This window comes from Triplophysa dalaica, chromosome 10 (assembly GCF_015846415.1).
Source record: "Triplophysa dalaica isolate WHDGS20190420 chromosome 10, ASM1584641v1, whole genome shotgun sequence".
NCBI lineage: Eukaryota > Metazoa > Chordata > Actinopteri > Cypriniformes > Nemacheilidae > Triplophysa > Triplophysa dalaica.
In genome coordinates, this window is record NC_079551.1 from 5,892,324 (window position 1) to 6,036,502 (window position 144,179).

The 144,179-nt window shown below is 37.4% G+C and overlaps 5 protein-coding genes across 7 annotated transcripts in view; 2 read left to right on the top strand and 3 right to left on the bottom strand.

The window, feature by feature from the left end:
• Positions 1-1,332: 1,332 nt before the first annotated feature.
• Positions 1,333-14,252, bottom strand: pth2rb (parathyroid hormone 2 receptor b). Its single transcript, XM_056759143.1, is given in 14 exon segments — positions 1,333-2,223; positions 2,467-2,508; positions 2,956-3,094; positions 5,597-5,691; positions 7,054-7,120; positions 7,458-7,518; positions 8,297-8,450; positions 8,855-9,038; positions 9,563-9,660; positions 9,892-10,007; positions 10,082-10,192; positions 13,335-13,355; positions 13,358-13,436; positions 13,956-14,252. Coding segments are annotated over 14 exon segments (1,806 nt in total). The 5' UTR covers positions 14,016-14,252; the 3' UTR covers positions 1,333-1,644.
• A 5,485-nt stretch (positions 14,253-19,737) lies between these two features.
• Positions 19,738-69,904, top strand: mgat5 (alpha-1,6-mannosylglycoprotein 6-beta-N-acetylglucosaminyltransferase). Its single transcript, XM_056758295.1, has 17 exons — positions 19,738-20,211; positions 27,396-27,812; positions 31,951-32,118; positions 45,667-45,743; positions 47,990-48,079; positions 49,514-49,585; positions 49,679-49,840; positions 49,926-50,095; positions 50,497-50,631; positions 52,558-52,691; positions 59,356-59,489; positions 63,931-64,080; positions 65,550-65,696; positions 65,794-65,910; positions 65,997-66,071; positions 66,249-66,406; positions 67,485-69,904. The coding sequence occupies exons 2-17, from the start codon at positions 27,572-27,574 to the stop codon at positions 67,681-67,683; spliced, it is 2,229 nt and encodes a 742-aa protein (XP_056614273.1). The 5' UTR covers positions 19,738-20,211; positions 27,396-27,571; the 3' UTR covers positions 67,684-69,904.
• Positions 69,905-70,056: 152 nt separating this feature from the next.
• Positions 70,057-88,768, bottom strand: tmem163b (transmembrane protein 163b). Of its 2 annotated transcripts, XM_056758297.1 has the most exons (9): positions 88,722-88,768; positions 88,292-88,632; positions 87,567-87,686; positions 80,592-80,635; positions 80,391-80,482; positions 78,774-78,870; positions 73,950-74,061; positions 72,860-73,001; positions 70,057-71,545 (listed from the first exon to the last, which is right to left on the bottom strand). In XM_056758297.1, the coding sequence occupies exons 2-9, from the start codon at positions 88,497-88,499 to the stop codon at positions 71,485-71,487; spliced, it is 876 nt and encodes a 291-aa protein (XP_056614275.1). In that variant the 5' UTR covers positions 88,500-88,632; positions 88,722-88,768; the 3' UTR covers positions 70,057-71,484. The 2 variants fall into 2 exon arrangements, with proteins under 2 accessions (XP_056614275.1, XP_056614274.1); XM_056758296.1 differs by having other exon boundaries at positions 88,292-88,751.
• Positions 88,769-89,518: 750 nt separating this feature from the next.
• On the top strand, positions 89,519-96,290 carry ccnt2b (cyclin T2b). The gene is made up of 9 exons (XM_056759268.1): positions 89,519-89,688; positions 90,317-90,398; positions 90,504-90,632; positions 90,759-90,819; positions 90,922-90,984; positions 91,239-91,284; positions 92,676-92,839; positions 92,919-92,989; positions 93,092-96,290. The coding sequence occupies exons 1-9, from the start codon at positions 89,528-89,530 to the stop codon at positions 93,992-93,994; spliced, it is 1,680 nt and encodes a 559-aa protein (XP_056615246.1). The 5' UTR covers positions 89,519-89,527; the 3' UTR covers positions 93,995-96,290.
• Positions 96,291-108,763: 12,473 nt separating this feature from the next.
• Positions 108,764-144,179, bottom strand: part of zranb3 (zinc finger, RAN-binding domain containing 3) — a 43,546-nt gene continuing 8,130 nt past the window's right edge. The window contains exons 3-21 of one of the 2 annotated variants that reach the window (XM_056759703.1): positions 141,468-141,486; positions 141,028-141,206; positions 138,421-138,652; positions 135,885-135,970; positions 135,324-135,426; positions 131,595-131,711; positions 128,320-128,439; positions 125,479-125,598; positions 123,845-124,024; positions 123,228-123,392; positions 122,643-123,045; positions 118,821-119,051; positions 117,334-117,440; positions 115,444-115,545; positions 115,088-115,230; positions 114,028-114,165; positions 111,592-111,931; positions 109,677-109,808; positions 108,764-109,416 (exon numbers count right to left, since the gene is read on the bottom strand). In XM_056759703.1, the coding sequence (XP_056615681.1) occupies positions 109,318-109,416; positions 109,677-109,808; positions 111,592-111,931; positions 114,028-114,165; positions 115,088-115,230; positions 115,444-115,545; positions 117,334-117,440; positions 118,821-119,051; positions 122,643-123,045; positions 123,228-123,392; positions 123,845-124,024; positions 125,479-125,598; positions 128,320-128,439; positions 131,595-131,711; positions 135,324-135,426; positions 135,885-135,970; positions 138,421-138,652; positions 141,028-141,206; positions 141,468-141,486 (3,016 nt within the window). In that variant the 3' untranslated portion in view covers positions 108,764-109,317. Of the gene's footprint in view, positions 109,417-109,676; positions 109,809-111,591; positions 111,932-114,027; positions 114,166-115,087; positions 115,231-115,443; positions 115,546-117,333; positions 117,441-118,820; positions 119,052-122,642; positions 123,046-123,227; positions 123,393-123,844; positions 124,025-125,478; positions 125,599-128,319; positions 128,440-131,594; positions 131,712-135,254; positions 135,427-135,884; positions 135,971-138,420; positions 138,653-141,027; positions 141,207-141,467; positions 141,487-144,179 lie in introns of both variants that reach the window. The other variant, XM_056759702.1, reaches the window with a different exon arrangement.

A 144,179-nucleotide genomic window follows, 5' to 3' on the forward strand; every position in this document is an offset into this window, starting at 1 on the left:
TACATTTCCCTCGATGAAAAGACATCGCTTGTGAAAACGGTGTACAAAAGGCCGAGGCGTCCCTTGCTGGTCCACGGGAGATAATTCAATATTTGTTAAGAGTCATAATTGGGACAATTGAACAGATTGGACTGAAAGAATGGATTCTCGGTTTGAATCATAGTAGTGTCAATCGAAATTCAACAACTCAAATGAAAGCATTTGCATTCAGTAAGAATGTTATAAAACAAAAAACAATAGATGGAAAAGTTAGATGAGAAATCAAGTTTATATTGTATCTTGACAAATCTGAGTCTACAGAAATTCAGGAGAGTGTTTGTTTCATTCACTTTTGAACACAGAAGATCTTTTGTGAAATTTTGTGTTCATATGGAAGTCAATGGGGTTCAATTTTGTTTGGTTGCCAACATTTTTCAAAATATCTTCTTTTGTGTTCAGATGAGGAAAGAAAGTTGTTTGAAATAGCATTAGGGAGATTGAATGAATTTGTGATTCAACAGCAGCCGGTTGAGGAAGGTTATGTAATTGTAATAGCTATACGGGCACATATCTGCTGTCAATTTAAGATCAGGGTCAAGACACATTAGTGGCGTTCTGAGGGGTAACACATGGTAAACACTTCCGTTTAATTAGGATTTCAACTTGATTCAACTATTCAGGAAAAACATTTACGTTGGTACGTTTCTACTGCATCTGCAGTTTTTCCACATGTCTAGTCTGTTGGTATTTTTAAATATAGCTATAACGTAATAACATTCTAAAATTACTGAGATATTTTAAAGGTCAAGTTTTTCTAATGATGTAATGATAACTCGCAGTCGCTGTGAAATTAATTTTCAAATGTCAGTAAATGTACATTTAAGTGCCTTTATTACACCTTTTTATGAAACAGCAATGCTCAAAAAAGAAACCAATATAAGAAACTATTTTTAAATAAAAAAAAGTTGAAGATACATTTTGTACAATTGAAACGTGCATGCTAAGTAGGTCCAAGTGAACTTGTTTAAAGCTGCGACCCTTAACTTTGGTTAAAAAGAAACAAAAATCAGTTATTGATCTAGTTAATTTACAATAAGTGTTCAAAACGGATTTCTTTGTAAATGTCAGTCTGACGTAATTTGAATTCAACCAACGTAAATGTAATTACGTGAAGTAACCTGCAATTTCATGTTCCAAAAACAGACAGCGATAAAGACGCAGAATCACAGATTGCAGCTGAAAGATCAAATAATTTGTAAAAACTTATTTTTGCGAAAATTGTCACAATACGGCGAAGTACGTTTCTCACAAACATTCTGCCTATGTTTTAAAAAAAAAAAAGCTCACTCCTTTAAACAAACAATTTAATCACACAAAAAATACAATACAACATACACGTGACACTTTAGCGAATATTTACGCATAAACAGCTTAACAAACTTAACCACAAAAGCGATTTCGCACACCAGTCAAATCATGCTAACTGGAAAAGTCCAGAAAACGGCGAACGACGTCAACACAAATTTCCACATATGTGACACAAGGTCAACCGAACATCTCATGCATTATATCGTACGAATCACTGTGACTGGCATTCTGCGACGTTCTATAAAATTTTCAAGTTTTTATTGAAGTCTTGTGGAATTTTTACCATCTGAACACATTTTAGAGCACTTCCTCACTATCCTGATCTAAACTGTCGTATCTAAACGATAAAGAGTGCTTGTCGTCCCCGCCTTTGCCGTTTTCTGTAGGTTTGATATTATCGTCCCTCTTTATGACATCGTTAGTATCCCCACTAGCTTCCCCAAGCGTAACATCATTCGTACTTTGTTCGCTCTCCTCGAAACAAATGCTTAGGGCTTCCTGTCGTATAGTGACGTCATGTCCTTTACCGTGCTCTTTGAGGGCGATGTAATCGATCTGTTTGACGTCTTCATCGATCTCTTCGAGAATCGAAGGCGGTATGCTCTCGATATCCGAGTTACTGAAGACGTAACCTGGCAAGGTGGTGTGTATGTGTGTGGCGTGTACGAAAGAGGTGACGTTGGGTCGGCCTCCACAGCGGTACACCCTGCTGGTAAGGAGGGCGGAGCTGCGGGTGACAGAGGTCAGCTGGGACTGGACGCTGGTGCCGCTGCTGTTCAGAACCGAGCCGTAGCGATAGTTAGCCAGAGCTACAGGACCTTTCCAGTCAAACGCGAGCGTCCAGCGGAGCCACATTTTACGGATTTCAGTCTGGACCTGAGGAGGAACAGAAAGAAATGACAGTAAATTTTAAACAAACACCTTAAGGTTTACATTTGCATATGTCAGAACATTGCATTGAATCTTCAAGGTGATATTGAGATTTCAGAATGAAAGTTTACTGTTTTAATACTCCATCTTGATGGAATATATCCCAGGTGCATTGTCAGAAACAACACAGCCGTCTTGACTATGAATGAGTGGAAGTGTTGCATGAGTTCAGTGTAGTTTTATATTCACCTCTCCATTGCAGTAGCAGTAGATAATGGACACGAAAAATCCCTGAAACAGAGCAACACACACCAGTGAGAAAGACAAGTGGAAACACAACCTATCACGACACACACAAGACGCTGATCACACATTAGGCAACCATCCTACACGTGATATTCAGAGCAAGTTAGACGTTTGTTTATTGTAAATTCACCATAGTTTTTCATTTCCAGCTTTTACTATCATTTTGTATATTAGTTTAGAAGGAAGGTATCAAGTAGTGACAGATTTTAACAGACAAACACTTTATTGATCCCATTTTAAAATTGTCTAACTGTCCACAGTTGCTGGCAAGTTGCGAATGTGCTTGCAATACAAATTATTAGTTGTTTGTCATGCCAGCAAAGCAATTAAATGGAAATTAGAAATGGAAGGCAAAGTCAGCATTAGAAAATTAAAAAAATCCCCCCCTCACGACGGATTCATTGATTGATCAGCGGGAGTCACGTGACTTACCTGGAAAGAATTAAAGAAGAGTTCACAGTACATTCTGAGCTCCCAACCAAGACCAGTGAACGTGTGCGGCATGCCCACAAACACAATATAATGCACACCGAAAACCAGAACCAAGACTAGCGTGGATTTCGCCAGCTTCCTGTAGAGCGACAGAAAATAATAGAAAATAATATTTCAACATCAAAAAAAAATGCGAAGAAGACAATTATGGAGTGAAATTAGAGCCAAAAGTCTTTCTCACAGATAATTACTCAAGTAAAATATGGCCAGTTGAGTCCAGTTTAAAGTCTGTTTTGATATGGTCGGATGAAAGGTTATGGAAGGTTCGGACAGCAAAAGAAACAGCAAATCTGTGATGACATGAGATGTAGTGAAATGCAAACCGCTTAATTACTTTAAGTTCAGAGCACTCTCATTAAAAGTAAAAAAGAGCGACTGTGCTCCTTCATCTGGAAAGTCATTAATGACTAACTGCCTGCTTAAAATTTCACACGAGGTTATAAAACCCCAGTAGAGTTAAAATACCCTCCAGTGCTTCTGATAAACTGTATGTTTAATCTTGGTGTAATGTATCTATGTCTGTGCATATCTCTTATGTGCATTTCATTTGCTTATTCTTGCATTCTGCATAATGACAATAACGTTGAATCAAAAAATTGACTGGATGCATATTAACGTCAATTTCACTCTAGCAACCACCCACAACACACTAGAAAACACCTTGGAGCTTACCAATGCCCTAACCACCCAGAACACACTAATTCCTTAGCGACCACCCACTAGTAAACACCTAGCAACAACACGAGAACCACCCAAAACACATTTGCATGATTAGCATTGCATTAGCAACTGTCATGATTCCGCTATCATGTCATGTTTATTCTTATTCTTGCAGCGGAGTCATGACTAAGTCTAGGGTTTTGTGTGGGAAGGACATGGCATGGCTTAGATATTGGCTGTCATGCTCCTTCTCGTGTCTCGTCTATGGCCCCGCCCCTCTCGTCTCCTCGTTAGCTTCCCTTGAGTGTTTCATTACCCACACCTGCCTATTGTTAATTATCCTTTGTTCGTCTCCCTATTTAATGCCCTTGTATTCTCTGTCCTGTGCTCGTTTGTTTTTGTACATACTGGAATCTTTGATGTCTGTTTGCCTGTCTGAACTCTTGTTCCAAGGAGTTATCCATACGCTGTGTCCCAGCGTTCATTTCCAGTGCTCTGTTCCTGTTTTGTGATCCTTGTTGATTTTGTTGCAATTGGTTTTCCCTCCGTGAGTTTTACGTTCCTGTTTGGCTGTCTTCGTTTATCCCCTGTATTTTACCCCATTGTGGGTTTTTGTTTTGTGTTTATTAAAATCTTTTGTTACCCCATACCGCTGCCTGCATTTGGGTTCTCTCTCATTACGTTTCGTGACAAGCAACCACCAACAACACATTAGCAATTATTTACTAAAGCCCTGCCAACCAACCAGAACACATCAATGCCTTAGCAACCACCCAGAACACAAATTGCCCTAGCAACCACACAGAAAACACGTGTAAACACCTACCATCACTCTAGCAACCACCCACAACACACTAGCTTTACTAAAGCCCTGACAACCACCCAGAACGCACTACCCAGATAGCAAAAAATACATCTTGCAGGTGCAAATGCAATGTAAAATAGACGTCTCCTAGATGTATGTGTGCTATCAGGGTGATGTCCTAGAATCCACACAGAAAACACTTGCAAAACCCTGCCAATGCCCAAGCAACTATCCACAACACACCTTATGCCATCATAGCAACCTAGAACATGCTTACGCCCTAGCAACCAACCATAAAATACAAGCAAACTAACTAACACACTAATGTTCTAACAACCACACAAAAAAACACCTAACACCCTAGAAACCACTTATAACACATTAGCAAAGTGTTCAACAAAACTTTAACTCAATTGTTTTTTTTTCAACTAGCAGCAGTACTACAGTTGTGGAACATAAAAAGTGGACCTTTAATTCACTGTGAGTCACTTTGCTAATGCATATATTTAAAGACACCTAGTAATGCCCTAGCAACACGCTAGCAACCACAACGCAATACAGCTATTTCTGCAATTGCAACTTCTTCAGAAAAGATCAACTTGTTTCGATTATGATTGAGCAGAACTATGTCTCAAAGCAAAACAAATAATATTATTATAATTACTATCGGCAGCAGGTAGTTACAGTATATAAGAGGATCTCGGTAGATACATTAATGTTTGTCACACTCTCGAGCTATTAGATGAAGAGACACTATGAGTTTAAACCCAGAGGGAGACTTTAAATGAAAGTAGTATCATGGTAGCACACTTCTGTCTCTCTCAACTACTTCAAATGTCTCTCTTTGTTTCCTGTCTTCTATTCGCTCTCTGTCAAATTACAGCACTCTCTGATACACAGTAACTCACAAGAGAAGTCCGAACAAAACAAATTAGGGAGCAACAGAATGGGGTGGTATGAAGTTCATCACGTAAACCCGAGCAGATATGACAGCTTATTTTATACAACAACACATATATGATTTGTTTACCATCACGATTTGATTTGAGTCGATACCGTACAGCGCAAACCTTATCATAAGGTCAGGACAGTGTAACGGTAATTTCTAGCACTCACCTGTACTGTTTGCGTGTGTCGTACCTCCCCGCATTCGTTTCACGGATCTTGGTGGCCAGGACTCGTACGATATTCACAAACAGAAGAAAATTCAGCTGCAAGAAAGATAAATTGTTGATAAATTTCAACATTTTTTATTATATCTTTCACTAAGAGGGTACTTTATTTATTATTTCAATAATAAATTCTTATTTAATTTGTTTGTCTTCAGACCTAAAGTGCTCTGTCAAAATATGAAAATCCATTATGAAAGGTTGTAAATAATTATAAACTATTTAAAATATGCATAATGAGAATATGATCGATCTAATCTGTTCATGAATAATGCCAGTTATGGTTTCATATTTGCCAGAACCAACGATGAAGTCTTCAAAAGTTACTGATCTTGGTTACCAAGGAGACAGTGTCAGACGAACCAGCTTGAGATGAAATGAGACATGACATTTGAAGGATACAAAACAATCAAAGCAAATATCACTTCTACTTTGAATCATTTCAGAGCAAGCTGTTTTTGTCAGGATTATTTAATTGTAAGCATTTGGAAATCATAAAATACCTACTGTATGAATCTAACCTTAGCACGACATTGGTCATTTCACTCCAAAAATGTTTAAAAAGGAATTTGCGTCACCATTTTTTTCTGAACGTGATATTTAAAATGTAATAGACTTAATAGAATAGAATAGAATAATGTCTACAAAAAAACAGATTGTTGTTTAATTCACATATATAATGCACAAATTAAACAAAATAAATAAATAAAATAACATACAATAAATAAATAAATGTAAATAAAATATCAATAAAAAATGAATAATACAAAAATCTAATCAGATAAAATAAAAAAATCAATAATAACAATCAAACAATTGTGAAAACTTAAAACAAGTTCACTTAGTTCACTTTCCAAAGATCCAAAAGTGGCCATAAAGAATTTTCATAAAGAAAATGATAGCAGATAATTTAACCATGTTCGGACATTGTGGTCAATATCCAAAGATTATCCGTTAAAAACGCTCATGTCCAAACATGTCTGTGTTTTTGTTCCTAATTTAAGTTGACGAATACAAAACACGCATTAGTGTTCTGTCACATCATAATTACAGCTTTTCTGCCGTGAAATGCTTCATTGCTTCTTTAAATCAGAGCTCCATTAGCAAGAGAACCGTTTGTGCTCGACAAAGCTAATAATTAACAGCATAATGTCTCCATCTGCCAAATTCACCAGATAAATATATCCCGCGTATGAAAGCGGTCGATCTCGTTTGGTGACCGCGTGTCAACGCAATCCAAATCGACTCGCTGGATAAAAGGACGCTGACAGCCTCTTAAGTGAGCATCATGTGGAAAACGCGTTGAATCCAGGGGTTAGCGCTGTATTTAAGATGCTTGTTCTTCTATAATGAAATACTTTTCGTGTAAGCTGGAGTCTGTTGTGAGACTAGCGGGCGACTCACCCCAATTGCTGTCAAGATGGGAACCTGGTATATCCATTTAACATTTCCAGCGCTGAGCTCCCAGCACCTTCGAGAGAGTTGAAGAGAAATGTTATTTGAAGTGAATGGGAGATCTTGAATTTCCGGAGGCCCCAAATTTAAACTGGCCATGAATGCATGTGCACGTATCTGTGTGGGGACATCTCCAAGAAGAAAAGGGCTTATAAAGAGACAAAGTACTTTGTAACTAAACAGCCGGAAGATAGTATAAGATGAATGGTTGGGACTAGGGTTTGTCTACAATAACAGTTCTGTCCAGCTGTGTACAAAAAATGGTGTTACACTAAAAGGTACACAAATGTATTACACCCAAGCCAGACTCATGACTGAAGGTAAGGTGAAGAGCATCATCAGACAAAGCTCACCTCACGTCTGCGAGCGTTGCCCTGACGACAGCCCAGGTGGATACGAAGAGCGCTGGCACACCTGCGGAGTGACAATTTAGAAGGTGATAGGATTTTTTTAGCTTTAATGCACCAAACGTGCACAAAAACATGTTTTTCTGTTTTACAGAAACAACACCATCCTTAATTCTCCCTATTAATCGTTGACTGAACAAATCAGAGAAAATTAAAAGCCTCAAGATATGAGACGAGAAGTGCAGTTGTCGTTTTGTGAAGATGGTCTTTAGAATTTAAAGGGGGGATGTGAACATATCCCCCCAACAAGTGCACCATTGGTCATACAAACCGCTAGCCCCGCCCCAAATACACATCATTGGTTGAATCTGAAGTTGTTTTTACAAACTGCACTTTACTTAACCCGCATCAGCATGAATAAAAACACATTTTGGCTTTTGGATTGAAATTGAACATCATTATATCACTAATGCAGATTATTTTGCCGTTGTAGTCCGGGACCATTTGCGTTCATGACTCCACAGTTTATCATTCAGCTTTAAAGTGAGAAAAACTCTCTGACCTTCCCAAAAGTATTTGCATTTCACACTTCTTACTCGCCTACCGATTATTAGTCATCAGACTTAAACTCGGAACAAACAAGGCTGAAAATAAGTCATACCACCTCAAAGAAAAGAAAATGGAAATGGCAGCGATTCAGGGAAACGGACATAACAGAAACCTCACGTCAAGATTATCATAACAAGCTGTGAAATTGCACGCTGCACCTGGGCAGGACAAAGTATACAACGCTGCGGAGAAAAACAACAGCTCATCTTAATACACTGTGACATCAATAAACTCACCCCAGCCTATGAGGGTAAAACCCCACAGATACTTGGAGTCGGAGAAGAACGCCATGAAGATGAGGCTGTGTAGATACAAGCCCTCCACTAGGATCCAGTAGTAGTTGGTGGCTAGGAAGTAGATGAAGAAGAGGACGGTAATCTTACAGCCAACCTGGAAATGCAAAGGATGCGGCCAATCAGAAATGTCAAATCATGAGTATTCATCCAATCGGAAATCCTTAATCTTTTATAATTAATCTAAAGTTGATTTTAAGTTTTGGTAAATTAAAATATACACATTACTTCTTTTCTTTCATTGTGCGTATGTCAGAAATCGTAACTAGCATCACGGTCTCCAAGGTGCGCAACAGGGACTCATCAAGAACGAAGAAACTTTAATGACTCAATAAGTCTCAAGTGAACATCCACAAATACTATCCAAAGCCAGCAAAAGTTAACTTAATTTAAGTTAACGCGAACTAATTAAATAGCTAGCTCGGTTAGCCTCAACGGCACGTTTCAAAGTAATGAATCTGAAATGAAACTCATTAACCGGGTTTAACTCGGCACACTCACATACTGAGTCTTGTCGAGGGGAGAGATGGAGACGGTGCTGATGTTGTCCATCAGCATGGTGTCGTACTCCTGCAGCACGCCGTTGGCGTAAACCACCCTGTCTTTTATGAAGATGCTGACCGCGCGGAGCATGAAGGACACAAATAGATGCATGTGGATGTAGTTTCGAGTGCAATGTAGACGCCTTAGGGGGGAGATACAGAGATCGAGAATTAATGCTAGGATACGGGCTTAAACATCAAGAATTTCTTATATTGCGTGTAGGTGCTGATACAATAAACTGGAATTGCAAAAGCACAATAGGATTTGACCCTCTGTCTATCCTCTGGTTCCAACCAGTTTCACAATCCCTTCACAAAAAGTATTTTCTACATTCTTCAACCCCAATAAAACCAACAAATTCGCAACATGGTGTGAACCTCATTTCGACAATTTTCTAGCTGGGTCAAGACTACCAAAAAACTGCTTTAATTAATAAAAGCAAAGAACAAGTTGTTCGGTAACAGGCGATAATCTTCAGGGAACCCTTCAGTTAATTTACCATCTGAAGATCTTTAAAGAAGAAGACTCCAGACTGTCTGATTCCTCCTGCCCAATCTCTTGAACACCAAGTACTTGTACGTGAACAAGTGTACTATTTTAGCACACTGTGCAGGGTTGTAAATCCGAAATCCGCTGGGTGAGAAAACACCCTCAGTGTTTACTTACCTGAAGTATCCGATGATGAAAATGGCGACTAGCAAGGAGCTGAACGACACGGCGTAGCCGACCGTGTACATGATGTGTAGCCGTTCAAAGAAGTCCCTCTAAAAACAAAAAAAAGTTGTTTGTCATTAAGGTTTATGAGTCATCAAATGATTGACAGCTAACTTTCACCAGTCCCCGTTGATCACGAAAATTTTATAAACCAGTGGCATTTGAATCTGTATAAATTGCATAATGTCTGTAAATACAAAGTTTGCATTTAAGACATCCAGATTGATACCTTATCGTTGGAGCATTGCCACCAAATTGCGTCTACTATAATCTTTACTTACTTTGCCTTTTCCAATGCCAGGAGCCAGAAAGCGTAGGCAGTCTGAATAGTTGCCCCAAGTCCTGTTCTTCAACAAGACCCACGATCCATTCAAGTCGCATTGACGGTACACAAACCCTAAGAGAAGATGAAAGACTGTTCAATCAGAAATTCAAACCATGATCGATTTCGAAGGCATCTGTGAAATGTACCATTGTGGTTGAAGTCATAGACATAGCTGGGGCATGAAATTTTGGTGAGTGTTCCCGGAGAACCCTGGGGCCAACAAACCAGTCCATCCCATCCTGGAGAACATACTTCATCTGCGTACACAATGTGTAAAACAAGATCACAACAAAGCACAAATAAAAAAATTATATCTAAAGCTGCAATCCATAATTTTTGGTAAAACAAAAATTAAGGACATCAAGTGTTCATTTCACAGTAGTAAGCCAACTTTCAACCAACGTAAAAGTACTATACCCCATTTTTTCTTTCAAACAAATAAGGCAATATAGAGGCAAAAGTTAGGGATTGCGACTTTAAATAAACTAAAACTGCATAGTCTCTGAGCAATAAAGCTTTTATTTATTCTTGAACAATGTGTTTAATAATGACATGCCATATGTGGTCCAAATGCTTGTCCTAAATAAAGAAAAAAAATCAAAACCTTTCCATCTACATTCTCCTTTAAGTTTAAAATTTGGTAACACATAATAAGAACTTCACTTTAAGTGGCAATGTCCTGGAGGTATTTTTAAGACGGTGCTTTTGTCGTAGCACTTACATTTCGTAAAATAATAAATATGTCTTATGGCTCGTTCACCTTTCCCTCGTGTTCATTGATTTAATCCTTTTTCGGGTCTTGATCTTAAGCGCAAGCGTTCCGTCAAACATTGATCCGACCCCCGCAAAAAAGTGTGGGAAAAGGGCAAGGTCCTTGTATGGAAGAACTCAGCGACCGGTCAATTCCCTCAAAGGAGGAGACAGGATCCATGGCGCTACAATAACGTGATGCTATTCATTCAGAGGCTTTATTTAGAGTGAAAGTGGGAACCATGAAGGTCAATTCAGTCTAGCCTTGTCAGTCTTGTAACATCTATAATGCCAACTTCTATCATCCCTTAGATAAAAACCATCAGGTCAATGTTTCACACTCTGTGACTGTTTTACTGTACTGTATGATTGCTTTAAAGCGTGTCAATATTTTTCATCGATTTTTCCTTTTCTAAGGAATCTTGGGAGACATGTATGCCAAGAGAACACATAACAGGGAACTTTCCTAAACTATGAAACGGCAAACCCCAAAGCAATTAAATCTTCCTCTGGTGAGCCCACAAAATAACAATGGATTTGTATTCATTATGTCCTTGCATTAGAGCTGGATTATTAACACCTGTTGGAGTATTAAAATGTTCAGACAGTTGTCATGGAAAATGTTAGCGACAGCATTCAGTCTCATTTCCTGTAATAACGATTGGCAAATGTCTTAAAACAAATGAAAATATATAGCTTTCATGTTTACAATGTTTCTGAAGATTCAGCTATTGTGAAAAAAACACAAAAATGAATTAAAAACACGTTCAAAAGACCATTCTGACAGGACTTTCACAGTAAAATAAACAAAGGATTAAAAAAATCAATTCACTGCTGTCCATTTGAAACCTCTAGTCTCCATATTTGGAAGTCTCCATAAAGTCACTCTTTATGTTTGTCATTGGGTTTTTAAAATATCTAACCACTAAAAATTGTTCAAAAGTACTTGTCAACAACATATTTAATATTTTTAAAAGCAGTGTTTTTTCCATTTCCTGAAAAACAGCCAATTTGGACATGCAAGGTTTCAGCAATGAAATATTGAAAGGGGACTTGTTGACTCTTTTTTAAGCAAACTCATGGAAAAATTCTAAAACTTTCTTCAAACTACCATTCACAAAAGTTAGATAAGACGTCAGTAACATAGGTATAAATTAAACTGCAATTTTATGCTTCCATCAGAGATCACGACAGAGAGGCAAAACTTGTAGACTAATAAACTGTAAATGTATGCCATTAAGTAATCTAATAAAAAACTAGATTTTCCCCATTTAATAAAGGAGAAACAAACCCTTGACTCGGGCTAAAAAAACACACCGTGGCTAACGCTTAGCATTTACCCAGAACACCCTACCACTCTCACCGTTTACCTGCTCTTCACCATCACTTAGTTGGAAACCCTTCTGATATGATACAGCCATGTGTGAGATTATCAGACACTAACTGCATTTCAGTCGGACAGAATGCGGGCATGCAAACCCATCTCATTCTCTCTCATCGTCCAAGTTCTGATCACTCATTTGTGGTCCAATCATTTGCAAAGTTCCGCTGTCGCACCTGCCTCAGCATCCTAATTCCGAATCATATGAGTCGACAGACGGAATCTTACTTCACCATGCCTGGTCACACAATCGGGTAACGTGCGGATGATAAACAGGAAAACTGTTCTGGAAAACATCATGCGTCATCTTGTAAACACAACAACACAATGACTCATAGGTTCTAATACAATTGCAATCTGTGACTTCACTAAAAGCAACCTCAGATGAATGGTGATGGTGTTCTAGGTCAGATTTGAGTGAGATCCTGTCCATCCACTACAAACTGAGTATTTAAACACACAATGCTTGGATACCCTTCAACGACTAAGCCGCAGGACAGCTGCGTATTTGCTTTGAATAAACTGTGACCATCATTTTGTCATTAACTGTAAAAATCAATCCGATGAGATCAGATGACAGTGAGCCTGCGGGCGTTGTTATAATTAAATACGGACAACTTTAAAGGTGACTGTAAATCGATAACGACCACGATCGATGACCGTCAGTGTATCCAATCATCCTTCGAGTGAGGACAGCAACGTAGAGATGCATAACATATTTTGAAGCCAATTTTGGACCATGTTAGCTCCTGATTTCCTCGCATCTAAAACAAACATTTCTGGAACGTTTTCAAACCTGAGATGTTTGGATCATCAGGTTTGGCACAAACTTGTGAAATCATTGCCAGTTTAAAGCGTGCGTCATTAAAACAAAAGATTGATGCGCCAAATACTTCAAATCTATTGTTTACTCAGATAAGAAATGCTGATAGTGTACTATGAATTATACGTTAAACATTTTAGCCGACCACAAAAACCCAAGATTCTGTTGAATTGCATCAAAAAGTGAATGTGTTTTGGATTCAGATTGTGTTGAATAATTCCTCTGAACAGATTCAGATGTGACTGTCTGTTCCATAATTTGCATCAGAGTTCATATTTAAAAGGCTTTGACAAATAAACGAATCAATAAGGGACATTCATGTGTTGATGTCTGAATGAGTCCCTTTCATCTCGATGCCCCAATATTTACATGCAAATGCTACTGAACATCACACCAGTGTTGGTTTAAGAGAAATAGAGAGGGAAATCCACAGATGAGGTCTTACCAGAAGGGTTGTGTTCTGAATGTTCTGAAGGCACTGGAGTTTGATGTCGTACAACAGGAGGACTTGTTCCTGAGCTGTTAAGCCCACCTCAGGGTCCACATGCTGGCCACAAACAAAAATCAGATGAAAGGGGTCACAAAAGAAGATTTTAAGGTTTCAAAAAGTTATAAACAACTAGCTATAGAGATTTTGGCTTCTTTCTCAATTGCTGAACCTGTATCATGTAGAGGTTTGAAATCACAGTGTTTTGTCAATGATGAATTGTTTTATGTTTATAAGGTGAGGACTACTTTACACAAATAAATACCTTAAGTTCTCATTCAGCATATCAATGCTGTATACAAATTCTCCTGGTTGTATTGTCAGAGATATACAATTCTTTAAAATAACATTTTCAACAATTTAACATCTCATTTTATTATGAAAGTAAATAGATCTGTCGAACAATAAGAAAACGTTAAAACGATCGTTTTTCTAAGTTACTTTAAATAACAAAGCTCATACTTAAAATACCAAGTACACAATGCAAAATACCAGTACTTCGAAATTTATTTTTAGTTTACAATATACATCATTACGCATTAACATTTAGTGTAACGATTCATAAAAGATTTCTCTTACCTGTGCTTTAACTAAAATACAAGGCAAGACTTCAAATATCCAAAGCGCAGTTATCCACATTTTGATGTTTTACAGCTCGTCAAATACTTTTATACTTATAAATTAATCTTCTTGAATCTTCCGTTTCTGATTAAATAGACACATCTCGGTGGTGGTCACAGTGTCTGTCAGTGCGTAAAACGCACTGTGCGCGGATCGTGTACATCCATCGTTTTATTCTGGAGAATTAACTCAAAGTCTGCCAAAACGTGGAGTAATATCAACACATGGTGAAACAGAGTCCTTTAAACCGTTACACTAGCGAGATTGATGCTGTACCTCTGCGCAAATCCACAACCCAGGGGAGGAACCCTGAGATCTTGTATTGTTAAAGAATGACTATACGCAAGATATTCCAGAGAATGCGCAACTTTGCGTAAATCCAAATGATTCTGGCTGAAATCTCTCTCTTGCATCTGTTTAAGTTGAGTATTATATAATTTTTTTACTTTACTGTAGTTCTTTTATTATTAATTTTTTTTAGCAGATAACATTTTTATACAACAACCCAAAAAGTTTCTGATCGCAAGGAAGTAACCATAGCAACATCGCGCCACAAGATTTTGTTTAGTATAATCAGTCAAAAATGTCATTATTTATTACTTCATTACATTATTACTTATCACATAAATATCAAACAAATATTTCAAACCCATTTATGAAAGACAGTTAACAGGTCCCCAAAAAACACGATATGCGTTTCACGCAAATAATCTCAGCTACGCAAAAAAATGACGCAAACCCCTTCATGAAGTCTTTGAAAAAATATCACACTGATAAAAATACTAATTTTGAAAGAAGTTACCCTTTAAGACTCAACTCGGATAGCCGCGCTCTCCCCCCGCGCCCTACAGACGCACTATAACGCAAAGGATGGCTTCAGGTTTAAGACCTTTTCCCCACTAAAACCCGTTTGAAATGTTTCGTTCCTCTAATATTTTAATAGGAAATAAAGTGTTACTTTATATTCCCCAAGGTTTATTTCCAACGCGGGTGCGCACGTGCGCTTTGACGCACCACACAGTTCCTTAGCACGGCGACGCGCGTGGTAGACATGATGGGCGGTTTAATTGAATATGTAGGCAGTATATGTCTGCAATAAAAGACAGCCAGACCCACAGCTGTGCAAAAGCACGTAGGAGTGTTAAGTTTCTGCTGTGGATAAAGGGATTGACCTGGTTCAAACAGAGAAAGAGTCGCTTGCTTTTGCATCCTGTGTCCAAGCATAAAAACGCGTAAAGCAATAAACAATTGACGTTTTTATTCATAGGAATAAACAGTTTTTAATTGTAATGCACCGCAACAGCCAGGTGAACCTCCCAAAATGAAAGTTTGGAAACTACATCCTGACCTGAAGTCGAAAAGTGGAGTAGGCAATAAACGGATCGCCCACTATACATGATAACTCCGTCAAGTATTGTTTTTGTCATCTTTGTTCCCACCACTTTTAAAAACTAACTAACGCCACTGCAGTCACCTTTGAGTTGAGCTCGAGATGGCGGATGTGTGGAGATTCATCTCGTTACATCTCCATTTTCCTCTGTAAAGTGAGATCTTTAGATAAAGCATAGGTATACTATTTGGCATTTCGCTTAAAAACACGTTATCTGCACTCCTTCTGTTTACAATGCAAACTGTTTTGAAGCTTTTCAGCAATGTTTATTACACAATTACTAAACACCATAAAGATACAAAATACTTTTTGTTTGGAGGATAAAATTCATTAAAATGATCAGTGCGTGAACCCCACATCCAACACTAAAAAATATGCAAATGCTTTTTGACTCCAAACCTGCTGGTTTTGAATATAAAGAGAAATCTAAATGTCAGAATTTACACTTCATGCCTTTGTGTGTTTGCTGTACAACAGATGTGCGAATGACCCTGTACAGACGAGAAATGTCTAGTGTTGTTAGCAAGAGACTGTGGGTGTTTGTGAGTGTTTTATAATGTAAAAATGATGACATGATGCCACAGTTGCAAATTTGGCATGTAAATATCTGAAAAAAGGCCTTTATGAGAAGATCACAATCCTGAAAAATGCCTCCAAGTTGAATATTGCTGAGAGCAAAGCAGAGAGAGGGAAAGAGAGAGAGAAAAAACACAGTAAAATTTGGAAGCAATCTGAGGGCGACTTCAGAGCACGGCAGAAAATTTCACCTTAACCACACTGGTTATCGGTTTCAAACAGACCTCCATTCAAGCCATCACCCATTTTCTTTTCTATATTTCTTATTCTGAATCGGTCTTGTGAGGTTGAAATCTCTGCTCTGAATAGACTCCCTTCAAAATATCAAAACTTCAAAAAGTTCCCTCTTTCTCATGTCCATGTCTAAATCCTCTTTTATGCCGGACTCCTTTTATTTGGGATTTTGCAGCCTCCTCTGCATTCTGGGCAGTGGCTCATATTGACATCCTTTCATTTGAATCTTAGTCATTTGGTTTATTCATCCATCCCAGACAAGCGCTTGACTGCTGTATCCAATCCGCTTCATGTCACTGCTAAAAACCAACCTCATTTAAAAGACACAGTTGAACAGAATGCTTCTATACTGCTTAGACTGCACAGTATACACACTTGTTTTTTAAATAGGGAGATATGCATACTGCACTGACTGTTTATGAAAATATTATCTTGGAAAATAATTATCTTGGAAAGGTCTTTTTTGAATGTGCATTATTAGTTGATATTACTGTAAATATCACGACTGATATTGTGAGCAGGATGCAAAATAGTTTAGGTGGTGTGCTCCAAACAAAGTGCATTTAGATCAAAGGAAGCAGAACACAAATCTGTTTAAAGCTTTTGACTAGATAAAACATATTGCGTACTGGCTTCTATGAGTGAAAAAAGCAAAAGTAGAAAGAAAGCAATAACCACTAATAAGGTCCATGTGTTGCAGGAATAACAAAACTTGAATGTGTTGAATGAAGCAGAGTAGCACAGAAACACATCTGTGCATGTAACAACCTTCTTTCCACTAAACCAAGCATGATAAAAGAACATTCTGAAACAATATGAAATGTGAATCAGACGTGTGACGAGAAAGTGCACAAGTTATTTATTTGAATTGTTTATTAAATGTAAACATGCTACAGAACCTGAACCTGTTTTGCTGTACATCCATAATCATCAGTGGGGTTGTTATGGGAACAGACGGTCGGAGCCAAATTTTCGATTTCACAGTTGAGTTTCTATATTACTTTTTTGTGCCGCTTAACAATGTCGTGTTTGCAGTCTCATTGTAAAGCCAAATCCCAAGTGAGATCTTTTAATATCACAGGTCTTTCTCCTGTTCTTTTCTTTTGCCATGCCAACTATTATGGCTGTGTTGATGCAAAGTACTTAAATAAACAAGAACTATGCTTAGTAATGAATTTTATGTTAAATCTCACTACATTCAAGTTAATTTACAAAGGAGCACATACTTTCTGTTTCAGTCATGTTTTGAATCCTTATGTCCTGTTGTTTTGAGAACTATAAATGACTACCTGTCTACGGGTGTTGTGTAAGCAGCACTTAAAATTACTGCTGAAACTCCTGTACCAAAACCTAATAGCATTGATTTTGAGAACCTAAAAAATCAGATCTCCACTTTCTTCTGCAAACATTTTTGAGCAAATTGTTGCTTCTCAATTGCTGTCTCAACTTACTGTTAATTGAAGCCCCTTCAATCTGGCTTCCGTATAATGCACAGTACTTATTAGCTTTGGTTAAGGTCACAAATTATTTGTTAATTGCTTCTGAATCTGGTTGTCTTTCAATTTAGATTCTTCTCAATCTCAGTGCCGCTTTGGACACTGTTGATCATTGTAGTTTGCTCACTTAGAGAGCTTATAACTTATTCTTTGGTGTCTCTGACTCTGCTCTAAACCAGTTTAAGTCTTTTCTTCAGACCGCAAATAAATTTGCTGTGTTGGATAATTGCAGATCTGAGGGTGGTGTGGTTAAATCGGGTGTTCCTCAGGGTTCAATTTTGGGGCCTTTACTATTTAGTATGTACATTTGACCTCTTGGCCAAATTCTGATGTCTCTTGGTTTTAATATTCATTTTTATGCAGATGACACCCAGATATACACACTTTCAAAATCTGATGTTAATGAAGCTGATTCTTTTCTTTCACACTGTATCTCTAAGATTCAAAAATGTTTGAGAATTTTCTCTGTCTTTCTCTGTCAGTGATAAGACTGAAGTGATGCTCATTGCTTCTGAACCTTAAAGTTATACAGTTTCAAAATAAATAACAAATTTGGGGGTGATATTTGATGCTAACTTAACATTTGGTCTTCACGTTCGTAAACACAAGCACACATGTAAAAGTCTCCTATTTTATCTCAGATATATTGCCAGATTACACCCCATGTTGACATTTTCTGTTGCTCAAAAGTTAATTAACATTTTTTTTTCCCGAATTGACTATTGCAATGCATTGTTGGCTGAAGTCTCAAAAGCCACCCTCAGAAAACTACAGTTGGTACGTAACTCTGCTGCTCAAGCTCAAGCTAGCAATGAATTCTACGTTAGGTGTTTGCATGGAAGAAACAACCACAGTGTTACGCACATGATGGTAGGACGTCAGAAGACAGGGCTGTAATTTCCCATGAAATGTGTTATTATATCGCAGAAGTAGTCGAGATAGTCACCTGTTAGAGTAGGAGGGAAATAATTTTAGAGCAACGGCATATCAGAGCTGTAAGAATTGAATGTCTTTGTTCACAAATGCAGAAATGAAAACCAATATTTATTTATTTTCAGCCGTTACGTTCCAAAGGCACCGTTGGCAATGTATAGTTTTGGTATGAAATATGATTAGTTTTGAACATAAAATAATAGTTGTGTTTTGTCAGACCTAAAATGTGTTCATGACCTTTTTTGAATGGTTGAATTTTAAGAGCACTTCTGTTTAAGTTGAATTCATCTCGAAGTTCAAGTGTCTCCGCTTGAGCATGCTTCATTATTAAAACATTTGCATAACCAACACTATCTATCTATCTATCTATCTATCTATCTATCTATCTATCTATCTATCTATCTATCTATATATATATATATATATATATATAAATAAATATATATATTTAGGGCTGCTCTGTTTTATAATAGATATGTTTTGAAATAGATATGAAATGAAATATATATGTGTCCCTGGACAACAAAATCAGTCTTATGGGTAAATTTTTAGAAATTGAGATTTCTGAAAGCTGAATAAATAAGATTTAAAGGTTTAAAACTAAATAAAAAAATCTAAATATTGAGAAAATTACCTTTGAAGTTAATCTGGGGCACTGTTGCAGGCCATCCACTCTCAAAAAATAAGTTTTTATATATTTAAGGTATTTTAAATATCGTCATGGAACATGATCTTTTCTTAATATCCTACTGATTTTTGGCATTAAAGAAAAATGCTAATTTTGACCCATAAAAGGTTTTTTTTGTCTTTTACTACAAATGTTCCCGTGCTACTTAAGACTTAGTGATCCAGGGTCACATATATTTATTGAACAATAAATATAAATCGTGATCGCTTTGGCTGCAATTTCACAAACGTCCAATAGATGGCAGCACGTCCAAAAGAATGCTCCAATAGCGTTCGTTCGTTGAAGTCAACATTGAGCGTCACAACTAAAGGCAAAGCGTGAAGTTAGCGTTTATATGCAAATGAGGAAAATAAAGACACACTCAAGGACTTTTTATCGGAATTTAACTTGAGTAAAACATCAGTATATGCGTTTAAACCCCTTTTTAATTGTTTATATGAATAAATAAAAAGTAATCATTATTTTTGTATGGCTTTGTTAAACAAAAGTAAAGAAATCGCGGATTAAAACGGCCTCCAGTTTTGCATCGTCCGTGGCTCTTAAACACATCGCCGAACGGATTATCTAAACAAACACGGTTCTGTTTGACCAAATCCTCACTTTTGCACTTCGCGTTTGTGCCGTCTAGTGTCGCACTTTGCCTGTAATGAATCACAAACGAGATGGTCTCTGCTACAGAGTTAGGGATCCTTGGTGTTTTTATTCTACGTTTTCACGTTGACAGTTGAAATCGTGACGCTCCCTACCGTGTCCTGTACTTCTCGACGCTCTTTGTGTTGAATATGATCAGAGGGAGAAACCAAACATACCGAGCGAGGTTTGTCAGGTGCCTGGATCCACAGGAACGTCGTTTTACACCGTTTTCCATCCATATCACCACATTCAACGATTAAACGGGTGAGTATTCGCATGACATGCGTTTTAAAAACGCAGGAAATAGGAGCGGGGCGCGTTTAGTGCGACGCAGTCCACTGCGGAACACACACGCCAGTTTGTTATACAGCATGTCTTAATGTGTACTTTGACGTTACCGTTATTATCTTAAAACGCATTTATTACTGTACCTCCAGGCAGTTTTTTGGGACGGTTTCATGATAATTTCATAGATAACCTTGATAGGGAAGTGGTGTAACGGTACCGCGGTGTCTATACCATGGTACTTTGACACATACTGTAGCGTACCACGATATTGAATGACAACCATTTTTGTGTAACAGTGTCGTTTATATTGTACTTATTAAATTATTTCAAAGTATACAATTGTCCTAGACTAGTATTATAGTGTTGATAAAAAAAGTGGTTGAGTCTGTTTATTTAAAACCATGGTTTTAATACAGTAATCATAGTATAACAGTGGTATTTGTTGTAAAATCGTAGTAAAACTATATTTGATTGATATTCGAAACCATTGTATTTGTAGTAAAACTATTGTGATTTTGAAATAAAAGTAAGGGGTGACTAGGGGTATTATGAGTTTAGGATTTATAGATCTTCATTATATTTTATGTTATATTTATCAATAAACATATAGCAACACCGTGATTTAAGGATTGGCATAGTATATGAATACGGTAATCTTTCAGTACCGTGGTACTGAATGTGAGTTTAATACCATTAAGCATATTGCTTTTTTTGCAAAGATCAATATAATAATCTGAGGTTTCGTGCTCAAACCTGCAACTTTTGTGTTGCCAGTTCAGGACCCAAACCCTTAAACTACATCTGAACCTGTTATGGGTTTGATCTGGTTTTGGTAAACTTGTGTCATTTTTACGGAGGCACGGTACACTCAAAAATAGATCTGTAAAAATAGTGCAAAATATACTGTATAGATATGAAGGGATTTATTCTTTTTTTTTTTACAGTTGTTTTACCTGTATTTTACATTGTAGCATTAATGGAAATGTCAGTTAAATAAAGGGGAAATGTACTGGTAATTTTCTGCCAGAACATAATCCATTTGTTATGTGATTTTTTTACAGTGTTTAGTGGTTAAAGACCTGTGTTTGAAAATGTATGTGTTAATCCATTAGTCAGCTGTTTTACCTATAGGGCATAATATTATAATATAATAAAAATGTGAGCGTAATATGTAATACCTTGGCATTTCGTGGTTTTATTGAATATGAAGAATAACGAGCCGTTCTAATAATTTTCTGGGTCATATATCACTGTCTAACTTCGGATCATTGGATTTCACAGAGCACTGTGCATAATTTAATAACGTTTGCTAGTGTTTTATTGTAACATCGGTGCGTTTGTTCTCAAGTCCTAGCAAAAGATAAAAGGTCAGACATGTCTGTGCTGATCTTATTCGCAAAACTGGGTAATTTCTCAAATGCTTTGCTTAAATCCGTAACCCTAAGTATGAGCAATAGTGTTATTGGTGCTTGCCTTGGGAAACTTCAATTCATATTGAAACGGAATTGACTTCCCGGGAAGGAGTTGGGTAAACAATCTGTATCATTTATGTTGTAGCAGAAACTAAATGAAGAGCTTTACTTTTCGAGAAAAGTGGAAGACAAAAGATTTTTATTGCGGTATGTGCTGTTACTGTATAACATCTGTTCTCTCTCTGCGGTTGTTCAAAGTCCCACACGTACCTTCTGTAAATAGATCATTACAGTGTAAATCAAGAATCTAATCTCTGGTATCACTGAATAGCAGTTGACCTTGGATTTTTCCTTTTGTACTCCCTTTGTGAATTCCAGGTCGCTTTGCCAGCGGTGGCTGCTTTAACATGCTTTTTAACTGCGTTTCACACTACCCTCCTGTACTGTATTTCAAAAGACCCTCTTATTTTAGTCCTCGTGAAGGAGCACAAAAGCAGCTTTATGCAGAAGTTTGTTTACAGTTTGTAAAACGGAAATGTGTGTTGTGTAAAGGGGGCCCGGGGGTGTTATTCCAATCAGGCATTTCTACATAAAACAACAAACGTCTGCTTGTTGTGTTGGTTAAGCAAAGGTGTTTTATGGAAACAGCTTCGCGGGGGTGATGACATCATCACTGATGGGTCGCACCTTCACCTATCAGTTCCATTCAGCATACATGCCAATGACATCACTCTCATCCAATCAAAAAACGCCAAGAGTCTTAACGATCAGCAGAAGATGATCGACATTGGCCTTCCTGAAGTCAAGAACGATCTCTTTAGTTTTTCACACCTTAAGATAGGCCCGCATGGTTCAGCCATCAGCATTCATCGCACACCTACAAGGAATGATGTAACAACATCTGCAACGTTGTAACCTTCCTATTGTAGGGTAAATATAAAAAAATACCAAAGATTTACATTAGAGTATATATAGCGAATACAGATTCGAAACGGATATAAACTGAGTTGTGGCAGTATCTCAAAGATAAGGTCAACAACGGCATTGTAACATCAAACGTTGCCGAAACGTAGCTTGATCAATCTTCCCACCATTACATGGATACTGTAGTGTGTGAAATGTGGGGTCAATCTGTCAGAATGCATTTTGCGTACAGGAAATTCTCTCTTGACAGTCTGTCTGACAGCAGGCCTCTGCGGGGATTATTTCAGCTGGGTGTGTAGATCAAGATAAAGTTCCTTTAAATGTACGCTGATTGTGTTGTATAGTTTGATGTATCTACGATTGAATGTTTTCAGAATATCGAATTTGAAGTTATAGTTCATCTGAATTTTTAAACTATTACTTTAACTCGTATGTTCTAGAATGTTATTGTCATGGTCTGGAATGTTCCATTGTTGCTGTCTCTCTCATTTGACTCTGTGATGGACGTAAATTATACGGGAGGTTGCATTAGTTGACTCTTTAAAGGGCCACCGCAATGCCTTGGAACACGCAGCATTATTTGATTTGTTGACGTTATTTAAACCGTAAAATGCAGAGAGCCCTAGACATATCGAGTGACCCCACCCCCTTCTAAAATAACCAATAGCGTTTAGTTTACAGCACACAATCAGCCTGTCAAAGCTTCATTTAACAGCGTAATAATCACAGTGGTGTATAAGTCTATCGAAAAGAACCGGAAGATAAGTGATACCAGTGATGTGTCATTTGAAGCTTGTTATTTACGTTGGTGAGTGACAATGGCGTTTGTCTTCTCCTTTAGTCATCAAGGCTGCGATGTCAGATCTCTTCCATATGTGTTTTCCATTTAATGTTTTTTTTCATTTTTATGATCGCGCAAACGATCAGCTCTGTGCTATCGTGTCTCTGAACCAGAGCACACAGTAGGACACTTACCTGCAGCTGCTCGAAATTAAGACTTTAATGATAATGGTTACGTTTTGATTCACCGGGGTTTTAAAGACTTGGCCACCTTGGAATTATAAGGTTCTGTCTGCGTTCTGAGCAGTTTTAAGATTTTTAGTTTTCTGAAAAGTACATTACGTGAAGATTTTTTCACGTAATTTTCACTGGTCCTTTTTGTTTAGGGAATGTCTACGGATGTTTTTCATTCTTGTTGGTTGCAAGATCAGATGTTACCTACTAGGGCTGCACGATTAATCGAAAAGAAACCGCACGCGATTTGGCGGTTGTCTGCGAGGTTTTATGTGCAGTTTGTCAGTGAAATACTGTTGAATGCAGCTGCATCCGAAAGCCAGAGGGCGCTCTCTCACAGAAACTCCTATGCTCCATAGAAGAAGTACCACACGTATAACCAGGAAATTCCGTCTTCCTATCCGCATAGGCATCTGGCATCTGGCATCTTTCTATCACTGTTTTTCTAAATTAGGTTGAAACCTCTGGAATGCTACGTATGAAACGTAAACAGTGGCAGTAACGTTTGCTTATTGGTTACTTGCGATATTTGTGAACAAACCGACTATAATTTGCATTGTGACGCAACAAGATGCTAACGTTTGCTAGTCAGACTGATGGGATCTAATGTATTAATTATAGTCTGTTTATTTGGTAAGCATATCGTAAAAGTTGTAAAATGAATCTTGAGCCGGAATGTGTTAGATGAAGTCATTCCATTGTGTGCTTCCTAGCAGTTTGAGTGATCAAATTATGATGACTTGAAAAATGGATAATTGTGTAATAGAATTTCATTATGATGTGGCCGGAGTTTTTGTAGCTTGGCTGAGATCAAATTTAATCTAATAACTAAGTACTGTGCCATCAGAACCTGGGTGTGTGTTTGACGAAAACTTTTGTTGATCCTTTTAAATGTTCCCAGCTAATGTTGTGAATTATTTATCAGCGTTTTCCATAACTGTATGGTTATGTAAGTTTTCAGGGAAAATACACTTTCATAGTTCTATGTCTGAATTTTGACATGGCGTACTGGAGAAGTCATCGTGTCAGAAGTCAGAAGTCAGAATCCATGACATGGGATTCACTGCGACACCGAAGATGGGAATTCCTGGAAATGCTGATATGGTAACAACACCAAAACAAAACAAACAATCCACGCAAACTTATTCAAAGCATCCTACAAAGAACCAACAGAAACGGCTGTTTTTATTCAACTTTTCTTAAGGTGGAATGTTTAGCGCTGCGTTTGCGTTTGCATTTGCAAAGTAGGTGGACCATTTGCGATTTGCTTGTGACATGATCGGCCACCTCATATTCCAAGAAAGCTTCTTATGTTGGTTTTGAATGCCTCTTATCGTATCTCACTTTGCAATATATAGATACGTTATGTCAATGAGATGTTTGAAAAGCCAGCTACATTTCAGACACAGAACCATTCTTTTGGATGTGTGTATGTATAAGATATCAGAGGACATTTGTCTTGATTTACTATCTTTTGCTTTTACTGTGAATTATTGTGTTATAGTATTTTTTTTACTGTAAGTCCAGTTCTCTGTAATGTTATAATTACAAAAACCCATTAAAGACGAATCTTTGTAGCGCTGTAATTGATGTGGCGCCTTCTCTAAATTTGAACATTGAATTCGGTGTCTGTATGAGATGAAACCTTAAGATTTGAATCTAAACATGCAAATAACACGTTTCCCTTTTTGACTAGCTGTGGAACGGTCCATGTCTTATTCTGCATCCCGATCCTGTAAGACCAGATTCATCCATTTTTTTCATTCAGATGTAGATGAGCAATAGTCTGAACTGAACAAAATCTTTAATGTTTTACAATGATGTGAATCTGTTTGTCTACTCGCCACACCACAAAATCTCCGACGCTGGATTCATGTATTGCATAAACTACTACAGCTAGTGTGGTTGAAATAATGCAGGACTTCAATGGAAGGGTGTTGCTGTCTGAACCTGGTGTTGGTTACATATGTAAATTTAGCAGTGGATGACCTAATGGATCATTTTCTGGAGCATTGGCCATTGTTTAGTAATCAAATGCGATGTTAGAAAAGCATAAAGGCTACATATTGTCTATATATGAAGCTTTGGGAGTCTGTGGCCCACAGTGGACCGGGATCAGATTTCGATTTTAACCTCCACCCGTCTTATTGGAAAATAGGTCCTGACCTGTTTTCTCTGGTTATGGGCCGTCTCTTTGTCCTTGCGATACTTTTTTTTGTTATCTGCGATTTTATGTAAAATAAGCACTTAAGCAGGTTTACTAATTTCCTATATATGAAGCATTTTTTTTTATCTTTGGTCAACATTTATTGAAACAGTATTTGGTACATTGGGAGCAAAACAAGTTGTGTCTTGATTGCCAAACGCATTGTCCAACATTTTGACAAAAAAGCCCCTTTGTTTTCATTGTCGTATTTTATGATCGCCCTTTGTAGAGTTGCATGTATAGTTGAACTGCACAACTGATTATCCTGGGATGATATGGCCACTTTACAACGACTCATCCCTAATGCAAACAGTTTGCGGTTTGATCATGTGTACTTAACCTTTACCCCTATGTCAAGACACACATTTTCACTGACTGGATTTGAATCTGAGCCCTAATGCAAATAAGCATATTTGTGTTCAACTACAATAACTATTATCTTTCATTCTCATAGGTAAGATACAGAATTCCACTCTCCATCCATTCATTGGAATGCCAGCTCACAATTTGTTATGTCTCTTGAAAGGATTTGCTGTTTAATCCCAATGGTGTGAAATGCTGGAGTCTGTGTTTGTTTGGTCATGTTGTTATCCATTGTGATGTCACGTAGCCAGGCAACATGGGTAATATTAAGCAAATAAGTCTTTTGTTTCTGTGGTTCTTTTTGAATTGGTAGTGTTAAGTAGTCTTAAAGGGACAGTTCACCAAAAACGGTGTCATTATGTTTTCATTCTCATGTCTTTTCGAACTTGTAAAAATATATTTTTTAATCTTAATGTGTATGAAGAATATATTTGGTTTGTTTCTTACCCAAATCTTTTTAAACACTTCAGAAGATTTAGATTATGGTCCCAGTCCCCATTCACTTTCGTTGCAATTGTAAGCGGAATGTTCCCTTAAAGGGGCAGGTCACTTAAAATTTTCTCATTATTTACTCACCTTCGAGTTGTTCCAATTCTGAATACAGTTCTTTGTTCTGGTGAACACGGAGAAAGTTGTTTGGAAGAATGCTTGTAACCAACCAGTTCAGGGTCACCATTGACTACCATAGTAGGAAAATGACGATTGTAGTCAAAAGTTTCCAGAACTGTTTCCTTTGTTTCATTCTTCAAAATATCTTCTATAGAAATGTTTCAAGCAATTTTTCCTACTATGGTAGTCAATGGTGGCCAATAACTGTTTGGTTAAGCATTCTTCCAAATAACTTTCTCTCTGTTCATCAGAGCAAAGAAATTCATACAGATTTGGAACAACTTGTTTTGGCATGTAAAAGGTTTTGCTTACGGTTAGAACATCACAATGGTTTTAATTTAGTCGTTTAGTAAGTTTATCTGTTGATTTTGAAAGATCTCACACCCTCACGGCGGATCATTCCTGCTTTTCCTGTTCGGATGATTTTCTTTACAACATTTTAATTGCACATCCTCTTTGTATAAAAAGGTTCAACAGTTCTTTTATCCCTCTCAACTTCCCCATACGACTTCACCAGACACAGTCAGCACAATGCGTGCCAAGTGTTTTGCATGTGACTATTGTATCACAGTCCCTCTGTTGTATTCTTGGAAATTTGTAAGCTCACTCTTTTTCTTTGCACTCTTTTCCAGCATCTTCACGGTATATCCGTCGAGCGTGTCTTCTTCGGTGTGTTCGACAGCTTGTGAGGATGGGCTACATTGAGGAATAAACCTGAAGAAAACAGCCAGGCCACGCCCCTCACATCCTCTTCGAGGCCACCGTGATGCTGAACCCGTCCTGGACCGCATGAACGAACTCCCTCGCCATGGGCTCCGTGTTCCTTTGGAAGCTCTCATCCCAAAAGCTGGGTTTCTTCCTGGTGAGTTTCGGCTTCATATGGGGGATGATGCTGCTCCATTTCACCATCCAGCAGAGGGCGACGCACGAGAGCAGCGCTCAGCTGCGGTTGCAGATATTGGACCTCAGCAAGCGATACATCAAGTCTCTCGCCGAGGAGAACCAAAGTGTGATGGATGGACCGTACGTGGGCACCATGACGGCGTACGGTGAGTCGTCGTCGTTGTTGGTTGCTTGGGTATGCATTTGGGGTTCGATTATGAAAATTAACATATTTTACACTTTGGATAGGGATAGTTTACCCAAAAGATACAATTTGATCTTTATTTTCTAATTTCAAACTTAAATTACATTCTTTTACCTGCCAAACACAAGGGAAGATATTTTGAAGAACGTCGGTAATCAAACAACGTTGACCCCCATTGACTTCCACTGTATGGACACAAAACCACTTTCTCAAACTATCTTCTTTAATAAAGGTGAAAAAGTGATTCCTGCGCAACCTCTGGCTTGTCACTGAAACATTACATTCACTTAAATTCATTTACACTTTATTTAAACCATAAAGAAGTCACTGTATTGAACCAAGTCAGCTCCCGGAGACTGCAGTTTGCATGAAATTTGCATTCGGTAGTGACATTGCAGGGAACCTTGCATATCAACTGCATAAGTCTGCCCTGCCTCAGCATTGCGGCCGGTCACAATACAGCTTTGTCTCTTCTGTTGTGTTTTTCCTCCACCGCACCACTAAACAAACCCATCAGGCTGATACGGTTAATGTTTTTAACCTATATTTAGCTCATGGGGATGCAACCGAGAAGGGCCGTCGTCCGAGGGACAGTCCTGAAACCATAACAGGGAATGTTTAAAGAAGAAAAGTGCTCAGTTGCGATCTCGTGCAGAAGTTGTCCGTGTCGGTGGCTGTTTTAGCTTTCTTTCACCTCAGAGCCGTCAACGAGTTATTCAAGCTTCTAATAGAGGAGCACTGTTGGGCGTGAAGCCTCATTACGGCGACTATTGATCCGCAGAGACTAAAACGCATACCATGGCTTCTTCCAAGCACGCCCAGCGTTTCTCTCTCAAAATTACTTGTTTTACAGGCGATGTGAGAAGTGTGATCACTACATGTTTTTATTTAGGGGGCTGGAGTTGAGTGGGAGGTGTTTCTCGCATGAGACATTTGACCTTCATGGAGTGCCGTGCTCCCGCAGGTAAAATGTCAGTGTAGGATGTAGTTGTGGGCTGTTAGAGGTAACATTATCATGCAGATACAAACATTGCGTAACTACGTTGTGTGGACGATCTCGGTTTTCTTAAAACTGTAATTCGTAACTTTTTTTGGTCAAAAAATGATTCTCCTTCACAACGACAAGCTTATGATAACAATTTATCAGTGTCGATTTCAAAATTAAAGTTAAGATTAAAAATGTAACCTGCAATTTTATGTTTTAAACAGAGATGGCGATAGAGAGGCAAAAGTTACAAATATAAAGCTTTGCTGATTTTCAACTCGCTTTGGTCATTTGCTTTAGTATCAACAATATAACAATACAATGTTTACTTTTTCTCCACGTTACCGGGACCGTGAAATTTATGTTTATTCGTTACCATGTAACATGTTTTGCGTCATGGAGAAACATGAAGAAAAAGTAAACATTGTTCATTACCGTACACGACTAAGCAAATATTAGCCACAAGTGTCTAAAGAGGCAAATGCTAACATTTAGCTGTTTGGTCCCGTCGAGGATACGGAATTATTCAAATGATGCTTTAGCCGCACGGTCAATATCCTCCAAAGTCTTTCATCATCCCAAATCAATTTAGTTTTCCCCTTTGGAAAATTAGAAGACAATGAACTCGCTCGGTCTTTATTAGCATCCATAAAATGAAGTGCCTGTATTGAATGGTAGAGAATTGCAGGAATCAACTCATATGTGTTTGCACTGTAACGTAACAATAGAAAAAATCGGTTTTGTTTGCACACAAACCATCACAAGCAATAGTTTGTTTTAGTCCTTTATTTGTGACTTTTATAGAAGAAAACTGTCGGTACTACTGTAGAAGATTCGTTCGATCAGACCTGCAATTTTCATTTGGTGGATACAACAAGTGGTTAAATATCCCATTTACCTAAACTGAGGGAGGCAGTCTGCAAGTGACAGACATGTGTGTCAGATAAGCGTTTGTTCATTTCCTGTTGTTGATTCTAGGCAGCTCGGCTCTCAGCCACTGAGGAGTCTTACTTCATTTATTTTTGATGGCAATATGAGAGACCCTTCTTAACCCGTTTGAATTAAACCATGCCTGGTTAAAGCAATGGATTGTGTTTCTCTTGAGACGGAAAACAGTTGTTGTAGTTGGTCTCCAATGGCAAAAAAGTTAAAACGCAGGAATTTGAAAGCGTTTGTGTACAGCTGTTGAAGTAATCCATAGTTTGTTGTGTAGGATATATTTTTAGTAGTATTTTTGATATGTTGCTTTATGGAAGGCATTTTTGTGCTGTAAATAATAAAATAAAATGAAAACTTAACTTTTTTGATTTGTGCATTTAGCTGTCTATATACATTCTGTAATCTGTTCTTATGTTTTGTCTCACATCTATTTGTAGTAACAGTGCAACATATTGACTTTTTGTGTGTAGTGTAAATCTGCATCTGACCGTCTACAATTTAATCATGCTCTGAATATGAGTGTCTTCTGTCTACATCGAGGCTTCTGGAAATGCAGTCAGTGTATTTGCAGTTAATAGAGCTGAATGACAGACCGACATGAGAGAGAGACTCAGAAAGGATTACACCAACTGGGCGAATGTGAGAAAAAGATTAAGAGAAAGAAAGGGAGAAATAGTTTGAAGGTCAGGTATGACTCGGCATGGTATTGTTCAGAATCAAAAAGCATATCCAGACACATAGTTCTCAGGTCTTGTCTTACAGTTCTGAGTTTCACTCCAAAAGGTTAGTGGGCCCACGACCCGTCCTGAAGTACACCTAAAAAGATTAAGTCCCAGGGTGTGTCGTGTTGTTAAAATACGTCCTCATCACTGTGAGAAACGGCATGTGCGACATAGGAATATGGATTATAACCGCTCGTCCCAGCTGTCTGTCTGGCCTGTTCAAAGCAAATCTGCCCAGATTTGGTTTTGCTAGAGAGAGTTTTTTAAAGAGGCTGTATGAAATATCCGAAATGGATTGGATGATTTAACATTTTAGCTCGTAATTGATGTCATTGAGAGACAGTTGAGAATTGTGTAATGATGTGAATAGCAAGTTTTGGTCTTCATGGTATGTGACTAGAAATGAGTTTAACAGTGTAGTTGTAGTTCATGCATCTCATCACCCTTAACTTTTTCTGCAAAAGAGGAAGTCGGTTTATTGTCATTACTCACATAAAGATAGAAGTGATAAATTAGGAGTTAATACCAGTTTCTCCTGTTTGATTGTTTATAACAGTTGGTGTAAATGGGATAATGTGTTTTTTCTCTATCTCTCTAAATCTCTATCTCTCTCTCTATCTCTCTATGTCTCTCTCGTGAAACATTATCGTCCAAATAGTGAGGTTACCATTGAGAATGTAAACAAAATCAAATACCTTGAAACAAAGGTAAAGGTGAATTATTTTCCACATTCTATTTTGTGTTTTTCTGTCTTGTTCTTTTTTATTGTATTTCCTTGTATTCTATTAATCTTTATTCTATTCTATTGAATCTATACTGTGTTTTTCCATTTTATTCTCTTGTCATTTGTTCTAATGAATTCAGTTTTATTATATCGTGTGCTGTTCTGTCTATTTTAATCTACTTAGTCTATTCTATTCTGTTTTACCCTATTGTAGTCTGATATACTACCAAGAGTTGGGTCAAAAAGGGACAAAGCCAACCCATTGGGTTTTATGTTTACCCGTGCTGGGTTGTTTTTTAACCCATCGTTTTTGTTGGTGAGAATACAAAAATAACAAAATACAAAAGAGTATATACTGTATTCTATGTTGTTCTATTTTATTTTATTCCATACTTTTCTATGATATAATTTTCTCTTTTCTTTTCCATTTCGTTCTGTTATACAGTTGAAAGAAAAAGTATGTGAACCCTTTGGGCTTACTTGGATTTCTTCATAAAAACATGAAAACATATAATGTTTGTGCGGTATTAGTTTAAGCAGACTGTGTTTCTCTATTGTTGTGACTTAGATGAAGATCAGAACACATTTTATGACCAATTTATGAAGAAATCCAAGTAAGCACAAAGGGTTCACATACTTTTTCTTTCAACTGTATCCCGTTCTTTTCTGTTCTATTGTTGTATGCTAGTCTCATGTGATTTGATTGTTTTTTTTTATCTTTGTTTTGCAGATCTAAAGAAGACTTTAGCTGTTCTTTTGGATAATATCATGCAGAGATTATCAAAACTGGAGACAAAAGTGGACAACATCATCTACAACGGGACCAGCAGCAACCTGACCAACGGAACCACGACCCCGGGACCCAATCCTGTCAACCCTGAGAAAGTCAACGTGGCAGGTAAACACGCGTCCTCCAAGCTGAAACGTGTCTTGAAGTTGAATTAGTATTTCTTAAATATGTAATAGTATCTAGTATGCTCTTGAAATGAGGCTGTTTGCGCACTTAAATAACTCGCCGACTGTACCCGTTCCAAAGTCCACGATCCCCCACAGATCTTAGGGTAAACACAGCAGTCTTTACACATCACGGTACAAAACACACTCTAACACAGCCCACACTCACACAGTTTTCTTCCACAGTTCCTGCCCTCTTTATTACTTTCCATTGATTTTCCTACAAGTCTTGAGATGATTAACGACCACAAGAGAAAATTAAGTATTTGTAGTTTAAGCGGCAAGTATTTGCTTTCAACCAGGCTGCTGTTTCTGTCAGCTTTAGGAGATTACGCTTGCGCAACGCATCTAAAATATTTGTTTTAGAGGTGGAGAAAGTTATTACAAGGTTTTGTTTGCCCTAAAATTCAATCTTTTTCCTTATTTACTCAGCTTCATGTCATTTCAAACCTGTATGACTTTCTTTCAACTGCACAAAAAAATATATTTTGGTGACCACACAACCTTGACCCTCATTGAGTGAAATGAATACAAAACCACAGAGGCATTTTACAAAATATCTTCTTGTGTTCAAAAGTCGTATACAAGTTTTCAAGGGAATGATGATTGACAAATGATGACAAAAGTTTTATTTTTGGGTGAAAACATGTAATGAAAGTTGGAAGAAACAAATTGTCGGGTAAGATAAGCCTGGGAGATTTGCTACATCGATGTTTATTAATCCGTTTGTATAAAGCTGTTTCAGGCTTTAGAAAGTTGGCAGGTGGAGTTGAGAGTTAATGGAGTGGAGTTTAAATCTGTCACAAAAACAAAGTTTGACTTGGCAAAAGTTAGATGCGTGTGTGTGTTCTTCTTGCCATCTGGAAGGCTCTTTGTCCAGATAATATGTGGGTGTGCTTGTGAAACATTACCGTGGGTTTACAATGTTTAACCATGGTCCTATCATAGATTTTTGGACTTTTTATGCCTTTGGAGTACTACTTATTACAATTAAGTACCATGGTTTATATTAGGGTACCACCGTATAACCATCCCTGATAGCAAACATACATCTGGGAGACGCGTATTTGATGCCTGCATTAACATTCAAAAGACGTCTCTGAGACGTTTGCTGTCAGATCTCATATATACCTGAATATGCCTGTAAGGTGTTTATGATTTAGATTGTATGTAAAACTGTATTTATCAAGCTTAATAATGTGGAATGATACGGTTCCATTGGCCAACCCCTCTATCCACTTCATGTCTTTATCTCCTCAGCGCCATCACAAGTCCCTTGTGGCAACTCCTAAGCACTTGAGAGACCACTCAAGCTGTATTAAATAATTGTGAGAGTAAGAGTGATTCTTGGCTTTAAGAAATTTGATAACTTTTATATTTAAGTTTGGAAGAAAGGAGTAAATTTCATGAATTCTCAGCACTTAAGACTAAAATGGCACTTTGAGAAGCTTGATAAATACGGGCCCAGATCTTTAGCAGACATCTTACCTGTGCTATCTGAGAATACCGTAGTACCACCACAGTAATGGTTGGTACTGTCCCAGGACTTTTTGAAAAGATACCATTGTAAAACCATGCTTTTTGAATATGTTGCGCAACAACAATACCATGATTATTTTGTGTCATTCTGTAGTACCTCGAAGTACCATGGTACCACTCAAGTGCTTTATCTATGGGTTGTGCATGCCTGCTTGCCCTATCGGTCGACATGTGCAGAGTTGTGTGTGCGCGGCCATTACAACCCCCTCTGAGTCATTGTGCTTTATATAGGCCAAACCCCCATTGAGTCATCCGGCGCTTGACAGCGAGTGAAGATGACTAGCTCACTCTCCCTGACTGCGTTTTTGACAAACCCGCTGTGATGACACTCTCAGCAGCCAATTCTGCTGATGGTTTTCTTTGTTTACAGCTTAAACCCCCAATGAACGGAGCTAATTTCTTCATAAAACGCATTAAGATGAAAAGAAAGGTTAGCGTAGTATACCGCTTAGGCTGACTATGACAACTTAATTTATATTTTTTATATTCATGGTTAAGACTTGTTCATAATTTAGCCAGTGTCTATTGAGGCAAACGTTTTTGGAGTTTTTAGAGACATGTAGTTGTGGTCTGTGTTTCCTTTCATCGTGGTTGCCATTTGCCAGACAGACGTGATCTTTCAGAGAGACACATTTGAAGTCGTTCCTTCGAAAGATCAAATCAACATTTTGAAACGAAAGTGGCTATTATACAGAGAGAAACGACCGAGTGTGGCTGAAAGCCAGCGAAGAAAAATTCTGCTGCTCAGAGTTATCAAACGCCTCTTTATAGCACATTGACACAATGACGAATGCAAGCTTTACCGTCCTCGGGCTTGAACAAAGCCCCATTGTGGTCCTCATGTTAGATTTGCGAAACAGCAACCAAATGTGTGACCACTGTGCCCACACAAGAACACATGCTCATTTGCGTTCCTCTCAATAGATGCATTTAATGTTTTCAAGAGCTTTTTACAGTTTTGAAGAAAGGCAGGGATTGTTTCTGTCGAAGTCACCTGACTAAAGTATATTTTTTATTTACAGTGAGTCTTTTTCTGCATGTTAGCTTTGCGTTTTTGTAACGTTTATAAATATTCATCACACATTCTACATTTAGGGTTATGTTTTAATAATAATAATAATAATAAAAAGATATATATATGTAATAATTATTATTAATATGGTTATTGATGCCATTCATATTTATTTATAATACATGTTTATAATAATAATATGTTTAGGGCTGTCAACGTTAACGCATGCAATTTATTTTTTTCAAATTAACGCGTGAAAATATTTAACGCAATTAACGCAGAATCCGTTTGTTTTTGACATCCTTTGTCTAGCGATACATTATGTTATTACGCTCTTATTTGTGTACAGGCTTTTAAACCACTTAAGCGCGATTTGAAACAGTAGCATTGACATGTTCAATGAACATAGATAGCTTCTAAGCTTTGGGAAACGCGAGGTCCAGTCTGGTGTGTACAGTAACAGGCTAAAGGCTGCGTTTGTCAATCTCTGTTAGACAGCGCATCCGTGTTAAGTTTTCTTTCGTGCTTGAATACATAAAACCACACAAGATTATGTCTGAAAGCTCGTTTTGTCTAACATTTTCCTAAGCACAAACATTAAAGGGCAAAATAAGATCTTAAATCAATGCAAAGAATTTCTGAAAATGGGAGTGCGGTGACGGTCAGATCTGCATACTGAGACACCTCTTAAACGCGCTGCTGTGACTCCTGTCACTAACGTTAATCAAAGAACAAAATAGTAGAACAAATCATTGTGATTTTGTAGCTTTAACGAGAATTCTTCTGCATTTAATTTATAATTTAGCATTAAAGACTGTAAAGTACAGGGGTGCACATAAGTTTAGCTGTCAGGTTCTCAAGAGAGCACCTGGAGATTCGGTTTGGTGCTCACACTGCACATAGTGTGACAAATTATATTTACCTATTACAGGTTGCTTTTAAAGAACAATAAACAAAAGAATACAGTGTCATTAAAACTATATTTATATCATTTTAAATTCAACTTAAAATACAATGAAAATGTATTACTTCTTACATTCCATCCATCAATTTTCTACGGCTTTATCCGAACTACCTCGGGTCACGGGGAGCCTGCGCCTATCTCAGGAGTCATCGGGCATCAAGGCAGGATACACCCTGGATGGAGTGCCAACCCATCGCAGGGCACACACACTCACTCATTCACACCCTACGGACAATTTTTCCAGAGATGCCAATCAACCTACCATGCATGTCTTTGGACCAGGGGAGGAAACCGGAGTACCCGGAGGAAACCCCCAAGGCACGGGGAGAACATGCAAACTCCACACACACAAGTCGGAGGCGGGAATCGAACCCCCAACTCTGGAGGTGTGAGGCAAACGTGCTAACCACTAAGCCACCAGAGTCTGCGCTCTAGGAACGAGAGCAGAACCCATAAAGGCGGAGTTACAAATACTCCAGTTTTTCATCATTTAGACCCAGGGTCTGTTTAACACCGGGAACATACCACATAAGTTTTAGCAGCATTCAGTTCAATCGTATCTTATCCAGTAATACCCAGCCGTCTAAAACAGTGATTGTATTTGTGCATTAAAAGCTTTCAGCCATGTCAGTACGCAAATGAGCGGTCTAAACTTATTTACAGAGCACATTTTTTATTTTATCATGCGCACCACTTATGTGCATCCCTTGTAAAGTGTCTGCGAACTTCCTTAAATGTCTGTATATTTCTTCCGTGATAGCTCTCAATATACTGTTGAATGGCTATAATTACTGTTTAAATAATCAATTTAATAGAGACATCAGTTACAGTACTAATATCAGAATGTTTGCTTTCATTCATAAAAGGACGCTGTTAAAGAAGAAAGAATTATGTTGTTTCTACATCAATTTGAAGATTAAATGTGAAATTATTTAAATGTAAAAGTATATTATAAAATATTATCGTTATGTGCTGTTAGTCACAGAAAAAATGTGTGATTGATCCCATATTTTTATTTAATCCATTGATATATTTATTAGATTCCTTTTATCAAAATATTCTTTTTATATTTTTACAACGTTTTTAAATCAATTATGACTAATTATATTTTATTGTTTTTGTGTAGCGATAAAATTAAACAATCTCACTGTTATAGGTAACATCAAATGTGTACTGACATCATTTCTTTTTCATCGAATCAAGAGACCATGAGGCCACTTTAAGATATTTTGTAAGATAAAAAAATTCTAATTTACGTTGTTGACGCATGTTATTGCAAATCCCGGTTCCTTATATGTGACCCTCGATCACAAAACCAGTCTTAAGTAGCACGGTAACATTTTAGGAAAAAGCCAAAAATTCATTGTGTGGGTCAAAATTATTGGTTTTTCTTCTATGCCAAAAATCATTAGGACATTTAGTAAAGATCATGTTTCATGAAGATATTTTGTAAATTTCCTATCCTATGTATATAAAAACTTTATTTTTGTGAGTGGATGGCCTGCTACAGTGCCTGTGACAACTTCAAAGGCCATTTTCTCAATATTTCGATTTTTTCGCATTCTCACATCGGTTGGGTCTCAACCATTTATTGTCATATCGTATCAACCAATACATCGGTAGAAAGCTTTATTTTTCAGCTTATAAAAATCTCAATATCTAAAAATTTACCCATAAGACTGATTTTGTTTTCCAGGATCACATATTACTTTAACTCTAGATGATATCAGAACATGACTGACATTTTCTTGCATCACCGTCTGCATATTCGTGTAATTAAACCATACGCGCAGTCGCTCGCCGATGTTATCCGTCCGAACACGGTGCGTTTCACCCGGGCTTTCTCTCACTCCGTGAGGTTATCACCCTCTCGTGCCAGAAGTGAAGATAGCCCATGTTCCCGTGCCATCCGGCGAACGTGTCTGTGTGTGTATTTGTTTGTGCCAGTGGTGTCTATTACCGTCTCTCTGGACGGTGATGAAATGCCCCGCTGGCACGCTGTGTACTTTTGGCTCTCGACAGAGACTCCTCTGAGAGAGAGAAAGGGCTCAGTACTGTTAGCGCACTAAATAGGTCACTTCCTTGTGCACGTGGTGAAACATCGAGAAACTGACAATGAAATTAAAAGCATGAATTGATGTTTTGGGTTTATGAGAAAAGCAAACCCACGATTGGGTGTTTTTCTACGAGCCGGGCTTTCACATCTTGTTTCGAGAACCACAGCAGTGCATAAGGGTGAGAAACACATCGTGACAGAATGTTTTACTTTGAGGAGGCGCTGACTGAAGAGCAGTAAGCGTGAGAGCGGGTTTTGAGTTTCGTTTGTCTGGTTTGATGCTTTTGTCCGCTCGTCAAGTTTAAGCAGTACATAGGCGATGAGAGAGCACGTCCTCACTCATGTGTGGCAAACCACACATCTGTCAATCACATTGTTGGGCTTTTGTGTAGTCAGAAGTGCGATGGTCATCAGCGCTAGGTTGTTAAAAGCTCATTGTAATGGATGTCTCTCTCGCAGTCTGATTATCTGGAGAATGGCGAGGGTTGCACATAGAGTCCATAATGCATCTTAGAAAATGTCTTTGAAACGTTGTGAAGAATGACGAGCATGAAACACTTTGGAAATAGACAAAAAGTACCCTGGGTACATTTGATTCCAGTCCAGCTAACATTTGGCTTCGGCATTACTTAAAAATAATAGATGTATAATTGGAGGTATTTATTTCATTGGAAAATGGACTGGTGGAGACGTCAAGGAAACCGATTTGTTTTCGCAATTGGATTTTTTATAAAGCCCGTTTTTCATGTGGTTGCACATTCCTGACCGCTAAAAGCATTTGAAACAGGAGGAAGAAAAGTGGCTGGGTCTTGATGTTTGTGCCGAAGCTATCGAGTAAATTTGGTTCTTAATGGATCTAGGTTTTCCTGTAAAACATCTACTCATCTTCTTGTCTCTTTAAGGCTATTTTTACAGCAAAACAAGAAATCGTCACTGTATTTAAATACATTTTACATACATTTTACAAGACAAAAATCCAAAATTTTGTCAATGGATTAAAAACTTATTGGACCCCGCAACAACCATTTAGGCAAAATAATAGTTTTTTTCAACCCATGTTAGGTCAAATATGGAATTTGAGTTCCCAACTTTGAGTCCATATTTGACCAAACGTTGGGGTGAAAACAACCAAGCATTTATTAAAGTGCATTGTTATTTTTTCCTATTTCTTCATCCAAAACTCATGTGTTTTTTGTGTTTGGCTTGAACTGATCGTTCAGGATCACGGCACAGCGTTCAATGAGACTGAGCTCAGTTTTGGACTCTTCATTTCTCTTCACTTTCTCATATGAGATGCTTTGTCGATGATTAAGCTGTTATGTTCTTTATTCTTGCCAATGCAACGTCTCTAGTGTTTGAAAATAGAAATGGAGCCGTACAATTTTTGTAGTTTAGCTTTTTTTGATGACAGTGATTGAATTACCTGAGGTTACCAGGCCACGGTAGTGTTGCTTGCAAGTGATGTGTCTGCTTTTCAACAATTAGGATCGAACCCAACCGTTGCTTCTTATTGGGTCAGCGTTCCAGCGAATTTACAGCTGCGATAAAAAATAAGAGACCATTCCAAATTTTCAGCATAATTAGATTTATTCTTTGGCCATTGTTGAATTTCAACAAAATCAAATCTCAGGAGAGACATAGTCATCCAACAGCAAAAAACACTGATAGCACAACAAGACACATGTAAACTGTGAGACATATCCTGGATATCACATAAAAAATTACTACTTTTTCATAAACACATAAAACATATTACAGTTGTATTGCTAAACTTAAATTCGAACTTGTTTTTTTTGCAGAGCTTGAGGTCTGAGCATCTTTCCTGTTACTTTCACCAGTTTTTCCAGTTTTCATTTTCTGTAAATGAATGCAAATAGAAAAATATTTTTATTTGAAATTTAGGAGAAATATTGTTTGTAGTTCACAAAATGAAATGAAAAAAAAAATTACTAATTTTTTTTCGCCGTTTGAAAGCCAAAGTACATTTGCATGTCTTGTTTTCTCCAAAGCCACATGTTTTTTTGCCTGACCTGAGACGGGAAGTGTTTTTTATAAAAGGCATGTGATATCCGCTGTGGTGACTTACAAGAAATAGTGTATTGTATAGTTTTTTTTCTCAGACCTCAGTATGAGGTAGCGTTAACCAGTCTTTGCAGAGTTTTGGGATTGCAGAATATAATGCATAATCAAATAAATTGCGGAAAATGTATGGCAAATTGCAAAATTTTGAGATTGTCGCATAATTTGGCCGAAGAGCCCCATGACATCATCACATTAGATTAGATTAGATTCAACTTTATTGTCATTACACATATACAAGTACAGTGTAACGAAATGTAGTTTAGGTCTAACCAGAAGTGCAATTAGCAAGTGCAGGATATACAGTGTGAAATTGTCACATCATGCATTCATGCACATCACATCATGCACATCATGCATTCTGTCAAAACCTGCTCCAAAAGTCAAGCAGAGATACTATAGAAGGGAGTTTGAGGGGTCTGTTCCAATTGCACATTGCTAACAACTAGGGTTGTAAAGGGAAACTTTAAATGAGAACTTTATCTGGGGAATTTGGGAAATATTCCAAGTTTGAAATTTACCCGGAATTTATGGGAATTCTTTGCAAATTTTAGAATTGTATTTAAAGCAAAGTATAGCTCAGTGGTAAGAGCATTGCGTTAACAACACAAGGTTGTGGGTTCGATCCCAGGGGATTGCAAATACCTATGTATAGGATAATGCATTGTAAGTTACTTTTTTTTTTTTTACATTTTTGACAGATTTTGGACTTTTATGTTGTTTCCTATTGCGTGCCATGTTTGTAGTACTTTGTAGTCTTTCTTGTTAATAAGCTTCCCTAGGTGTTTCTTGTTGCCTTTGTTGTCCCAGTGAAGTTTTCTTTTTTTCTGGTGTCCGTCTTTGTTTTATGCTTCGGTTAGTGTCTGTATTACCTTTGTTTGTTTTAGTCTTTTATTAGTTTATTAAAAATTAAACTGAATTTGGATCTAGTCTCTGCCTGGTTACTCTACATTACAGCATCACAGCTTGTGTTTGCCAGCATCATACATTGTCAATGAAATAGTGCTAGCTTATATTTAACATATCTAATTTACTGAATAAGTTCATTTTGGTATTTCCCTTTTCGTCAAACTTTAAAACCATAGATAAAATATGTTTAACCAAGCAATATTAAAACTTATTTGAATACAACAAATGGTTTAAAACATACATTGTGATGTATATATGGAAAAAAATTACATAATTTTGTGTGCAGGATTCAAAAATGTTATGTTATGGAAGAATGCACAGCGCATGTAGGGGGTGTGGTCTCAATAGCGCGTACGAGAGGGGATTTGATCTTTAATTGTGCAGGGTAGAAATTCGACTGAAATTGCATTTTAAACATGATTCATCTGCAAGATTTGCATTCAACTACATTTAATTTCCCTGTCATAGAGTAGCCAATTTTGTATTTTCCCTGTTTATTCCCATTAATTAACATTGAAACTTTCCAGCCTTGAAAATTCCTGGAATTTTGCAACCCTACTAACAACATCCATTGCTATCTATTTAAAAAAAAACTAGCCACTGGTCTCCTTTCCTTCGTTCCGCTGAAGGCGTTAGCATTAGCCGTTATGCTTTTTTGGCTAAAGATTGCAGACTGATGGCATTGAGTCAAGTCAGCTTCACTGATGGGTGTGTCCCGTTCTTAAACAACACACCTGGAAACAACATAAAGCCATCTGATCCATGAAGAAAGCTGTCAAGTTGCATTCATCACAAACCACTTACCATAAAAATTTCCACTACCATAAACATGAAAGGGCATGAAACGAAACGTGATTGATTGCTTGACCTGTCAGTCAAAATGGCCTCTTGGGCGGGCTTTAAACTTAAAGCGACCAAGGTTTCCTGACCTTCAGTATGAATCTGCTGCATGCCTTTAATCATAGGAAACGTATGAAAAGTTTTTAGTAAATAGGAAATAAATACGTTTTCACGGGTGATAATTTTAAAGAAGAACTCTATTTGCCAATTAAAGGAATATTTGTAACCATTTCGATAACCCCCCCGCAATTTTTAGCGCAAAATTTAAATAAAGCTGATGCAAAATTAAGCGTTTTGGGCCGCAGAAATCACAAATAGCCTCCACCAAATCCTGTGGAGACTAGTCTACACCACCAAATGCAGATATGACACAAAAGCTTCTCAATCTTTATTAATGGCGACAAAAATGTCAAAAATTCTTAACAGACTTAAAATGGCTTTTATTTGCAAAACATTATTTCGTTTTTTCCCAGAAGAGGCCTGGGTGGATTTGTGAATTCGATGCGAGCGAGTGTTTGTCACATTCATTTAAACGCTTAAGTAAAATCCCTGCAGTGACCGGACCCAAATCGTCGGGGACAAAGATTACACACACAGTTTCCACTGTACAGTATACCATATCAGCGTGAGCAATGCCCTTGATGTGTGTTTTTGCAAGAGAAAGAGAGAGTGATGTTCTGTATGTCTCCTCCAGGCAAAATGTGTCTCAATGAAGCGAGAGAGAGAAGGTCCTTTTTAATACATTTCTATCTTCTCTCTCTTTCTCTCTCAGCTCTTCTCTTCTCACATAAAGACGTTTGTTTGCCGGTTGATCATGTTGTGTTTGTCGTGCAGGGTCGTTTGTGTGTGTGTGCAGCAATGGCAGTAGTTTGATGGATAACAACCATCTGTGTGTCTGTCTGTGTGTTTTGGAGAGAGAATGTTTACGACGGGGTGTGTGTCAAATACAGCTGTTCCTCCTCTCTGCAGAGCTTCTCGTGCAGAAGACAAAATCCTGGAATAACCATTCCGACATCATTTACAAACAGGGTTTAACATTAACAACCTCAGCTGTTCGAGAGAATGAATGATGCTGATGCGGTTGTGATGTCATCAGGTACTATCATCAAATGGAGATGTGACGGCAGTGATGGGTGATTGTGGAGAAATATTCCTCCGAATGCACTGCAGGGGCATGAAACATTTACTTGTTATTCGATTTTATCTTGCGAAACAGTATTTCCTCTGTGGATGAATCTGTTGTGTGTGTGTGTGTGAAACAGATCCGGGCTTTGTTTTCAAGTTAATGTGCGATTAAGGCCTAATTCGGGTCTAATTTCGTTCCAAATTCGGTTTGTATGTTAAACACACCCAACCAGCCAATTCAGTTAAAGTGATCACAACATTACATCTTGCTGAACTGAATCAAACCAAACCACAGCTGGTAAAGCAAGCACGTTTTCCAGCATTTTCGTGTTATTCCTTTTTAATTTTCCGTCTTCTGTCTCATTCAACGTTCTGTGTTTGATGTTGATCACATATAAAAAAATTGCTGACTCTGTGTTTTTTGGGCCCTTTCGATACCAAAATCAGTATGCGATACCAATTGCAGTGAAATATTTAAATCTAACTTTTTTTCGTAAAAAAAGATAAAACCATAAAAATTATGAAAATAGATGATCGTGTAGCTGTAAATGATCGATTATACTATTTTGATTTTATTGACACTACTTTTTTGGAGGCCCAAAAAAATACTGAATGTTGGCTTGGTACATTGATTTTTATCTTTGAGTTTGATCAGTATTGGAGATATTAAGGTTGTATTTTCTCAGAATTTATATAAAAAAATAATTCGCACAAATGACTTAAACCTACAAAAAATAAGTGCGTTAAGTAAGCTGCAATTTTATGCATCAAAATGAGATGACGATAAGGAGCCAAGGGTTACAGATTGCACGTTTAACATATGAAATAATGATGCACCGACATATCGACCAATAATCGGTATCGACCGATAAAAGCAATTTCACAATATCGGCTTGTAAAAAAGCTGATGATCAGGGCCGATATATCATGCCAATCAAAATTTATAGACGATACATGAATTATTTTCAGAAAGTAAAAAAATATAAATGTAATATTCAGAATTTAGTTAGTTATATAACCACCATACTATCGGTACCGTTATCGCCAGACACCATTCTGAATAATCCGTATCGGTGGAGAAATTTTGTAGCGGTGCATCTTTAAACTAAAAATGTCACGTAGTGTTAAGTACTTGAATCAGCCGTAAAGGGCAAAGAAATGAATTATATGCAATAAAACAAATGGCAACATTAGAACAACGGTATAAATTCAACACATTTTTGAGTTGTTTGGACGATGCAATTTATTAACTCTCCCCACACACGGCACGGCCTAGTGCACAGTTTCCATGTTTTGACACAAATGCTTTATATAACTGACAGTTTGCATATAGACCTTTCCGAGAGTGTGACTGCCATTTTATTTTGCATCTGCTCTGTACTGCTGGTTTTATAAATGTGTTTTTGCATTATTATTTTCCAGCTCTGCACCAGAGTACTCTTGACATCTTTAGTATGTATTTATTTGATTATAAAACTCAAATCCTCCTTATGAATGTAACATCTGTCTAGCAGCGAGTATGATGTTAGCTCTACGTAATTGAGTAATATCTGTCGTTTCTGTTTTTGTCATGTGACTCACAAACAGACCGTCAATTTCTGCTTTTAGTGGCATTGAAAGACGAGAGTTTGGGGATTACTTGATTTTAAATTGCATGTCCAGCACTCTCTTCTGTTTCTCTCATTGTCTCATCTTGTCTCAATAGCTGTGACAGAAATTCTTGTCTGCTTTCATCTTGTCTCAGAAAACAAAGGCTTTTGATTGTGCTCTGCATTTCGCACGCATCAAAACTACCGAACGCTGTCTACAGATCCGGTTCATATCCTCAGGGATTATATAGCTAATGCAAACGGAAGAAGGCGATTGGTTACGAAAACATAAGTGCATTTAGTGTGAGAGATCTACATCAGCTCTTGAGTCATATGATGTCATGCATCTGTTTGTTTTTGTTTATTATGGAATTTTATTCTTAATGTAAGTCTCTTTGGATGCTAGCAACGGTGAAAGTGTACAGTTAAAGTCTACTTAGGTCAACTTGTTTGCAGTACATTATGTGTGCACAGTCTTTAAAGCTGAACTTTACATCCCTTAAGATTTGCAAACTTTTGATTCGGCAGAAGTGGTCCTTGGTCCAATGGTAGTGTGTTCAAAAAATGTGATGACTCAACAGAAATAAAGATAAATACAGTTGAAATATGGTTGAACTTTTATCTGTTTGCCTTTAAAGGGAGATTCAGGGGTGAAGTTCAAACTTAAAAATGATTCTTGGAATATATTTTTTATCGCTCTTTGTTGGGTTTTAAGTTGTAACTATTGATGGTGCTCTATTTATAATTTTTGATTATTATTTTAAGATTATAATTTATTTTAATTGTTCTATTTTCTAAATTTAATTGTTAAATGTGATTTTATTAAAAGTTTTTAAAGATTAAAATCATTTTTAAACCTGCATTGTAAAAACCTGATCACACCAAAGACGATCACAACGAAGATTTAATTTTTAACTATATTATTGCAAAACCAATAAAAATGTTTATCTTAAAAACCTGTGTTTCGAAATGCTGTGGGTAAATATTTTAAATGTGTGAACCCTTTGGATTTTGATCGGCAAAAAATATTTTATCGCTCTCTAAAAGTGATCCATCTATATCGGTTCTTTATTGTGGTGTAGACTCCCCATCTCTTAATTTATTCATATTTTTATTTTAACTTTGTAGTTATCGTCCTTGACATGAACAGGGTTTAAATGCAACGTAAAGTAATGGAAAATACTTTCACAACTCAAATTTCACCTGTCCAGTATAGTATTGCAATACAGCATTAACCGTAGAGTGGATTGCATGATAATTGAACTGCATCAGTCTTTCTCCACTCAAGTGCCTATGTTCTGAATCATCTGTGATTGGGTAATATTGAACATATTGTGAGCTAATCATGTTGTCTCATTTCTCTCTTTGTGTGTTTGCAGACTTACTAAACGGAGCGCAGGAGAAATGCGAAGTCCCCTCGCTCGACGGTTTCCCGCATTGCGAGGGCAAAGTGAAGGTGAGTCATTCTCCAATGCACGTTCAAAGACGGAACTTTCTAATCCAGAATTACATAAATGAAAAATGTTCCTCTAATGACTGTATTATTCATTCGGTGGCTTCGTTTCATATCGTCCTCGGACTTAACGCAGGAGACGTTTTCATCCTAAATCCAGACAGATAGACTTTTTTAATTAAAGGCTCACCGCGGGACCTCTCCCCTTTACCGCAGTCATTGATCCTTTTTGAGACGTTTTTGAAAGCTCTTAACCATCTTTGCTTTATTAATGAGGGCAGCGCTCATATTCTGCAGAGTACGAATACAACTAGGGAGAAATTGCCTTCTGAAATTAAATATTTAGTATTGAGATAACTTTGTTGCCAAATTACAGAATCGCTCGATACAAATCGTTGTTGTGGGGCACTGTTCTTCATTCTTACACATCTTTGGTTAAAGATCTGCTGGGATGGGCATTCAACTCTATTCATTAGTTCACTGCCTGTCAAAAGATCAGTTTTGAACACATATGCCGCTGATGGACTCACATGGTTTAATCTACTGATACCTTTCATATTGCGCCGCATCCAGTGTGGACAAAACGTTATATGTATTATAAAGGTTACTCATGCGTTTCTAATGTCGCGTCCGGTGTAGACACAGTGTTTAAGCAGTGGTCCTCAAACTTTTTTGTTTTAAGGACCCCTTTGCGTAGAGTGCAATGCTTTGCTGCCCCCCAAATAAAGACTTAGAATCTTAAACTTAGAATTTTCATTAAACCAAAAACATATTCAGTTTCACAATGCAGGTTAAATTCTTTTGGTTGGTGGTCTTATTTTTCATACAATTCATGACAAATTTCCATATTTCATAAAATGCCACAAAATCTGTGTCCCCGGAACCATCTTGGGGGCCCCCAGGGGGCCAGGGCCCACAGTTTGAGAACCACTGCCTTGAAGAACTGAGTACTACCATGTGATGATGTTTTTCTTCCTGGAGTTGGATTTTTCCAACAGTTGATGTATCGTGCAGATGGTGCCAATTACATCTGGTTTGACATCAAGCTGAAAAAGACAATCATGATGACTTTTTCAGTCCGGACGAAATACTGTGATTGGCGGTCGTTTGCACATGGAATTCCTCTTAAATTCTCAAATTCTCAAAACAAGAGTACAATGAGATTAACACGCACTGAATATTTTTTGACTTTTGCAAGAAAGCTTAGTCGTACACATCCATCCAAACATATTTTTGTTAATCTAAATAAACCTTTGGGATTGTTTAATGTTTTATTTTTTAAACATAAATAAGTACAAGACTGAAATGTTATTTTGCTTGGTTTTTAATGACATTTTTCTTTCATATTGTTTGTTTCAACCATATTTTGTGTTAGCTTTTTGCTTTTGTTTACTGAAAGAAGTTCCATTCCATTTTCTACCGCTTATCCGAACTACCTCGGGTCACGGGGAGCCTGTGCCTATCTCAGGAGTCCTGAAAGAAGTTGACATACAAAAAAATAAACGCAGCAAAAGTACATTTTCCAGATCTGTAGTCATTTTTAAGGGAATCTGAAGGATTTTCCTTTCAGTTGACTCGGCAGAAGCCCAAACGGTTTTTTTCTCAGAAACGTTTTTCGATATGTGTGAACCGAACCGCACAGTGCGATCAATAAGCCAGGGGAGAGAGTTACCGTTGGGAGAAATGAGACACAGCAAAGATGAGGAAAGCGTTTTTTTTCTGAAGGTCGGGTGGAGAACGTTTCCGTCCGGCAAATAACAGCGGAAGTAAAGCTGTGTGCTCGGCGCTTTCTAACATGCGTGTTAACATCAGTCAGGTTGGGAATTATCTGTAGCTTTAAAGCACAAAAGAAGATATTTTGAAGAATGTCGGGACCCAAATAACACTGGACCCCATTGACTTCTGTAAGAACCAAAAACAGACATTTCTCTAAATATCATCTTTTGAGTTCCACATAAAAAAGTGTCATATACAGATTTTGAAGGACATGAGGGTGAATAAATGATCACAGAACGTTTATTTTTGGGTGAACTGTCCCTTTAAGACAAGCAGTATTTAAGCATATGAATTGTTTTCGACACATTTATTTAACAAATGTAAAAATCCATTTTTATATTTATTATAAAGAAAATTACTACAAAAGAGTTATTATGAATAAAGTGTGGCCGTACAGTATATTCAAAGTGCGACTAGATTATTTGTAATATTTTAATCTAACATTTTTTGTTTTAATGACTTTTCCTTCTCAGTGGATGAAGGACATGTGGCGTTCGGACCCCTGCTACTCAACCTACGGAGTCGATGGATCCTCCTGTTCCTTCTTTATTTACCTGAGCGAGGTATAAACACATATAGAAGTCACACACATGCCTGATTATATCTTGTTAGTATAAAATAAACACAACATCTCTTTGGCTTGTCGAGAAATAGTAGCGTGTTCGTATTAGTTTATTGTTACTTAACACTGGTGTTAACATCTGAAATCCATTAAAGAGAGAGAGAGACACACAGCTTCGTCTCATGACTTTCACTGTGTCACCATGGTGACGTGCATACATTTCCATATCAACCATCGCTCGCTCGCTCACTCTCTCTAAAAGCAAATACATAATGTAAATGTGGATCAGGTAGTTAAATGAAGACACGTGTGTGTCAACACAAAGAGAGACGGCGCAATTATATTCGACCTAATATGTCAACAAGGGGTGCTTCAATATGAACACCAATTATGAAAATTGATATTGTGTTAATGCTACACATGTGATAAGCCTAGTCTTTGGTTGACAATTCGACTTATTAAATGTTTTTTTTGTACCGTTTAACATATCCCTTAAGAAGGTTACAAACTCTCTCTTTACCCCGCTACACTAGTATTAAACAAAAATGATTGATATTTGGATATTTTGATGGATATCGCGATGTAAATTACGTTGGCCACGATAATTTTGTTGTGAACATCTGAAATTGTGACAGGCATTGTTTCCAGACTAACAGGCGAATAGCCGGGTATTGTTTTTTTGGGGGGGGGGCCATGCGCGTGACTGATGGTTTAAACTGGCATGGATTTCCAGTTTGTGCAAATCCTGATGATTCAAGTTTTTCCAACATGGTTTGGTTACGTTCCAGAGAGCATCTTGTGCGATTCTGTGGAAGCGAGGAAATATGACCTTTTGTACAATGGAGTCACTTGGTCATTGTCGAAAATTGATATTTGGCAGGCGACCCAGAAATTGTGCTTAATCTTGATTTTGAATGTTCTAAAGTCCCACTGCTGTCTTTTTATTTCCAGGTTTAAGGACGTTTGAAATTCCGGTTTCAAACATTTGACGTTTTATGCATTTGTCTGATGCTTTTATAGACAGTTTCTTTTATGCACACTTTTGTGACCCCACCTTAACTTCCAGTACACCTTCACAAACAATACAGTGCCTATAGATTATTTCTGGTAACGATGAAAAGAAAGCGAGAAAAAACGTTACTAAACTTTTCTCGCTATTATTTTAACTGCAATACCAAGCTCAACCCCTAGATGTTCCAATACGGTATGCGACCGAACTCCAGGACCCAGTCAACAAATTGTTTATTTAATACAATTATTATGAATAGTAATATAAATTTTTATCTACATAAATTAAAGAAAATATAAATAGTTACATTAGTAGTCAAACACAAACCAGAAGTTAACTGTGGGTCGGGCTCCCGTGTTTACGATGAAACGGTGTATACAAAGATACATACAGTGCATTCAAACTGTGTTTTTGTGTTCCTGTCAGGTGGAAAACTGGTGCCCTCATTTGCCGTGGAGGATCAAGAACAACGGCGACGAAGCTGATCGAAATCTACAGGTATGTGTGACGAGCTTGACGGGTCTTGAACAACTGCTACGCTCTATAAAAACTCCAAACGTATGTTTACGTTCGTCTTCGTTTTTCGTCCAGATGGAGATCCGCACGAGTTTGGAGGAGCTGTACCGCTTGATGTCGCGGCGCGAGGAGTTCCGCTGGATGATGCTGCGGATCAAGCGCATGGAGGATCCATGGGTGAGCGCCGTCAGCTCCCTCGCCCTCAAACAGAACCTCGCCAAACGCCAACGCAAAAAGGTGAGTCCCCTCGGGGCCCCCGCATGGGCATTACCGAATTGAAAGTAGTATTTAATGAGGGTAAACTTCTCTGATATCCTCTCAGATCCTGGTGCACCTGGGTCTCCTGACGAAGGAGTCAGGTTTTAAGATCGCAGAGAACGCATTCAGCGGCGGTCCTCTCGGGGAACTGGTTCAGTGGAGTGACCTCATCACCACGCTGTACCTGCTTGGTCACGACATCCGTATCTCTGCATCTCTCGCCGAGCTGAAAGAGTGAGTATTCAGTCGAAATCTTTCCAGACCGGCATGACTGTCTTTCTTCTGCAGAATATGAGAGGAGATATTTTGAAGAATGTTGGTAACCAAACAACATTGGCCCTCATTGACATCCACTGTATGGACACAAAATCATTTCTCAAAATATCTTCTTTTGTGTTCTGTTAAAAAAAAGAGTGATGTACAGGTTTGGAATGACAGGAGGCGAAATAAATGATGACCGACTCTTTACTTCTGAACTGTCCCTTTAAGATGCTTTATTTTGTCACTGTGCTATGATCTTTATACTGTAGATTCAGATAACATGACTGTTTACTCTGTTATCACGTTTGAGTTTTCTCATAGATGCTTATGTTTGGTTTGTGTTGTAACTTGTTTAAATATCCGTCTTTCAACAGGATCATGAAGAAAGTCATGGGCAACAAGTCCAGTTGCCCCACCAAGGGCGATAAAGTTGTAGAGCTCATCTACATAGATATCGTCGGTCTAACTCAGTTCAAGAAGACACTGGGACCGTCCTGGGTCCATTATCAGTGAGTAAACCCAACATCACACACCGCCTAAATGTTTTACAAATTTTCAAACCAACATTGTGAACAAACAGCCCCGCAAAAACTCACGCCATTGGTTGTGCCAGTGTTACTACATTAAGCTTATCAAGATTCTCAAACAAAAAGCACGGTTAAGACAATTCTCCCTAACCAGTTTATATAAGAGACAAAGACTTTAAGATGAGCCCATCAAAAGAAATTGACAAAAGTGATTTATGTCCCTTCAAAGCACATTAAATGTAAGTAAAATGTTTTTTCAGAACAAAATGTCAAAATTTGGTTGAAATAATCTTACATTGTCATTCGGTGTAACACAATATTTATGTACAAATTCAAACATTATGCTTATTATGAATTGTGCACATCAAAACATATAAAGGGAAATCAATAAGGGATCATATTTACATAAATATCCCTGACAAGATTGTTACACTGAATTACATTTTAGTGGGGGTCTTCTGGGGAAACAAAAATGCTATTAAATTAAACAGAAAACTTTTTTTAAACAACAACAACTGAAAGCAGTATTACACAAATTGTTTTTATGCATCTTTGACCCATAGACATGTTGCACAGTTTGGTATTTTAAACAGCAAGATTGATTACCAGCTAAACGGCTTGGCGTCTCTTTATCTGTGACCTTCCTCAGTTGCAATTTCTTCGTCATTGTCTAGATAGAAGAGGATCATTCGAGACTGTGGGATATTATTGACCGTAAAGCCTTTTTAAATGAGTCTTAACCTGATCTTCTGGTTTCATTTGTGTCTTGTGTGGCACGGCGCGGTCGATCTCGCTCATCCGCTGGGGTGAATCCAAGCGGTTATTCCAGGCGATAAGTAGGAGTTAGCTTATTGAGTTATCACGGTGATCTGTCCTGATATGATCTGTTGGGTGCAGACATGTCACGCTCGCGTGTTTCAATGGCGTTCTGACACAAATGATGCTTATTGGACAAATTAAACAACATGAACATTAAAACTAACGTAACACTTAAAGGTCCAGTGTGAAATTAAGCGGCATCTTGTGGTGAGGTTGTGTATTGCAACCAACGGATCACCCCCCATCCCTTTCGAAGCACTGCGGTGGCTGACACAGGACTAAGATGTCATCACGTTTTCGCTTCTTTGCCGAAGAAGATAACATATTTACGAAACACGATTTGAAACACGCCGTTTGTCCATTTAGGGCTACTGTAGAAACAACATAACGAATCTCATGTAAGGGGACCGGCAGTGTATGAAGACAGAAATAGCTCATTCTAAGATAATAAAAACAGAAGCTTCAGTATGTAAGGTTATTTTATGCGTTTCCGACAGTATATCCACTATAAAAATTACACCTTGAACATTTAAAGTCAACGTCATCGTTTGGTAACGTGTACCTAGAGTAAAACGTTTACTGGTGCCGTTGAATTTTTTTTTATTGAATTTTTGTTGCGTTTTCCATTTATCCCTTTTGTTATCAGACAGTATTTAGTTCTTGACGTAACTATGCTTTCTAGGTCGTGCATCATTTTAGTTTTCAACTTCTGTGTATTAGCTTGTGTAGTCAAGCAGGTTAATGAGACTTTTCCGCACATATTCAGAAATGTATGACCCTTAAAGAGTGCAAATCTCCAAAACATGAAGTCACTTGTTTTCCCCCCCTGAGGGACAGAGGTAATTTGTACTCCTGCCACAACCTCATCAATCTCATTCAGTCTAAACAACGTCAAGCAAGGCTTTGTTGTCTTTGAATGCGAAGCTTTCCCCACTCTGTCGTTTACTCAAATCCCCGCGAATGGGCTAAACAAATAGGACGTCCAAATCGCATTTCCCTCCGAGTTGTTTTGAAGAATGTTTCGTTGTTTGGCTCTCGTTTATCTTTTACAGATGTCAGCTAACCCGTGCTCGACCATGTGTGTTTTAGGTGCATGCTGAGGGTGTTGGACTCCTTCGGGACGGAACCGGAGTTTAACCACGCCCACTATGCCCAGTCGAAAGGCCACAAGACTCCGTGGGGCAAGTGGAACCTGAACCCCCAGCAGTTCAACACCATGTTCCGTAAGTGTGTGTGAGAGAGGCCTATTGTTAAGCCTTAGCGTTTTACCCATCAGACGTTCGTAAGCATTATCCGAATCGCATCGGGGTTCCTGGGGCTTTGGGTGGCGTCTCGTATCGCCTCAAGGGCTGAATAGCTCTTTTGTTTATCGGCGGAGTTTGACATTCTCGTAAAACTCGAGGGCTTTCAAGCACAACCCAGATTCGACTTAAAAGGAATGTTCACACATTGTGTCATCATTTGCCATCATCTGGTTCGAAACCTGTGTTTGACTCTTTCCAACGAAGATATCTTGAGAATGTCTTTTGTGTCCATACAATGGAAGTCAATAATGTTTGTTTGCTTAACAACGTTTTTTTAAATGTCTTTTGTGTTCTGCAGAACAAGGAAAATAAACAGATGACAGGTGTGTGTAGTTTGTATAGCTTGCTGTCTTTCCGCAGGCGTCGGTTATTTACGGTACTGCAAAAACACAAGTGTTGAAACACTCATCACCCATCTGTCACCCAACACAAATCTGATATGATTCAGAGCTCATTTCATTTGTTGAATTTGGGTTTGTACATGCAGGTTAACCCTCGCTGTCAGTGAAATGTCCTAATCCAACAATGCACCCCTGTATCTCATGTCATCTGATCTACAACACTTGCTCATTGTTTACCTTTGTACCTCTTATGTCATCTATACAACACCAGAATGTCAAGGGCAATGTTTGGGTAAATGTCATTTCTTGTGACCAGATGGGTGTCTGTGCTCCTTGTCCTAAGGGGGGTTTTGTTCTTAAATGGATTCTTTACCAAAAAATGAAAATTCTGTCATTATTTACAAACCTGGGAGTTGTTTAAATCTGTATAAATTTCTTTGTTCTGATCGACACAGAGAAAGATATTTGGCTTATAACCAAACAGAGCTTGTCTCCCATAGTAGGAAAAAAAATCGTATTATTTTTTTTGTTCTGTTGAACACAAAAGAAGACATTTTGAAGAATGTAGGACAGCAAAGAGTTCTGGGGCACTTTTGACCACCAATGTATTTTTTCCTACCATGGGAGTCAATGGGGGGCAACAAAATGTCTGTTTATAAGCATTCTTCCAAATATCTTTCTCTGTGTTTATCAGAACAAAGAAATTTATAAAGATTTAAACAACTGAGTAAATGATGACAGAATTTTCATATCTGGGTGAAGTGTCCCTTTAACACTTCCCACGCGTATCAAATGAGTGAATCACAAACACACCGCGCGACAGAGGAAGTCGATTCCTACACAGCATTATGTGTCCGTCCACGTCGAACAATTCAGTTCCTGTTCTGGACAAACGATCCATGTAAGAAACCCAAACGTGGAAGAGCTTGAAAGAGGAAAAGTAGGTCAGGTTTGCATGGAAGATGGTTATTGATCTCGGTTTTCAAGGTTCACAGGGCTGAAGACGTCATTGCAGCCTGTGTTGCGTTTGGGGGGGAAGTCCAAAGTTTGCTTTGTGAAACTCCTGCCAAAGCGTCATGCACATGTACACACACTCATAAACAGACAAGTTGGCATGAAGTGGTCTGACGGTTCCTCCTGCGCTTTTTTTTTTTGCTTTGAAGCTTGTTCTAGCTTGTAAAACTACACAACACTTCCTTTCGTTGCATGTCATGACATGACACCAACTTCTCGTCGGCATGCAGACTTCTTTTTATAACTTATTATAATACTATTTTTATTGATGTTGATTTCTTCTGTAGGATTTTTAGATGCCTTACAGAACACATACAAATCTTTGCTAGTTGCATTTAAAAATGCGATGCTTCAATAAGCGTGTTGCATTCTGTTGCGAAATAGGGAGGTAGACAGGGCAAGATTGTGTCATGTTTTTCATAGTGTGTTTAAAATTGCATGGGTTTAGCTTTCACCATTGTGATATGTCATAATCATCTGTTTATGCTGTTAAATTATTAATCGCAGGAAGGGAGTCTGCAGCGCGGCTGTTGGAAAAAATAACACCTACCTGTCAAGACTTTACAGAGATTTGACAGAAAAGTTAAATTTGTAGTGAAGTAAATGCATTAGAAGGACGTTAGGTGCCCAGGCAAAACCTGGGAGTTGCGTAAGAATGTGGTTAATCGGGTGTTTGGAATGGCTGTTGATATGTTGTTTTTAGGGGTGTGACAGCAAGTTTTGACACAATATATTGGTATTAAAAAACGAATTAAAATGTATTTTAGAGTTATGGTATTTTTTTAATGTGACATCTATTTGAAACATTTGGTTGAGCTGCCCAGGTGTGCACCTGTGTCAACATGCAAAGGTTTAATGTAAACAATTTTTTTTTAAAAAGATATCAATTTTTTTTAAATAACATAAAATATTTTTGTTTTTAAATATAATGTATATAATTTTATAATGTTTTGTATTATAAAATGTATATTCGATGATTTTGTATTAAATTATATAATAATAATTTGTATATATAACTATATAAAATGTTATTATAAATAATATAATATAATTATAAATATAAAAATATAAATATAAATATAAATATACATATAAATATATATATGTATGTTCTATATGAGTATATATTAATATTAGTGGTGGGCATAGATTATTTTTTTTAATCTAGATTAATCTAGATTAATCTTGGAATTAATCTAGATTAAAATGGCTCATTTGAATTCTGCCGAAGGCATTCAGAATATGTGTGCTACCCAAATAATGACTAAAAGTAAGTCTTTGAGAACGGGTTTCTCAAGCCAGGTGGCGCATTAGACCAGGGGCTCATCTCCTGTTTCCAAAATGCATCACAAACTGCTTGAGAAAGCTGTTCTACTATGATAATTGGTGATGAAAATAAGTTATGTTCAATAAAATGTACTTGTGTTTACTTTCGCATTAGCTAAGGGATGCTTTGCGTTTAGGTGGTAGTTGAGACTGGAAGAGCTCCTACAGTACATTTACATTTAGTCATTTAACAGACGCTTTTATCCAAAGCGACTTACAAAGAGTGAGGGAGCAACAAGCGACCTGTCATACAGGAGCCATAATACATTAGATCTCAATACAAAGTTACTGGTTTCAACTAAAACTAGACCACTACCTGTTGAGAGAAAGTTTTTTTTTTTTTTTTAAACCAATTCCGCATTGCACAAGGTGCAAACAACCTTAGTCTTGTCGATGTTTCCATTGGGAAGCTTCTTAAAAATTAATATTCCCTGAAGCAAACCCGGCGGCTTCATAGCTGCATCCATGTTAGCACGTCACGTTTGATGCGGTAATTTCACAGTAACGTTATGTTGTGTTCAGACCAAACGCGAATGGCGTGTCAAGCGCGAGTGATTTATGTGTTAATGCAAAGAGGCAATAGACCTACTTGCTGCGCGAATCGCGCGAATGAAGCCCTGGTTATGAGATGATGAGGCGGCGCGAATGACTCGAATCACGCGAGATAAAAAATCTCGTTCTCACCCCGTACAGTGCAGTTAAGCTGGTATACATCTGCGCTAAAATATCAAGGTGAAAGTCATCATAGCTTGCGTAGTATAGACCCAGCTCCCAACCCAACTTTGAGAATAGATTAACGGCGACATTTTTTTTATCGCGCGATAAGAGTCTCACTGCGTTAACGGCGCTAACGGCCCACCACTAATTAATATATTATCAAATATTTAACAATTCATGTGTTACTAGATTTTTTTATTCATAAAGAGAAAGTTCACCCAAAAACTGTATACATTTCTTTGTTCTGCTTAACATAAAAGAATGTCAATAACCAAAGAAACTAATACAGGTTTGGAACAATCTGAGGTTGAGTAATTAAAGGGGCCGTGCAACGATGTGTCATGCATTCTGACTTCTTAACAACGTTAAACATGCTGTCTTCTCATGCTAAACATGGTCAACTTTTAAAAAAACGAGTTTGGGCGTATTACGTAGTATTTCTGTGTTTGATACACTCTCCAGTGATCGTACAGGTTTGGGAAAGTTTTTTTCAAACATATAAAACTGTTTCGCAACAACTTTTCTTAGTCCCTTGTTGGACAATTCTTCCAGAAAAGCAAGTGGCACGGACACAGGAGAGCAGGGGAAGGAGCATGCGCAGACTTCACTTTCACTTGTAAACAGGAGAGAGAACATACGTTCGCGAAGTTAAGGTGTTTGTTTGTTGATTGCATTTGGGTGATGAATGTTATATAAACGGTGGATATAACGCTGGATTTGGAGATCGTTTGAAACTGATATATGGAGCCGTCCCAGCGCTAAAAGATGCCGGACATGAACCGCATGCAGTGAGTGAAACTGATGTCTGTGTTTTGTTGACAATGGGTGCGTAATGGCTTTGGTTCAGCCTACCCCTCCCCCCCGCACACAGCGTATGTTTTTGGAAACAGTCGTAAAGCTCTATCTATCTTTTACACATGTGATCAAACTAAATACTCTTCGAAGATACGAAGTATGCAATACTACTCTATAGGTTCTCAAGATTAATTTGAGATTGGCAGAAACCCAGTGTGTTACGCACGCTATAAAGTTGCAGTTTGTAAAAACCTCCGCCAGAGGGCGCACGATCAAAACAACAACAATGCCGTAGATTGATGACGCTGTGAAGGAGCGTGGAATGATGGTATCTGTTTTCTTCAACTCCACCGCTGATGGACATCAATCAGCTTTGCATCTGCCAAATGCCTAAATGTAAATGTAAATAAAAGTGGTAGCAAAGGGTAACGAAGATATGAAGCCATTGAGAGGCGACTGCACAGCCCCGTGTCATTGGTTAGAATGATTTTCTCACGATTTACAAGTAGTTGGAAACATTTGAGATATTGTAAGTACTGAAATGAACAAAATATATAACACTACCCTTGTTGTTTTTGGAGACTGTACTGCACCTTTAATGGCAGAATTTTCCTTTTTGGGTGAACTGTCCCTTTAAGATTCTTTTTTACTGAAGTTATGAAAAAAGCTTTATTTACTGAATTTATTTTAATGAAAAAAATCAAATAAATTCTGACAACAAGAATAAATACCTGCCAATGGATTATGGAAAACAATAATTCAAAGCGAAAACAAAATTATTTTTCTATTGATAGTTTAAATGCTGTTAAAGAAAATAGTTTTTTGCAGTGTGTTTAGATTTTCATCGTGATGAGCTGAGTTTCTGTTTTGGCACTCCCGTTTTTACACACAAACACACACACACTCCCTGCTTTCCTGCTAATTACTGACAGCATCTCTTTGACGCCACCTGCACACATTGTAATTTGTCTCGTCAGCATTTCTGCGTCCTGCCACATCATGTTGAGAAACATCTTTAAGAAGGATTTGGGTTTATTTGTGAACACGTCTTTCACCAAAAAATCTCTTTTTCATTTCAACGCTTCAACCTACAAAGCTTTCCTTGTGCATATTAGTAAGAGGATCTGCTGCCAGTCAATGACAAAAAAACTATTCTTTACTGCATTTATTTACGATAAAAGCACAGATTTATGAAAGCACGGTGCATGAACTCCAGAATGAGCGTGCAGTTGTCTTGGTTCATGGCGTTAATTCAGACTAAAGTTGACAGGCGCCGTAAGAGAGAGAGAGAGAGTGTGTGTGTATAAGCTGTTTACAGTAAGTGTAGTCAGAGAGAAAGGGTCATATTCCATTTAAACCCCATTTACGATTGCCACAAAATTGCACAAATTGTGTTACAGGCCACCTGGGTTCTGAATTTCCTCCTGCGTTCTCAGTGGAATTGACGGGTAACCGTGACAACCTATTACAGCTGCTCCTGCAGGCGATAACCACACACGCACACAAACATGCTTACAAGCCCTCTCTTGCTGTAAAACATCGGAGGGTGTGTGTGTGTGATTCAGAAATTGTAATCTCAGGATTGATTTTTTAGACAGATGGCATTCAGGTGCATCTCTGCCAAGACTTGTTACCCTGGCGACCTCTTGGCCGACAGTTGTCATGGGAACAACTCCTCGCTTGGCAGTATCGGTACCCACACAGATTCTTGTCATACAGAGTGCGGTTAATCTTAACATTTTACTCCATGTAATAACATAGTAAATGTTATTTTCCATTTTTTATTTTATTTTTCTCTTCTGTTCGTCTTTTTGATTGCATGGTGATAAGTGTGTGTTTGTGTTCAATAAAAAATCTTATTTTATTACTTTTAATTAAATTCAATAAAAATATGTATGACAATCCTGATATTTAGTGCTGGGAAAAAGTTTTCAATTTTATTCGATTATTTTTAATATTTAAACTTAACACATTACAATAAAGCTGCGATCTGTAAACCTTTTTTGTTATACATAAGCTTGTAAAAATTCATTTGAGCTGTAATGATTTACGATAAATGTATTTTGACATCAGTTTATAAAAAGTAGTGCGTTAAATAAACTATGGCAAGAAAGAGGAAAATATTATAAATATTTTTATTAATAATTAATTTACTATTTATAAGGAATTTACTGTATAATGGATGCAATATTTGTATGCATTCTATATTATTAATTAACGAATATTAAAATGTACTTTTTCTTAACATTTTACCATTGCAAAATTCTTCGTCATGCAGTTTTCCCCAACAATAGTTTCATAAAATGACAAATATTTAGTTTTGTCTACAAAAAAATCCCACCTTCGCATTGATTGTCTCACCTGTGCTCTCCTCTGATTGGCTGTTACAGCTCACACTCCAGATAACAGCTTCCTGGGCTTCGTCGTGGAGCAGCACCTCAACGCCAGCGACTTCAGGCACATCGACGACATCAAGCGCCAAAACCAGTCACTCGTGTACGGCAAGGTGGACAACTTCTGGAAGGTGAGATCCGCTTTGTTTACACGTGAAATCTAGGCCCTGATATCTAGGACACAGTTATGTTTAGATTTATGTGCCAAAACAGCACTTCTTATTTGGCATCAGTGAGTTTCCAACATTCCGCCATAGGGAGATCACACTCTGTTACGTTAAGATGGTCCAGCAGAGAAGGTATCGCCACCCATCTGGACTCCAGAAAGCGGGTGTGATGAGAGACGCAGAGAGCACATGAAAAATTCATTTAGTCGCACACACACGTTTTTGTGTCCCACACACTTGCTCCCTGAAGTGGAACTTCTTATGAAATTTAAATCTGATCCCCGGATATTTTTCAGGAAAGTTTTTGGCATACACAACCGGACAGACAAGCAGAGTAGTTTGAAATGAGTCATATCATGGCAAAGGGGATAATACATGCTCTTTTGACAGAAAGTATATTTTAATGTACTATCCACACAAATGTAAATATCTATACACAGAATTATCAAATGTACAATAACTTATTTACAGAAATCTCAAACGTACGTTAATTTACACACAGAATTCTCAAACGTACAGTAATTTGTGTATTGAAATCTCAAATGCAGGTTAATTTATACACAGAAATCTCAAACGTACAATAATTTGTGTACAGAATTCTCAAACGTACAATAATTTATACACAGAATTCTCAAATGAACAATAATTTATATAAAGAAATCTCAAATGAACAATAATTTATATACAGAAATCTCAAACGTACAATAATTTGTGTACAGAAATCTCAAACGTACAATAATTTATACACAGAATTCTCAAATGAACAATAATTTATATACAGAAATCTCAAACGTACAATAATTTGTGTACAGAAATCTCAAACGTACAATAATTTGTGTACAGAAATCTCAAACGTACAATAATTTGTGTACAAAATTCTCAAACGTACAATAATTTATACACAGAAATCTCAAACGTACAATATTTTTTATACAGAAATCTCAAAAGTACAATAATTTGTGTACAGAATTCTCAAATGCACGTTGATTTTTATATACAGAAATCTCAAACGTACAGTAATTTGTGTACAGAATTCTAAAACGTACAATAATTTATACACAGAATTCTCAAATGAACAATAATTTATATACAGAAATCTCAAATGAACAATAATTTATATACAGAAATCTCAAATGAACAATAATTTATATACAGAAATCTCAAATGAACAATAATTTATATACAGAAATCTCAAATGAACAATAATTTATATACAGAAATCTCAAACATACAATAATTTATATACAGAAATCTCAAACGTACAATAATTTGTGTACAAAATTCTCAAACGTACAATAATTTATACACAGAAATCTCAAACGTACAATATTTTTTATACAGAAATCTCAAAAGTACAATAATTTGTGTACAGAATTCTCAAATGCACGTTGATTTTTATATACAGAAATCTCAAACGTACAGTAATTTGTGTACAGAATTCTAAAACGTACAATAATTTATACACAGAAATCTCAAATGAACAATAATTTATATACAGAAATCTCAAACATACAATAATTTATATACAGAAATCTCAAACGTACAATAATTTGTGTACAGAAATCTCAAACGTACAATAATTTATATACAGAAATCTCAAACGTACAGTAATTTGTGTACAGAATTCTAAAACGTACAATAATTTATACACAGAAATCTCAAATGAACAATAATTTATATACAGAAATCTCAAATGAACAATAATTTATATACAGAAATCTCAAACATACAATAATTTGTGTACAGAATTCTAAAACGTACAATAATTTATACACAGAAATCTCAAATGAACAATAATTTATACACAGAAATCTCAAATGAACAATAATTTATATACAGAAATCTCAAACATACAATAATTTATATACAGAAATCTCAAACGTACAATAATTTATATACAGAAATCTCAAACATACAATAATTTATATACAGAAATCTCAAACATACAATAATTTATATACAGAAATCTCAAACTTACAATAATTTGTGTACAGAATTCTCAAATGAACAATAATTTATACACAGAAATCTCATACGTACAATAATTTATATACAGAATTCTCAAATGAACAATAATTTATATACAGAAATCTCAAACATACAATAATTTATATACAGAAATCTCAAACTTACAATAATTTGTGTACAGAATTCTCAAATTAACAATAATTTATACACAGAATTCTCATACGTACAATAATTTATATACAGAATTCTCAAATGAACAATAATTTCTATACAGAAATTTCAAACGTACGTTAATTTCTATACAGTATTCTCAAATGTACGATCATTTGTAACCTGAAATCTCAAACGAACATTAGTTTATATACAGAATTCTCAAATGTACGTTAATTTATATACATAAATCTCAAACGTAAGTTAAATAATATGCCGATATCGCAATCGTACAATAATTTTTATACAGAAATGACAAAACAATTTTAAGCTTCGGGGAAATATGACAGAGTTAAATATTATTTGCTAAAGGTAAAATATAGTCCCCTTATTGCACCAAACATCAGAGTTTTACATCAAAAACAATATCGTTCTCTGGTTGTCATCAATCATTTGGTTGTTGAGAAATAATTTTGAATCTTTGGGTGAGTTTCACAAAACCTGTCAGTAACATTTACAGGTGATATTTCACCCCAAAATGAAACCAAAGACTAACTAGAGCTATAAAATAACATGGTTGGAACAGAGCGAATGACTTAATCTTTGGAGTTGGGGTGAAATCTGACTTTGAATTTGATCCACAGACACACGTGAGCTCAAACGTTTTAACAGACAGACAGAGTGTGTTTAAACATTCAGCTTCAAAGTTCAGTCTGTAAAGAGGTCATGAAGGATGGACGCATTGAGAACGGGTGTTATGTGCACCCATGGCAGTCGAGTTTAACCTCGTGCAGCTTTACTAAAGCTGTGTTTCACCCAGAGAGAGAGCGAGAGAGAGAGAGAGATGGGGGGTCGGGGGGATGCCATTCCACAGCCTCTCAAGAACTGGTTTCCATGGAAACAAACTTGAGCCTAGACCCTGAATCAGGGAATGTTGTATGTGTCTGTGTGTGGCGTCTGGAGATCACAGGATATGTGTATAGGCTTTTGAAATGCAAATCTCTCTCTCTCTCACCCACACAAACTCACAAAAATATACCGTATATACATTTGTCTAGTTACATGAGATGCTTATTTATATATTCTGCTTTAGTGTTTTAGTATGGATATATAAGTACAGATTTTCACAAATTCTTTAGCTCTTTAGCTTTTACTGACTTAACGGAGAGATTTTTATAGGAATAAGTGACCTAAAACAGACATTATGACAGATTTTTAGATTAAAACGAGACAAATCTATCTTTTTTTTCATCTGATTGACTGTAAAGTTATGACCAGACTTAAAGGGGAAAAAATAGATGACTAATTTATAAGACTAGTCTAAACAGATCACATCAGTTCATGATTATATAAAGACATAATCCATGTAAAAGAAGATCATCTCTAAAAGGACTGAATGTCAATACTTTGACTGTGCAAGACTGCACAACATTGCATCAATAGAAACATAATTTGATATATAATGGATGTCGCTGAGAATAGTTCTGGTTCAGACATCAATTTATGGAAGTGTCTCACCATCACATCCAAAAATATTAATTATATTTCCTGTTCAAGATATTTTTCTATGAAGTGTGAATGTGTGTTTTGAAATGTTTGGTAGAAAAAAGATGTTAATTTTTGTTTTTAATATGTTTATTTGAATTAATATTTATATTAATAAGTGCTTATTTCAAGTCCAAAATTGTTATTAAATGATATAGATTTATAATAAATAAATAAATATATATATACATATATATATATAGTTATTTGTTTCTTTTTATTTTATACCGTTTTTTATACTTTCTTGATGTGCCCACTGCCTACAAACACACACACTCACTGTATAAAAGTTTTTATAACCTGACTTCTGATGGGAAGTAGGTTTCGTTTTATCCTCTCGGCCTTGTGGTTTTCCCTCCGGAGCGACTGCTACTTCCTGTCTGCTTTTGGCCTTGCGCTCCAAAACAAGTTCACACAGAGAGCTAAAAACACTCGGCCCGAAAGTAGTGCTCGCTTGTTTTAAGCTTCCCGTGGCCTTTTAGCGCTTTTACTCTTTTATAAGCCCTAGTCACGCATCATCAGAAAACCAGACATGAGAATTCCAGAAATATAATCCTGGATTATTTGACCCAGGGATAAATATCACTGCAGAGAGGCTGTAATCCTTTTTTAACTCTTTGATATTGTGTTTTCAGGTGCACAGAAACAAATGACAATGCTATAAATAATATTCCACGATTGTCAGGTGGTTTTATAAATTGCTTATGCGTTTATCGCTCATCTTCCTCTTTCTCTGTTCAAGGACAAAAAGACGTACCTGGACATTATTCATTCCTATATGGAAGTGCACGGTACGGTCCACGGGACCAGCACGGTCCACCTGCCGGATTACGTAAAGAACCACGGCATCCTCAGCGGCCGTGACCTCCAGTTCCTCCTGCGGGAGACCAAGGTACATACCGCGGTACATTATATCTGCTATAGGTTTAGGGTTTGAGAAATTTCCATATGAATGGTCATAATAACTAGTGTCTTTCGGCCATGTTATTTCCTAAAGTCAACATAAACTTTTTCAGATTTACATTTTTTCCCCTCGACTTTTATGTTGATTCGACTTTGTGCAAAGTCACAAGTAGAGGCGTGTGCATCGACTTTTAATAATGGAATGACTTGCATTATCATGATTTAATAAAGTATCGGATGTGCAGATGTTCATCAAATGTCGCTGGCGAGTACAGGTTACTAAGAAGAGCACTCCAATATGATCTTTGCTTAGATCAGTGTCCTTGTTGATGTCCATCAGCCTGCTTTTTTAAGTACGTCTGCTGCCCCCTGTTGGCGAACGGTAAAAGTGCAACAACAGAAAGACTAAAATCCACATTTTCCTTTATGTAAAATACCTAGTGCTGTCCAACCATCCAAAATAAAAGTGATTACATAATATATGTTTGTGAACTGTGCATATTTATTTTGTATTTGTAAACACATAAACAAGTACGTATATTAAGGAAATATTGACTTTATTTACAATTACCCATAATTTATATAAATGTTTATTAATTTGTATATTTTATATATTACTTTTAATTGTATACAAGTATGTGTATTTTTTTGTATAGACATACTGTTTATTATGTAAACACAAGCACAATAAGCACAATAATTAGATAACCAAAAAAGAAGTGACTTAAACAAGCTTTCTGAATTAATCTAAATGTGGTTGGGTTCATTTAATTTGTTTGGTAAGCAAGCAAACGTCCGTCCCATCAAAAAACCCTCTCTCTGTCGGTCATCCGCCCGGGCCGGCACAGAACGCTCTTTGTGCGTCCGGCACGGCTAACAGCCCAAAAGCGCAACACTTCCACAAACGGATTACTGTGGAAGTCTCGATGGGCCGCACCGCCTCTGCTAGCCACATGGAAACATTTGCCTAAGTCATCTAGCAGAATACAACGCTATTATACGACCTCTGATGGGTTTTTCCTAACAAAGAAAGTACAAAGGCAACCCGACCGGTAATGTTATTGGACAAGAACGACAGGTTTTATTGTTTATTGTGGTGGTCGTTTACGACACTGTTTATTGTTATACGAGCGAGGCGGTTTGAGGGCGTGACTGTACTTTTAACAGCAAGCGTTTTTATGGAGATTAAAAAAATGTTTAATGAAGCTTGTAAACATTGCTGGAGAACCTGTTAGTGTTGAATGGTTTTATGTGTGATGTTTCCTGGAAGCTTGTCTAAAGTTTTCAAGAACTTTCCAGAAGGAAAGAACAAAATATTTGATTGTGAACTTAAACAGACCATTTTAAAAAGCGAGGACATGGGACGTTTGATCAAATCTACATTTTAGAAACGTTATTATTTTACACAAATATCAACTGATGAAATTCCTCTTTTGCAAATGTGTGTTGGTTCTCTAGCTGTTTGTCGGAATGTCCTTCCCATACGAAGGGCCCGCCCCCCTGGAGGCCATAGCCAATGGCTGCGCTTTCTTGAATCCAAGGTTCGATCCCCCGAAGAGCAGCAAAAACACAGATTTCTTTAAGGGCAAACCCACGCTTAGAGAGGTAGGCTTTCATTTGCCAAAACGTTGAATGTAAAGAATCAGTGTAATGTATGTATATTTGAAATGAATCGTATGTGTATTTGCCTCTTTGACCCCAGCTAACGTCCCAGCACCCATACGCAGAAGTCTACATCGGACGGCCGCACGTCTGGACCGTCAACATAGACGATCCCGAAGAAGTGCATAACGCTATCAAAGCAATCCTCAGTCAGAAGGTACATAAACACACATGCGTATGATTCAAATGAATGAAACATACAAATGCTCAAATAAATGTGTTTGAATGGTCGCTTTGTTTCAGAATGAGCCCTATTTACCCTACGAGTTCACTTGTGAAGGCATGTTACAGCGAGTCAACGCGTTCATAGAGAACCAGGTACAAATGTGCACACAAATCTATAATGTTATCAGTTCTGAAATATGATCTTTATTTGTACTTAACATACAGCGAAAAGCGCTGATGAAATCATATAGAATTGCATGGACAGGAGTGATATTAGCTTCTCTCCATCTGTACCGACGTGACTCTACATGTGATGGTCTCTCCCTCCAGGATTTCTGTCACGGTCAGGTCATGTGGCCTCCCCTGAGCGCCATGCAGGTGAAATTCGCCCCCGCAGGTAAATCCTGCAAACAGGTGTGTCAGGAGCAACAGATGATCTGTGAACCCTCCTTCTTCCAGCACCTTAATAAAGACAGAGATCTGGCCAGGTAAAAACAAACCTATACGCACACAAAAATAAATGCAGCTGATTGCTGTTCAGCCAGCAGAGGGCAGTGTTGCATTTGTGATTGGTTATATTGACATGTTTTGTAAGAATTAGGCATTTGCTATTGCAGAGATACGATTCATTGTGAAATACATTTCAAAGCATCTTTATTTTTCTCACATTTTCAGTTCTTATTTTATTTGAATATGATTTTAAGTTGTTTTTGATGCTTGGTTTATCTCGTGCAAAAACGTATTATGGTAGGACCAGGGTACAGTTATGGTTAACAAGGTTATTTAAGTTAACTACTAAAATTGAAATTTTGAAAATGTGTCTGTTTATCAAAATCAAATCAAATATTGACCTAAAATTATTGGGGAAACTTAAACTAAATGAAAAACTGAAATGTTACCATAGAAATAAACTGAAATCAGTTTAATGCACAAAAATTCTAGTAATAAACAAAAACACGATAAAAAATGAATTAATGTTAATTAGCAACAACAAAAAAAGATAAACAAATAAATTATAAAACGATAAAAGCATATAACAAATTGCTAAAACTTTAAATAAAATGAACATAAAAACTAAAAATCTCAAATTGAAAGCTAATTTAAAATATTAATAAAACTAAAAACACTATATATATATAGTAAACTATAGTAAAATATGGTAACACCGTGGTACTTTGATGTATCCTACAGCACTAACCAATTGCCAAATTTGTGTATTTATACATATGAACTCCTCAAAGTACCATAATAATACATAAAAAAACATGGTATTACCATAGTAAATGACTGAAGAAGCATGTTTTAATAAATTTGTCTAAAAGAAACATATATAATATGTTATATGTGTATTTGTATATAATATGTATATATGTTACATATATGAATACAGCTGATGCTTTTATCCAAACCAACTTAACCATGTGTGATGTGTGTTCCCTGGGAATCGAACCCATGACTTTTGTGTTGCTAGCGCAATCCTCGGCCATTGAGCTATAGGAACACATCTTGACCTCATACATTTACAAGCTTTCTTTGCTTATATGCATTTCTCTCTCTCGGCCGCAGGTATGGCGTCCAATGCAAGACGGTCGACTCTGCCAGCGACAACAACGTCCCCGCGTTCAGCGCGTCAGAGCAACATTGCGTGTTTCAGTCCGACCTGCTGCTGTTCAGCTGCGCTGGCTCTCACTTGGCGCTCACCCGCGTCTGCCCTTGCAGAGACTACATGAAAGGACAGGTGGCGCTGTGCAAGGACTGCTTGTAACACACACGCACCACACAGTCTGTGCCATAAACCAGGCAGTTTTCCGTACAAATACTTGCCGTTAGGACTTGAGACCCCTCGAGACAAACCGCCGCTGTGGCAGCTCTCGGTTAAGATAATCCATCTTACCGAAACGAAAGAAAGGAAGAGGAGAGAAGATTTGTTTTGGCGCAAACTTGAATCTGTTTCAGCCTGACGTACTTGAAGCAGAGTGCGGGAACACTGATCCCTGCTGGCGTGGAGGAAACACTGTAATTTTATCTCTTTCAAAATCTCTTGCTTTGTTGGACCAAGCCGACTCGGGAAAGCAGACTTTCAGCTTCTTAAAACTGAAGACTTGTTTGTTGTGGGAAAATGGACTTAATGAAAAGTTCCATGGTTATACACTGTAACTTATCATGTACCGGCTCTGTGAAACGACGCGCTTAAATAACAGAAACACAAGTTTTATTCTGCATGGTGCAAAGTGGATTTACACACACACACGTCAAATGTGTGTGTTTTATTAAAGATCTGACAGTTGTCAAACCGCACATGTTTTCGACGCAAACAGTAAATACTGCAGTTTACTGCCAGTTCAACACAGACGTCACAAACCAGCCAGTAAAAATTACCAACACAAACCAGTTTATCCAACTAACCGTGAGGAAAACTTTTAGGTGAACTGGACACTTTTTGTCTTTAAAAAAATGGCCAGGTTTACTTGAATTCGCTCAAGTTGTGAATAAGGTTCTTCCTATTGAATAAATAGCAAAATTATATCGGTTTGTATAAGATTTCTCTTGGTTTGTATAAAAAAAATGTGTAAAAACAGAGTTGTGTACATACCTACGGTAAAAGTTTGTTTTGTTTTAATGTTTGATCGGCCTTCTGGTTTTATTTCGTTTTTTATTGGTTTTAGATTCCAGAAGGACTGTATTCTTGAATATGCCTGCTTATTATCGAAGAAAAACATCAAAATGACTTGTTTTGGAATGAAAATGCACTATAGTGAATTTCCGAAAGATCTGACGTCATATAACACTGTAAAAGTTTGTTTTTTAATTTATTTTGTACACAGATGTTTATCTCTGCGTGTTGAATTTTATTTTATTTATACAAAACAAATTCTTAAAAGAGGGAAATTTTATTATTTATCAGACTAATTTAAACGTGTTTTAAATGCGTATGTTTCTCCAGAACGATTTCTGTGTAAAGACAAAAAACTTGCTAACTAAGTACTAAGTAAATAAAAAAAAATATTTCGTAAAAGTTTTCTTTATAGTTAAATCTTAACTATAAACCTAAAGAAGAATCACCTACGTATACGTAGAATAACATATCGATTTCCTTAAAAGCTCTGGACAAACATTCGCGTACACAATTGTAATTTTTAATTTTCGAAAAGCCAGCAAAAACCTCATTCAATGTTTTGATTCAGTGTATGATTTCTGTAAACATTTGCACATTTGTAAATATAGATGGTTCTCTTCTAGTTTTCCACTCTTAACTTATACGAAAGTTTTATGGTCGCGTTTCCGCTCTTCGTCAAGATCTGTACGTTTGTACGTGAAATGATGATGGTCTTCAGCCAAGCTATTGTTTAAAGTCCTGTCATGACGTGCCTTCTGATGGTTACTAGAGCTTACTCTGGTTTATGTTTTCTTTTATTCAAATCAAACGCATTGAAGAGTGAATGCTAGCTAGCTACGAACCGAAATAGTAGTTTGCTATAGTTGAAATAGAGTCGCTGAAGTTCTTGCCGTTTAACGTAAAATTGTGTTGCCAAAAGGTTGGTGGATGTTGACACAAACTCACGTTACATTCAGTTTACACTTTTACGGAGTTGAAGATGCCACAATGTTGAAAATGTTTGCGGCAGTAAGACAGGTTTTAGTTATTTTTAAGATATAAGGTTTAATAAAAACTGTGGCCAGTAATGCTTACCTGATAACTATTATTTTCGTTTGTTAGAATTGGAACGAAACCCAAATTTCATGATTTAATTTTTTTTGATAACTACTGTTTTTTTTCATGTTATTAATGGTTACTTTTATACTATAATGCTTTTACACCTCAGTAAACTGGTTTAATTTTTTAAGGAATGTTTTATGTAGTCGACATCCACAACAAAGGTAATTTTGAAAGAAAAAAATAAACACTGTTTTTTGTTTTCATTTATTTCGAAGAAACAGTAGGATATATCTTTATTTTTCAAATAAACCTTTTCTGTGACAACAGACATTTCTGTGTAAATATACATGTGTACTTCACAGCAATACAGTTTATTATATACATTCATGTATCACGTGACATTCTGGTAACCCATGGCGACCCAGCATGGATCGAATATGACTTTTCATCTTTCTTAAAGAAGTGTGAATTCACTCCTTATCCAAACATCAGCCCCAATCTCATCTTCTCAAGTCCTCATCACACATTTATATGTGGTTGAACAAACTGTACAAACGAAAACTCCCATTTAAAGGGGCGGCGTGTGCTTGAGCTAGTTTCTCTAACACAACCTCAAGATATTTAACATGTCAATAATGTAACGGAACAGTAAATCCAACCACCCCATGAAATACCACATAACCAAATATTAGGACAAACCATTTGCTCAGAGCAAAAAGGTATGTCCACCTGCTCCACACGTTATGCTTGCTACATAAAACGCCCGGAAACTTGGCTTTTCCCTAATAAACATTGAAATAGCAAAATGTCATGGCAAAATGACAACAGTCTATGTAATACTTATAGAACGTATAACTTCACATCATGAAGGGTCAAGTTTTAAGGCTTTTGTTAATGTACAAGTAACGCATTTGTGTGGCCACCTAATAATTCACTACAGGCTTCGACAAAAGCTGTAGGCAAGATTGGATCATCGTTTAACACAGGGACTGTACAGAACTTTACAGTTTACTTTACTTTATAGTGTGTGAAAAGAGACGTTTGTTGTATTTGTGTTAACCAAAAAAGATTCTTTTTAGAAATGTACATTTTTAATCGTGTATATATATAGATTGTGTATTTAGACTAGCAATGTCCAAATCCTGAAATATAAAAAACTTGTTGTTCAATATGTTAAATAGATATGAAAATGCCCCATTTATCTAATAATAATAAAGTCCATGTTGACAATTAAATGGCACATTTTAACAGGAGAAAATGAACAAAATATTTATTCATTTAAAAAAAATCTAAGAAGCGCTTTTACCACTGTGTACCGTCATCACGACGCTGTGAATTGTAATGCTTTTCTTAAACCTATACCTAGATTTGAATATTGAAAGTTTTCATTTTTTATGTAAAAAATGACAAAAATAACACATTTTATTACCTGTGCCTGCTTATATAAGCAGAAACTTAAAAATGTGTAAACAAACTCGACGAAAACAACAATATGTGCCAACCTGATAAACCTCTATCCCCGTTACCTGAATCTGAAGATAAACACATTAGTCTATATCACAAACTGAACAAATCATACCTACACTAAAATGCACTGAGGCAATTGCGATTACCCATAATTCCTCTGAAACTTTCCTTTCTGGGTTTTAAATACGATCAAATAGTTCGCCTTTAAATTGTTTCCCACATTGGTCTTTCACAGATCGAGAAGCTCATTAGTGGAGAGCACAAACAACATAACAAAAAACTTTTATATATTTAATTCCAGTTTTTCTTTCTCATTTCCATATTTACAGCTCTGTTTGTGGTTGCGTCTGGCCTGAGGCGAGGAAGAGTGTGTGTGTGGGTGTGTGTTTGTTTTATTCACTCAGGAGAATCTCCACGATTGTTTCGAGATGTTTCCGAATCCTACTCGAAACGTTCGTAATTCCTCGTCTGCCTGATGCGGGGGACCATGTCTTTCAACAGCCTAAAGTGAGAGAGACATTAAAGCTCAGTTCCAACGATAATAAAAAAGATTTAACTTTCATTACATTTCATTTCTGAAAACCAGATGTTTTGACCTCTTATTTTATGGATCCATGAAAAAGCCAGTGTTGTGTTTATATTCAAGGTGAGCAGGTGGAACTTCACAAGCCTTCAAGGACGTAACCTGTCACTTTAAACTAAAGGACCTCTGGTTAATGGAACACCGTGTGCTCTTGGGAAAAGCGGGACAGCGCAGGTGAAATTTTCCAGACTACATACATACGTATTAACCTATAGGTCGGCCATCGACGCAAGCAAGAAGCCAGAAATACATGAAGTGATCCGTGGGAAACCATCCAGATGATGTTAAAGTTAACCTTTCCTTTCATTTAAAATGTACCTAGTTAGACCTAAAAACTTTAGTTTGAATGTCGTATCAAATTGGCTTTATAGAAACTTAAAATTGATTAAAATGACATATAAAAATAAGTTGTAATTCTTTAATGTAATTTTTAAAAAGTGAAAAATTTTGATATAATTTAAGTCCAAGTGACTTCTAAAACCAATTTGATCTAACTTAATTTAAGTCGCCGTTTAAGCTAAAGTACTCTTATAATAATGATTAATCGTTTTAACTGCTTGGTACAAATTCGCAAGAGACGTCAGATTGACATAAAGTATGTAAAGTAACCTGCAGTTTTATGCTTCAAACAGAGATGGCGATAGTGAGGCAAAACATTGACCATCAAAATAATACACATTAAGCATCTCTAACAAATGTTAAACAGTGAATATTGACACATTTGGCATCTCCTACAAATGTTTAACCTTGAATATTTACAGTTGCACCAAAGGTACATAAAGGTAAATAAGGGTAAATACAGTCACGCCTAATTATTCCAATAGAAGTTTACTGTATTAAAAAAACTTTTAACAAAACCCAAGTGAACCTTCCATTCGGTAAACATACATTTATATAAACAGCATTTTAATAAACATATTCATATAATTTTTTATCCATCGTGGCTATGTATATACAGTGTGCCACACGGTGTTTAACTTGGATACAAAACACACTTTGCACAAATGAGAACACGTTTAAAAATAATACAAAAATCAGCTTTTGTGCAAGTATGTTATGTTAAAAAATAAATTAAAAAAGTTGAGCTATCAGGTACAATTTCATATTAAATTTGACTTTAACCCTGTAAAGATAAGTGTGTAAAGTAACCTGCAATTTTTTGGTTTCAAACTGAGATGGCTACAGAGAGGCAAGAAGGTTAAACTTTTGAATCTTAATGATTTGGATACTTACTTGACTCCGTAGGCGAGAATGATGAGTCCCATGAGAAAGCCGATGGAAGCATCCAGATACCAGACGCTGGGCTCGTGTTTAAACACCTCGGCGCTGATCAGGATAGAAAATCCCATTACAGCTCCAACCAGAGAGTTAAAACCTACAAACGCACAATAAAACAAACATAAACGACAAACTAAAGAAATGCAAATGAGTTTTAATAGCTCCTGCTGAAATCACCCAATGGGAGATATACTGTAGTTTCAAAGTTGTCATTGAGTTTAATACAATTAATAACAAAATATGGTGAATTATGGCAACGTTAATCTGATCTCAGATTGTTTATTTTTCATCTATACTGGTAAACGCTCATGTATGACCACTTGCGAATGTATAAGCAAGGTATAGATGTTCAAACAGCTGATGAATTTTAAACTCCCTCCGCTTTAGAGTGCATGTGTGTGTGTGTGTTTGCTCAATAGGTTTGTGTTTGTGATACGGGGACGGCCGTTTACACACATGCATAGGGTTTGTGATCATTAAGTAATGATGTGTAACCAACACAATATCAAACCATTTCATAATTCATGTGAATTCATACAAACTCATTCCTACTTTCAAGTATGCTGAGGGGTTTAGGGGCGGGGCTTAATAATTGCTTTTTTAATAATCATACTTTTGTGTACGATCAAGATTGTACGAATTCATACGAATAAGCCACCACAGAAATTAGTTACCAATTGCTGTCAGATAAATGTGAGAACTATTCGTGCTAAGCTATCAAAATATTTGAATGGCATCTACCCATACAACACGGTTGAGAGGGGTTGCTATGGCATAACTACGTGGTTACTAGGGTGTACTTGCTCTGAAAAGCATCTATAGGAATTTGATCATATCTGTCAGCGGCATCACATTTTTTCCCCTACGTGCCAGTATCTCATCTCTGTGTTCTACGTGTGACTGAGATTATCTCTTCCAGACAGCTGGGAGTCAAAATGGGAGGGGCTAAGGTGAAATCAGATCAGACACGTTGCCGCGGCACTGTGAATAATATATCAGGCTGGCGATCACCACGGTAACCCGGTGGGTTTCCCGGGAAACGTACCGTCGGTGATGAGGGCCCTGCTGGTGAGGACTTTCCCCAGCATGAACTTAAAGAAGGACAGAATCGTGCAAACCACACCGCTGACAACAGACACGCTGTACAGGAAATCATCCTAGAGAGAGAGAGAGAGAGAGAGAGAGAGAGAGACATTATTATACTCATTAGAACGCTTGAGTCATGCATATAAAACTATAAGGTAATATAAAACTTGAGATTAGGTTGAGCACATTGCATTGTGGGATACTGTTAGGTATGTACTGTATACTACATCATATCTTTTTTTTAATAGTAGTAGATAATACTGAAAATTACATCAGTTTCATTTATCACACTTGACATAGAAGGTCAAGTCAAGTGCAGTGTGTTGTGGGATGCTATGAGAGACAGTAAATATTGCACACACTATTTTCTATACTTGTTTAAGAAGAAGTGAAAATCACATCTGGTTTGTTTATCATACTAGAAGTGGAAGGTTGAGCTCATTACAGTGTACTGTCGGGTGAATACTGTATACTGCATACTAATTTGTATACTTCTTTAAAGAGTAGTAGTAGATAATAGTCTAAATCACATCTCTAGCATTTATCACACTAGAAAAAGAGGGTCGAGCACGTTGCTTTGTGGGAAACTGTGAGGTAAATGATGGTTACTGCATACTATTTTGCATAAGATGATTATTTTAAATAGAATTAAATAATAGTGAAAATCACATCTGGTTTGTTTATCATACTAGAAATGGAAGGTTGAGCTCATTACAGTTTACTGTCGGGTGAATACTGTATACTGCATACTAATTTGTATACTTCTAAAGAGTAGTAGTAAATAATAGTCTAAATCACATCTCTGCATTTATCACACTAGAAAAAGAATGTCGAGCACAATGCTTTGTAGGATACTGTGAGGTAAATACTGTTTACTGCATACTATTTTGTATAGGTTACTTTTTTTAAATAGTATTAGTAAATAATAGTCAAAATCTTTTTTTTTGCAATTTTCACACTAGAAGAGGAAGGTTGAGGACATCGCATAGTAGGATACGGTGAGGTTAATTCTGTTTAGTGCATACTATTTTGTATAGGTTACTTTTATTAAATAGTAGTAGTAAATAATAGTCAAAATTCTTTTTTGCACTTATAACACTAGAAAAGGAAGGTTGATGATATTGCATTGTAGGATACTATGAAGTAAATACTGTTTATTGCATACTATTTTGTATACTTAATAATTCATATAGTAGTAAATAATAGAAAAATAAGTGTTTCATTTATAACAATAGAAATGGAAGGTTGAGACGAGTGCATTGTATTTGTTGAAAATAGTTATGTATATGGTGTGTACTGCAGACTATTTTGAATACTTGTTTGGTTACTTTTGGTTACATTTATCATTCTAAAAAAGGAAGATTGAGCTCAATGCATTGTACTGTAGAATACTGTGATGTATATACTATTTTGAATACTTCTTTTGAGTAGTAGTAGTAGTAAATAATAGTCAAAATCACAGTGCATTTATCAAACTAGAAATGGAAGGTCGAGTTGCATTGAATACTGTGTGTGAGATAAATACTGTATACTATTTTTAAGTAGTAGCAATAAATAATTGTCAGAATAATATAATAATAATTACATCAGGTTTATTTCACACTCAAAATATAAGGTTAAGTCGAGCAAATTGCATTGTGGGATGCTGTTAGGTATGTGCTGTATACTACTTACTCTTACTTTAAATAGAAGTACATAATAATGAAAATCACATATTGGTTCCTTTATTACATAGGGAATGAAAGGTCAAGTAAAATCCAATGCATTGTGTAAAAACTGTATACTGCATACTATTTTTGATACTACTTAATAAATATATTGAATATCATATTTGGTTAATTTTTACACTGACAAAACACAGTTTGAGTGCATTGCGGTACACTGTCATGTATAAAGGCTATGGCACACTAGATAGTTTTGATAAAGTACTACATAATAGTGCAAATACATCTGGTTCATTTATCACATTGGAAATGGAAGGTCAAATCGAGCACACTGCATTGTGGGATACAGTATTTAGTTATGTTAAATGTGGTAGGTCATCCTAGTGTATTATGCAAAAGAACATAAGCATAACAAACAAAACACTGGGTCAGTCAAAGCATCATTTGTTTTATCAAGGATTAATCACTGCGATAGATCTCCCACCGCGAAGAAAACTCATCTGTATTGATGTCAGGCAGGTAAAATGAGTTGAAAAGAATTGCAGAACAACTCAAGCCCACCCTGATGAGTTCAAAACAACCTTGTGTCCTTGAATTTTTCATAGATAGATGCACTCTGTCTGAAATTTCTTAGATGTCCCGGCCCACCGAGTAGACACACATATACACATACCTAATAGTGTCTATTTAAAACCACATAACAATTTTATCTGTTGCATTTTGATATGAAATTTTCACTGATTTGACTGTTCAATAAATAAAAAAAGATTGTTTGTGACATTTTAATTTCTTTCTCACCAGCACACACACACAGGACTTAGGAAAGGGCACGTCCCAAACACCCTATTCAGAGCAGCCAATTAACATTACATTACAGAACAAGTGAGCGTGTCTGAGTGTGAGAGAGACAGAGAGTACGTGAGAAAACAAGAAGAGAGAAAAGAAGAAGGGGGGCAACGTGTTTCTGACATCAGCAGCAGATGAAGGGAGAGAGGGAGAAATATTGGATCTATTTTTAGGCTTGTATGCGCAAAAACTAGCTTTACACGCCGAGACAGGAGCGAAAACCCTCCAGAGAGACTCTAGAGTCCTGATTAAAACATCAGCACAGCCTCTCTCTCTCCCTCTCTCTCTCTCTCTCTCTCTCTCCCCCTTTCTTTCTTTGCCTTATATTTGACCATCCATCTTCTCTTTCCACTAATTTTGTTTCACTAAAATCTCAGGTTCCTAAAGGTTTTTTTTTTTAAACCTTATCATATCATGGAAACCTGATATCATGTAAGATTCTTTTTAAATGCCCACGGTGTCATAATAGAAATATAAATTTGTACAGTATGATGTCAGAATATGACTTTTTACATTCATACAGTATGTAGTCATCATACAACTTGTTAAATATGAATGTTATGGTGTTATAAACAAATTTAATAAATCCGTTCACTATAATGTCATAACAGAAGTTTTAAATGTGTACACTATTAAGTCATATGTGAACTTATTGCATTTGTACAGTATGATGTCATAATATAACTTTTTTAATTCATACAGTATAAAGTAATAATGAAACTTAAAATTCTTACAGAATTATTTCAATAGAACTTTTAAAACTTGTACAGTATTGTGTCAATTGTGAACTTATTTCATTTGTAAAGTATGACGTCATAATAGAACTTTTGAAATTCGTACATTATGATGACATTATATAACTTATTAAAATGTTATAACTTAGTAAAATGTATTACATTTGTACACTATAATGTCATAATATAACTTTTTAAATTCGTACAGTATGATGACATAATATAACTTATTAAAATGTTATAACTTAGTAAAATGTATTAAATTTGTACACTATAATGTCATAATATAACTTTTTAAATTCGTACATTATGATGACATTATATAACTTATTAAAATGTTATAACTTAGTCAAATGTATTACGTTTGTACACAATAATGTCATAATATAACTTTTTTAAATTCGTACATTATGAAGACATAATATAACTGATTAAAATGTTATAACTTAGTAAAATGTATTACATTTGTACACTATTATGTCATAATAGAACTTTTTTAAATTCGTACATTATGAAGACATAATATAACTGATTAAAATGTTATAACTAAGTAAAATGTATTACGTTTGTACACTATAATGTCATAAATACCTTTTTTCATTCATAGAGTATGATGTCATATTTAAACTTGTTAAATTTGTACATTATGACGGCACACTAGAACTTTTTACATTCGTATATTATGATGTCATATTTTCACTTATTCAATTTGTACAGCATGATGTCATAATAGAACTTATTAAATAGGTACACTGTCATAATAAAACGTATTCAACTCCTACAGTATGATGTCATAATCATATTTTACAATTCATACAGTAGGATGTCATTATAACTTTTTTACAACCATACAGAATAATGTCATTGTCTTTTGAGGTGAAGACATTTGTATTTAATAAACATTACATGCGTGATAACTAATGATTAACCATTGTTTTATTTATATATTTTCTTATCTTTAAGCCAGATCATAAGCCAGATCATACTCTCTACAGATATTGAATGAATTAATTAAGATGAACGTAAATAAATAGCTTTAGATAGTTTTTCAAACCAGCAGAATGATAAACACGAAACACCGAAGACCAAAAGAGCAATACAGCAAACTCAAAAACCCCATACAGCCCAAAATGGTTCTTGATGAGAACAGAATTGCTTGCTGAAGCTAAGATAGATGGATAGACAGATAGATCGAGACAGAGATATTGAGGGGTTACTGGTTTGGGGAAAACTCTTACCCTTTTGATGTTGCCAGGCAACAGTGGTATCAGACTATTTTAGTCTCGCTCGTGTCTTCGCACCTCATCTTTGTCGCGCTCAGTCAACTTTACACGTCTGCTGCTTAACACGAGCTGTTAATTTCAGCCCAGAATGTATGCGGTGACGCGCCTCACCCCTGAGACCTCTCCACGAGTCAATATTAAACCAGCACTGAGCAAACCAATGGGGAAATAAAATGTGCGAATTCGACAGCTCAAGATGTGTCCGAGATCGAAGCCGAATCAATGTTAGAACAACCGTGTTTGTGTGTTTTCTTACCACTTCAGGTTGAAGCTTTGTGACGAGATCATGGATGGCTTTCACCAGAATAGTGATGGCAGACAGGATAAACACCACCCCAAGAATAACACACGCTCTGAAAACACACACACACAGGTATGAGAACCCCCAAAGCATCAATGATGTTTCTTAAGTAAAGATAAAATACAATCCTATGATCCTTTTAGTACTTCAATCTTATTGGGAGTGTCAAGACCATTTGTCTAATTACATCTGGATAACAGCATCTGCTCCACAATTCATCCACTGAACGTCAATCTGTCGAAGTCTTTGCCCCACGCGGCCCCCGCTGCCACGGATCGCATTAACGCTCAATCCGTTAAATCTGTGTTTCGGTTGGCGATTAATTAATGAAAGCAAACACACATAGACACAAACAGCGGAGATCGAATTGACATGAAATTAAGACGTGGAGATTTATTTAATCTAGTTTTATCTTGTACAATCAGGCCTTGGAGGAAGTCTGCCGATGCTGAGAGATGTGTGCGGAGATATTGACTGTGTTTCACAAAAGAATATAAATAATCTTTAATATATACTTTCTTTCTTTTGCAGAATACAAAAGAGGATATTTCGAAGAATGGTAACCATTGAGACCCATTGACATCCATTGTATGAACGCAAAACCACTGGGACGTTTTTATTTTAGGTGAACTGTCCCTGTAGCACTTCAATGACATCATGATGTAGATATTTCATTTGGGCACAGCAGCCCTCTCTCAACCTCTATATGATGTAATCCGTCTCCAAGGCGATCCGCATCCCAGCCGACTCCCCCTCGGGGGCCTCAACCCACTAGAGATGGATTTGTTACATGCATGTATATCTGTCCTGTATGCTTCCTGTGTGTGTGTGTGTTCGTGCTGTCTAGTCGGATAGCGAAAGCGGACTTCTTTAACTCAATCTCTCTTTGTCCTGCGTGTCTCTATACTTTCTGTTCACAAAGACTTCATGCCCTTTGCCGGGTCTATTCTGTCCTTCAGGTGATAATGGCGAGCGGGACAGAGAGAGTCTGTCTGAGGGCTCTTTGAACACAAAACCCCAATGGTTGATTCTCAGTGGAGCGGTACGTCTGTTTACTGTACCTGGTTTCAATTTATCCAACCCGGTGGTCTTAAAGAAAATGCAGTCAAGGTTTGCGTCAACATTTGTAAAGGTTAGTACGTGAAGTGACCTGCAGTTTTACGTTTCAAACAGAGATGGCGATAGAGAGTCACTATGAAAATCACTCTTACACTTCAAATGTATGATTTATGTAATTTAAAGAGCATACAGGTTAGAAATGACACAAGGGTAAATAAATAATAACTACATTTTCATTTGGGTTATATTTTTCCATTACCAGTCGCAGTTTTCTGTTTCCATTATTAAACGCCCACTGATGTTCACTCTGGAGGACAGACATGTCAAAATCACCAAATCATTACAGTGAAAGATCAGTCTGGACCTTTCGCTATCTTGTTGCCCAGAAACAACATTTAATAGGCTCCGGATTCTGAAACTACCCAGAATCCCCTGCCGAGCTCAAACTATCGTATGTTCCACACGGGCACGCCTCACTCTGTCTGAAGGAAGTCTGTTTGTTTGTGTACTCACATGTATTCTCTGTGTGCCGAATGCACGGCTGCAGCGTTGCTGTATCGCCAAAGCACTATGATGGAAGAGAGGACGTCAAGGGTGGCGTCAAACTGCAAACAAATAAACAAACATGGTACAGCAAAGCTTTGAAAAGACTGTAAAAAAATAAAAAAAGCTATATAAGCTATATATAAAATGATATGTTTGAAATATACTTACTGCAAACCCAAATGCAGACGCGCTGTGTCGCATTATTGAAACGGCTATGAAAGAGAAACAAAACTTTGTCAGCTTTGATCGAATGCAGATTTTAAAGGTGACTTGTATAATTGAGAATCGAATAAATAATGCATAATTTAAACAGACACTACTCGAGGCAAAGCAAAGTTTTTTTTAAATAGCACATTAAAGGTCATTTAAAGTGCTTTACATAGAAATGATTAACAAATAGAGGATTACTAATGAATAGGAGATCTTTAAAATAAACGATTTGAGATATTTAAGAATTGATCAAATTACAATAAAATAAAATCTGACAAATAACAATATTAAATAAAATGTGCTTAATAATGATTTTAAGTACAATTTATAAGATAACGATGTTAAATAAATATGTTAAATAGCAATATTACCGTTTAATTGGTTGAAAAAGGATATTAAATAAAATGCATTAAATGACGTCATAAATAAAAATTGAATAAATAACAATATTAAATTGAATTTGTTAAATAACGCTATTAAATAAAAACTTATAAATAATGCTATTCAATGAAATGTATTAAATATTGATAAAAAATATTTTGAAATGCATAGAAAAAGAAAAAGATCTTTGAGTTTGTTTTATTTAGTCTACCTCAGGAAAGTTGAAGTATATTTTTAAGTATACTTTTTATACTAAGTAGTTAATACTATGTACAAATTCTATACAACATGGGACTAAATCGGCTCGCTTCTTAGTTTCTAAAGTATACTTTTAGGCTACGATTTCCTGAGAAGTACATAAAAAGTAGATTAAAAGTAAACTTACTATATTTTTACTTCGACTATTATGCTAACGATTAATAACGTCAGAGTTATTTTTTGTATTAAAGAACTATACTAACAGCACACTTAAATGTCTGGTAAGGGTTCAGGTAAGGGCATCTTGATTATATATCGATTTCAATAAGTGTTTGTCTGGGGTATTAACATAAACAATATATACTGTATACATCCCCCCCCTATAAACTGTGAGTTCGTCTGGTGTCCGGCGCTAAAGTGGCCGCTTCAAATTTCATCCATTCACACTGTAATGTCAGCCCATGGTGTGGATGTTAGCGTGGCTCGGGTCCAAATATCGACCTTATATTGACCTCTAATGCACCTGAATCCTCTACCCTGAGACACACAGGCAATTGTGAGACGCATCCTCCTCCATCAGCCGAATCTCACGGGAGCATGCAGATCTGTTTCAGAGCAAAACGTACCACATTGACGTACCACACTTTACTGTACAGTACAGTTAAAGGGTGCACAAAATAATCTTGTGAAAATATGAAACTGCTCACACACATCTTAATAAAGCAACGTCATTACAAACACTTTTTCCTCTCGAAAAACATTATAAATGAATAATACGCCTGCCAAGGCATGTGATTAAAGATTTAGCAGTTTCTAATTATAAAGTCTGTCCCTTTTAGTAGAAAAATATGCTTTATTTTAGACGTCTAACACCAGATGTCTCGCATTTTAAGCCCTCGTGCCTTAAACTAACAAACATGTTAATGCATGTCAACATGCAGATAAAAAACCATCAAGAGTCTGTGCATCTTTTTCTCGATCAACAATATTATACAGCATAGATTGTGATTGGCTGTTGGTGTTTTATTGTTCAGTGATTTTAATAACGTCATCGATATCGTCCTTGGTGCAAACGGGCCTTACGTCTTAATCTTGCAGACGTTTGTCCCGTCGCCAACAGATAGCACCTCATGCAGAGCATCACGGGTAATGAGAAAGACGTTATGGTGAGTTATGTATCTGCGGACAGTCGAAACCATTCTGTGCTAATAAGGAAGGCAAATTTATGCAAATTTGCGTGAAGTCAGCAGAAAAAACGGCAGATACTGCCGCCCGATCTGATCACTGAAATTATGAGATTCATAAAACCGCAGGATGTCGTAAAATCACAATGAAGAATGTGATAGTCTTGCGATCTATCGAGACAACGTACCTACGTTTATTAATGTATGACAATTACATGCATTGTCACATATTAAATGCATTTTTCTTTTAGCGTTTGCCTCTCTATCGCCACCTCTGTTTGAAAACTGCAAGAACTTATCTTCAACTGGACTTTCCAACATAATCCAACCTCACAAAATCATTATTTTAAACTTGTCAGTATAAATCAGGGTGAGGAAAGAAAACAGTTTTGATTTTGTTTGTTTATTTTCATTTATTTATATGTATGTACTTATAATAACAGATTTCTCCCCCCGTTTTTTAAGCATTTTAAATCAAAACTGACCAATGTGGTTATATTCTAGATTTATTGTAAATGATTCATTCACAATCGTTTAATGCGTATTTGTACAAAGAACCGTGAATGTTTTATTCATAACGTAATAATTTTTTCAGCTTCTGAAATCTCCTCAATGACCTCATCAAGTCTTCTTTAATATCTGAACACACAACAAGAAGTGTTTTTGTCGTCTGTGTGATGTATCACGCTCATAAATTCTCATTTAAGGATCTCGTCCTTGAGTGCATTTAGTGAACCTGTTTCACGAAGGCCTTCCTGTTAAAACCCATGTTATAATAGATGTATCTGTCACTATAAAAAACATTCAGGGTTATTTCTGGTGTTATTTCTTTTAGACTTGTGTTATTCAGTCATTCATAAGCATGTCGTTCTTGCATCCCAATATAAAGATAAATACCAGAGGAAAGTGTTATTCCTCAAATGCTGCTTATTGATTTGAAGTTCTCAGTTGTGTTTCCATTAAGTTTCAACTTTATCTCATATGTTTTTTTTTTCAAATTGCTTAGGAGAAATAAAAACCCCCAATGAGACATTTGTTGAAATTCATGAAGAGTATGGAGGTGTAAAAATCATCTGGATTTTGATGAGAAACGTTTTGGTTTGTGTTGAGATCTTCAATAATATTGACTTTTGATCGCAGACAAACTCTAATGGAGATATTTGTGAGATTTTAGATTCTTTTTCACATGACAACTATCTGAGACGCATAAGACATATGCATAAGTTTCAAAGTCCTCTCTTTCAAAGATTTTTATTTCTTATGGGATGATTTCACTCTTAACACTGCACTAATACATGGCTTTTTTTTAAACGTATATCATCATTCATGTATGAATATAGCTTATGAATATAAACTAATTAAAACATTTCACATCAAAAGCAAAGCGAACGTAATATGTGTCAAACGTATTTACAGCCAAAACACTACGAAAAGCATTTGTTGGCCTTCATTCTATGTAGGAATTCAGATCTTTATTTAAGGCACGGCTTTCTACCGTCTTCGTAGGTGTTAGTTTTGTGAAAATGGGGCAGAGATGCAGAGTCTGTGAATCACAGAAGGTTGAAATCCAACACAACAGATGCTGTGGAAAAAACATTTTCCTTCATCACTGTCTTTTTGCCACAAACACACACACACGGTCGAACCAAAACAGGGAATGTGATCTAGTTTCTGTGGCAGAGCTGCTGAATACATTTGCATGTTCTTATCAGTTTGAGGGCATTTTCTGCTATCTCACTATCCTGCAGTGATGTGAATTCAATATACTACTGTACAATCACATTAGTATCAATATATTAAAACTAATGAATGAGCATAAAGCATTAAAGACTCGATCGCAGCCAAACGGTATCAAGAGGATCTTGGTTATAATGACTTGTTATCAGATCACTAATGAAAAAAACTATTTCAGCTCAAAAAACGAATCAATTATGTAAATAGAGATTTCAGGGTTGCCAGGTCCACATTTTTTCCCGCAAAATTAAGCTACTTAATTGTTTTTATTTGAATCATTTTTATTAGTCGCCCTTTATGTTTGTCAATGGGTTTTGCAAACCTCTAACCAGTATAAAGTATTAAAAAGTGCTTGTCGACTTCGACAACACAGTACGGGTATGTATCCCTAGTAGTGTTTTTTCAGTTCCCTGAATTTAGATATGCGAGGTTTCGGAAGGACAGCGACGATATGTATTTTACATATGTAAATTATTAGGCATCATATTGTTCGTTTTGATAGACCCATACGCTTTTTGTTACGCAAATCTGGCAACCCCGGATACCCGTTCCTTCATCGGTTTACTACCTATATTTATAAATCCACCAGGCTTTTTGACGTTTTACCTCTTTTTGCGTGGTTCACCTCACGGTGGCGTTCACCGTGTAGATGTTTAAATACCAGAGAAGGTGCAGAGAGGCCAGCTCACCCCTCCGCTTCTATCTTTCTGTCTATCTATCTTCCAGGTTCTATATTTAGACCGGCCTCTGTGGGAGTTGGCATGCTGGCTTTTAGAGTCTGGTAGAGCTGCATGTATTAATATTAGAGTGAAGTACCCCCCTTATATCTGTGACCTCTCCTCGCCAATGTGATATTTACATTCTGTACCTTTCTCTCTCTCTCTCTCTCTCTCTCTCGTCCACACACTCATTTGGTTTTCTAGTCTGAGTCGATGCTTTCTTCAAGAGCGAGATTTAAACGCATTTCGCTACTAGGATCGAATAGGTCTTGATTCCCGCAACGTGGAAAATGCAATTTCGGGGCGTGTTTATTAGGTTTGGAGGTATGCAAGCTCCTCTCACTACAGAGTCCAAATAAATGATTGTGTGTGTGTGTGTGTGTGTGTGTGTGTTTGATACAGCAGACACTCTGTCGCTGAGAGCTTGTTAATTGGCTGCACTGGAAGTTGTGAGACATCTGGGAATTTAGCTCTCACAGTCTGGCATATATTAGACCATCTCTCTTTTTCTTTCTGCTTTCATTCTTCTCTTTCATTCCTTCATTAGGCTCCAAGTGCGTTCTCTTGCTTTCTTAAAGGAACAGTACACCTAAAATAGACAGTTTTGTTGTTTACCCTCCCGTTGTTCCAAACCAAACCTGTTTGCTATTATTAAAGTATTCTGGCCAACATTAAGCATATATTAAAAGTAGATGGGGACTGCAGCTTTTGAGTTAATGTGGCACCAACTTTATTCGTTCTTGTGTGTCATGTGACCAAATGTTATTAACACCAAGGGTTCCGTGTTTGAGTTGATAGATACAACAAAGAACATTAATGGTATTTTTTGCTCATGTTGGTGTTCGACTGTTGGCCAACATTTTGTATACAATGGAAGTAAATGGGGACTGGAGCTATTAAGTAAATACGCCATATTGGTCCCAGCTTTATTGGTTCTTGACCAAACATCATTGATGCCGTTCTGTGTTTGATTTGATAGTTGTTATTTTTGATAGTTTCGGTGTTCGACAGCCATCATCTTCCCATAATGAAAGTATATGGGGACTGGAGCTGGCATCAATTGTATTGATCCTGCGTGTCCTCTGACCAAACATCATTGCTGACAAGGGTTCTGTTTTTCATTTGAGAGTTAAAATGGATGACTTTATTTGATTTTTTTGTTCATTTTGCTGTTCGACAGTTTGCCAACATTTTGTATACAATGGAAGTAAATGGGGACTGGAGCTTTCAAGTAATTATGGCATATTTCAAACCATATGTCATATTTTATTGGTTCTTGATTCATTGGTTCTTGAAAAAACATCATTCACATCAAGTCCTTGATTTAATAGGTACAACAAAGGACCTTAATGGTATTTTTGCTCATGTAGGCGCTCGACTGTTGGCCAACATTTTGCATACAATGAAAGTAAATGGGGACTGGAGCTATTAAGTAAATAAGGCATATTGGTCCCAGCTTTATTGGTTCTTGACTGAACGTCATTGATGCCGTCCTGTGTTTGATTTGATAGTTTGTATTTTTGTCCCTTTCGGTGTTCCACAGTTAGCTTACAACACGCATATGAGGGGAAATCGGCGCAGATTTGTCCCTGCGGGCTGACAGGCGTGACAGCCGTTAATAAAAAAGAAGACATCCTACCTACACTTCAGGTACTGGAACCTCACAAAGAGGATGGCGAAGATAATCTGACACAGATCAGCCCTCGATAAACTGATCTGACGGTTCATCTGAGTCAATTCAGATTCGGTTTAAACTATAATACAGCCGTCAAATATTGATTTGATCTACTCAAAACCCATACTGACCCAGTTTGAATGCTTACTTGCCGAATATATTCATTCACCGCCATCGATTTACTTTCTTTGCAGAAGAAATAAAGTGATGATGTGATAAAGATTTTTGGATGAGCTGTCCCTTTAGTTAAATGACTAAAACTCTTCTAAGCTCCACAGAACGATCATTTTCTGGACAACTATTTGCACTCATTCAATTTATTCAGCGCTAGAACCTCACTATTCTAGACGTCTAAATGACAGCATCGCTCCGTCACGAACTGATCTCTTGTTGCTACGTGACAGAATCTTCACATCCTGGCAACGTGAGTCCCAGCATCCCCATCCAACTCTGGAAGTGTTAGGTGAGTCATTTCGTTCCAGGGGGACGGCGCTCCAAGTAAAGAACAGCATTCCTTTCGAAATCACAGATCAAATCCAGTTTGTTGTGGATTCTGTTAGCTCAAAACCAGCTGGACTGAGATTAAACCCGGCGTGGACTGGATCCAGTATCGTCTGGAACCAAACCCCAATGCAGATTTTCTACTGAAAACAACATCTTGTTTACTGGCTAAGATATATTCTACAATTTTGTGGGATTTTTATGATTCGCCATTATTTATGGTCTCATCTGTGTGTTTCATTTGTTTCAGTGATGATTTTGAACATTATTTTGCAGGACAACCGTAAAGACACCAGTCAGACTCGATTTGGTGAATCAGGTTAGTGGCATTGAACCAAACTACACACACCTGTGCCATTAAGTCTCATGTTCTTCATATCCCTACCATTTCACAAACACATGCACAACACAAAGATCCAGAAAATCTGAAACCGCACTTTTAGCAACTTTTCTGTGAGTTGTCAATTTGTCAAAAGCTCTTCTTTAAAACAGGAAGTGACATCACACAAGCTTGTCTAGACCTGAGGGGCTGAACACTTACTGAACGCAGCGATGGCAAGGATCGAAGTCACCACAATGGACACCCAGGATACCCATAATGCCTTTTTTCTGTAGCTCTGAGCCTCGTGGGGTTTCAGACGCATGCTGCTCTCCAAGAGACCTGTCGAGGGAAATTACATAACGTTTTCTGACCATCTTTAGATAACGTGTATATTTGTGAGCCTCTTATTTCTATAAAAATCAAATGCGTTTCAGTACATACTTTATTCTTATCATCATTTTAGAGGAATTTTATAAGATTTATTGCTTTAAGATATATATATATGTATTCCTTAAAGAGGGACACTGGAGTTGCCAGAGGTCAAAAGTCCAATTGCACAAATGCATACTTCTTATATTTATGTAGTATTTTGCACAATTCAATTTTGTTATTTTGTATGTCGACTTATGTTGTACAGTTTGGTGTTTCATGAAAGCCTTAAAACATTTAAAAATGAAGATAAGATGACTTCAACTTCAGTTCCTATTTTGACAACATGCCCCGTAGCAATGCTCAATGACGTGCCAATGTCTAATGCATATTTTTTATATTCAAAATGTGTGTGCCTATAATAAAAAATGTATTTTTAAAACAAACCCATCCTTAAAAAATTGTAAAAAGTGTGACAATTTACCCCCGTCTCCCTTCCACATGCAGAACAAGGTGCGTTTTAGCTTGCATATCAAGTCTACATTTAAGGTTTTTTAATACAAACTTGCTCCTACCGTTATCGTCCGTTTCGCCCATTTTCATCTGCTGCTCCATGCTGAAAGTGTCGGGTGGGTTCGGCTGCTGTATCGCTGGATCAACCTCCGCTGAAAACGAAACCGCACCAGCACCGGGGCCGGGATCCACGGGATCAGAAGTGGGGTCAGCTACAGAAGAGGAGTCCGTCATGGTGATTCTGTCTTGGGTTCGAATGATAAGAAGCATCCGAAGAATGTGACACCTGGACGCGAGGAGAGGCGCGCGCGCGGAGGAGAGACGCACTGCTGGCGCGGCGCGTTCAGCGCATCACTGAGACCAGTAGCGCACGGGCTCTAATTAAAACACACACCTATGAAACCTGCACGTACACATAGGCAGCGAATTGAACTTTGACCTGAAAACAATTCGATAAACATTCGTGTAAAGAAAATTCCGATGGGGACAAACCTTTGCGTGATAAAATAAAAGCAAACTGGAGCTTTCCTAAGTTGCATGACTGTCTGTTAGGTGTGCAGGTGACGTTTGCTTGGCAAACAAGCGTCACTTTAAATAAAGCAAACAGTACTTTAAAAACAAAGCCAGTCAGACAGGAATAAAAAGAAAAACACATGCGAAGAAATAAAAAAAGTGTGCCACTTTAAAACCACATCGGATTGTGCAATGGTTTAAATGTACGAATCATTTTTGCTGGTTTGCATACTAATTCAATATGAATGAATGAATTAAAAGAGTCACAGAGGGGACAAATGGGACATTGTTTATACCAGTGTAGTTGTATTTGTGTGCGTAAACATTAATAATATTTTAAGAAAACCGTAAGTCAAAAAAAGAGAGGCACGTTAGCGCCATCTTGCGTGGAAAAAAACGAATAACTCTTCACTGCTATTTGTATAGTAATGCATTTTAATTTATAATAGTGCAGATACTTAATGTTTACAAAAAAGCAACAATACATGTATTCCAAAATTAAATAAAGTAAAAAAAGCTACGACGTATATATATCACTAATAAAAAATTATGTGCACACGAGATATAAAAAATAAAAATAAAATAAAAGTAAAGTAAAGGTGTATCCCAGTTTATAATTTTCTATAAGCCGCATCCGTATGCAGCACTGCAGTACCGCTTCCAAACAGCCATAGTCGCTGCAGCACTGCAGTACCGCCTCCATACAGCAGGAGACGCCGCAGCGCTCGGCGTCACAGTGGGACATCATGATGATGTTCAGCGCGGTGCGGGCGGAAGCGGGTGGGATGATGGCGGCGGTGCAGCGGGTCGGTAGTAAATGGCTCTTCACCCGAGAACAGCTCGAAAACACGCCGTCCCGCCGCTGCGGAGTCGAGCCCGACCGGGAGCTCTCATACCGACAGCAAGCCGCCAACCTCGTCCAGGACATGGGACAGAGATTAAACGTGTATCCTTTACAAAAACAACAACGATAAAACGGTGTTAGCCGTTAGCATGGTTAGCACGCTGCTTCTTTTCTTTAGGTGTAAAATGTGGCGGACAAAATGTGATATTTTATGACGTAAAAATAAAAATGGTCACCTATATTTCATAAGATTCGAATATTAAAAGTCTTATAACGTGTTTTGGGGGTTTAAAGGTCGACTTTGCGTATAGTACATGCATGTTCAAAGATAGTGGGCGATTGTATGTCATTGTTTCTTATTTAAGCTAAAATTGAGTTGTTAATTGCAAGAATGATTATAATTTGTATTAACTAGGCAAATTTTTATATAATAACCGTACTGTTGCTTGTCTATCGGGTGTTTTTAGGCATCTATACGTTACTCGTTTTATTGATTTTCTTTGTAAGTGAACGTGACATCACCGTATTCAATTATGTTCTCAAGGGTCTTGTGTTGTGTTTTTAAATGTAGTTTATTATGTAATGCAGTGTTAAATGTCGTTTATTGTAAAGTGTTTTTTTCACGGTGACGTAATCAACATAGATTGTCTTCATGTTTATGACCTATGTTATGTATGCGCGTGTGCCATGTGTTCTTTTGAGTATTATTCTCTTTAACGTAAGTGCACAGGTCCCAGCTTACAATCAACACGGCGATCGTCTATATGCACAGATTTTACATGCTTAATTCCTTTACAAAATTCCATAGAAATGTGAGTATGAAACCTCTATCAGTTGTGATTTGATGTACAAACCCACTGCTGTATATTGATTTTAATCATGTTTTTATCGCTTTTTTTCTCCCTTGTTAAAAACAGATTATCTCTCCCACTACACTGTTTTTGGCTGCTAAAGTGGAGGAGCAGCCGAGGAAACTTGAACATGTCATCAAAGTAGCTCACGCATGTCTAAACCCTAATGACCCTCCACTGGATACTAAGAGCAATGTGAGTGTAGTGCGTTTTGGGTAATGTAGTTTTCTGATAAAGAGCAAGGAGAATGTGAGCAAGACAATGCTTCGCATATCATTTATGGAACAGACTTGTATAATGTAATTGTGTGTTGAACTGCAGGCGTACCTCCAGCAAGCCCAAGAGTTGGTGCTGTTGGAGACCATAGTCCTGCAGACGCTCGGTGAGTTCACGCACAGCCTGCCATCTGAGCTCACTTCACATTTTTAAAACTCCTAGCTTTGTGTATTTGTTTGTAGCGTCTTCTAACTAGTCTTTCTTTCAGGATTTGAAATAACGATAGAGCATCCACACACAGATGTGGTGAGATGTTCCCAGCTAGTGCGAGGTACATCCTTCTAATATTAACTTTTATTTATTGTATATATTTTGCTTCCTCATTACTGAACCTAGAAATGCAACCTCTTCCATCTTTTTAAATGCTCTGTTAAAGATAGATGTGTTAGTTTCCATTTCTATAATGACGTCTGAGACGCTTATTACTATTAGCGCCAACCCACACAGAAGGCAAAGGGTTTGACGTGTGAACTTCCCCTTAGTCATCAAAGCTAATCTGAAGTCCATTTGCTTTTTTGTTCGCAGCGAGCAAGGACTTGGCCCAGACATCCTATTTCATGGCTACCAACAGGTTGTTACCCTGACCCCTATTTGTTGCACTGTCACGGCACCCTATGACTTCCTGTTCTGCAGGGTTCTCCTTCCTGTGTCCAACGCCCTCTTGCGCCTGGGCGCGGACGCCCCGCCTGCTTTGGGCCGGGGCGCTCGGGCCGCCCGGCGCGGTGCGGTGTAATGTACGGGGGGCTTGCTGTTGGCACGGAAGGTTGAATGCACAGCCTGGGGTGTAGAGGTGCTATTAGCGATATCTTGATTGAGAGTGCGTAGGTGAATAACTCAATTGGTAGCCTGAATAACAGCTCAGGGTTCAAAGGGGTAAACTTAGAGATCGTCACGGTAAGTACCAAAGCGTGCTTTTGTTTTGTTTTTATAAGGCTTCAATGTAATCTCAATGTTAGGCTTGCGATTATTCTGTAATAGTAAGTTCGTAGATAAGCAGTTTCAGTTATGTCATGAGAAGTGTGTGTTTTTTCCTCAAGTAAAACATATTATTAACTATTATTATCAGTTTTCCGTGATTATATTGCTTTTCACCCATAGCGACTTGCAGGATGTCAGTTCAGGGATGAGCCCCCAATGCACGCGGGGAAAACTAGAACAAAGTATCTTGTTTTCTGAGTTTTGAGTCGTTTTGGGCTCCAGTCTGCAACCTTTGTGTAAGCAGCTTGAATCATTCTTGTTAAGAGAAAGATTTGGTGTGTGTTGGGCACACTGAATAATTATTCGCAGTTCGACATTTGGCCAAACCTATTTGTTTGACTCACTAGAACCAAAAATGGATTCCTTTGCACTCACTGACAATCAATTTCACGCATTGCCCTCAGTTTTGTTTTACAGCCCCCAATCAGGCAATTCTAGCTAGCACATACCCCAAACCGGATCGTGACCAGCCTTGAAAGGATCACGAAACATCACCCAGATTTTAAAGACGAACCCAAGAACTTTGGATTCATTTTAATTAAGTTTGATGGTTTAGAATCAAGAGGAATCATTTGCACATCAAGTTCAAGTTTATTTTATAGAGCACATGTAAGCATGGACCAGGCTAACCAAAGTGCTGTACAATTGGCAATAAAATATTAAAACATACATAAAAGTTAAAACAAACATAAAGACTGTGATGATGAGAAAGTATAAAATCAATGTTTTTATGTATTAAATGAAAAAAATTTTTTATAAGTGCTTATATTTCGAACTTGGGAAGAAATAAAGGGGGTTTAAAACTCAAGGTTCTGCTGGTTGATTGTACCACGTCCTGAGGGACCAAAGTCTATGATTTCAGTTTTATCCGAGTTCAAAAAAAGAAAATTACTTGAGAGCCAGGATTTAATCATCACATTCATCAAGACACATACTGTTTGTAATCGAATGTTTCTTGTTTCTTTTGTGTATTGCATCTTGCAGCCTTCACCTGACCACCTTCTGCCTGCAACACAAACCCACAGTGGTGGCCTGTGTCTGCATTCACCTGGCGTGCAAATGGTCCAATTGGGAGATTCCAGTCTCTTCAGACGAAAAACATTGGTGGGAATATGTCGACCGTACCGTGACTCTACAGCTGCTTGATGGTCAGTCATGTCTTTCGTTTTATATTCTAATTTCTCTTGAATGTATTGCTTAATATTAAAGATTTGTTTGTTCTTGTAGACCTGACAAACGAGTTTCTTCAGATCCTTGAAAAGACGCCAAGCAAACTTAAAAGGATTCGTAACTGGCGGGTAAGTTAGCCAACCAGTCGTCCTAAAGCCTCACAGCAGTTTTGTATGGCGTACCTCAAACGTCGTTGCAAACTAAATTAAAGTTCACTTTTCTTGTTTTAGGCCAATCAAGCTGCCAAGAAGCCAAAAGGAGACAACCAATCAATGGATGGTTCCTTTCAGGTGCCTTCTCTGAGCCAGGAAAGCTCATTGATGGCGAGTTTGTGCGACTTCGGAGCTGGCGTGTATGCTGAACCGTCCACCTCGTTCCCATTGGACACGGGATTGTTGACTCTCAACGGCCTGTCGACCCTGCAGAGTTCTTCTTTAGGCTTTCCTGCACCGATCGCCCAGAGCACTGACGCTTTCTTGGCGCTCCAGGGGGCGGCGGTGAGCAAACACGGACATGGCGCGGCAGTCCTCGGCCCGCAGAAACTCACTCTAGAGAAATACAGAGAAAAGCACGCGGCGGAATTGGAACAGAAACGGCGACATGAAGACGAGGGCGAACCACATCGGAAACACGGCCATTTGTCATCCGATGCATCGTCGTCCAGGGTAAAGTATTCTCAAGTACAAGAGCGACCGTCGAAGAGCGGTTCACTCAAGCGGCGTCACCCTGAATCTGCGGAAAACGGTTTGGCCAGTCAGGAGGAGCTGAAGATGAAGATCAAGGTTTCGTCCGAAAGCAGCAAGGGTCGACACAGTCCGCGCTCAGGCCGTGAGAAACATCGCGAGCATTCCTCGCACAAATCGCGAAGCGAATCGTCACACGGTAGCCACCACCACCATCATCATCACCACCACCACCATTCATCCAAAACTCACAGATCTTCCAAGAGCCACTCCTCTTCTGCGCTCGTCAATCAAGCGCTAGGCCACGCCCACTTGGCGAAGATTGACAGGAGGCCAGGTGAGGGGCAGAGTTCCGAGGGCAATGCTGCTTTAAATAATAACGGTCCACACATGGATTACGAAGACACTTTTAATATGCTCGATTCCCTATTAAATGCACACAACTTCTAATCGTGCGAAGAAATCAAACGTGTTACCTAAAACCTCAAACGTGCGATTTTTCTTAGCTCATTTTATGCAAGAATCACTTGTCTGTTGTGTCATAGTCCCTTTTTGAGTTAATCATGTTTATAGGTGAATTTAAAAACTTAAAAAAACAAAGTGAAGGTTGTGTTAAGTACAATAGAGTGTATTTACGATTTTATTGCTTTTAATAAGATGTAGAGCGGATTGTGAAATGCTCCAGCAATTCGAATCTGTGTTAGACGGCAATGTGAAGTGAAAATGTACATGTTCGTTTTTTTATGCTTGATTCACTTTTTTTCCGTTAATCAAAGGGATGAAAAAAGAAACGTGTGACTGTTTACAAAAGGAAAGTGCGGATATCTGTTCACTATTATTTGTATCGCTATATCTATGTCTGAATATATTTCATGAATGCTCAGGTTTGGAGGTCCTTAGAAGTGAAAAAAAAACGTTAGTCACATAACGCAAAAACTTTGACGATTATTGCAGAAATGTCATGTTTATCGTAACACGAATTGCCTGTACACGGATTCCACTACGCCACTCTACTTGTATATTTAACATACTGAAGTGATATATTTTATGTCATTATCATCCGATAGAAAACCGAACTGATGACCTCAACGTGCGCATGGTCATTTTGCGTAGTATCCGTTTTGTCTTTTTAAAATTTTATTGTCGCTTTATCGACCCTTTAAAGTAGTGGTTTTGTGGAATCTGTTTCCGACAAGAAAGCATTGTGAATTTTTGTTCATTGTGTACCAGATTTGAACGGTCCCAGTCTCCTCAGCTGATCTGTTCATCGTGGTGTACGTCGAGCCTTAACTGTACGATTGAGATTTTAGCGGGTTGAGTATCTGTTCTGTGTCCTCTGATCTGCAATGGGGAAATCGGTCCCTGCTGTATCAGTATTTGACTTGTTTATTATTATCCTTCCCGTCTCCTTTATTGACTGGAATGAATTAACAGCCAATTTCTTGTTCCTTAAGAGTTCGGGGACCATTTTAAGGGTTTGGGTCGAGCTAGAGAGGAGGATGAATTCTGGCAAAACACTTTAGATGTGGGCTAGACTCCGTGAACTTTAAGTCTCCCACTTGAAATGTTTTGCTGTGCTGTTATAACCTCCAGATACCAAAGGTCGTGCCTAAATGTTTGCGTTCTCACCCTTGGAGCTGTATGAAATTGGCCATTCTTTCTGTTTTTAAGATTTTATTTGGAATGCCACAGTTCTTCATAGTATTAGATCCGAGTCTGTATGGATGAGATGTTGGATTGTCTAATAAACATCCAAGAAAATTGCTTATCTAAATTGTTTGTTTGTTTGTTTGAATTTCATTGGAGCTTTATTCAGAATATACTGCAAATTAAATGCTTTTTGACCAATATTGGTATTTGCCAATATGTCAAATCAAGGACAGTATTAGACACGAATAAAACACATTGTAAGTCTAAGGTTTAAAATGCTTATGCCCTGTAAATTATTACCTGTACATTTGACAGATTTTCAATTTAAAGTTTTGCTTTTTACAACTGCAGGTTTTGACGCATGAAAAACAGACGTGTGTGAAAAAGTTTCGGAAGCAAATATCTGCCGGGATTCGAAAGCTTCAGGTTTTTGTGTACACTTTCAATATATGCTTGCACAGCTCCCTATGAGGAAAGCATAGAAGATCAGCGAATTTGCTGTGAAACTGCTGTTTCAGTAAAACATCCCCGTTAGCATGTGATGTCACTTCCTACATGTTTGCCAGAGACTCGACGCTGACATGTTCAAACTGCCTTATAAACAATCTGTTTATCTTAAATACAGAATAATCTTAATGTCCTGTTAAACTATTAAATAGGTTTGTATGGGTTGGTTGTATACTCATTTTACATTTATTCATCAAGCAGAGGCTTTTATCCAAAGCGACTTACAAGTTGGCTAAACAATGGAAGCAATTGGGTCAAACATTAGGACAACAAAAAGCAGAAGAGCCGTAAAAGCATGTCTCACAAAGCCTACTACAGTTTACAGAGCCAAGTTTAGTTTATCTAAGCTTAAAAGCATGCTTTTTTTTAATATTGTAGAAAATGGTATACTTAATGACATTAAGTATAGTGAACTGTATAGGTTAATATCCATTGATATCAGTGATATAACCGTGGTCTATTCTTGCTCATTATCACATTCTTAATTTATTTGTATTGTTTTTTTGAGAAATAATTGACAGAATAGACATGCAAAACAGGCTGTAATTGTCATTTAATGCTACGATATTAAACTTCTGGTGTCATTTTATTTTGTAACTCTTGCGTATAATTATTAAATCTTGATTATATTATTTAATAGTGATTCTGTTATAAATGTTATTTTGGATTCTTGTTAAAATGTGTGTGTAATGTTAAAAAAGGTTCTGCTTGCGTTTTACAAAGTTGTGTATTAATGCTATTAGTTATACACAGACATACAGTTCTAGGCCATTAAATAAGCGCTTTAACAGTTCCTAACATCTTTGATACTAATTGAGGACAGTGAAAGATTCGCTGCAGTTCCTCTAGTGACCACCAGATGACGCTGTTAAGTCGCGTGCGTTCGTCATCCTTCGGCAAATGTGCTCTGCAGGTATTCGCGGATCAAACCACTACAGACACGAGAAGACCTCATTTCCCCACTAGACGAGGTAATCTGATTAATGAAGAACGTCACCGTTTTTTACTCGGATCCGTTTGAATACGGCAGGCGCGTCTTTTTTTAATCCACCAGGTGTTTTTGACGCGCAGAAACTAGAAGAGTTCTACTTCATTGCAATTTTCTGCTTGCATGCACCCCATCTGGCTCGAGCCTCAAAATGTAATTGAACTCATAGCATCTTCCTCATTTTACACACTAACTGCATCAAGTCGAAGTCTCCATTGCCTCAGTGTTATAACTCCATCTGCAGGCCAAGTGTCGACTGGCTGCTTATATGAGCTCATCTGAGTTTTGCGCAGGTTTATATAACACAGCCCCCAGATCGGCATAAAACAAACTTTAAAAGTGCAGCGGACACTTCGAGTTTTTGAGTAATTTTGGGCGGACTTTCCCTTTAAGAGACGTTGACACAGAGCTACTGGTTACAGATGATGTGTTATTTGACAACAACATGAAACGACATGCTGCTTAATCTCTGTTATATGGGGACATTTTGAAAACATTTTAGTGAAAAATTTTAAGATTTTAGGACAAGCAAGGTGTGTTATAATTGGCCAGTTAACCAGTGCGTTGTGATTGGTCGAATAATGCAAGCGTGTGACGGAAATGTGACGCCTCTTACCATATTTGGAATATCAGGTTCCAAAGCAATTGTACTGACAGGTACGCCCACCGTTCTTGCTTTGGGCGGTCTTAGTCAAATCATGCCACGAGCTGATGTAGTTTTGTGGGGGTGTGGTTACACGAGGCGTTTCAGGCACATCTGGGTGAGTATTCGCTTTTAGATAGAATGTGATTTTTGATCCGACACTTAAATATTTGCAATTTAACCTGTCTAATACATGCATGGGCAATTTATAACACACCAAAGACACCGAAAAAAACTACATTATGTATGATTATTCATTTGCAGTAGAGTATGAAGGTCTGCTGTGACGGACGTAGAGGTTTAAAATGTTAGGCCCAGTCCAATATGTCGTGTAGCCTACAGTTTATCCATTTCAAATACAGATACATTTTTAGTTGTTGTTGTTTCTTTTGACTTTGTTTGCTAAAACACCAAGGCTTTCCAAATGTTAAATGAGGTGTAAAATGCCTTTCCAATACCAATAACAAATTGTAATATGAAGAAAGGCCTTTCAATACCGTAGAGGATGCTGAGGATCAGAATAAAAAAATAAGAAATACAGATAGTAGGAAAGCACTAAAAGTCTTTTAATGTTATTTATTATGTATCTGTTTTTAAGTGATAAAGGGACATTAAATCTGTAAGCACTGTGCCAGGTGATAACCTATTACTATAAACTTAACTTATCCTAGGAATCAGGCCTGCCAGACTGGGAATCGAACATGCAACCTTTAATCTCTCTAACCATACACTACACCACAACTGCTCTGAGATGCATCAAATATTAGTTAGTGGGGAAGAGAAATGTGATCCAAATGCTTAATAAATTTACAAGTTACAAGAATTGTAAGGTGTGCATACTATTTATGCATCTTTATATTTGGAGATTTAATAATAAACCTAATTAAAAGTATATACAGTGTTCAATGTAAACACATAAAGCCTTCTCACATTATTTTATTTAACAATCATTTTATTTTAAATGGTTACAAATCATAAAACTAGCATAAAACTCGTTGATGCTCATTCGCAATAGTTGTGACTGAAAAGTAATCATCGTGTTGCTGAAAAATTATAATATATTTATAGATAATCTGTGCTTCCACGCCCACTTGACACTCATCAAAAGCGCACACATACGCAGACAACCTCTGAAGCTTAGTAACGTTTCCTTAAAATGAACTAAACCTGGAACATAACCTGCCCCAGAGCAGGTTATCTTAAGAGAGTCAGTTGCTATGGTTACTTACATAACCAGAAAGTTGCCTCCGTTTTTTGGAACCGAAAGTTGAGGTTATCAGCTGACCTACCCTTAAATGTACCCGGGTATGTCACATAACCACCTTTCTGGAATAACCTCCTGGGTTTTATTGGGCTTTGAAATGTTTTGTTGATATTTTATTGGTTAATATTATTCCGCCTGTGTTACATCAGCAGGAAAGCTGCTTCTGAGGAAGTTATTACATTTTGATTACAAAAAAATATTATTTTCTATAACACGCACAGGTGTGCAATAAGTGTGAATATCTATTAAAGACTAAAAAAATTCTGCCTTTTTGATGATATTTAGAACTACATTATATGCACATATACAACAATTGACTCAAGATGTTTATAAGAACAAGGACCACATGTGTACAGAACATTTTTTCATCTATTCCTATTTATCAGAACTTTAGACTTACACATGCACATTTTATGAATAATGTGAAATTGGTCACTTATATTTTACTTTTACTTATGTTTGCTACTTTAACTTAAGCTTGAAGAATAAACTAACGTCCATTTTTCATGTAGCACCTCATGCAAATTGCATAGTCTTTCATAATTTATATTTTCCCTTTTTCTATTGTTATTATGTTTGTTTATGGAATACAAACAGGAGCACCGTTCCTTATTTTGCATGCAACGCTGTAAAATGAAAAGCCATTTAATTAATGCCCCTTCTCATAAACCCACCTGTCACTCATTAACAGGTACCAAGTGGTGTGGCATTGTGTCTTAAAGAAAATGTAAATACATAAACCTCAACTATATTATTTATATAACTTAAATTCCCTGTTGCAATAAGAAAATAAATCAGTGCAGGAAGAGAAGACGATTGTCAAACGATTTAAGATTTCATGCTCAGTTTTTTTTCTTCTAAATGTCAGTTTTGAAAGCCCATCTTTCCTATCTACTTTATTTCATTTATTCACTATTTTCTTGTTTATTTCCTTAACTTGTTCCTACAGTATGCATTTTATTTTGTTTTTCCTTTTTTATCTTTTTATGTATCTCAAGAACACTGTGTTATCAAGCACTGGGGGTTTGATCCCAGGGTTCACACACTTTGAAAAATGTATAATGAATGTGGATAAAAGCGTCTGCTAAATGCATACATGTAAAACATCAGAACAACATTGGTGCCAAGAACAAAACAGTGTGTGTGTTTGTGTACACAAGTCATTGTGTGTTACGCTGTGTGGGTGAAGAAAGCTCGCTCGGCTCCGATTATGTTCAGTTAAACACTGTAAATAGCTTCTGACCGACAGCTTCACTGAAGACAGTTTGTAATGTTCTTTCTAATGGCCGGCAAAGCAATTAATGTCCATCACCCAGAACGTTGTTTGACGGCACCTGACCTTAAGTTCTTCTGAATTGCGTTTAAAACCATTTCTGTCAATCCAGACAGTACCGTTAGTCTGAAAGAAGAGTTTAGATTTATGTAACAAGAAACTGTATTATTACTCAGTCTTTGGTAATAAAGTGTAAACACGTTTAGAGATATGATGAATTTTGTAAATCTGATATTCTTCATTTAAGCAGCTTCACCAAAATAAGGCTGCGTATTGAGTTTTCGATGGAGTGAGATCCACCGACATCATTTTTATCATATATCTTCTCCGTCCTCCCTCGGAGATCCAAACTCAACCACTTTTTTTAAGGAGTTATGTTTAGGAATGAGGTCTGAGATCATCTCATCATCTCGGTGGTTTTCTTGCCCCGGCAACGGAGGAGAAAGCACGAGTCGGAGGGAAGGAAATCAGATTTGGGTGAAAACGCAGGTTCTCGACGGACCCTGATTTAATCAAACCTGCTCTGGGACCTGCTGAGCTCATATTTAACCAGTATATTAGAGCCAATATGCTGATCCCAGCTCAGTTTTTGCCTTCGTCCCCGCTGACCTAACAGACGCAGACACGGGGTGGAAACTATTCTCGATCTGCACTCCCACTCAATGATTTTCTGCAAGTTGCTGCCAGTTTACCATGGTAACAATACTTTCTGCCAGAATAATGCGGTTTCTGTGAGGGTGAATCTAATTATACCTGTTAAGAAAGAAAATAAGAAATTATATTCGCACAGAAGATAACACGAGATTTTGCCATTCTGAAATTATTTTTAAAAACAATAAAGCACCAATTATGGAGGAGCAAACCTGCAATAATTACTAATGAAATGAAAGTAATAACAGGAAAATAAGGGAATAAATGACTTCATTAAACAATAATGTTATTATTTCTTTTTTAATTAAATGCAGTCCTGAATTAATTTTATATTACCTTTTAACCTTTAATGATTATTTTCTGTAGTTATATTTATTCACTTCTTTAGTGTTGAACTTGATTGACATATTGATTTATGTATGCATTCTTTTATTTTAATATTTATCTCCACCATTTGTGTTCATTTTTAGATTTTATTTTTATTTATCAAATTTTTTCTTTTTTATCAAATCTAGTCCTGAATTCATTTTTGTATTATATTTTTCCCTTTAATGATAATTTTCTATTTATATTTTTCTATTATACTATAATATTTTATACTCTATTTTTTATTTCTTTTTTTTATGTTTATTTATGCATGCATTTATTTTTTCTCATATTTATTCATGTATTTGTTTGTACATTTTTATATAGACTTATATATGCATGAATTTTCTTTTTGTATGTATTTTATGCAGTTATAAAATTATTTATTTGATTTTATTTATTTCTTCAGTTCTTTTTATTTGTTTATAGTTCATTTATATGTACATTAATTTTTTTATCTTATTTGTTTATTTATTGATTTTGAAATTTGTGTGCAACATCAAAATGAGTGGGGGGTCCATGCGTCGCTCCAGTTCATCATTGGTTGCGATCTTATGTTTAAAAAAACAAGATCCATTTTTAGACAGTTAAAAAGTTACAGTGTTTGTCAAAATACTTTTTAGAGATAAAAACTGTATTTCCTCACAGCATCATCAACTTCTAGTTGTTAGTTACAGCAAAATATTAATATAAATACTATATTGTATAGGCCTATATATACAGCAATGCAAATAAAATGTGGATTTATGCAAAATGCATCACGCAAAACATCAAGCTTTGATATATTCTCACAATACGTGACATCTTTTCCTTTGATTGTTGTTAAATTGTGACCCGTTGTTATGAGAGTCACTCATGCACACGCACAACAGCCGATAATTCACACGCTGTCAACTTGACAAATCACATTTCTGCACAAAACAAATGGGACTTACAAGAAAAACACATGAAGTGATTCAAAACAAATAATCGCAATTACACTTAACACATCACTTAAGGACCTGTTGCCCTGAAGTCCAGCGTTGACTGATAGACTTGGTCTTTGTAGACCCGCGGTGTTGTTCTGACACAGATTGGTGGTAATGTGTTGTAGATTGTGCGTCGCGGGGCGGGTAATGATTTATATTAGCCATGTTACGAGAAGGCCGCCCGGGAAGTGCACGGATTGGGGGAAAACAAGCGAGAATATTGTTTTATTTAACTGAACCGGTCCCGGATGTACTAGACCTCATTTTATCACGTGCATTTTAAACATTAGTAGATTATGGTTAAGATTATTGAACCATATAAGGTTTATATTTCCTTAACTTCATATACCATGTTATTGTTCTAAGAAAACTAAGCATTGTGGAGGCGGTTGCCATGACAACATCAAACTGGTTTACGGCCAGCGATTTGATTGGTTCATTAAAATGATGCAAATGAACAAACATTTGATCATTGTGCGGTGCTTAAATTACTGTCATAGACGTGCATATGCTACGTTAATAAGAAATAGGTTGCATTTGATGTCGGCCTACAGTTTAATGAAATCAGGACATGAAAATGCTCACAGAAGAAATAGACAACTGGCGAGAAAACTGAGCAAAAAAACATTGATCGACTTTCCAACTCATCCATAATTCACAAGCGTTGACGTTTGAACTAATTACAGTCACGAGAGTGACCCATTTCAGTCGTCTCGTGCTCAGAGTAGTTGGTCTCCCCCATGGTGTCAATTCGAACCCCAAAAAGCTGTGATGACTCTTGAACCAAACACAAGTCTGGCACAAAAACTCAACTCTAGTCTTTGAGGGGGAGAGAGGGAACAAGCATGATGAACTTAACCAAACGGGTGAAAGAACATCAAGAACTCGACTTGTTCCAAGTCAGCCGGTGCGTAACTTTCCTCCTTCTAAAGAACACGAGTTTAGAAAACAATCAACATTGACTTTCATTGTATAGACACAAAACCACTGAGACATTTTTCAAAATATCTTTTGTGTTCCTGAAGAAAGAGGCATGCACAGCACAACATGACGAGAGTGAACAAATGACAGAATTCTATTTTTGGCATTTTCTAATATTTTTAAAGACTATGCATTGTTGCAGAATCGCCATCTCCATAAATCAAAAATCTTTCACTCTCACACATACAAACACTTTCTTGGAACCTTCGTAGGGCGTTCGAGCTGTCAAAAATCTACCCGGTACAGTCTCTGGCAAGACAGGAGGTGTAATTGAAGTGTAAATGTATAACAAAACAACCATTACTCATTAACGTTGCGTAAATCGTTTTAAACCGCCTTGTTTTTGTCTCTGATCCCCACTGTACTGATTGTGTTTTGGTCATTATCCACCGCGCGCGCGCAAACACTCCCGAGGATGGAGACCACGACGGTGTTTTAAGAAAACAGCAGCTATCTTGCCGTCCACATAATCACATTAGCAAATGACACCCGTCGGGCAGGTTTTCTTAAGCATCACGTGTTTTTCAATCCTTTGGGGGGATGCTGGCACGCGCAACGCCGCTTTACCCAAACGCCATTAGAAACTCATTTAGACCGCGCCGGCCTCCAAATTTCCAAGAGCTAGATGTATGCGCGTATGAAAATGTGCTTGGCGCAGCAAGTTCTGCTGTTTTTTGGGGTGAACTAATGGGCTCTTCTCTGCACGGGGAGTTTAAGCAAGATTAATGCTTAACGCGAGGTATCGAGGAAGAGCAAATTACGCACGAGTCTTCGTTTCGCTTCAAAAACGAACGCACCAGAGGCTACGCGCACCTGCGGTTTCTGTCTTCCGAAAAGTCGGTGTCCATTTCTTGTTCTGCTTTTTATCATGTCTGATTTCTTTCCCCGTTCTTTATCTTCCGCTTGACGCGCCGGTGTTGCGCCCGCGGCGACGAGCGACGCTCTCCGCGGTGATTACTGTAATTAATTGGATGGAGGGCCTCGCGGCGGCCTGTTATGGGATCAGTTTTAAATATTAGGTTATTGCGAGACCGGTTTGGATGTGGGTGCTAGAGGATACATCCAGCCATGGCTGGATATAGATAGATAGATAGATAGATAGATAGATAGATAGATAGATAGATAGATAGATAGATATAGGCAGAAAGAGAGATAGATAGACAGACAGAAAGGACAGATAATAAAGACAAAACTATCTTCATCATGTTTGTTAAGGTCCTTTGGGCATTTCTCGACGCACAGATGAACGTTTTCACTCCGAGGATGAAAATCGTTCCCTTAGAAACAGGCACCATCCACCATGCAGGTCACCCATCCCTTCATCTCCAAATATCACACGGGTAAAGATGTTTCAGAAAGCCTACATGAATAAAACCTGTCCGGGGTCCAAATCTGGCAACCCAACGTGTGGCGCGTTCAAGCAGTCGTTGACGAGTCCTTGATTTTGATGGACAGTAGCCAAAGTCTCCTTCCCCGAAGCGCCATTTCTACCCAACCTCGCTTTATTATTACCTCGTTTCATGTTATTGTTTAGTCTCTCTTTTTCCCTCGGCCGACAAAGCACGAAACGTCATTTGAATCCGGCCTGCCTCAAAGATCCTCCGGGGGCGCGCGCCTTCGTTTGACGTCCGTTCAATGTCCCTCAGTCTCTGCATTATTAAAGTTGTTGTGTTGCTCTTTTGTTCTTGTAATAAAGTAGCGCGGGCGTGCCGGTGGTCGTTGAGGTCCGCGTCCTCCGGCGTGAACCCTGATTTCTTTGACAGGCACAGAAGTAATGACCATTACTCACCGGGGCCTTCGTGCGCCGACAGCGGAGCCTCAGTAACCTTATTACACAGAAACCACGCGCGCATCAACCGTTCAGAGTGACCCGAACGAGCTTTGAAAAACGTGAATCTGTCCTCAATTGTTGAACATTTTTTTGTTGGACGCTTTACTTTTAAGGCCCTAATTTGTTACTCATAAATGCACGCATGCGCAAACATTCAGTGACGTAATCAGCAATTACTTTCTTTAAAGTCGTACTTACACTTTTTAATGATCGCGCGTAAAACTATGGCAAACTATTGTTTGCACTTTTTACAATTATTCAATTTAACTTAAATTGAAAATTTAAATTAATTTAAAATATCCCACAATGCAACGCTGATTTCACGCGAAAAATGCTGAAATGTTTACCATCTTAGTTTAAATCAATCTAAAGCCAAACGCGTTTAATATTTTTTTACTAAATCTGTATTTGCGTTTTTTTCGGAACATTTAAGATAGTATTCTTCTTGCCAAAAGTTGTGAAAATCGTCTCGTGTAAAACTTGTCGACTTGTTCAGACGTCATTTTCACGTACAAAACTTTTATTTGCGTTGCGTTAAGAGTGCCTGTTTGGAGAATCATGACGTTCTTTGACTACTTTAGCATCTCTGAGTTTTGTTGCACGCTTTACTTGTGAGGCCCTTATTTGTTACTCATAATTGCACGCATGCGCAAACATTCAGTGACGTAATCAGCAATTGCTTTTTTTTAAGTCGTACTTACAATTTTAATGATCGCGCTTAAAACTATGGCAAACTATTGTTTGCACTTTTTACACTTATTCAATTTAACTTAAATTGAAAATTTAAATTAATTTAAAATATCCCACAATGCAACGCTGATTTCACGCGAAAAAATGCTGAAATGTTTACCATCTTAGTTTAAATCAATCTAAAGCCAAACGCGTTTAATATTTTTTTACTAAATCTGTATTTGCGTTTTTTTCGGAACATTTTAAAATAGTATTCTTCTTGCCAAATGAATCATGATGTTCTTTGACTTCTTTAGCACCTCTGAGTTTTGTTGCACGCTTTACTTGTGAGGCCCTTATTTGTTACTCATAATTGCACGCATGCGCAAATATTCAGTGACGTAATCAGCAATTGCTTTTTTTTAAGTCGTACTTACAATTTTAATGATCGCGCTTAAAACTATGGCAAACTATTGTTTGCACTTTTTACACTTATTCAATTTAACTTAAATTGAAAATTTAAATTAATTTAAAATATCCCACAATGCAACGCTGATTTCACGCGAAAAAATGCTGAAATGTTTACCATCTTAGTTTAAATCAATCTAAAGCCAAACGCGTTTAATATTTTTTTACTAAATCTGTATTTGCGTTTTTTTCGGAACATTTTAAAATAGTATTCTTCTTGCCAAATGAATCATGATGTTCTTTGACTTCTTTAGCACCTCTGAGTTTTGTTGCACGCTTTACTTGTGAGGCCCTTATTTGTTACTCATAATTGCACGCATGCGCAAACATTCAGTGACGTAATCAGCAATTGCTTTTTTTAAGTCGTACTTACAATTTTAATGATCGCGCTTAAAACTATGGCAAACTATTGTTTGCACTTTTTACACTTATTCAATTTAACTTAAATTGAAAATTTAAATTAATTTAAAATATCCCACAATGCAACGCTGATTTCACGCGAAAAAATGCTGAAATGTTTACCATCTTAGTTTAAATCAATCTAAAGCCAAACGCGTTTAATATTTTTTTACTAAATCTGTATTTGCGTTTTTTTCGGAACATTTTAAAATAGTATTCTTCTTGCCAAATGAATCATGATGTTCTTTGACTTCTTTAGCACCTCTGAGTGTTGTCGCACGCTTTACTTGTGAGGCCCTAATTTGTTACTCATAAATGCACGCATGCGCAAACATTCAGTGACGTAATCAGCAATTGCTTTTTTTTAAGTCGTACTTACAATTTTAATGATCGCGCGTAAAACTATGGCAAACTATTGTTTGCACTTTTAGACTTATTCAATTTAATTTAAATTAAATTAATTTAAAATATCCCACAATGCAACGCTACTTTCACGCGAAAAAATGCTGAAATGTTTACCCTTCTTAGTTTAAATCAATCTAAAGCCAAACGCGTTTAATATTTTTTACAAAATCAGTATTTTTGTTTTTTTCGGAACATTTTAAAATAGTATTCTTGCCAAAAGGTGTGAAAATCATCTCGTGATAAACTTGTGGACTTGTTACTTCAAACGTCATTTTCATGTACACAACTTTTATTTTAAAACCTGCAAATTGCGTTGCGTTATGTGTGTTTGGAGAATCATGACGTTCTTTGACTTCTTTAGCGCCTCTGAGTCTAATTCTGTTCAGGTGCGAAAAACGTTCGAGCGCGTGAATTAATGAAGCACGAGAAACCAAGTCCTGAACACCTTCCCGTCTGCCACGGGTTATATAAAGATGTTCTTCTAACATCCAGTTCTCTATTCAAGAGAAGAGACTGAATTAAGAGTAACAAGGTCAAACGTCCATTCACACCCTGTCCTTTGAATCTCAGTTTTTGATATTTACCGCGTTTGGATTTATAGCTTCAGAGAGGGTGTAAAGTGTAAACCACGGGTGTCAATCACAGGTGAATTTACTGAAAAGTGTATATATTAATAAACTGAATTTTAATATAACCAGGCCCTATATCTGAGCTAATTGTGTATTACATTATTCAAGTCAGTGAAAACACGCCTCCTTTTATGTAAATTGACGCATAGCTAATCATTCAAACATTAGTTTATAATAATAGCATTTGATATAGCTGATAAATCTAAAATATGTTTATAAAATATAAAAAGGAAGGATATAAATGTAAGAATAGTATATGGTTAAAAAATCTATCAAGTAAACCGTTATAAATAGTATAATATATATACATTCGTGACCCTGGACACCAAAACCAGTCTTATGGGTACATTTTTCGAAATCAATATTTTTACATATTTTTTAAAAGCTGAATAATTAAGCTTTTTATTGATGTATAGGTTGTTAGGATATGATAATATCTGCCGGAGATGCAACTGTTTAAATATTTGGAATCTGAGGGTGTAAAAGAATCAAAATATTGAGAAAATTGCCTTTGAAGTTGTTTAAATAAGAATAAAGTTTTGATATATTTAGGGCAAAAAAATTACAAAATATCTTCATGGAACATGATCTTTACTTAAAATCCTAATGATTTTGGCATAAAAGAAAAATGTATAATTTTGACCCATACAATGTATTTTTGGCTTTAACTTAAAATGTTCCTGTGCTATTAAGACTGGTTTTCTGATCCAGGGTCACATTTTTACATAACCCAGATAGCACAGGTCTGTCTGTAAGATGTCTGCTACAGTCCTGAAAAATATCTGATGAACGTATTTATATCAAATCATAAACATCTTACAGAATTCTGACGTATTGCAGATGAGTAAACAATAAAAAAATGTCTTGCAGATGTATGTACGCCATCAGATAATGATCACTTTTAAACAACGTTTGAGCGCAAGTATCTCCCTTATTCTCTAAAACTCTTGTTCTCTCGGCTTGTTCTACTTTGTTCTCCGGTGTTTCTGTAGGAATGATTGGGTCAGATGGTAATGCTTCTGACACCCGAGTGATCTGTACATGGATTATAAGGAGCTCATTTGTCTGCTACCATCACTGTTAAGATAGCAGAGTTGTAAAAATATCCTCGGCAATATGCACCGATCGGGTCTGTTGCCGTGGTGACGAGAGAGATACCCCCCCACACGCACACGCTTTATTGAGTTTACTCCAGAGAGGCAGATTAAAATAACACAAAGTTTTGGTGCAGCGCAATTTCTGCGACACGTAAAGGATCACAGCACTGGTTTTAAAGCTCATCAGCTACTGGGATTTAAAATGATATATTCACTTTAATAAAAATATACCAAGAATTGACACATATTTTACAGATTCAAAATGTATACGCTGTACACTCAGATATAATTAAAATAAGGTTTACAACAAAATACTTGTATATGCTTTTCTTTAAAGGCCTACATTTTGTTAAATGAATATGGTCGAGGGAACGAGCCGAGTATGCCAAATTATCTACGCAAAGTGAGACCCAGAGATTTGAAAGAAAGCCACTATTGAATGCTTTTATTTTTCAAAATTCAGCACGTCTTCCAAAATTGCATGAAAACAGACTCAAATAGCTCAGTTAGGTCTACTTAATGTGAATACAACGAACAAACAAGTGTAAACAGCAGTACAAGAACATCCACCTGCATCTCGTGTCGATCTCTAACAGATTCAATCTATGAAATATTCGTATTCCAGTCTTAGTTTTGCAAATGTGAAGCTTTAGATCCAAACCTGAGTCGCCTATAATCACCACAAGCGTGCAAACTACTAAGCCACGGCTCAGTTTTTAAGCTCTATTCTTGTGTAACAGTTATCTTGTATAACTTGAATATTCGGTTGTATATTACTTGTGCACGATTAAAATACAAGCATTTCCATATACTCTTGATAAATTGAAATAAAAACATCTGCCTGAATGTCACGAGACTGTCATTAACAGAAGATGTTTGTACCTATAGCACGTAACAAACACGCAGGTCATTTCCAAGGCAACAGTTGCATTTCCAATCTACATTTTCTTGCTTTTCATATGAGGCATATAATACCAGATGGTCTTATTTCTTTACGAAGAATCGTGTGATGTCAGACGCCAGTTTGGTAGCGGCGTTGTCTCGTTTCATTCGACCTCTCTCTTTGGCCTGTTGGGCCGTCCTCTGCAAAACAAACAGTTTACGAACTCACTAAATATTAAAAATGTCTTGCGTATTTACATTTCATAAATCAACCTGTGGCTTAATAACATTCTTTTATACTGTCAATTGTGCTTTATACTCATTTTTTATTCAACTATCTAAGGACATTTTGAACCCATCTAGTTGGCCCAAGCACTTTGGCTAACTCAGACAAGCAGAATTTTGACAATAGCACTAAGTTCTGCGTCAGGCCTATACTGAGTGCGGATGAGATAAGTTACCATGCGATGACAGACGGTGCAGAGCGTTTGAAGGTTCTCCATTGTACACTGGCCTCCTCCTTTGTAAACTGGGTTAATATGATCGACCTGCCAAAATTGGCCTTCCGCCGGATTCTGAATCATTTCATTGAGCTGAAATACACAGAGATTATATATAAAACAAATCAAAATAAAATAAATTTTAACCAATACAAATACTGTAAACAAATATTACTATTAAAACCAATGACAGTGTATATTAGGGGTGTAAAGATATCTATCAAAATATTGCAATACAAAAATGTAATATAGGTTTTGCAGAACTATGCCAATTGTTTTTATTTAGTGATTTTACTGGTCTACGAAATTGTTAGCTTTTCTCCTTTCTTAATATTGTTTAAATCCATTATTTTCTATTTACATACACAAAGTATAATTAAACCTGTTCTATAAAAAGCTTTATGTACAACAAAAATGTTAATAGAAATTAAAATGTATTCAAAAAAAGTAAATCATTCGTTAAAATACATTGATACTATCGGAACCGTGAACCCAGTATGGTACTAGCTACCCAAGTACGTACTAAAACAATTAAAAATGGAGCACACCACCCTTGTAAAGCAGAACCACACAAAGCAGATTAAGTGTTTATTGTTGTGTGTAAAGCTTGCTATATTTCTTTGTTTTCCTTTTTTTATTGAATAGCTACTTTTCCGATCTTTACATAGCCAGTGCTTCTTAGCCCGTCGGGAACTGTGGAATATGCAATTCCCAATTCCGCCCGGCAGGTTCTGACAGACCACCGTGGTGAGGGACTCCAGGTGTTTCAGGGGGATTAAAAGCTTCAGTGGAAATAAGCAGGAACTGGAAATGGAAGAGGCGTTCGGAATGCGAGGAAACCGCCGCCAAAGCGTTGGCATTTCAGTCGGTGGCTGTTTTTAGACTCGCCGTCTCCTGGGAAACGGCAGTGTGAGGAATCAATGGTCTCCCTCCCTCTCAACAGAGTTGAGCCAATAATTATCCTAAACCTCTTAGGAGCCCCGAGGGTCGCATTGGACGATAACCTCCGAGTAATACAGCGGCAAGTTTCGGAAGTCGATAGGTCGACGCAACTAAAAAACCCACAGGTGCGTGCACTTTCAAACAGGCGTGCTAATATCGATACATGAAAACACAAAATAAAATCCGTCGTGTGTATGACAGTGGGCTTGTTTGCGTGTTGGGGGCACTTAAAGCGTGTTATCGATCACAGCGCAGATGCTCGGGGCTCTAACAGAAAAGCCAAACAAAAATCAAACCCGCACCTCGTAGCTATGCACTGTGGGAAAAATCAATGCCAATCTGACAGACCGGGCGTTCTGTTAACGCTGGATTCTCAGGAGAGGACTGCCAGTGTTTGAGGTTGTTTGTTGGTGTTGGACACTACTAGAGCAGTTTTTTGAGTGTGTGTTAGATGGTGAACGGCGCTGATAACTCTATAGAGGAAGTCAGAGAGCAGACGCCCAAGGCCGCCAGTGGTTATTGCTTCTGCAAACTAAAGAGGCCGTCTTTATTTATCTTTTACTGTAAGCAATATTTTTTCAATAAAACGCCGGTGTCGACCTGCTTTCGAATGTTAGAGATAATTTCGACTAATGCACATTTGAAACGACTAATGCGCTGTAGGGAAAAACTCTGGCCGACCACTCAAGACTGAAATAAGTCCTAGTCACACCGCTTATGCAAATTCGACAAAGAGAACTTCTTTAAATGAAGGTATTAAGGGCAATAAGCAGGATTTAGTTTTGGGGTGAATTTCAGGACAAAGATAGGTCTCGGTTGAAGACAAAATTACACAAATGGTTACGTTTAAACGTCTGAAGTGATCACAATTGTCTTCGAGCTCAACAAATATAAGAAAAAGCAGTTTGCACTGTTTGTGCGCTCACGGACTCGCCTGTTTCAAAGGAAGTTGTGCCAACCAGGTATTATCCAACATCTCCTTGCGGTGTGTGCGCGGGGCGTCTCGGACCTGCAGGTACAGCTGGTGGGCGTTTAGTCCGCAGTCCTGACACACACCCTGTTCCGTCTCCAGAACGCGGGCGCGCATGTAGCCCTGATTGGAGCGCAGCTGGAAGTCCTCCATGCAGGCAGGGCTGCAGAAGCCTCCCGCCCAGCCGCAGTGATTTCCGCTGGGCTTCTGGCAGGACAAACACAGTGGCGTCCCTGCTGAGTCCAGGGCCTGCAGGTAGCCGGATTCAGAGTCCGCCTGGATACACTCGGAGCTCTGGACTTCTCTGCAGACATGCATGCAAGCAAACGTTAAGAATTTCATTTTCACATTTCTGAAAAGAGGTGCAAGTGGTGTGAATAGAGTGGTAAATTCCAGTACAAAACAAACCATTATTCTGTGATTATGATTTTGCAAAGTTTAGTAAAACTAAGACTATTAAAAGAGTTCTGTTAATTGAAATCAAATCAAATATTGTCCTAAATATAACTGACAAACGTAATTAAATGAACATAAAAATGTTGAAATAAGTTGAGGCACTAATGAATAACCATTAATAAATACTAATATTACTAATAAACTACAACTAAGTGAAATAAAAACAATTTTAACTTATATGGCAACATAAAAAATAAAAATAATAATAAACAAGAATATAAAATAAATCTATATTTATATGAAAAAATAATAAAAAATATATGTTATTATAACTCTGGCCACCTCCGCTCTGCACGTAAAAACAACTTTGGTATGCCGCTTTTTTGTCAATCAGACTAAGTGGGCGGGACCAGCTTGTAAATTTACTGTACATTACATTTCTTCATTAAGCAGACGCCTTCTTCCAAAATTAGATCAAATAAAATAAGTTTTTACAAGTAGGACTAGTTCTGAAGCTAGAAAAAGATACATAGCAGATTTTTTTTATTTGGTTTTTATTTTTTATTAATATATAGAAATAGAGTAGAATAGATTTCCTTGGCATAGATTTATTATAATTTTATACCAGATTTTACACAATGAAATGTGTAATCTGGCTTTGGGTCATTGTATCTGACAAACAGGAGAAAACATCCGAGCATCTTTCTACATCGCTAGTCGATTGTACGTCCACCAATCATACATATGTAATCAAGTGTATGTGTGTTTTCTCGTACTAACTTGATTAAACTTCATCAGAAAAGGTACATCATGTACACCACAAAACCAACCCTTACGTTTCTCACAGTATTTCTCGACAGATTTCAAAAATCTCCTCCTGTACTCGATCAATTCTCACTCCAACTCTCTCACTTCCTCTCTCCTCCATTTCTCTCCGTCTCCTAAAAATATCCAGCCCCAGACAGTGTCAGTACGTCGCAATTTTTTCCTCCTGCGGTTTCCATGGCGACGCTGCGGCACTCGCATATGTGTGTGTGCAGATTAAGCCCTTATCCTCTGCACTAAGCATTCTTGGGCACACACTACAATTCATCCACACACGCACGCATTTCCCGGGGTTTACAAGGTTAACCGTTAGCTACTACACGTAATTACATGCGGAAATGCACTTTCAAAATAAATTGTCACTCGCCATGCAATATTTTCTCCAGGACCGATGCAAATTCAAAATAGATATATATGTGTCAGCGTCAGTCCCCGCCCTGACTGCGGGGAAAAGTAATTTGATGATCCAAAGCCAAGTGAAAATATATATATATTCGTTTTCATTTTTGGATTGGATTGGATACACCTGGGGTAGCAGCCGTCGCGGTTTGGAGTTTGCCGAGATGAAGAGAAGTCACACTGAGGGATTGAGTGAGAGACAGAGAGATCTCATTGTAGACGTACGAAGTCTTTCTCTTTTTTACATACAAACAAAGTGTGAGAGGTAACAGCTGTGGCACATGATCAAAAACCTGTACCGTATCTGACGGGCGTGTGTGTGTTGATGACTTCATCAGATGAGAGTTATTCCGTCTCTATTACGCCAGAGTGGCGATATTGAGATATTATTCAGATTGTGGTTTGTTTGTTTGTGTGTGTGTGGCCCCTTCATCAAAACCTCATGGAAACGAATCTCTCCACCGTGTGATATTTGCCATAAAATGTTGAGATAACGCTTGATGCAAGCTGGTCCGTTCGAGGATTTATTTCGTTGTTTGAAGGATTTAACATTTGAAACACCCACCGAGTCCTCCATGCTCTTTAGAAATGTGGGCGTGGAACAATTAAAACCCTTTTTTTGCTCGCCCACATGGTCGCTGAGATGTTCTGAGTGTTTTTTTTAGTCCACGTTTCCAAGTGCCCACCCACACACGACTTGATTGCATTTTACAGGAATTAGCTTGTGGCGTAATAGATCCGTTCGTTTTCACATGTGTTTTTATGTATCTGTACTCGAACCTGTCGGTTTGGTCAGCTGGTTTGGATGTTGAGCTTCGTTTAGGGATGAAACTGTCCTTGGTGATGATGCGGATAGCTCCGCCCTCTTTCTGGGCCACGGCGATGGAGGTCTGAGCTACGTCGTGTTTAGAAAGATACCTGAAAGCGAACAGACATTCAAAAGTGTTAGAGAGTAAACTGCGATTGAGAACATTATGGTATAATTATAGCAGTATAGTGTCTTCTATGGTACGACGTGGCAGAGCTGATGTTTGTGTAACAGAACAGTAAACTTACACCAAATAATGTACAGGAACGTCCTCAAATAAAACATAATTAAAAATCTACTTTGAGTACAACATGTATGCTAAAAAACGTCAAGTAAAAATCAGCTACAACACCTCATAACAGAAAGAATTAATAATAAAAGAAATTAAACAAATAAATTAAAAACCATTTAAATACCCAAAACTGATGACAAAAAAAAATGTTTTACTAAACAAATGAACATACTAAAATAGCTGCCAAGAAACAAATTAATTTATAAAAATATTTAAAATAAATTACTAAAAACGTTAAAACACTAAAATTGCTGACAATAAAAATAATTAATAATATAATAACTTATAAATAAATGAACAATTACGAAAACTAAAAATTATACAAAAACAGCTGACAAGAAAAAGATTATGAATAAAAATATTTAAAAATGAATGATTACTAAAACCTTAAATACTAAAACTACTGATAGGAAACAAAAATAATAAAAAATGAAAAAGAAATGACTAAAAAAAGAAAATAGCTAAAAATTACCAAAACAATTAATAAAACTAAAATGTATACGAAAACAGCTGAGAATAATGAAATAAAATAATTAAAAAATGACTATAAATAAATTCTTGGTAAAAATACAAAACAATGCTAAAAAAAAGCATTCAAATCTAATAAGAATTACAACAAAAAGTTTAAATGATGCGAGAGTAAAAATGGGTTGTGATCATGTGATTGACACTCATATCAAAGCCAGTCAGATGTAGACCCCTCCCACCTCTTCAGCTGTGATTGTGTGTTGTGTTCTTGCCTGGAGGTGCTGCTGTGTCGTCGCTGTGAGTGTGTGAGCTCCTCCAGGAGCAGAATGGGACTGTGAAAGACTCTTCCGCTCTTCCTCACCATCCTCTGCCTCATCGCAGTGAGAGAGCTCCACTCGCGCACAAAACGCACAATCTGCCAACACACACATCTTAGACTTAGACTTCTATTGTTTTAATAATGATCAAACAGTATTTTCTAAACAAAGCTGTTTTTGATTTTTAAATAAACATCATTTAGTGTTTTAAATAGTCATTTTTCCTCAACGTAGGGGATTTCAGGTTTATTATAGACAAACAAGAATGCACAAAATATCGTATGAAACTTTACTGTTTTACACGCACACACCTGTCTTCTGTTCTCCGTGCGGTTGAATTCTGGTTGCAGTTCTTCCCAATTTTGTAGTCTAATATCCAAAGGAATAAAATTACAGTAAAGCGGGAGGCCATCCTGCAAAGACAAAAACATTTTTTTATACATAGTGGGACTTTTCATAGAGATGAACTTCATTTAGTTTCTACAATAATCATTCTGAATTGTGGTAACTGCAAGGCCTTTCACTCTACATTGTAGATATTCAAGACTTTTATTCTGTAAATGAGAGCTTAAGATGACGCCAACTGACCAATCAACTAGTGATATTACAGTATGTCATATTACGCAAAACTAGGATACAAAAGTTTCACGAAGGTAAACTACAAAGACAAACCAAATGAACATTACTTTATTTGATTTGGTTAAATCAAATATGAATGACCGATTTAAACATGAATATGTATAAATTATAAATATTTTGTATGTAAAAGTATTATTATTAATAGAAACGACACAAAACAATTATCAAAAAATACAAATGATAATAAGAGTCAGTATAGTAAGAATCTAAACTAAACCTGCCGGTGTCACTGAGCCGGAAAGACAAAAATCACTGAACACCTAAAAGTCTCTTGGGTCTCGCAAGGTCATGACGACAGCAATCCACGCTCGACCCCGCAAAGACGCTCGATACAGTTCATTAAAAGACTGCAACACACCAGGTAGAGCTCGACCAGCGTCCCCTAACGCCGTCCACGGGGAGCGACTCGGGCCTTCAGAAAATATTACATTTCCAGCCCACGGCAGGTCTGCGCTCCATATCTTCCCCTGTCTCTCTCAAACTCTGTCATTCATCACGGCTTGGCTGAAATAGCCTCAGGAAGAGCTCTTATTAAAAAACTAACCCGGATAATATTTCTCAATCAAAGTCTATTAAGGGCCCTCTGCCTATATCTGCTTCCACTTAATTCAGTTGCACGGAAGCGCGAGAATTCTGTCTTTATACAAACGAGGGATGCTTGATTTTGACTCTTTATTCACCCGGCAGATTAAAACTGTGTGTTTGGGCTACGGATTGAGACGAAGTCCGTTTCATACCAGGTGGTTTGTTTGATGTAAAAGCTGTTTTTCGTTTACTTTTACACGTTTACTTTTTGTAGCTTTATTTTCTTTTTTTGCGTTTGGATTTAAAATGTGTATATTAACAAATGCAATTTTTCGGAAAGGGCTTTGTTTTGACGGCGAATATTCTGATGACAACTGCACGACCTCAAACCACCGCAGAGATGTTTCATGTCCACATTTTTGCAATTTAAGGCTAAATTTAAAATAAATAAACATAAACAGGTTTCTAAAGCATTGAAACTTTATTTTTACTTTTGACATATTTTTTACTTTGAACTTTATTTTAACAGCCCCTTTAAATTGAACCAACAAAAGCTAACAAACATCAACTAGTTGGCTGTTGGATTAATAATGAACATGTTTGTTAGCGTTTGTCGGTTCCGTGTTAATTAGCTATTAAAATAAAGTTAAAAATAAGTTAAATATAATAATGAAGTTTCAGTGATTTAGAAACCCATGTTGCATAAGTATGTTTTCGTTTTATTTTATTTTACTTTACTTTAGTTTTTATTTGAGTTTAGTTTTATTTCGTTTTACACAGGCCTTCACCAACTACTCATTCAAACAACCCAAAGCTAGTTGATTTAAAAAAAAATTACACTTTTGTAGGAATCCATTCTGAATCCAAATTGTTTTCTAATGCAATAATGCGATGCAATCCCACAATGCAAGGCAAACCAATCAAACTCGCATTCAGAACGCATTGTAAAAACGCCCAGAGAGTGTATGTAAATTCACTGTACCATGCGGCTGTATGAAACAAACAGTCAGTGATTTGGGTTTTATTGCATGTCGCACCTTGTCATAGATGTAGATCCTGTCCGTGTTTCTGCTGGCGCAGAACTTCAGACTCTCGTACACCGGAACGGAGTCGTCGGACTGCTCATAACTTTGATCGTCATTAGCTATGGGAGACAGAAGTAATAGAGATGAAATGGCAAGGAATTAGAACAAGGGGAAAGGATACGATCATTACAGAGTGTACCGGCGGATGATAAAGGTCAGGTAGTACAGAGCACAAAATCCCTCTAACGACGCTAACGAAGGCTGAAATTCAGGTTCGATGTGACCTGAAACGATCCCGCTGTTCTCCAAATTTTGCATCCAGAATTTGCTCCCCACAGCTGCTGTGTATTAATTTGGGTCAGGTTTTCTGTACAGAAACCCCATGAGGCTTAGTTACCAGAACCCAAGTGCTGTCTGAAATAGCAGAGCCGTCGCTGGGCTGACCAATCACACTATATTATTAGAGAGCCATTATGTGTACACCGGCGAGAGGCCAGAGGTGTGTGTGAGTAGTGTCGTAAAGTTAAGACAAACCCAGCGTGTCTTGAAAATTGCACTTTTTATAAGATTTAACTGCAGCCCGCTATTATCCATATTTCACCAGTATGCGCTATTAGCCGCAATGACGTTATTGTGAAATCGTTCCTACGTGCTTATTTTTGTCACGTAAGGTTAATCTTCTTAAAAGAACAGTTTATTATATACTTGGCTTCATGTCGTGCGATTTTTCTTTTCTTTTTTTGTTACAATGGGGAACCGCGTCACCTTAATACAACGATCATATATGGTCGTTCACAGAACCTTTAAACAACATAAATCTGGCGCGATTCATAACTAATTGCAACATGACAAGTTTGATTTATCAGGAGACGTTAAAAAAAAGTACTACGAATTACAATTTCAGTGAATTACGTTAAATTTGATTTTAAATTACATTTCGCTGTTGTTGAAAAAACTATGACAGACACGTTTATTTAACCCTTGTGTGGTATTCGGGTGTTTTCAATTATTTTTTGATCCGATTTATTCAAGATCATACGTTTTATTTTAAATATCTTTATTTTACAATGAATTTTTGACACAAATTCGAACACTTACCTTTTCAAAAATTGTATTTAGTGAGGCAAATGTCATATATGAACCATGTATGACGTATGCTAACCATATACGTCTATGTTATTGTAATTAGGATCAATCAAACGTGTTTAAAATATATATATATTTTTTTTACATTATTTTTTATGGCTTGTGACATACATTTGAACTTTACATACATATGACATACACGTGAACTTTTGCCGAGTAACAAAAACATGATCACCATTCAAGTGTTAAAGCAAAGCTTGTTCTCCTAACTAAAAAAAATAAGTTATATAGATTTGGAGCAACATGACGGTGCGACTTGTAAGATTTTTAATTTTAGGTGTACTGTCCCTTTAAGACCCTTGAAGTAATAAAGAGGACACAAACAAGTGTGTGAGTAGGTGCTGTGTTCAGACCTGGATCACCACTGGTGTGTGTTCCCGGGTTGGGCTTGTCAACCCCCTCTTGCGTTTCTTGAGACGTATGGGTGCTCATTTCTATCCCATCCTGATTGGTCGGCTGGCTCGGCCGTGCATGTGGAGTTTGTGGGGTGCTGGGGGCAGCCGGCCCACGTTCGCTGTCTGCGTCAGAGTTGCAGGTTCTGTCCATCAACGAGGAGGCCGATAATGAGGAAGGCGAACCGGGAGCTAAAGGAGAGAGAGGAATGAGTCTCGTAAATGACACAGCGGTCACATGTGTGTTGACGTTTCGATTGATTGATTCATAAGACACTGAAGGTATTTTCGTTAATTGGGACCTTCGTTAGGGGTTCGCATATAGACAGGGTGATACCCCTAATTCCCCCATCCGTCCTATACAAAGGTATCAACACGAGCGACGCTGTTAAAGCCGAGCATGCTGGGAAAAGAACAGATGCTGTCTGTTTTGCGTTTGACTGATTTCCTTCCCTCAAACCAACAGATTCACATCCCTGCCATATGGCGCCACGGGACACGACAAAAAAAAGCACAATGCATGTTTACAAGCCACCCTCGTACCCTTCCGTCTTCTACAGCATCCTCCTCACGCCGTTCAAATGCATTATCTGTCTCGTATCTGTAGTCTCGCTGTCTCCCTGCGGGGAGGCGATTGTCAGAACGTGACGGGGGACTTCGACCATAATGGCGAAGTTTGACTGCGTCAGGCGAAATTGGAGGGCCGAGATTTGTTAGGATGTGCGAGGACGAGTTTGATAATTGCGGCGTTCTCGCTTCCAGCTGACGGGGGCCACTAATGAATTTCCACACCTCTCGTTCGCTTGCGTTTCACCTCTCCTCGGTTTCACACCACCCCTTCTTGCTTTGCGTTACCCTTTCTTCCTCGCGTTCTCAAACCCTCTCTTTCTCTGAAAGGTCTCGTATGGATCTTCTGAAATGTCAGCTGAATTTGTGAGAAGGCGAATGAAAGCGCCACTGCTGTGCTGTCTCTTAACGAGCGGCCTCGCCGAAAGAAAGCCAGACAGCGGCTAAAAACATCTCCCGCTGCGCATCTGAACCCTCATCACTGTCTAAAGTGGCCCGCCGCGCCACCTTCGTGGCTGCAGATCTGCCACAGTCCGGCGTGGACGGCTCAAAAGCCGATTTCAATCGGGGGAAATAAAGTGAAGAAAGGAGTGAACACTGTAAATAGCTAATAGCTCTGCGGAAGATCTAAACTGAGGCATTACGAGAGTTTTCGGAAAAATGCAAATAAAATGTACAGTGGACATAAAAGCTACAATGTGTAACTTGTGTCTGACAGTTTGAAACATAAAATCGCAGGTTACGATACGTATTAATTTATACGCATTGAAAATGCGTACATTGCTTTTGAAAGATTATAAATCATAATTATAAGATAACATTGTGAATCGTGTGTAAGGCAAGGAAAAGGTAGACACTTATTTTTTATGTACTTGCTCAATAACAGATTTTTGTTTATTTTGAACCTCCCAAAAAGTTACTGCAGCTATTTGTTTTATAGTTTTTTTTATTGTTTTGTATATGTTTAGGTAACACATTCACGGCCACGGATGTGTGAAAGTCGAGGGTCACCGGATTAAACACCCAGCTCTTGTAAACGTTCGGCTGTAATTTTAAAAGAACCAAAAAGCAATAAATGTTTATCGAAATACAAACGGATACAATTTTATAACCATAAAAAGGAAAAATACACACATTGGAGAAACATTAAAATAATAGATAAAACATAATTTAGAGACCTGTGTACGTGAAGATATTGTGGTAGAAGCCTAGAGTTACAATCTCCAAAAAAAAGAAAAGTTGTATTATGGAAGAAATTCAAAAGATGAAATTATACGGGGAGAATTCGAACACCCGCATTTGGATCAACGTCCTTCCCCAGCGTCTGATTTTGTGTCTAAAAGATACCTGATGTTTCTCAGCAAACCGATCGGCAGTGAAATCTGGGAATGTGGCGTACCGTGGCAGACGTTTCTAAATCACAGCCTTTCAATATGATCAGTGCGTGCATGTGTCTTTAGGAGCTGACAAGATGTAACAGGTAAATCGGGCACGTACACATGAAGCAAATTGTGGAACTGCAGTGTATGATGTTGGTGTCGTGCCTGATCTGTGCGGCTGTGTTTTTTAACAGCAACGTCGTATCGTAAGTAAGAGAGAGCAGAAAGAGGATATTACTCGCGACTGAGTTAACAAACAGCGAGGTAAATGTGAAAATATGTGCGAGAAAGAGATAGGTGTTAGATCGTGTTTTTTTAACATGTAGGAAACTTTAAGGCCGTGACTAATTTAGCAAGAAATCACCCAGACGACATTGTTTTAACGTTATGAGTTGTGACAGTGATTGCAACCTTTCACGAGTTTTTAGGTTTCATAGAGAATTTAAAGGGCCAGCGTACCCAAAAATGAAAATTCAGCCACTGCTTACCCTCAAGTCTTTCTAAACCAGTTTGATATGCAGAACACACAAAATATTTAGAAAAATGTTACAACGGAAATTTACGGTAAAGGATTTGGAATGGGCGTTCACAATATCCAAATTTTACCACACGGTTATTGTGAGGAAATATCACAATAACACATTTATTGAAATATCTTTTGAATTAAAAACATATAAATAAAATGCTATCACTCAAATTCGTCTTAATTTAGTTTTATTTATTAATTATTTTTTGTCAATTTAATCAATATCAATAGTCACATCTATTAATATCACGGTTATTGCCAATACTGGAACGATACAAGGGCAAGTATATAATGGCAGAATGTTCATTTTTGGATAATCTAATGCTTTATAGAAAAAATGGTTGGGTTTCAACACATCAGAGGAGGGAAATAAACACGCGGATAAGACAACAACAGCTGGCCTGGTGTGCGCTTATATCGTCGTGTTTGATTTTACATCACCAGCCTGTTGTCGGGACGGATTGACGCTCTGATCGATGGCATTGGATTTGATGGCGAAAACAAAAGCTCGCGAAGATTTCACAAAGTTTTCCAGCGGTGATGCTGAATGAAAGCGGCATTCTTGATTTGACAGGTGACAAAATCCATTCCGCCTGACTGTGGCCGTGATAATGACTCATTTTCAATGCGATCTATTTCTGTCGTTCGGCGTGCACGCCTTCTTGTTTCTTCACGCCGTTCCTGCCCGTCTTTCGTTCTCCTTTCTTGTGGAACTTCTGGAAGGAGATGACACGGGGGAAGGAGGTTTTGACGTGATTTTGCAAAGGATCAAATGTTCTTTTATAAAACCCATCAAACACGGAGGGGTCCAAAAGCCTGAGACCGCATTTGAAAATCTGGGATATGAAATCTCAGTTTTAACATGCCAATAAAAGAAAGTTTTACGGGTTTGAAAAATGTAAACAAAGAAACGCTAGTGTGATCCATGAAATGGTTCAATATTTAAGATTTCTAAGTTGTGGAACAAATAAAGGAAACGTGTTGATTCAAAAGGATCACTTTTTTGCTTTCATTGCGCACACAAGCTCTCAAAAGACAGAGAGAAACTGCACATTTATCTTAGTTTTTTAACCTTTTAACATTTATAAGTTGATAATATATTTTTAACATTTGTTTGTCTAAGCAATTTTACGAGAAATATCTGAAACTATATTAAAAAAGTGTGAACCTAAGGATGTCATTAAATCTCCTGAGCTATGAATTGGAGTTAGATTTGTACAAACATTTCTCAAGTGAAAAAAACAAAGCAGACAAACAAAAGACGTTACGTAAACATATCATGTAATGGGCAAATGTGCTTTCTGACATCACCTTGCTGTAAGTTTCGCGGGGTCTCGCACATCTCGCAGCGTAGCAACAGTCCACTGTTGGAGAAGGTGCAAGCCACACACTTCCACTTCTGATTGTGTCGCGCCGCCTGCAGTCCCGCGGAGAGCCTGCGGGGGGCGAACAAAGGCGACAGGGGGCTTTTCTTACCCTTGTGCCGCGACAAGGGGCTCACCTGCTTATAACGCTTCACCTGGGGGGAAAAGTCCTCCCCATCGTTTGAAATGGAATTCTTGATCTCCGGGGTCAGTTTAGGCTCCGCCCCTTCCATTAACAAAGCAGGGGGAGGGCTGTCGGAAGACTGTTGCACGGTTCTTTTGCGTTTCTTTTCTTGATTGCCAGAGGGGGAAAAAAACGTGCGGATGTCGTGCTGTTTGTCCCTTTCGAACTGTGGAGGAGAAACAAGCGCCAGAAAACGTTGAGAAGTGTTGAAACTTGCTTTAATCTACAGGTAAATTTGATAGCAGGTTGGTTTAAATATCAGATGCAAAAGTGATGCAACTCAATTGCTTCCTAGTTGTCTGTAGGCCCAGTCTTCTTATTCCTATAATTTGTGAAACTTCTACTTACGTGAGAAAAGAAAACGGGGTCCTTGTCATCTTCAGCATCTCCCGTCGTAGCCTCGCTCGGCGTCCACGCCCGTGCAAAGTTCAGAAAGTCCCATTTCTCCCCGTCTCCCTCCTCGGCTTTCAAATACTCCTTCTTGCCGTTCAGAGCGCTTGCTGTTACGGTTTCCTGTCCGATATCATTTGAAAAAATCTTGACATGTGAAAGCAATATGGCATAAGTTGCGAACAGCTGAGTCCTTATTTTAAATCGCAGAACTTGAATATTGTGCTGCCGCTCCCTGTTATTTCAGAACGGGTGAAATGAGGTCTCGCACAACTTCGCTAATGCAATATATATAGATTATTTTACAAAAAAAACCTTATGATGTGTCCACCAATTCAAAAACGGAGGCCTGTAAAACTGCTTATAAATTCACAGTGAAAGAGTTTAAATTCATCGTGCCAGACGGATCGGAAATAGCTGACGCTGTTTGCATGTCAATCCATTTCATTTTGTGAACGCTGAAACCCTTTTCTATTGAGAAAAAAATGTTGGACTACATTAGCCTTGCACATGTTTACACTCCTTTAAAGGTAAAACGGGATTTCTGATTTGAGGTGAGGAGACGACAGATGTACCTTTCTGTTCAGCATTGCCCACATGACGGTGTCAAAAGTTCCTTTAGCGATCAGGTAGTGGATGTGTACGGTGGCCGTTTGTCCAATACGGTGCGCGCGGTCCTCCGCCTGTTTGATGTGTCCAGGGTTCCAGTAGAGCTCAGCGAAGACCACATGAGAGGCGGCTGTGAGTGTCAGACCCTAAAGAATAGCAGAAAACTTCTTCAGCGCTTTTATTTTTCTGTTCATATATGTATAACTAGATTCTTTAACTAGGTGTATGTGTATGAAAATCATTTAATGTTTCTGTGGTTTGGCAATGTAAAAGTTTTACTCTTTTATTCTTAATGTAAGACATTTTTACAACCATTCATTTCAAAACTTATTGACATTTTAACACAATTTTGAACTTTTCATTACCGTAACCATTTAAAACAGTCAATCCCATTTCATTTTTGCTAAAAAAGTAAAGCCATGATGCCTTAGCAAGTTTTTATTTACCATACACATTAAGACATAAATAGAGTACATTTGAATGGAAAATTTTACATTTTTTAAATGCAGAAAACTACACCGTCTTGGTTATGAGAATGAAAAAAAAGTGAATATTAAGCAATTAACTGGAAAATTGAGGATGAGAATATGAGTCATGGACACGTTTCCGCCATGTCTTCATTTTTATAATACATTAATATTCTGTCAATTTTTTGTCATTCGAGAACATCAAATTGTTTTTTCCAGAATATTTGAATTTTACTCTGTTTAAATTACAACATATAATGCACTTTGGGACGCGTAACGACAATGAGAATTTCAGCAGAAAAAGCAATAAAATGCATAAATAATTTATTCCCATATCATAATGATGCTTTGACCAATGTAGAGAACAGGTTTATGTTTATGTTGATCATTCTTTAGTGTTAACAAATTGTGTTAAAAGTATAGTTAATCTAAAAATGAAAATTATCTCATCATTTAGATGAGATTGTTCCAAACCTGTACAAATTTCAGTGTTCTGCTAGACACAAAGGAAGATATTAGAAAGAATGTCAGTAACCAAACGGATCACATCCCCCATTGACTGCAATGGGATTTCTTTTTCGAACTATGGGAGTAAATGGGGGATGAGATCTGTATGGTTGCTGACATTCTTCCAAATACCTTCCTTTGTGTTCGACGGACAAAGAAATTAATACAGGTTTGGAACACTCTGATGGTGAGTAAATGATGACAGAATAAAAAAAAAATTTAAAACCTTGACTGTCATGATGTTTCAGGGGTTTCGTTAGAATGACCCAAATCGTAATATACATGAATTTAATGGTCATTTGAGAACTTCCAATTATTTTTTCCAAATGTTTAAATTACAAGATATAATCCACTCATCAAATCGGTATGCATTATGGCTTTGAGAATTTCAGCCGAAAAAGCAATAAAATACATAATTCATTCCTATGTTAAAATTATGCTTTGTCCAAGGTATAGAACACGATTATCTTTATTATGATCATTTTTTGTGTTGCCGAATCGGAATTATGTTTTATAATAAAAATCTGCCGTGTTTCAGTGGTTTCGTGAGTGACCCAAATCATAATTTAATGATTTGTTGTGTTGGGTATAATGAAATGTGGTTTGATGTTTATGAGGTTGAGCACCTGACCGGCCGCCTGTATGCTCAATATGGCCACACGTGTGCTTGGTTCATTCTGAAAGCGATGGACAAGTTGGATCCTCTCAGCCGATGGAACGCTGCCATCGATACGGATATAACCAGCCTGTAGGGCACATGGGAAAGAGAGAAGACAAAGTCACATAGTGACCCAGCCAGACAACACAAAATAAAACAAAAAAGGTTGAGGTCAGCCAAAAATAAAAGTTCAGTCATTTATACACCTTCATGACATTCCAAACCTGTATATGACTTCTGTGAAAAACGAAAGAAGATATTTTGAGAAATGTCCGTTTTGTGTCCTCACCATGGAAGTCAATGTGGTTCGACGTGGTTTGGTTACAACGTTCTTCAAAATATCTTCTTTTGTATCAGGCAGGTTGTTCATTTTGCATACGCGCTGGTAAAATCATACAACAACATGACACATCCAATGTCTGCTTCACAGTTTTAGCATGTGTGTGCCGCGATATCTGGAAGCGTGTACATAGCGAGCATCATCATCTCCCCGCCATCGTCTGACAGCTTCAACACACAGGTGAACCGGCGTGCAACACCTCTCTTTCCATCGCCTCCCCTCAGAACTTCAAAACTTTTCTCACCCGTTTTAATTTTAGCTTCCCCCTTAACTCTTTTCCATCTCTCGCTGGGGGGTGCGAGGAGCGTGACAGGTGCGAGAACGGCAGTGTTTGCTCGCGATCGCACCTGCCGGCGCGAGGCCCCAGCCCCCCTCCTTGGCGAGATTCGTAAGCAGCAATTAACGACAGGATGGAGAAAAAGCAGGAGAACATTTTCACAGTCTCCAGGATCAAACGTCTGGCCAGAGAGCAATGAAAAAGAAAGCGAGAGAAGAACCGAGAGGGGAATGAGGGAGCAGATAGAGAGGAAATTGACAAAACAAGCCCTCATTAAAACAGTGAGACATCTGTGAAGGTAGCGTGTCGGCAACCAACCAGGCTCTTTAGGGTGCAAAGCGTTTTCAGCGTGGCGCTGTGCGAACGGAGACGAGAAGATAGATTGCAGGATTGTGGTGAGAGATGAATCAACAGCTCTGGATTTGTCAAGTGATGTGATACAAGTTTTGTAGTTATGTGACCCACAAGTCTCGGGAAAAACTCAAAAGTTTATGACGGATTTGTCGGGTGTGGGTGAGATTAATGGATGCGAATGTATATTTTGGCTCAGAAGATATGCAAAAGTGTTCATTTCCTGAGAATGATCTTCGTCTTGCATAGCTTGAAAAGCAGCTTCGGACCAATTTGCGAATTCATCTTAAAGGGACAGTTCACACATAAATAAAAATTCGCTCAACCTTTCTTCACCCTTAAAACCTGTATTCGTCTCTTTCATCCGCAGAACACAAAAGAAGATATTTTGAGAAACTTCCAGTGGTTTTGTGTCCATACAATGGAAGTCAATGAGCGTCAGTGTTGTTTGGTTACCAACATTCTTCAAAATATCTTCTTTCGTTTTCTGTAGAAAAAAGAACGTCATACAGGTTCGCAATGACAGGAGTATGAATTAATGATCCGAGACTTTTCAACTGCCCCTTTAAGACGGCCAAACTACATTTGAGGCCCAGATAGCACCTGTACGTCGGGGGCTGGACATTTTTTGTCAAAATTGATTGCAGGAAAATTTAAGAAGAATCCAAATTCTCAAAACAAAAGCGGTTGTGAATATCATCTTAAAATGAAGCCTAACGGTTGTCTTAAATCTCCTATAAATCATGTATTTGGTTGTTTTACATGTGACGTGTATTGAACCCAGAATCATAATTTGGACGTTTACTTGCCATCAATTTTATATTGATATAATAATGATAAGGTATAGCACCCGTACTTCAGCTTTCATCATTAAAAAGGGAGTGCTTTTTACATTTATTCTGGGACAAAGCGACTTGAAACGGACAGGACTATTATTGCAGCGTAGTTATACACAAAAAGCATTTCTAATAGGCTAAATATAATTTTGTAACGCTTACTAATGCTAACATTTTAGCCATGCGATCGTAAATGCCTTTAAACACATCCCAAGCTAATATATACAGTTACCACACAAGCAGGTGAGTGTAAACATTGACAACGTAATAATTCTCACGAAAAAAAGTTAAGATGGGCTTCAGAAAATATTTGAGAACTTCAGAAATGTTTGAGAATCGCACCTAAGAACATTCTTACTCACTTCCTATAATTTAATCGAAATAATAAACATCTTACAGACATCTTCTAGGTATCTATATGGCATCTGACAGGAGATATCACAGAGACGTATTGCAGATGAGCAAACAAATAGAAAATACACGTCTTGCTGATGTAAATGCTGACATCACACAGACGTCTCAAAGATGTGTGTGAGCGATCATGTGTGTGATCAAGGAGGACTGTTTTATCTAAAAACGGACGATTTAAACTAATGGTTTGTATAAACACAAACACTTGATTGACAGCAAAACTGTGAGTCCAAAAAGGCCCCATTCTTCCATTGTAAGAAAGAACTGGTGGCCCGCTGCAGGAATCTGTTGAAGTAGAGAATGAACCCTACCCGGGGAATCAACCCCTCCCGCTCTCTCTCACTCTATCTTTAACACTGTCAAGCCCTTTTATGCTGTTTTTCCTCTCACACACACACACAACCACCTTATCTCTCATTCCACTCACACAAAAACCACAGACGTTCTCTCTGATTGGGTCAGCGCGTGTATGTGTGTTGGGACAGCGGTGTGACAGGCTTTGCTACCGGCTGATTTAATGAACAGTGTGGAGGTGCTGACATACTTTCACGAAAGTCTCGGCGATGGCCCCCTCTCTCTCTCAAACACACACACCTTGGCTTCGATGACAGCTTCGGTACACGCCTGCAGCATGCTGAGATGATGAGCGAAGACGAGAAACTTCACCTCCTCCGTCTCCAACATCATCTTTATGTAGTCTTTCACCGCCCCAGCCTGGAAAAAGGACGCATAAATTATGTCAGAGCGCTAATGGCCGTCCGTGAAGTACAGCATGAACTAATGGGGCAAAAATCACAAATCATGTCGGATAGGCCCGGCGTTAAATCTGACCGGATCAGCCACAATTGAAACCAATGCGGTCTAATACAATAGCGTTAAAAAGTTTGAAACACTGTTTCAATGTATGAAACTGCTTTGTAGACAAAAATACAATTGTACTTAATTTGACTAAACTACAATTTTACAAAAAATATATTTTTTAATGGATGACTTGGACCAGAGAAAAAAGAAAAAGCAGCTAATAAGATCCCACAATAGACATTTCTTCAATACTGTTTGACAAGAGACCTTAAAAGATGATAAAGAGTAGGATTTTGCAAATTCGAGGCAAAGTGTGTTTACGTTTTTATTCCTATAGTTACAATTGTTTTATTCCATTTTGATGACTTTATTATTATTATAGACCACTTTGGATGACGTCAACAACGCTGGTCCAGAACAACTTTCTGTTTAGTTTTTTAACACAACACAAATGTAAGATATACATACATAACCTTTAAGATTTAATTACATATGTGGGATTTAAATAATAATACAAATAAATGAAAACTTGAAACGGAAGTTACTTCTGACCAATGTTTACATCGTACGAAGTGGTCTATAATATAAATAAATAGAACTTAATATATACGAACATTGAATATCTCTCAACATAATTCCTATAGTTACAATAAGAAAGTTACAAAACATGCACATATATCGACTCTCTCTCTCTCTCTCTCTCTCTCTCTCTCTCTCTTTTTCTCTCTCTATATATATATATATATATATATATGTGTGTGTGTGTGTGTGTACACCTGTACGTATTCCATTGACATTTATTGCCCAAAATTTGTAATGTGTAATACATACATAATATATATATATATGGTATCAGCGTCAAAAACCAACCAACCAAACTTTATGTGGCCCAAACTTAACTTCCACAAAGAATCAATAACTGTTGAGTAGTTTTAATTTACTTTAACACAATTAACATACAGTAAAATATCAATTTAAATGAATTTAAAGTAAATATGGAGTAAATTGTTCTCAGCAAACACAGACCAGAAATAAACATTGGACCAGGCATGTGCGTCAGATAAATCAGACTATATGATTTATAAATTTATGATATATATACTGCGTATTATGCAGATATACTGCTTCATATCTAAAAAGATCCCACTTTATAAACTGTATTTGAAGAACAACCACCCAGAAAACCCCAAATGTTACGGGGCGTGACTCAGTTTATTCATATCGGAACCAGTCTTCCACTTCAGAGACACATCAGATCCCTCTGCATCTCTATTCTTTGAGATAATTTCATCGTCTAAAGCCGTTACGATTAGGAGAGTTGTTAAAACGAACCAGTGTATCAAGTCATTAGCCGGCAGACAGGCCTCTTTTCCCCGAGTTTCAAAGCTCCGCTCCGGTTTCTCATTATTGAAGAGTTTTGCCTTTTTAATATCGTCTAATTGGCGCCCAAAACTCTCGTCTGTGAAGGAGCACTAAAGCTTCTCAGTGTGTGTGTATGTGTGCGGTGGCTCCGGTTCACTCATTTTCACATGGCAAAAAGAAAAACATTTCAAAAAGTGACACCATCCCTGACACGGCACAATTTCTGCCCAGAGAGAAAGAGAGAGACGTACAGCGAGAAAGACACACACACACAAAGAGAGAGAGAATATCATCTCAGTGGCAAACAATAAATGAAAGAGCCAACAGGACAAGAGCAGCGGGTGCGAGAACACACGGGTCTGACAAATTAAAAACACACGCTCGCTCACAAAGGGAGGCTGGTCTGGGACACACACTGCTTTCACAGGGAGCCAGGTTTAATACACACCCGCCGTTAAACACACACACACAGACACGTACACACGCAGCGGAAGGCTTCATTCATGACACACGCTGTGCTTAGTAGGACGATAAAAAGTGTCTGTAGCTCAAATCGCACAAGAAAGCGGCCAAAACTGCTGGTGGATGAGAAATGTGTAAGTGTGTGAAGAGCAAACGGCGGCCTACAAGATAGTCCTGACAAAAAAGCCTGCCGGAATAAACATCATTAGTGTGTACTCAAATTTGTCATTGTATCGCGTAAAGCGGTACATAAATGACACCATCCTCTAGGAAGTGATGTCATCATGGTGGAAAAACAGCAGTACAAACGTCAGCAAATGGGGTTTTGTGACGTTTTGTGGTGTTAAATGGTTCCCCTTACACTATAATATAAAGTTGTGTTTAATAACGAAACTGAAATTAAATAATACAAATTCTAATTGATCAGTTTTTCCTGTCATGTAAAAATAGTTATATTTACAGTACATATTTATAATATTTATAAATAATAGCTATATTCTTATAAAATGTAATATAACATTATTATACATTTTTAATAATATGTATAGTTACACAAGGATTTTTTTACAGTGTGTATTTAATAGTCCAAAACTGGAAAATAGTGCATAAAAAATAAATAATGAAATGTAATTCCTTTTTTATTACTTTTAAATACTTTTGGTTATTTATACGGTCATATATTCACAACGAAATGGGTGTTCTGAACACCACATTGCAAACGCAGCTCGCATCGGTGAGGCATAATGGCAGGTCTCATCTGGGTATAGCTCATAAAAACAGCTTGTTAAGACTCTGTAACGCCGAGATCTACAAGAAAATGAAAGGAAAACATGTCGGACGATAAAAAAGGGTCAGTTTTAAGGTCGCAGCCGTGCCGGACCGCCCCCCCCGGCGCTCGTTCCCATGGCAACGCCACGGTGTTTGATGTTGAGAACAGAAGGGCCGGTTGCCATGGTGGTCGTTAGCGGAGACATCACGCTGTCCCTCATCGTTAGAGAAAAAACTCGCTGCAGATGGCATCCGCAAACATTCTGAATCCGGCGTTTCGCAAATCCGTTGTTAAATATTTCGCCCCTGTGTGGACCGAACTTCACAAGGAGGAGGTGGAGCTAACCCAAATCATTTGGTTTTATAGGAACGTACACGGCGTCCCATTTAATGGACGTATTAAAATTATGCATGTGATTCGAACTGGTGTGAAAAAGACACAATTTGACACATTTGTGCTCACATACACACAATACCTTGGCAATGGCCGTCTGCTTATACATGTGTGTGATGAGACTCATCACCTCCACAAACTGATTCTCACTCTGAGAACTCATCAGCTTCTCCCACTGCTCGAAACTAGCACTCGCTTCCTGTGAGAGAGAGAGAAAGAGAGAGATGATCCAGCACAATTAATGATATCATAAACTGTCCTACTTTCCACTGTTTGGCAAAAAGAAGCAGGGAAAACTGTAAATAAAAGAAAGATGGTTAGGAGGAGAGAAAGCGAGCACCGGAGAGAGAGGGGAACGGAGACATTATTCCCTGAAGTTGCAGAACGACTCCTCGGGTCATGTGACCCGCCCAATTATAGCGCTACAGTGACAGCAGAAGCGCAAGATGGAAACACACGGTGCCGGCGCTATAAATCACACACACGAACACACACACACACACAAGCAGCAAGTCCGCATATTGTTCTGCCTGCGCTCACACAAACGTTCCTGAGCAGCAGCCGGGCTTCTGGACATCAAAATGACAGGAAGTGGAGGAAAGACAGAAGGAAATGGACCGTTTGAAAAGATACACATGCAAATATTATTCTTTTAAACGCTCAATGAGAAAACGTTTTTTCATCATTTTTACTTTAGTTATATAAGATATTTAGATTTAGTTGGGTAGATATAACTAATGTGAGAAATTATATGAAAGAAACGAAGTATGGATAAATAAACGTACAAAAAATGTGGTACATTTTGTATGTAATATGCATGTTATTATGTTATATATGTAAATTGTATTGTAATGAAAGATTGTAAAGTAAATGTAAATTGTATAATAATGAAAGATTATCATATTTATATACTATTTTATTCATATGGTACTTTGAAATTTTGTGTAGTACAAGCGATGTGCTGTTGTCTACAAATGTGCAGGTTATTAATCTTTCGAAACTAAAAACAAGACATTTGTGTAAATTTAAGTAAAAGTCACCCTAGATATTGTTAGAAAAAATTAACTAAATAGCCTCAGCAATAAAGTGAAATAAGTTGTAAATTATTAACTGAAAATATACTTAAGCTAAAACATAAATAAAATATATTATAATAATATAGCAAAATAAAATAAACAAATTAATTATAAATATATATTTATATTAAAATGTATATTCAAAAAATATTTAGAAAGCATCAATCACCTGAATTATAAATATTATAACAAGAAACTACTCGCTTAAATATGTTTTCTGTAAATACTCTTCAAAATTACACTTCACAATATTGAAGTAAAACGCAATAATAATAATTGATTAAAAATAATGCAATTTGAGTTTGTAAAATCTATTTATATTGTATTAAAAACTGAAAATGATATACCCAACATGCACCTCTCACATATTTTTTTACAAAAAATGATGTCATCACAAACCATTTCGATATTGCACGTGTGCACATTGCAATATTTTTGGTTAGTTTCAATATATTGTGCAGTCCTATTTGCAACAATGCAAAATTCTGAAAAGCGATACAGAAAATATGTTTTTATTGAAATGACTATAAACGTTTCGAACATTTACTTTTATTTTGTGATTTTAGCATAATAAATGTTGTAGATAACAGTCTGGTGAGACATTAGTAAACACTAGGTGTGTTTGTAAAAATAGAGGTTTATATTCGGCAGCGAGGGTCAGCCTCGTTGGCAGGCTAGCAAAGAAATTCGATATCCGCCGGAGTGTCCGGGGTCTGTGTTTGCTCTGACCAACTGTTCGTTAAAACATGCTTCGTTAATTTTAAAAGCGATCTGGCAAGATTTGGGTTAAGGTTGAGAGCTGAACATCTGTCCTCAGGACCGCTGAGTGTAAACCCGTTATGGGCTGCGTGTCCGGGTGTGTGTGCGCCGTACGTTGACAGGAGATGATTTATGAAGTCCTACAGCAGGTGAGGTGCTCTTTGTGTGTCTGAAATCTGACACACACACAGAAAATTTGCTGTACAAGCAGTTCTGCCCACACACGCTCATTATTTTGAGAGACACTCGGGGAGAGAAATATAGACAAAAGAAACGCTGGAGACGGAAAGAGAGATGGCAATTATGGCTGGCCTATATGTTGAATATATACATTATGTATTCCCGGTAATTATACCGGCTATTTTAAAATATGCAAAATTGAGCATATTGCAGTGCTTTAATGTGGGAGTTGAGGAAGTGTGATTTGCGTAAAAACAAAATGCATCAAAATGTAAACTTTTTTCATATTTCTACATTGGTGGTAGTAGTATCTTATTGCATATGTTAAAATATAACATCAGTAGGAGTAAAGGGATTGAACTGGACAGAAGGAGTTTCAAACAACACCTCTCCAGTCCGCTGAAAGTCCAAGTGAAAATAAAATAAAGGGGAGACTTGACATTTTTTTAGGCCACGCGGCAATTTTAAAGCGAGTGGCGCTAACGCACCAGTTCAAAACAGAACGCGATGATTACTAGCGTGCGATCCCTGAATAATGTGCTTGCGGCTCATTGGGATGCCGGAGAGAAAAATAGATGTGGAAATAAAGGAGAGTGATCAGAGACAAGCGAGATGAAATGATAATTTGTGTTAATCGGATACTATTGCCTAGCAACAGGCACTGGGCGGGTGTACCGGGGTAAATCACTGTATTTAACTGCTTTTGTTCTCTTAGCTCAGAACAAGTGATTAGGAAAAGTATAAATGAGAGAGAGAGAGAGAGAGAGAGAGAGAGGCAGGGAGAACAATAGACAGACATATAGACAGACTGTCAGATGGATGTATGGTCAGAGAGACAGATGGATAGATAGAGAGATAGAAAGACAGACAGACAGGCAGATAGACAGATGGATAGACAGAGAGATAGAAAGACAGACAGATTGATAGGCAGGCGGGCAGATGGCAAACTCTCAGATGGACAAATAGACAGTGAGATAGAAAGACAGACATATAGAAAGATATACAGATAGTCGGATAGACAGACAGACAGATAGAAGGACAGACAGGGGGGCAGACAGATAGACAGATGGATAGACAGAGAGATAGAAAGACAGACAGATTGATAGACAGGCGGGAAGATGGCAAACTCTCAGATTGACAAATAGACACTGAGATAGAAAGACAGACATATAGAAAGATAGACAGATAGTCGGATAGACAGACAGACAAATAGAAGGACAGACAGGGGGGCAACGGATTGACTGTCAGATGCATGAATAGACAGACAGACAGACAAATAGACAGCGAGATAGAAAGACAGACAGATAGACGGATAGACAGAAGGACAGACAGGTGGGCAGACGGATAGACTGTCAGATGCATGAATAGACAGACGAACAAATAGACAGCTAGATAGAAAGACAGACAGATAGACAAATGGATAGACAGAGAGATAGAAAGACAGAAGGATGGATAGACAGGTGGGCAGATAGATAGACTGTCAGATTGATGAATAGACAGACAGAGAGACAGGTGGACAGACAGATGGATAGAAAGACAGACAGATGGATAGAGAGACAGGCAGATGGATGAATAGATAGACAGACAGATAGACAGGCGGGCAGATGGATAGAATGTCAGATGGATGAAAAGACAGGCAGACAAATAGACAGAGAGCTCAAAAGACAGATAGAGAGATAGACAGACACATAGACGGATAGAAAGACAGACCGAGACAGACATGGCACCTTGGAAGCATCTTTGGGCAGGTCAAAGGGAATTCGCTGGCGTATTTTGGGGGGCAGTTGCGTCAGCACCTGATTCTTCATTCTACGGATCATAATCTCGCTCAGACGCTGATGTAGCTCGTCCAGATGAGACGCGCCGCGACAGTCCCACTGTCTCCTTTTCCCGAAATACCTGCATGAGACAAACAAACATACGTGTGCTGTATATCAAAACTCAAGACATTCTCTTTCCTCCAAACACACTAACCAGTAATTCAACGCATATTTTTCTTCTGTTTAATGGATTTATTTATTTCGACGACAGTGATGTTCACATGCACCCTGGCAGCAGTTTTTGTGTGTCGCACATCATCATCAGATTCATCTTGAGCGCTGATATTATACTTGTAATAAGACCTTTCCTGTGCCGTTTAAGATTTCATTAAGAAGGTGAATTGCGCTTCGAGATTTTGCATCGGCAGATTAATTTGTGCTGGGAGGCTCGGTGTTGTTTGCTGTCGTTTCAAGTCTGTGGATTTGATAAGAGCAGAAAAACAAAAACTCCTTTCTGATGTTGGGAAGAGTCTTACCCACACGGGACTCAAATGTTATGACATGACTTTTATTTGCCATATGATGCGTTATTTTTACTTGTAATGTGCGTTGCAGTATTTTTTGCCATAGTCGCTCCAGGTTCCAAACCTCCGTGGATACAGCGCGTCGACTTGCATGAAAAGCTGTCAGAAAGAGAAAGAGACATCAAACAATGTACTGTACAACTAAACATCACAGCTATACAATAACCACACTCGCAACTTCCAAAAAGAAACAACAAATGAAAAACAGGAGCGCTTTAATAACGTGACCCGGGCCTCGTGCGCAATCAGGAAGGAATTTAATGAAAAGAGTCAGCAGGTTTGTGTGAATACACCGCTGATTAAAACAGGTATTAAGTTCATAAAATGCAAATGTGCTTTCTTGAAGAGAAAGTCTCCGAGTGCACATTACATTATTTGTAAAAGGTACACGGAGATTACCTTGACGAATGAAGAAGTCTTTCCAAAGTGCAGCAAGTTTCACACTCTAGAGAACAACGAGGACTCTATGATAAACACGAGGGGCTCGTCTCTGGACGCATTTGCGTGTGTTGTTGAGTTAATTTGCCGTTTAAAAGCAAAAATATTACCTCTTAAGGTATACCAAAATTTACTTAAAGATGATAATTCACCCGAAAAATTCAAATTCTATCATTATTTCGACTCTTGTCATTTTAAACCGGTATGACTTACTTTCTTCTGCATAACACAAAAGAAGATATTTAGAAGAATGTTGGTAACCAAAAAACATTGCTCCCCATTAACTACCGTGGTATGGACACAAAACCAATGCAAGTCAATGGGGACCAACGCTTTTCTGTTCTTTAAAAAGATCTTCTTTTGTGTTTTGTAAAAGAAAGATTTTAATACAGATTTGAAAGGTCAAGAGGGCGAGTAAATGATGACAGACTTGCCATTTTTGGGAGAACTATCCCTTGAATTTTTTTTAAAGGACACGGTCACAGTATATGCCATGTTTAATGGGATAGTTCACCCAAAAACTAAAATTATTTAATTTATTCACTCTCTTTTCCTTGTATGACTTCCTTTCATTTGCAAAACCCAAAAGAAGATATTTTGAAGAATGTTGGTAACAGAAAACCGTTGGTCGCCAATGATTTTGTGTCGATACAATAGAAATCAATGGACACCAACGGTTTTTGGTTACCAACATTTTTCGAAATATCTTCTTTTGTGTTGTCATATAAAACCTGTATGTGACTCCTTCTATGGAACACAAAAGAAGATATATGAAGAAATGTCTCTGTGGTTTCCTGTCCCTACAATGGAAGTCAATGGGAGGCAAAGTGGTTTGCTACCAACGTTCTTCAGAATATCTTCATTTGTGTTCTGCAGAAGACAGAAAGCCATACAGGTTTGTAAAAACATGCGTGAGTAAATGATGACAGAATTTTCAATTTACGCAAAATATCTTCGTGCAGCACAGTAGGAGCAGGTTTGCGCGATATATTTCAGCTCACGCTTTCCAATTTTACCTATGGGAAATTATCAGAAAGGTGTATTTTTACACATTATTCTGCTGACCAAACATTTGACGACTTACTATCACAAAAATCATATTACTTCATATTAAATATTAAACACCCGCATCCACCCATACGTATCCCTGAAAACGTAAATGCATCTATTCAAACCCAAGGTTCCTTTGCTTGTTTTGTTATCAGAATCAAAAGTGATCTGTGCATCAAAGCCTGTCAAAAACTGTTTGAAACCGACACGACAGCATTTGCCTGAAAGATCGTGACATGCGAGTGAAAAGATGGATCAAGTGAAAGAGAGGGGCCGTGAATGAAAGCGAGAGAGATCCAGGTGTACCAATAATATTTGTAGCTTGCACAGAGTAATAACAGCAGAAATGAGCGCTGTGCTTCTGAGACCAGAGAGAGAGTGAAAGAGCTGCCAGCCTTTTCATTCAGAGCCGCGGCTCTAAAATCATTTAAAAATCACCTCATTTTTACCCGTCACCCTATGGCATCGATATTCAGCCGTCTAGTTAGGGGTCACTGGGTTAAACAAACACCCACGCCGACGTAATATCGAGGCAAACAGAACGAGGTGAAAGAAGCACCCGATACAGGATGAGAAATCCGTCCGTCCGTGACCTGCGGAAACGACACCTGTGTCAAATCGCCGGGCGGCAGCGTTAAACGCTAAACCTTGAGATGATCTCTTGGTTGATTGATTCATTTAATTTCCCTGCGCGCGAGTCATTAGACCAGAGTGATGCTTGACACATTTGTCAGCTTACGCAAGACACGTGAACTACTATCCATGTAACTTAATCCGGGAACAAAACGCAACGCTAATTTAATAATCAGTTTGTACAATAGCGAAATAATTGATTTTTATAACCGCGCAACCATATTCACTAGAAACTTATCAAAACTTGTAGTTCATCAAATCATCACGCTTGCAATTTTGCGTGACATGAGCGATGACTGTAGCGTGAGAAATGTTTCCGCTTATGACAGAATCTCCTCCTGTTTTCACTCCAACAAAACCACGGCGCATATTACCAAATGGCTTAATAAATCAAAGCAAATGACAAACAGATTTGGAGGATTCCGTACCTCCTCTGGTCTGCCCAGCGCGGGGGTGCCGGTTAGGAGGATGGCGCGCTTGGCGTCCTGAATGATTGGCATCAGTATTTTGCTGCGAGCCGCGTTACGGGACTTCATGTAGTGGGATTCGTCCACTAGGACGACAGCGAAGCGTTGCTTGTTCAGGGCCTCCACTAGGGTGCGTGCGTCCGTGGTGAGCAGCCCGTATCCCAGGATCGTGATTTTACTGGTGCCGATGCTCCTGGAAAAAAAACAGAGTGCGAAGTTAAACTTAAACTTAAATTCAATTAAAATTAGCAAAACAGTTTGTTTAACTTACATACACGGAAATGCTTTGATTCTTAATTTCTTAATGTCTCTTGATTTTATTCTGCACAAAAAAGTTTTTTTTTTTTTTTTTAATTTAGTTTCTTTGATTGTGTAAAAATTTATATCCTGAAATGTTTATAATTTTATCTTTTAAAACTGAAAATATTTTTATTACAAATCTCAAGTCATATTAATGGGAGATTATAGAAGTACAATTATATTGATAAATAGAATCCAGTCATATTTTATATCATTTTACATAATATTTCCAACACATATTTGTCAACTGAAATTTTAGAAAACCAAAGTTAAAAAAGTTAAAGATATATATCTATATATGCTTTTTTACTATCTGATCAAACAAAATCAAGTTTTATCAATTATAAAAATGCAGTCAAATATTTTCTACAGATTTTTTATATATATTTTTTTTCTTAGTTACAATTTACATCATAACCATTTTATCCTCATATAATTATTTTTATATTTTCCATATTAACTGTATATTTTATTGTTTTTTGTTTATTTACTTTATACTATGCATACTAAAAAAAAAGTAACATAAATAAGAAAAAAGTTAAACAATCGTTGTGCTTTTCCTTATCCACTGAATTGCCACTAAATAAAAGTCAAATATATATTATTTTCCTGTAAATAAACATGGTTCAAGCAGAAAACTGCAACGAAGATAATGATGCCTAAAATTTACATTACTAAATACTATAGTTGATTTTAATATTTATTTGTTTAAAAAAATCATCTTGCAGACTGTATGAAAAACTGGTGGTGCTCTTAAAGAAAATGTTTCTTCCCTCTTTGCACTATGAGCCATTAGAGGTAAAATATCATTCACCATGCTGACAGGGCTTCATCAAGCTAGATGGCAGACGTTGCCTTGGTAACGACTTTACAGGTCGACTCAACCTCTGCCCGAATTCTCAGGGTAAACAGAGCAATTTGAAAGCCTCTTTTTAGAAGCATCAATAACAGGCAAAAAACCAACATGACCCCATGACTGCATGGGCTGTACAATCAATCCCAGCATCATCTGTGATAAAGCCGCCCTCATACTCTCTCTGTATCCTAAGATGATGCTTCAAAGAATTATTTGTTAGCTGTAAAAGGTGAGATAATTTTTGGATTTGTTTAATATCCCCGCAGGCACCTGATTTGATTCCATATGTCTGTGGAATAATTTGTAATTTTGTAGCCGCAGATTTCACGTTCTTACGCATTTCTACAGGCTTAAAGTCTGCGAGCAGGGTTTTTCATAACTTTCCGAAGTTCCTCATAAAAGTAAGACACACAGAGTGAAAAAGATGTATAAATCAAGAGATCTCTTCCTAACTTTTCCTGAGGCATCCGCAAAGTCATATTCGGTCATAAATTTCATGAATCAATTTTGCCACTATGATTAAACTCAGACACAGTCTGAAAGAATCAATCTTTCATTTTGAGCAACACACAAAAAAATCTGTCGGCCACCAAGGCAGACGTCCTCAGGTTTAGTCCGCTGGACCTGAATGAATAAGAAACCAATGTCTGTAGTCTTTTGGGGATGCATAACAAACGTTAGGGATAATGTTCAGAGACAGATGTTTAAACAACATTTAACAGATGATTTTGTGACGTTAATGCTTTAGATCGTACACTGCCTACAAAAGATGCCTGAACGGGAAAAATGTAATTGTGCTAAAAGTAAAAAATGCAGAAAAAAGCCAAAGGGAACCCAGAAAAGATGGAAAGTCCTCCAATACTTTTAAAAAGCATTTCAGGGTGGGACTTCAAGAATCTGGATGATAAAATGGTATATTATGGGTAGATTTTTTAATAGAGATGCACAGATACCGATAACTCTGTATGATATATGCCTGTTCGGATTCTGAAGATACAATTAATATTTCTTAACTTTCTGAATGTTGGGATAATGACTATTAATATTGAACATCAAACTGGTGATGGCTGTTTTTAAAACTATAGGCCAATAGTGCGAAAAAATGCTTTTTAACAACAATAGCGATTATTGGACAATATATCAACTGTATTAAATTTTAACAAATTTTAGGCACCTTACCAAAAATAGTCTGGGATAGTTTTGCATAATTCCCATGCTTACATTTGTGATTCCATAGTTTTAAAGAATTTACAATTATCAAAAGAAATCTCTAATATAACAAAAAAATATAAAGGGACTTTAAACATCTATACAATAGTACGATCTGCTGTTTTTAAGTACAGTATGTAAAAAGTTATTTCAGAATAAATTTCTCTATGAAAAAGAAATGAATGTCATTTTTACTGTCCTACATAGTGTCGGTCTTGCTCTCCACCAAGTTGATGTCTCTGGGGTCCAGATCTGGAATCCACTTCTCCAGCTCCTCAATCCAGGGGTATTTCAAGGACGAAGGCACCACGATCAACAGCGGCCATTCCTGTCTGTAGATATACGCCACAGAAATGGCCTGGATCGTCTTTCCCAAACCCATCTGAACGAAAAACGGTCAGGGAAGAGACATTTAGAGTACCGCAGTGGTTCTCAATTGGTGGGTTTGATATTTTTGAGAAGAAAATGTTCCCATAATAAACACTCTTTTCAATACAATTGAAGTTGTAACCAGTTAGCATACAAAGAATGATCCAGATCCAAAAAGGACATTTTTTTTGTCAACACAAGGCCAATTTAGGGGTCTATAGAGCGTCTTGGAAACTGAATCAGATTACGTGCAAGAAAAGAAAGATCCTCTTACCTCATCTGCAATCATACACCTGCAAAACAGAAATGAAAATAAATGAAGCGTATCGAACCCGGAGCTCAGAGTTCAGCGATAATGACCCACCCAGACACCAGAAGTGATCAAAATCAGTTGTCCTCTCTTCCTGCCGTGGCCTAAATAATTACCTTCTGAATCACGTTTTTAATTTCTTCCTGAAATCGATGGCCAGAAAGACGCGTATTGATTCGGGCGATATTGTGAAACCCGGGCTTCCCGGCCGATGCACATTGCTCAATATAATTACCCGCACACCTGAACTCGACTGAAAATTTCAGCCAGAAGGTAAAACAAGGCCAATTTCAAAGCAAAACTGTGTGTTATGTTTTTTTTTTAATAGTTGTTGGTTTATGACCTGCACAAATGCCTAATATACTGTAGACCCTGAATCAAACCTGAGATTTATTTTCAACCCAAAAACTTCAGCATGTTGTTGTTAGACATGTGTGCTACTTCATTTCCGATCAAAACGTTATCAAATAACGTACAGACAACTTTAGAAGATGAAAAAAACGCTGGTCCATCGTTTGTACAATGCTGGTCAAGCACGTTTGAACAAAATACAACCAACAGAACATTTATAACCGAATCAAAATGTCTTAAATAGTTAATATATGAAAATGTGAAAAAAATATTTACACAACAGACAACTTTTTTGAAGAAATTTTGCAGCTCTTTTCTAAACAACAGCAGCTACAGAGAAAAAATTATGAGCTATTTTCGAATTTCGAGTTTTTGTCTTGTTTTCTAGTACAAATAACATTTTTCATGACAAATTTACTTGGAAAAGTGACTTTGGATATGAAGTCTTGTTTTCAATGAAGTTCATTTTTCTTGTTTAAACCAACAACTTTCAACAACACAAACTTGAATGAAAAAACAAGATTATTTTCTTACCCCATTGGGAGATACTTGTTCTCGTTTCAAGCATGGACTTTTTTTAATATACAAGAATCTCAATCCATTTTGCTTCTCAAGGAAACATATCTTGATTTAGGCATTTTTAGATATTTGTTCAGGAAACCAGGACAAAAAATATTGAGAAAGAATCATTTTTTTGCAGCGTAACTGACTACATTAGTCAAAACGAACACATCACAAAAAGTACATTTTGCACGATAATAGACCCTATCAATGATGGATGTGACTTTGAATGTTTGAAAACGTCTATGTAAATGAACTCTATTATAATGATTGGCTAAACTTTTATTTACTGTATAAAGCTTTTCATAGACATCATATCCTTAATACAAGCGAGTGATCTTTGGAACTGACATTTCAGTTCCAGACCAAAGAACAATATAGTTTCATTTTTTTGTCACATTTGTAGGATCTGTCTGTTTTCTGGCGTTTAACACACGTCAGCTCAACCAGCAGGTCTTGCGTGTACTCAAATGTGCTGTAGCATGATGACACGCAAATAAAAACACAACCGCATATTTATTTCCCGCTGAAACCAGCGAGGAAGCAAAGCATCAAGAGTTTTCTAGTTTCCGTTAGTGAAATGTCACCGTTCGCCGCAAGATGCCCGTATCCGTTATTCAAACAGTGAATCTACTCATTAGAGGGCCCTGTTTGCTCACTTTCAACCCTCTCGCTTTCTTTCTTTTTTTTCAAGTAATGCTGCGAGACGCCGATCTTATACGGATTCTTTCAGGGGAAAAAATTTAATTGCTTGTGCGTCTGGCGACGTTCAAGGATTTACTAGAAACAAATGAAGCAGACGCATTCAGTGACACAAACTAAAGAACTGCATCTTTTATTTATTTATTTTTAATGCGTTTACTTTCTGGTATCCGGTAATGGATCAGCTGGTATCATGACGCACAAATGTGCTCTTGCGACGCCCGTTCATTTAACTAGTGTTGACGCAACAAGCTGTTCCGCTGCTAAAAAGTGTAAATGTGTACAGTCCTAGACTTTAAAAATATTCAATATGCTTTCCAAAGAAATGTACAAGTTGAAACCTTACAGAACAATAGCATATTATTCAGGAGACAAATACGGAAAGATATGCAGAAACAATTTTAGAAACGCATTCATCTTGTTGTACACAAAGAAAACGATGCCAAAACATCCTTTGTATAACATAATTGATTGAAACGAGAAAGTACATAAATTAACATAATATATTAACATGACTTTCAGAAATCCAGGATTTTAAAATATCCCAAATATTCAATGTGGTCAGAGTTTTGACATCACTGTACTGTTCTCAAAGTACTAAGGTACCATCACTGTACAATGAAACCAAGCCTATACCCTTTTCGTAAAAGTAATAAAAGAAAAATAAGATAAAATGGCTGCACAATATTTTTTATTTTATATTGATAACAGCATAAAGTGACCTCCTGAAATATCTATGAGATAGAGTCACAAATACAATTGAAGAGGTAGAAAGACAGAGAGAGAGAACGAGAGAGAGATAGCTATGAGCTCTCTCTTCATCTTGTTTTGCGCTCTCTGTTTGAAAGGATGATTAACAGCCTCTGTCCTCCCCGTGGGTTTTTTTCGCCTTCAGATTGTTGGAGCACTTGCTAGCGCCGTGTAATGCGCTCTCGCCCGCCTCGAGTGCCACATAGGTGTGTGTGCGCTCGGTTTCTCCGCACATTAATCACTGTTCTTTAAATAACGCTGCTCGCGACCGACGCGCCACTGTGTCCTTTAAGAGCGTTCTGTCTGATTTGC

What these genes read in the sequence shown, in the direction of transcription:
- tmem163b (XM_056758297.1), bottom strand. Translation starts at nt 88,499, where the DNA reads ATGCTTCTTATCATTCGAACCCAAGACAGAATCACCATGACGGACTCC. An exon ending in TCGGCACACAGAGAATACAT is followed by an intron (nt 78,871 to 80,390) that starts GTGAGTACACAA and finishes GTGTGTTTTCAG; the next exon opens with AGCGTGTGTTATTCTTGGGG. An exon ending in CAAAGCTTCAACCTGAAGTG is followed by an intron (nt 74,062 to 78,773) that starts GTAAGAAAACAC and finishes CTCTCTCTCTAG; the next exon opens with GATGATTTCCTGTACAGCGT.
- ccnt2b (XM_056759268.1), top strand. Translation starts at nt 89,528, where the DNA reads ATGATGGCGGCGGTGCAGCGGGTCGGTAGTAAATGGCTCTTCACCCGA. An exon ending in ATGTTCCCAGCTAGTGCGAG is followed by an intron (nt 90,985 to 91,238) that starts GTACATCCTTCT and finishes TTTTGTTCGCAG; the next exon opens with CGAGCAAGGACTTGGCCCAG. An exon ending in TATTTCATGGCTACCAACAG is followed by an intron (nt 91,285 to 92,675) that starts GTTGTTACCCTG and finishes TGCATCTTGCAG; the next exon opens with CCTTCACCTGACCACCTTCT.
- mgat5 (XM_056758295.1), top strand. Translation starts at nt 27,572, where the DNA reads ATGGGCTCCGTGTTCCTTTGGAAGCTCTCATCCCAAAAGCTGGGTTTC. An exon ending in TCTTTATTTACCTGAGCGAG is followed by an intron (nt 48,080 to 49,513) that starts GTATAAACACAT and finishes TGTTCCTGTCAG; the next exon opens with GTGGAAAACTGGTGCCCTCA. An exon ending in GCAAACCCACGCTTAGAGAG is followed by an intron (nt 65,697 to 65,793) that starts GTAGGCTTTCAT and finishes CTTTGACCCCAG; the next exon opens with CTAACGTCCCAGCACCCATA.